Source organism: Podarcis gaigeae (assembly GCF_964106915.1).
Source record: "Podarcis gaigeae genome assembly, chromosome: 6".
NCBI lineage: Eukaryota > Metazoa > Chordata > Lepidosauria > Squamata > Lacertidae > Podarcis > Podarcis gaigeae.
Genome location: NC_139682.1, coordinates 68,507,787 through 68,651,965, shown reverse-complemented (window position 1 = coordinate 68,651,965; position 144,179 = coordinate 68,507,787). Strand labels below are relative to the sequence as shown.

The following is a 144,179-nucleotide window of genomic DNA, read 5'->3' as shown; positions in this document are numbered from 1 at the left end:
TCAAGAAGTCAGATCACAATGTGAGTACCGTTGGAATCCTAGTTCACAGGTGCTAATATGGTAGACCCTTTCAGCGTCTCTTAATGGGATGTGGTTCGGAAGAGACAGAAGAAGAGGCAAAAAGTTTGAGACCTGTCTCATAGTTGGAGGATATTTCCCACCCTGAAACTGATGTACATTTGTGTGTAAGAATGTTTTGTGTTTCACTAAAATTACTTTACGAATCCCTAATAACATTAGTGGCTAGGCTCATTCCGATCTCAGTTTCCAGACTTCTTTTGAAGCAGGGGTCAAGGGCCCGTCCATAATGGCTCGTGTGGTCTTGTGGTAGTGTAACTGGTGGAAACATTGCTGCAAGAAAATAATATTATCAGATGTATCATCTCTGCCTACAATAGTGAAAAAACCACCAGGTCTGGGCAGTGCTTGAGGTGTGAAATTTTAATCAGTCATATCGTTGAAGACTGAATAACACAGCTCAGTCACATGGGACCAAGACTAGGATTAAGTGTGAAACCCAAGCACTGGCATTTCCTGAATTTTGAATGATTAGCTGTGCAAATGTGCAATGGTCTCTCACGGTAGCTTTCTTCCCTTAAATGGAAAAGAACCACTCGTAAAGAGTCTTTCCCTCTAAAAACATTTCCTCGGAATCATGATGTGTGGGCCCACGAGAACTGTTCATCAGTTCTCATGTCATGACAACGCTTTAATCAAAACCCTTTCCACAGTGAATGAGTCTTTCTTCTTGGGTCTCTATCTATGTTGCAGAGGTAGATTTCATTTTATGTGGTGTTCCTGACTTTCAAGCATATAAGGAAAATCATATAAAATCACAACAACCCCTTGAACGGATTTGTGCAACCATCCCTAAACGTCTGAACCCGGTGTTGAGTGGGCCTTGCCCCTCCTCATGCAAGGCATAGAGCTTTCAAAGCCCCCCCACCTTGCTTACCAGGCTCTGGGAAGGTTGCATGAGGGCTACTGTGAGAGCTCAAACAGTCCTATGGGGAGGGGGTTCCCTCTCCCATACCTTTTAAATTATTCTTTTTATTTTCAGTGACCTCTGTAAAGATGTGATCACATAAATGAAATCTGTGTAAGATGCAGCCTGCCTGTGCATTCACGATGATGTGTGCTCATGATGCTATTGGGATGGTCACACACGATCCCACTTTCAATACTATTTACACCCACAAAAGTGATGAGGCGGTCATACCGCTTCAATTCCAATAAGTGCATATCCTGCTGAAGTCATATATGTTTCCATATCACAAATATTCTGGGCTTTGTTTGTTTCTTCATCACACTTCTTTGGGCACTGGGCAGCAATAATTTGGTACCATCGGGAAAGCATCGCAGAGCCACTAATCATCAACACCCCCACCCCATACATTGAAAGCACTCTTATACCAGTTTAACATTCGTGCAAAGACTCCTGAGGGCTGTAGTTTGCTAAGGGTTCTGAGACTTGTTAGGAGACCTCTATTCCCTCCACAGAGTGCCACTTCAGAGCTCCCTGTGGAGAGGGATTGGTTGTTAAACCACTCTGGGAACTGTAGGGCAATAGGGGTTTCCTAATAGCTCTCAGCACCTTTGCGTAGCAAAGTCCCAAACCCTTCCGGGAAGTGGAAAAAAGACACATGAAACAGTATTTTAGGTTAATGGGCGAAAAAGGCCACAACTTTATTGGTTACAGAATGTGAGTGGTATTGGCTTAGGCATTGGAAACTATATCTGACTTCTGCCAACCCGCAGGAGTCTTGGAAGGGTTAACCACCAGTAGGGGGAGCCCTGCTGATGCACATCAACTACGAACTCCCCCAGGGTCACCGCTAGGGGTCGTGCCATGGCCCTAGCCCCCCCATCTGGGGCTTCGAACAGAGACCATGTCCCCTGGATTCCTTTAACGGAATACCCTTGAATTAGGAGGGGTAGGCGATGGCCACTACCTCCCCTCACCGTCAATCTAATACTCCAATGCCTAACTGCCAAACCTTACAAAGTTGTGCCAATTTGCTATGAGGTAGGCGAAAAATCAAATGTCCGATGCCAGTTTGCCAAGTAGAAAAAAATTCCTAGCAGACCCCTTGGACAACCAAGGTGACCAACCAGGGTTCATAGCAAGGTCAAGAGATAAAGAGCCTAACCTAAGGGTGGGAGGGCGGGAGAACTGACTAAGCAGGGAGAAAAGAGAGGCAAGTCCTTGGCCATGGGCAGTTTAAATAGCCCACGCCATGCCCCCGGACGGTCCGGATTGGACAGCCTAAGGATGACATGGCCGAGGACCATCCAATGGCGCTGGAGCTATCCTGCCCCATGGGTGTGGGCAGGGCTTGCTCCCAGCCTGCAATGTCATCTCCCCAGGAACGGGAAATGGCTTTAACAAAAGACAACTCCCAGGATTCTCTGGGGCAAGCCATGTCTATTAAAGTGGTGTAATAGCACAGTAAATGTATGGTACAGATGTGCGCCAAGCACAATAAATCCACAACTAATGTTGCCAATAATGTGCTGCAGAATAGAGAGCCAGTCTGGAAGCGACCCCTAATACTTTGGCATGGTTTGCTAGGAAGAAAATAAATATGGGGAAAGAATTAAACAAATTTGCAGCAGTAGGACTATGCTATGTTGTTTATGTTGCTTGGCGGGGGGGGGGGGGCAAAACCGAGGAGGAAAACTTAGAAAATGTTGAGGCAGTGCAGTGATTGGATAATCTGAGTTTCTGTAATATGACAACCTACGGGAAGTGAACAGAAGAGTTCAAAGACCATAAGCCATTTGATTCTTTCTCCTAATTACCAATATTCAGCCACAGAAGTCTTAATTGGCTTGATTGAAAACCCAGTGACTTCCATGGACTTTATTAGATTTAAGATCAGACCCCATGCCCCGACTTTTCATTGCAGGCCATAAATACAGAACATATTTAGGCACAGTAGTCTCCTCAGTGCACAAATTTTAATACTCAAGCTTCTGCTGAGCTGGCTTTGTTTAATTGGGGGAAAGCAGCGGAAAGAGCAGTGGTCTCTTTTTCCACAGAGGGGGAGAAGGGGAAAAAAACCACACAACTTATTCTATGTTATAGCATAGCATCTTCATATATTAATCCCTCTCTTAAAAATAATTACACATAGTTCGACTGGCTGGGAGGTTTTCCATGCTGCTTCTGAAACCACTTCTTTGGGTAGGGGGCTTTTATTACCCTTCCCACCTCCCCCCAGCCTGATAACAGTTGAAAGAAGATGGGACCAAGGGGGAGGGGGAGGGAAAGTCTTGTGACCCCTTTGAAGGCACTACAGAAACCCCAGTGCTGACTCGAAGGCCACTGGTGGATGGGCCACAGGCTACTGAACTTGTCCCAGTTTGGAAAGCAGTCGTTTCACTCCCTTCCCCCCTCCCCTAGATAAAATTCATATCTTATATTTTACTTAGTCCAAGAATATCCTGCTGCACAGTACCTGAGGTGAACTTGAAGGACTAAAGCGAGAGTTTAGAAAATAATTCAGAAATAAAGGAAAGGAGTGGCTCAGACATAAGGTAAGTTAATACCTGAGTTCTTCCTTCTCTGAATGAAGTACAGTGGTACCTTGGGTTAAATACTTAATTCGTTCTGGAGGTCCGTACTTAACCTGAAACTGTTCTTAACCTGAAGCACCACTTTAGCTAATGGGGCCTTCTGCTGCTGCCGCGCCGCCGGAGCACGACTTCTGTGCTCATCCTGAAGCAAAGTTCTTAACCTGAAGCGTTATTTCTGGGTTAGTGGAGTCTGTAACCTGAAGCGTATGTAACCTGAAGCGTATGTAACCTGAGGTACCACTGTACTAATATGTTGACATTAATAAGCCAAGTTCCATACTAATACTTCATTCTGCTAAAAACCCTTAAATAGGATTGTAATTTCTTAAAAATAGGGACACTGGAAAGAAACTAGAAAATGTTCTTAACCTGAAGCGTATGTAACCTGAAGCGTATGTAACCCGAGGTACCACTGTACCATCTTTGCTGATGAAACATTGGTTGGTGAGTCCTGCAGAAGCTATGGCTACCTTATCCAATTCCTTTTTCAAGATTTTTTGACTCGCCTCTACCAAATATTCAATGCAGGTCAAGTTTTATTGCACACTTTTTAGCTGGGTGCTTTGATGTATATATATAATCTGCCACCAAATCAACTCTTGCATTTATGGAGGTCTCACACACTTTCCCCTCTCCTCTTGCTCTGCAGCTCAGCAAAAGCACTTTCAGAGATATCCAAAACCACATAGTCCTGCTGTTGTTTATAAGTATGTATGTATGTATGTATGTATGTATGTATGTAACGCACAAGCTGCCAAAGCACTGAAGTCTCATACTGCAAAATATTCTTAAATCTGTGTTGTTAAATTCATTTTTGTTAGAACTGGATTTTTTTTATTACACTTTAGAGACTTTAGTACTACGTGTCCAATAGATATTGAATTGTTAAGATGCTAATCCCAGACATTTAAATCAAAAGATACACTCCTGTGAACTCAGTGAGGCTTACTTTTGTGAAAAAGGTAATGAGAGAACTTCAAAATAGTAATCCCATTCAGATGTACTTGTGAATATACCATTAAAAAAATTAAAAAATAAAGTTCCATCCCATTAAACTGCAGTAAAATAGTTTCCCACTTATACATTGTTACTTTCAAAGCTGTAGCTTTGTCTATAGTCTCTCTAAACATATAAAAAGACGCTCTACTATTTAAAAATGTATACAAATGATTACTATCCACTCACGATGCGACATAAATCACTGTCTTTTGCGTGATAGCATCATCACAAAGTTTAATTAGCTAATCCCTGATCGCTGGAATGTTTGCAAGTCCTGTCAATGATAATTATTTTTGAATAAACAGGCAGTTTTGAGCTGTAACTCTGGTAGCATTAGCTGTTATGGGTATTATCAAGCTTGCTTATCCTTATTGGAACAAAGTCAGATTCTAAAGACAGACATCAAATTTCTAAAATTAAAAATAGAGCAAAACAGGAGTGAGACTGGCTTCAAGAACTATGTACAGTGTTTTATTTATTTTATTTTAAGGAAGTACAGTACAATAACTAAAACCAGGGAATTATCAATTAAAATTGCAGCAGCTATAAACAAAGGCAGATAATGTCATCGGCAAGAAGCTGAGCATGATTAAAAGTATTTCAAACCTGCTTTAAAGCCACCAGCGAGAACACAATGAGGAGGACCTCTCAGGGATGGAATTCCTGATGTGGGGTCACCACAGAAAAGGCCCTGTCCCCAGACTCCACTAATCTTATGGTTCTTAAAGGAGAACCAGAGAACAGGTTCTCTGAGGCCAATCTCATGGGATGGATAGGTTCATAGAGATGCAGGCGGTCCTTTAAGAAACCTGGTGACGAACAAGTCAGAGATGTAAGGGTCAAATCCAACAATTCAGTTTGAGCCTGACAGCAAATAGATGACCAATGAAACCGGTCCAGAATTGGTGTTAACATGATCCAAACTCTGCCCCCGCCCCCCAAAAAGCATTCCAGCAGCTGCATTATGTACCAGCTAAAGATTGTATGAGCAGGCAGCGACAGCCCCAGGCCCCAGGGATCATAAGGAAGGAATAAAGACTCTGACAGTGTGTTATGGAATTAAAAAAATTAAAATTAGGCCACAACTTTATTAAATTTCCGAATGTAGGAAGAACTTGGCTTAGGCCTTGGGCGTGTATCCCTCCCAGCCCCCCAGCCAGGGGGGACTGGGGCTTATCAGGGTAAATGGGATATGGGGGTGCTCTGCGAGACGTAAGTGTAGCAGACAGCCAAACCCATATCCCCACAAGCAGGGTAGTTCACTGACGACCTTTCAGTGTATGGCCAGTGACTCCTTTAAGAAGGGACCCTGGAATCACCACTGCAGGGGGGTGAGTCACCATTTCATGCCCCCCCCCCAATATAGGGAAGAAAAGACTAAAGGATTCCACCCAAGGCCATAACTGCCAAAGTTGTGATGAATTGCTACAGGGAAGACAAAACCTGCCAATGCAGGAAAATTTCTTCTCGGTCCTTCAACAGCAACCAGTCAAAGACCGTAGCAGCGCCTGCTAAACAGGAAGAAAAAGTTAACCTGTAAACAAGAAACATTAACAAAGGGAGGGGAGGGAGGGTGAATCTCCAGAGCCGACTGCCTGGCTATTGTCGGCTCCACCCTCTATTTATAAATGGGGCTGGCCCCACCTCCCAGCAAGAAACTTAATTGCTGAGGCTGAGTAAAATTAACACTGAGAGGCAAGCCAGCCCCTGTTTGCCAGTACGCTGCCTGGGAACTGTAGCGCCACACGCAATCCTGCAAAGGGCACCCACAATGTAAAGTGTGAGTGCTCATTCCCAAACTTCCTCTAAAGGCAGTGGTACGTACAACAATCTAGTTTGGATGCAGCCAGGATCTGCATGACTCAACGCAGGCCCTCTTTCTTCAGATAAGGGCGCAACCATTGAGCCAGTCTAAGCTAATAAAGCAAAAAAATAAAAATACTTCGAAACCAAGAGCTATATAGCCTTTGCATCTGGTCAGCCTACCATTGGGAGGTGTCCTTCCCGAGTTTCGATGCTTATGGAGACTGGAATCCTGCAGCTCTGGCCTACCTCCCATCTTAGGCTTCTTTTCCTCATTCCTGCAGAAGGCTTAAAAAGAATTGATTGCCTTTCTTTGCGTGAGGAAAGCTGGCTCCATTTATGTGAGCTACTATTTGCAAATGTGCAGTCTAGACATCCATAAACTGCAAGTATTCACTTGTGGGCCATTGGGATGCTGTTTGCTCTTCCTCATAAATGTCATAAATGGGTGTAGGGCTTGATAGCTCTAAGTGACAGAAAAAATAGCCTTGCAGGGTAGGTTACAGCTGCCGGAGTGTAATTAAACTTGTCTGAAATAAGGCCAAAGGCAGCAGTGTATTTACGCCTTCTATTTGGCACTTTCGTTTCCAAGTTATTTTATTAACATAGGGTTGCCTTTAATTATGCAGCACTACACACTGCATTATTGATATTCTATAAACATTAACTACTGGTGCCCCTAATGAAGCAGGAAGAAAACATGTTTTCCTGTTATTTGTCAAGACTCACAAAACACCTCACACGGGAGTCGCTGTGTTCCCATTTTGCCAAAGAACTGGTGCAAAGGGGTGGGGAGAGGCATTTGAGTGATTGGCCGGCTCAGCTTGGTATTCTCTCCCCCCCCCCTTTTTTCGCCAGATGCCTTGATTTAGTTTCCTATAATGAGCTTCATACATTTACCTGAAAAGGCTTCAGAACCTCGCTCATTGCTCTGATCTCACCCCTGAGAACTCCTAGTTAATCGCAAGTTCTTTAATGAGTCACACTTCCATCCAGCAACAACTAGGGACAATAGATCAATATGCCACTCAGCTTCAAATTAAAAGTCAAGCTAGCTTGTATTCCAACATCCTGAACTCTTATCTCCTGCTCCTCCACCTGATGAGGAAATGTCTTCTCCCTGCCTTGTTGAATCTATGTCCACGGATATGGACAGAGGACTTCCTTTTTAAATATTTCTGGCCTGCCTCTCTGTGTCTGGCATGTACGATGTCAGACTGCATGTGGGGGAATCACGTGACAATAGTGTTGCTTCCACCTGGATAGACAGCACACTCTTCAACATTTCACTGATGAAAAGAGCTAGAACGCTGCTAGAACCACTGTTAGAACCATGGCAGTGGTTGTTGGCTGAGTTCTAGCCTTCAGGAAGGCTTCCCATTGACCCTGCCACCAACTCAAATGTGGGCTTCAGTCAGAGGCAGATTTAGGGGGCGGCAACCAGTTCGGTCTTTGTCCATGGAGTTTTCTTGGCAGGGATACTAGAGTGGCTTGCTGGTTCCTCCTCCAGGTGGATCACATTTGGTTAAAACTCTCCACTATGACCTGTCTATCTTGGGTGCCCTGCTTGGCATAGTTCATAGCTTCTCTGAGTTATTGAAGACCCTTCGCTACGGCAAGGCAGTGATCCATGAATTCTGGTGCTGGAGGAGACTCTTGAGAGTCCCATGGACTGCAAGAAGATCAAACCTCTCCATTCTTAAGGAAATCAGCCCTGAGTGCTCACTAGAAGGACAGATCGTGAAGCTGAGGCTCCAATACTTTGGTCATCTCATGAGAAGAGAAGACTCCCTGGAAAAGACCCTGATGCTGGGAAAGATTAAGGGCGCAAGGAGAAGGGAACCACAGAGGATGAGATGGTTGGATAGTGTTCTCAAAGCTACCAGCATGAGTTTAACCAAACTGCGGGAGGCAGTGAAAGACAGGAGTGCCTGGCGTGTTCTGGTCCATGGGATCACGAAGAGTCGGACACGACTAAACAACAACAACAACCAATTCGGTTGCACTGCCTGTGGAGCCTTGAGGGTGTCAGTACAACTGCTGGCTAGACTGGTGAACACAATAACAAAAACAGATGCTTCTGCACATACCAGCCAACCCCAGGATTCCACCATACACGAGAAGGAAGGCACCAGGCCTGCTGCATCCCCACTTCCCATTGCTAGAAGCTCTCATCTCATTGGCTCTAGGTTGTATATGAATATCTGCAATAGCTTGTGTTGAACTGGCTTCTGAAGCAGAACAGAGCTGGGAGCATGTACAATGCCCCCATGTGAGGACTATCATTAGACAGAGTGAAGCAACTGCCTCAGGTGGAAAAGTCTGGGAGGCCGTGGGAGCAGGCCCTAATTCAGTGCTCTAGCCATACCCTTCTGTTGGAAGTTAGAGCTGTCTGGTCTGCACCCTGATAGCTATCCAGCTGTCCTTGAGTTGGATCTGATGAATAGACATGGGTCCTGAGCGCGGGGAAGAGTTGAGATAATTCCCTCACATTCAGCAGTTTGTGGCTACAGCACTCTCTCTCTATTAAATATGTAAGCAAAATGTGGAGCCTATGCAACCCCATACATTTCCATCAGTCGGTGGTGAGGGAAATAGGGCACCACAGACATTTTGTGGGCTGAAACAGTTGGGCTTTTGTAATCTACCAGTGCCTGTTTTTGATCCAAAGTTCTCATTAGTTCAATGAATAATGAAGGACTTCAGTCAAATTCATAATTATAATCAGTTTCTATGGCCATTGTTTGGCCCTGGAGCCTTCAAAGGAACTTGCATGGAAAACAGAAAAACTGGATCATGACCCTGCAGTGTGTCGATGAAATGCTGGGGGGGGGGGGGGATACAAGATGACAACATAATCAGATGTGATGGGCCTCTGCAATGACACATTCTGCCTGCAGAATTCAAGGAGGCAAAGCTTGCTGAGAGCCATGGCTGAAACATGTTTTCAGTTAGCTGCATGTATTTTTAAACATTTTATAAGAGTACACACACACACACACACACACACACAATATCTCATAAACTGCACCAAAAACAGAAAAAAGAAATGTCTTCAGTGCTTCTTGTTGTCAAATCCCTTGGTTTGCAAGGCACTAAAGAAACTTGGTCCTCATCCACCTGGAGCCATCCAAAATCTGTACAAAGTAGACCAAGAGGTATCATTTGTTAAAACATGTGTTCCACTTCACCTGCTTGTGCCCAAACTAAATGTGACATCACAGATACATGAATGAATCTCCTGGTGTTTTGTAGGCACAGGTGGGGAGTCTGTGGTCCTGCAGGTGGATGATAGCTGTTGAATGATAGCTACCATCTTTCTGAACCATTAGTCATGCTGGCTGGGGCTGAAGGGAGTTGCACACTCGACAGCTTACTTTTAATTGTATTTTTAAAAATATGTCATTGAATCTTGCCTGTAAGCCACCTTGGTAGGCTTTATATCCTGAAAGGAGGGGCATAAATAATTGCAATAAATAAATCCAGTAACTTCCTCCCCTCGTCTTTGGGTTTAGCAGTGGAGGGAGAAACATAAGATGAGTTGGCATGAGAGGGAAAGGTTAGCTCTCTTTGCCCATGTCACAGCCTCAATCCAAATTTATGCCTGTCCTGCAGCTGCATTTAACAGCCACCACCACAACAAACCCCTAAAGCTATTGGGAGTTGCATTCACACACATCTGCAACCTTCTAATTGGGTTTTCCCTTAGTAAAAAGGAAAAAAAGAAAAGCAAAAAGAAGTTGCTTCATTTAAAAGTAATTTATCATTTATTGCTGTATCAAAGAATTGACCTCCAGACATTGAAGGTTCAATATAATTTTTGAAATGTTGGACCCATTAAAATATTGTGGCCTTCAATGGAAACTGTAGCACTTAGCACTTAAAAACAACATTGAAACTGACTGGTTCGGGTGACCAGCATGCTAGCAACAGGGGCAATGCTCAAATGCTCCTCCTGGCCATCTTTCTTAATGATCTCCAGAATGTTTGATTTGATCCTAGCAGACCTAGTAAATGAAACATGCAAGCAACAAGAAATTCTCTCATTACCACTGTGCCATAGACATGTCTAGGGTCTGGCAGTGGCACTGGTCCATATAACCCGTTGTTCCAGATTCAGTACGTCAGGTCTAGTGTCCAGAAAGTGCATCTATTTATGGTGTGTGTGTACGATGGTCCACAAACTGGAGCTGGGTGCAAAAATGTGGGTTGAGTGGGACATAGAATTAAGAAGCAGGGTTTCTCTGAGTACATGCTAACTCCAGGAATTTGCTTTCACTACCAGAACTGAGCTCACCGCCAGGTCACAGGTCATACAAAATCTACTCCTGCTCCCCCTTCCACAACTTTCTTAAATTCAGCCGCCTAATTTAGAAGAAAGGGGAAGCCTCTCCTTTTGCTATTGTTAAATAACAGGGAGCAAAAAACATACAAAAACCCTTTGGCAAATCATCCCAAGATCCGTTAGCAGACTTGCTTCTCTCTGTTTGGGTAATGTTGTCCTAAATGGTTGTTCCTGCAATAACCGAAAACACCTTACACTTTACCTCTTAACTGCGGTACACAATTAATAATTGCCCTCTTATTTGTGTATGCTTTTACGCAGAGTGGCTAATTGGCAAGCGCTGACTGCAGTGTTCTGCTATGCATTCTCTTTAGTGTCATATATGCCTTGCAGTGTTGTGCCATGTGTGGTATTAATAGACTTTTCTGGGTGATAGGCTTGATGCTAATGATTTGTTGATTTCCTCTTCAAAAGCCAACTTTCTAATGCAACTTTTGCCTTCATTGATTTATGATGGTATTAGTTCAAATCCAGTGTGCTTTCCCTCTGATTAGAATTATGCTTATACTTAACGAGCTTTTGCAAGTATTTAGCTTTTCCCTCTGATGCTTTTAATGGACTATTAAAATATATGTGAAGGATCACAATATACAGGGATAGCTAATGTGGTGTCGTCCAGATGTTGACTCCAACTCCCATTAGACCTAGACAGTGGTCAGGGATGATTTGAGTTGGAGTCCAGCAGTGTCTAGAGAACACTCTGTTGGCTACCCCTGCTATCTTCTATAACATTGTATAATGTTGTTCAGGAACATTTCAACATTGTACTCTGTTGTTCAGATGTTTAAGCCAGCCCTGCTATTAGGCAACGTAAGGCGGCTAGCACTCTGGCAGCAGCAATGCTTGCTCAGTGCTGGACTGGGCTCACCCATTCATCTTCTCCCAATGTTTCACAGTCAGCATCACTGGGAAAAATTCTCTTGACCAAATGACAGGTGGAGAGGCCGTCATCCCAGTTCACACACTCCAGAAGGCATGGTGCACTGCTCCTGAGAGCTGTGCCAAATTTAAGCATCTGCTTGATCAGGCCACAAGTGAGCAATTTAGCGAATGACTGCAAGGCATTGAAGGTCAGAAATGTGCACTCTATGCCTTGCACCCGCTAAGCAGGCCAGCTACCCACCATAACACCCCTCCATAACACCAAAGACAGGCTTAACTCGAGAGAGAGGAGAATTGAATTCCTCTGAATACGTTTCTGATTTTTGCTGGTACTTTTTTATTATTTTGGGGAATGGAAGATCAAACTAACGCTTATTTCAGTCCTGGAAAACCTCTGGTTCTCCAGATGCTATTGAATTCCAGCTCCCATCAGCACCAGCCATCCAGGTGAACGTTCAACAATTATGGGAGTAAAGCAAAATCTGGAGATCTGCAGGTTCCCCTTCCCTCTTCGGTCTAGTACAGTTTCTTGTTTTCGTTTGCAGGTACTCAAATGTGTAATTCTTCTGAATATCCGTTCTTCTTTTCCTTTTCCTTTTTTTGTCCACCCTTTACCATAAAATCCCTGTGGAGGTAAGAATAGACAAATCTGTCTTCCAGGAGGCAGAGTGCTACACTAGTAGGAGCCTTGAGTAACGTCAACAACAATACCTGTCAAGAGCATTCAATGTCTTGCATTGGGATGGCTGTAACCGGGCCATAAGGCAGGTAAGAGCGAACCTGCTTCTGTGCATTATTTCACATCCATATTTTGCAACTATTGACTCTCTTAACATTGTGACATGAAAATGCTTTCATCATGTGCTGTTTCTGCACACAGCAGGAGCCTCTGCAGCTTATGCTGGAAAGGACACCAAACCCACAGTTGTTGTCAATGCTGTCATGTAGTCAGCCGTTATCTCAATTACTCTGAATGCACATGAAATGTGCCTCGATAAGAGGCAAATTGACACATCTTCTTGCATGCCAGCATATAGCTAGTAGAGTGATAGAGAGAGTGCTGTGTAACGTCAGACCTGAAGTTTGTGTTGGGAGGTATGTAGCTATTCTCTGTCTTTAGTGTAAGTTTGCACTGATATTTCCTTGATGCATTCCATTGTCTATCCTCATCCTATGAACCTTCACATATTCCCTGCACACACTTTCCAAAGGTAAAGGTAAAGGACCCCTGGATAGTTAAGTCCAGTCAAAAGGGACTATGGGGTGCAGCGGTCATCTCACTTTTCAGGATAAGTGAGATGGCGTTTGTCCACAGATAGCTTTCCAGGTCATGTGGCCAGCATAACTAAACTACTTCTGGTGCATGGAGGACCATAACGAATGCCAGAGCACATGGAAATACCATTTACCTTCCCACCGCGGTGGTACCTATTTATCTACTTGCACTGGTATGCTTTCCAAATCCTAGGTTGGCAGAAGCTGGGACAGAGCAATGGGCGCTCACCCCGTCATGCGGATTCAAACCTCTGACTTTCCAATCAGCAACCCCAAGAGACTCAGTGGCTTAGACCACAGCACCACCCATGTGCCAAATATTTTCCAAAATAATGCATTGTTTCTGCATTTGCCAAACTGCAAAGACTGCATCCCATCTGGGCAGCAGTGGCAGTTGCAGCCTGGCATAGTTGTGGGTGAGCAGTTGTCTCAAGTTTTTGGCAGAAAAAGGCGTTGGGTTGGATCCTTGTTCTAATCAGAGGGGATGAGAAGGAGCTTTATATCCCCTTTCTTCTGGATGAAAGTATCAGGGCATCCCGGTAAAGGGGTCCCAAGGGGAAGAATTCTGTTTGTAGGCCCAGGCAGGGGCTGACAAACTACAGAACTCCCCAATTGGCACCCTGGAGGGGTAGCCTGATTTGATGTGTGTCAAATGGGTATCCTTAACGCAGAATTGACCCTGACAAAGTTATCAGTCAGCAACAGGGTTGGCCGATACAGGATACATACACAATGCCCACACCTAAGCCTTCTTACACCTGTAATAAAAAATTTGTGGCCATTTTGATCCCAAAAGGCTGTCATGTTATTTCTTTCTTCCTATGCCTCTACTCCAGCGACTGCAGGCTCACTGCAACTGAGCCTGCAAAATATTTTGTAAAATGAAACAGCTGTGCACAAAATACACTGAAATATATTAGATGTAGAATTTTCTAGTGCCATGATTGTGCAACTTTGCAAAAAAGAAGAATTATCGCTCAGCCTCAGTTTACCATGTGTAAAAAGGGAATAATGCCAAAACAACAACAGCAACAACCCACCCAAAAACCCAACTCTGTTTTTTGGTGTGGAGGCACTGAGGATAGACACACCGAAGACTGCAAAGTACTTCATATGAAAAATAGATGATCAAATTATATATGGTAGTAATTTATTTTCAGGCCTGAGCTTTCACTTTTAAACTAAACCATCATCTCCCGTTGAATCAGCCAGGAGCTCTGCGGGAGATGCAGGATGAACTTTTATGATTAAAAGCAATAACCTATCTAAGCCTAACAAAGAGTTGCACTAACAAGAATAAGAGAGGCCTTTGTATTTTTGAAACGCAGTCATGTGGGCATGAAGGAGGCATCAGCCTCCTCCGCTCCCGCTATTCATTTTGCTCAATCACCTGTGAAAAGGACCTTAATCTGTTATTGTTTTGTGCCAAAATGTATTACAGTATGTTGATGTCCTTCAGTCTCTGCCCATGTAGCAGTCACTTTGTCTCGGGCAATCACTGCCTCTGGAAAGCTGCCGAAATCTCTGTCTTCACATGAATGCAAAAGTCCTTCCCAAGAACTCCCTCTGGGGATGTGCACAATAATATCAGGACATGAACTAGCTTGCAGTCACAGACACTGACAGTCACCGCCTATGGGGATAGTGGGAATGGTGAAGGCATTCTGACAAATACACTACTTGACTTTCTTCCCCTTCCCCTTTCAGAGCGGCGGTGTCGCACAAGGGATTACAAAGTCAATGGCTAGTCCCTATTTAAATACCACATGTATTTGGAATGAGTCCCACAATGGTAGTGCAAATCAATCAAATGCTAATGCCCGGTGACTCGGCAGGCACAAGCCAGGCTCAGCCCTGCATTTAGAAGCACAAAGCATCACAGGAGTCTTTTTTTTCCTGCTTAAAATAAAGCTAGCCATTTAGGAAACAATGCGCACAGGTGAGAGGCAAACATTGCAGGCTCAGGCTGCAGGCTGAGACACACTCGCCTGGGAGTAAAGTCCGTGGAACTTAATGTGAGTTACTTCTGACTTGATGCTTGGAAGATTGCACAGTCATTTACAGAGAATTTAAATAGCTACTAATTTACTGATGTGTTAAAAAACAAAAGCAAACCCACAGTGTTTATAAGGGTGTTGTTTTAATTTTTTGGAGCACTGCTGGTGCAGAACTGTGTAAGTCTCTGAACTGTTCAGGGTCTGGGGCGAAGGTGGATGAGAGGTAGGCCAAGGTAACAGTACAGTGTTACCTTGGGTTACAGACGCTTCAGGTTACAGACGCTTCAGGTTACAGACTCCGCTAACCCAGAAATAGTACCTCGGGTTAAGAACTTCGCTTCAGGATGAGAACAGAAATCGTGCTCCGGCGGTGCGGCAGCAGTGGGAGGCCCCATTAGCTAAAGTGGTGCTTGAGGTTAAGAACAGTTTCAGGTTAAGAACAGACCTCCAGAACGAATTAAGTTCTTAAGAGGTACCACTGTTTGGTTAAGAAAATGAGCACAGAATACTGCTTTCACCCAGAAGCATTGTCTTCTAGGGAGATCATGCAACACTAATTCATTGTCATGGCTGAAGTGTTTGGCAATAATTATTTCTCAAAATATACAAGTGCATGAGCAATTTTGCCTTATATACAGGGTTTTGCAAGCAATTTCCCCTAATGTGTGTTTTATACATTATTTTCATGAATATGCACATTTTTGTGTGCCTTTCCCCATAATCACATTTTTGTATACATTTTTAGGTTGGAGAACTACTTGGCAAAATCTGGAGAAGTGTGATTATTAAAGGATAGTTTTAATCCATGTATTGGCTTGAGAAATGCAAATTAGGTAAATTCACATTAATTTTTCTCTCTCATCCCTGTTAGAAACTTTTTTTCAGAACTGCTTAAGTTGTTCTCCTGAAACAATATGGTGGCTGTTGTGCAAGGAAACCCTTGGGGGATTTCTATGGAAGCAAAAATCCCTGACAAGTTTGGTGACAGTTACTTAGGGATGGGGTCCAGCAATCCCTGCTGTTACCTGAATACCCTCCAAAGATGGACAATAGATATGAGAAACAACCAATGGCTGCAGGTTCCCATTGAGACTGGGGACTCAGCTACATTAATCAAAAAACAGCATTTTGAATGCGTTATAAACATGCAACACCAGACGGGGCTGGAGAGCAAATTTTTTTTTTTTTTGCAATTTTCCATAGTGTTTTTGTTCCTTTTGTTATAAAGATTTTATTTCTGACTTATTTATAGCATTTTTTTCCTTGTGTGTAGATCCACCCTGATACAGCAGAAGGCTATAGCCAATGACAGGCAGAACCAGCTAATTCTAGTTATGTCCCCATTCACTTTCCTGTTCTACAAGGCAACACTGGGACTGGGGAAGAAGCTGATGTCTGGTGTCAGCCTTGGCCGTGGTTGCATGTAAGAGGCAGGTGGGAGTTGGATGAGGACAGACTGAAGTTGGTGGGGGCAATGCCCTATTTGGCCTAGTGGACCACTGACATAGCTCTGCCCCAATTTAAAACATCTTACCAGCTAATTAAACTTTCTAAGCAGTGCAATGCTGATAAGATTATGGTTAATTACAATCTCATGCAATTTGAGTCAGTTTTAATCCCATAGTTTCTAGTGAGAGTGAAGTTTTTTTTTTCAAAGAGAGAGAGAGAGCAGGAGTGAAAATTCTTTCAGGCACATGCTGATAGGTAATAGATTCGACACATTAGTGTTTCAATTACCTTTCTGGTATTTAAACGGGTAATTTTATTAAGCAGTTAAATACACAATCCCTGAGCAAGTGTACTTCTTTTCAATAAATAAATAAATAAACAAATAAATAAATAAATAAATAAATAAATAAGGAGAGACATTACTTTGAAAAAGATGGAAGTATTCTTATCAGTACATTTCTTATTGATGGCAAAGTGCCTGTTGTGTTGATCAGTTGAAATATTAGCTGATTCCATGGTCACGTGGCTCACCTACTTTTTATTCCGCCCCCCCCCCTCCTCAATTTAGTTGTGTTTACAGGCTGAGATTAGATTAACTGCATAATAGGCTGTGGCTATTTATGCGTGTATTTAAAGCACTTTAAAGGACTAATGCACCACTGGCAACAGTACTTTGTTTATACACTGGAGCATTTGATTTGTACATAAAGCAGCCTTATAATCAAGATGAACTTCAGTGAAGTCTTAAATATTTGCATCCCAATTCAGAACCATCTACGGACATGCATTAGGAGCTTTTCAGATGCTCTGCAGGTGCAGACCTACGGAGGAATTTTGCTTTACGTGGATAGAAAGGGCAAATCCATAGATAGGCCTCCCACTAGTGCTTGCCCTCCAACATTTCTCTGATGAAAATATGGATGTCCTAAAGAAAAAACAGGACATTCCAGGATCAAATCAGAAACTGGGGCAGCTTCTGTAAATCTGTGACTATCCCTGGAAAATAGGGACACGTGGAGGGTCTGCCAGCAGATCCCATTGTGCATATCTTAAACAAGATGCAGATGTATGCAAAAGGACTTCTACAATTTACTGCTGTGCCACACATTGCTTCATCAATATATTGGTACATATTGATCCAAACGGCCATAGCTGTTTCCCCATGCTATTTCCCTTGCTTCCTCCTTTCTGATCCGGACAGGTCCAGTCACCTTTTCTGGTGGTCAGCGTTGCGGCTAGGCATGCAGGCCCCTGCAGTGATCCGGTGGAGGGCAGAGATTGACGCCACATCACTGGTGTTGGGCAGGGCCCTACCCAGGGGTGGCCCCTCTGTCCAATTAGCACAGGTAGGAGGTGTGGCCATGGGAGATTTAAACTGTGGCGTGGCCAGGGAGCCCTCCTCTCTTGCCCTTCGCCAGATCTCCCAACCCACCTGCCCTCTTTTTTTTGCTTTTCTATGACACAACCTTGCTATGGACAAATGTCGGCCACCATATTGTTTGGGCCAGGTAGGAATTTTTTCCATTTGGCAAATTCACGCAAGTCATTTGGTTTTGCCTGCCTTGTAGCAATCGTCAAGCCCTTTTTTGGACGGAGGGGATGTTGTAGCACCTGTCTGCCCCTCCTGTTTAAGGGTATCCTGTTAAAGGGATCCGGAAGTGTGCATTCTGTCCAGTGCCCGGACATGGGCTAGGCCATGCCACGACCCCAACAAGGATCCCTTGGGATGCCTGTATTTGATGTAAGTCATAGGGCTCCCCCCTATTGCTGGCGTACCCTAAGAAGAACTCCCTGAAGATAGGCGGGAGTTGAGATATAGCCTGGCTTCACCCAATTCCTAGGCCAAATCACTCACATGTGCAACCAATAAAGTTGTGGCCTATTTGAACCCATAAACATAAATACTCGTGTCTCTGTGTTTATTATCCACCAAGGAACTGTGGGTCATGGGGCCTTGGCCCCCACTGCATCCAGCTCCCTTCTTCACTGTATCTTCCTAAGTCTACATCCACTTCCTACTATGTTGTAGAGGGCAAACTCAGGGTCCGAATGAGAGCCTAGAGCACTGGATTACATGGAGAACTCTGAGCTCATTGTTACACTTCTTGTCCTAACCTTTAGCTTGTTCTTAGTATCCAAATGCGCAGCCACATTACTGTCTGTTGCAGCAATGAGTGCCGTAGCGCCTTAAAGATTAACAAATGGATTATGACATAAGGATTCATGGACCGGAGCCCAGAGCTGATGACATAATAAATTTCTGAGTCCTTAAGGTGCCACAAAACTCTATGCTGATCTTAATCACCACTAACTATGCTCATTGATGTTGAGATGATGAATTACTCCATGATACCGTCTTGGTTTCTGCAAAGTATATTGTGGACTTTCTCTCACTTCAATGCCCATTGCTTGTGCCCATATTTTGTATGCACAACCTTGCGTGAGCAACTGCAACTTTTCCTCAACCACCAGCTTCCCCGCTCGGAAGTTGCAGCATGATGCAGAACTGGTGTTCCATGATTTAATTGATGCGTACCTTTGCACACTGTTCTTCTCCCGCAGTTCTCCGGGAGTTTTACGGCCCATTATTGAGTGACTAAAATGGGTGCAGATTTTGCAAGCCTCTGCCAGAAGATGTTTATTACGCTCATCATTCTTCGGGAAATCATGTTCCAGCAGGTTCGGGCAGTGTGCAGAACATGGCACATGTGTGAATTAGCTGCTTCACACCACTCTTACAATATTATCGCCGCTAATAAAACTGGGGGGAAGACCTTGGGGGGAAGGCTGTGCATTAATTTGGTCGCACAGCTTTGAAAAGCGAGCTTTGCTAAGCCTGGAGATAAGAGGAGCCATTATGCTTCTTTCTGAAAGTTACAGCCAATTGTTGAGGGAGCTGGAGTGTCGAGGTAGAATTGCAATCAAGTGTTGGTCCAATCGTGAGCATGCTGGCTTTTTAATATGGATGCATTTTCAATGTGTCTCCAGAGTTATTTTATTAAGCCTGAGTTGGTACTTAAAAAGTGTTTGATGTTGCATAGACACAGATGCATAGATACTCTAGATGGTGTTTTAAACTTTGCCTCTATCATAAATGCTGCTGGTAAATAGAGAACTAGGGCTTTCCCAAATTACCACGGATGCTTGAGGAATTAGATCCTTGCACATTTCAGATGCACAACTGATCCACGGCTCCTTGATCCACGAGAAAAGTGTGGATGGGGACATTCTTCTCCACCAGCATTTGCACTTCCCGATGTTCCGAAGGAGGCCTCACTACAAAAGTATGTACCAAAATACATTTTAAAACGTGCATTTTGAGAGAATGTGCGATGAAAGTGTTTAATTTTAAACTGAATTTTCATGCAGATTTTGTTTGAAGATCGAAGACCGAATGGATATGGCAATTTACCTGGAATGAAAATAGATTTACACCAGGGGTAGGTAACTTCCAGCCTGCAGGTCTACCTAGGCTGACACAGGTTATAGTTTGGCTGTGGTGCCGTTTTCTCCTAACCACACACCCACTGCACACTTGACATCACATGTGAAGGGCAGGGGGAGATGTAGCTCTCAATGGGAGCCTTAAAGTGTATTTCCAATTGTGCATTGCCAAAGGAGGCTTGCTGTGACTGCCAGTCAGCTGATTGGCAGTGAGAGCAAGGTAGGTTGGGATAGGTTGCGCTACTGAGTTTTTCATGGGAAACTCTGTAGCACAGTCAATCCCAGCAGAAAGAAGAGCTTGAAGTCAGTGCCTCCCAGGGAGAACAATGCAGCCAGTTGATCTTTGAAGGGATCACTGAGGTCAGCTTTGAAGCACTGACTACCAGCTTATCAAGGCCATGCTAAAGCAGTGCTCAGGGAGTTTGGCCAGTGCTTTGCAAAGAGCCCTGCTCAGAACTTTGCATGGTATTTTGAAGCCCTGATGATTGTGGAGACTTGAAAGCACCACCTCGTCTGACATCATTGTGGCATCGGGTGATTGACAGGTGAACGGCCCCACCCACCTGTCCAATTTTGCTTGTCAGACACAGGGCAGATAACGATCTGGCTCACTGGCTAGTTCCAGCTTCTCACCCCTGATTTGTAATCTAGAAATAACTTTCCTCGTTTCATCTTTGTTTTTGTGGCTTCTGATAAGTGCCCCCTGTTTCTGAGAATTTGTCACAAGCTTTTCTCGGGGTTGTCCCTCCCCGGGGTGATTTTGTATCTTCTTGACATGCTGCTACTCATTCCCCATTTAATCTTATTGGCTGCATCGATCCATGTGATTTTTGGCAGTGATTTCACAATGCTGCGCCTGACATAATGGATATTTCTAAACCAAGTGCCCAGGTAATCGCAATCACTTGGCTTATGCAACAGTTTGGACAAATGAGACTGAGGATAAGGAGAGTGAAGAAGTAGAAAAAATGACATTGAGAACAAGCAGCAAACAGAGTCTTGAATAGTATTGAGACAACATCAGTGTTTAGCGAGTTTTGTTGTAATTTATTCACCTGAATTAAGTGTGTTAACTTTTGAAGTTAATATCAGAATTAAAGAATATCGGGCACAGCAAACGACACAGGGTTGGTTCATAATTCATTTCTGTGAATTTTGCTTATAGGCAGAGAACTAATTGCATAGGCTCTTTCTTCTTTATGTTCATGGTATCAGTTGTAGCAGACATTTCCGACACTGTCCTGTCTGTGGTTAATCAGCTCTCCCAACAATCTTTTCAAGGAGAAAGTACTTTCTCTTTTTTCTATTTAAGAGCCAAATGCCAGAATGTCTTCAAACTTCATCATTATTTATCGCATGCATTTATTTATTCATAGGCCTTTTTAATATTTGTATTCTTTCCTATCTCGAAAGGTGAATTACAGCATATTAAAACCAGACTTTAGGCATATCTCTTTTGCGCACACATGCACGTACATCAATTACAGCGCTGTCCCCGTTTACAAACTGTAAGGTGGACGCAAAGCAGAATTCAGGGCAGAGCCGGTTCCTGTCAGGAGGGGAAATTCATAATAGTAAAGCAAGGCTGGGTGTCATATGGTGCCTCAGAGATGGAGTAAGGCAAAGTATTTCCAAGCATTTCTATGCAAAATACAGCAACAGACGGACTGGGGAGCTTTTTATACGGAGAAGGCCTTATAAGGTTGCCAGCTTTGGCCATTTGCTGTTCACATTTCTTCTTTGTTTATCTGTCTAGCTCCTCCTCCTTTGCTCAGAGCTTTGTGGTAGACCAATGGATCAGTCCCTTGAGGTATCTTACTGTGGCGATCACACAGGGTCCCCGGACGTTTGACGGTCTATTGATCCCTGTGCCACCACTATGATCACTTCCCCGCTGCCACCAACCCGTTTCTCTCGGGTACACACTGAGTCCAGACAGTTATTAACATCAAAACAAATAATCAAGTTTATTTTATAAGCATGAACAAGGTTATGGTTTCAGATAATTTTTCTTGTCAGTTTCTTACCCTTAGTTTCTATACTGGCCTATACCTTCCTAATAACTTCTAACTGATTAACCCAACTGTCTATCTGATCCTCCTAACAGTTTCACTCACTCTCAAAACTAGACCAACCCACAGACTTATCCTCCCTCTTCCTTCTCCAACTCCCAACTGACTTCCCAACAACTCTAACTCCTCCCCTTGGGTTCCCACTGGCCAATCACTTCACACTCATTTAACCCTTTTCTTATGACCCACCTAGGAGGGCAAACACCACACTTACCCTCCAGCTGTACTGACTTGGGGTGCAATCACAGCAGGCTGGGTGGGTGTTGGGTGGGGCAGGGGTCTCCCGCCATGCAGTCAAGAAACATTCTGCTGGCCTCTGCCCATTGAGTGATACTCATGCCACTCTGCTGGTACACAGCTTCCCATTCTGCCCAACGAAGAGGTGGCTGAGAGTACCAGCAGTGGGTTTTCCTTTGAAAACCCACTGAAACTGGGTAAAACCTCCCTGAGATCTACGGGTATAGGGTGGTATACAAATCCAATAAACTAATCAGGGGAAGGGATCAGCCAGGTGCAGACTGGCATAACCCAGAGCAGGCTTTTGCCTTCTCCCCCACTTAGTGTGAGCAACAGGGTTGTGGGTGCACCAATCTTTCGCTGCCTGGCTGGGGTTTAGATTGCTCTGTTAGGCCAAACAGCCAGGATTTCCAGAACACTGTCTCGAGTAAACCCTGCTCCCTCCCCACTGCACATGCTTGTGTTAGGTGAAGTTGAAGTCCTAAGTGTAGGTTGCAGTAGGCAGTGGTCCTACCAGAGTTCCATGTAAACCTCTGTAAAATGTCTTAGCTCCCTCACAAGACGTTCTAGGGCATAGTGCATTATAAGTTTTTGGTTATGTCCAGAAGGCAGCTGGAGTCTTGTTGGCATTTCACAATATTTGCATGTATATGCCAATACACAGGATGTGCAGATGTGAAGGGCGCAGCTCAAACACTTCAACAGGTAACCAAATTCCATTGCTCCCACATCAGATACCCAGGAAGACAACCAACACCCGAAAGATGCTATAGAGTCCAAACTCAGCTTTACATCTGTGTCTGACTCAAACTTCAATTTCTGTTCACACTCAGACATCCAGGTCATCCTTAGTTGGGGTGGGGAACAGATAACCCCCTTTCAGGTACTTCCTGGTCTTTCAGAAGGCCATCTATAGCTACTGAGATCACTCAGCTCGACTTCCTTGCTAAGGAAATGGTGCCTAAAAAATTTGCTAGATTAATGTAGCCTTCAGCTCCATTGACTTCCTATTCATCTGCCCTTCAATCTTACAACACAGTTGTATCACAGAAAAGTGGCTCCCTTGTGGCAGCTGTATCAGCACCTGAAGGCCACTCTTGCCTCCTGTTTTTTTTTTTTTAAAAAAGCAAGCATATTGATCAACATAGTCCTGACTTGAATTGAAATCAGACTTTTACCGAGTCTAAGCCAGCCTCCACTGGTTCAGTGTGCTCACATTGTCCATGATGATATCCTCATAAATTTCATCCACTTTGCCTGCATAATGTGCTAAGCTCATTTCCCCTCTCTCCATGTGGCAGGGAAATGGATGAGCAATGTGAACATTAGTGTGTTGGATATCCCAAATCCGGGCTTGGCAACCTCCACCGCCCATCTGTCCCAGGCAGCATTGCAAATGGTCAGGAACAATATGGACTGAGAACATCTGAAGGGCCATAGGTTGCCTGTGCCCCATTCTAAGCACTTATCACTTTAGAATGAAAGACACAAAGAAGGACGTTCTGCAGCAAAGGGGGCATGGTTGGTCAAAAAGTCTGGTTCAGAGCCATATCCCACAAGCAACTGGTGAACCGGCCTCTGGAATTTTACCCTTCCCTCCTGATCCACGTAGCTTGCCTCTGCATGATCCCAGCTGCCATCCTCTAGCAACATTTCATCTCACAGATTTTCAGGGGGCACTACCAATTCGGCTTAGCTCTCTCCTGTGGCCCTCTCCATTCCAGTCCTTGTTTGTCTTGTCAGATTCTATGAGTACGCTTTACTTATGTTATTCCCTCACCCGACATCCATCTTGTCAAACTGCTGGGATGGGGGCAGACAGTTTTGAAGCATGCCTTCTGCATGGCACGGCCTTATGCGCCATCACTCTTAACAGCTCCGTCTCTCAGCTGCTCTCTCTGCTCTTCGCACAGAGCAACCCTGGCCTCCAGATACTATTCCCATTTGCTAGCAGCTGCAAACCGCTTGCCCTTTCTTGTGATCAGACAACATCGAGCTCAGTTTCTCTTGGAGGAATTTAAGCAAGAAATGTGTCGGCTGAAAATTCTTCCCTCCCTGTTCAAGTCTTCCCAAGTTCTTCGAATTCACACTCAGTTGAGATGGAGGGGTAGACAGAAATAACAGCAGCAGCAACCATTTAAAAAATGCCTGGAAGGTTAAAGACTTTGCATTTTAAACTAGTTTTGCCATACATGAAAACTGTGAATTGAAGGGGCTGAGGGAGCCATCTCTGAAGCCAACCAGAAACGAGCTGCTTATACACAAAGAAAAGTTTTAGATATTTCTGGCTTTCCCCCCTCCTGATCATCCATTTTGCAGGTTGCCTGCAGGGGACGTGGCGGGTGTATAACCTTTGCAGCTGGTTCAGTGGAAGAGAATGGAGGAAGAACAGAGAAATATGAATTTTCAGCTTGTTTTATCATCTTTGAACGAGATTCATGAATATGGCTCTTTTTAGAAAAAAGCCCCATAGGAGCTACTCGTTCTGCATCTTAGAGTCAGGGTCACAGTCATCATAGGCAATGCAATTCAGAGACCAAAATGTAAGCTGAGGCTTCTTTTCTCTTTTGCTACTCTGCCTTTCTACACCGCCGCCTTGAGAGTTGCCCATAGAACCATATACTGTGTGACAGAGTGGGGGTATGTTCATATCAGTGACTTGAAATGTAATGAGGTTATTTACTCCTGATGCATTTCAAGCTGCATTTGCAAGGGGTTGTTCACATCAGAGAGTGGTTGGGGATGTCTTCACCCAACGCATCTGACCATTTGGGTTTCCCTGCCCCTACAGCCTTCCTGGGACTCCTATTCCTTAAGCTGTCAAGTGTGCTTGCTTGTTCATCTTCATCTGTGTGAAGGCTGTTCACATCACGGTATGTTCACATGGCTGCTTACCTCACATCCAGTTTTCTAATTGGACTGAAGTTGCTAATGGCAAATGACATGTGGCTCAGCTTCAAAATTAGCAGTGGGAGAGCAATGGGTGGAAAGTAAACAGTAATGTGAACATACCCTAAGACAAGCTCCCTCAACCTCGGCCCTCCAGATGTTTTGAGACTATAATTCCCATCCTCCCTGACCACTGGTCCTGCTAGCTAGGGATCATGGGAGTTGTAGGCCAAAAACATCTGGAGGGCTGAGGTTGAGGAAGCCTGCCCTAAGATGATGATGATGATTTATTCAATTTATACACCGCCATTTATCAGAAGATCCCAGGGCAGTGTACAACATTAAAAACACATTACAGAACATCAGTGATAAAACATAATGACAGATAGCCTAATAATAAAATATTCATCATAACAACAGTCCTCTTCCCCCACTTCACAAGTCATAGATTATTTAATAGCCATAGGTTTAGGTAAAGAGGAATGTTTTTGCCTGGAACCTAAAGACATATAGCGATGGCTCCAGGCAAGGCTTTCTGGGGAGAGCATTCCACAATCAGGGAGCCACCACCAAAAGGCCTGTTCTCTTGTTGCCCCCCCCCCCGAACCTCTCGGATGGGGGACATGGAGAAAGGCCTCAGATGATAAGTGCAGGGTCTGGGTCAATTCATACGGGGAGAGGTGATCTGAGCTTCCTTCTTTAGACTGAACCAAGGATCTCTCTATAGCTTAACTGACCAAGACTCCCAGATGTCTTGGATACCTAAGGTCATCTGTGTAGAGATACTGAGGCTTGAGTCTATCACTTTGTCCTACATGGGAAACTGCCCTACAGCAGGTCCGAGTACTTGTCCATTTAGCCCAGTGTTGTCTACTCTGAAAGATGGCAGATCTTGAATGTATCACCTGCTCTTTGATTCTTTGTGTGTGTGTGTTTGTTTTCCTTGGGTTGGCACAAATTGAACTTGGCACATTTTGCATGCTAGATGCTCCATAAATTATGGCCACAGCTCCATGGGAGGACTAGACCATGTTGTTTTTTCTCATGTCCTAGTTAGGCCCATCTAAAGCAAAATTCTGGCTTCTTTTCTCTTATTGCTTTGTTTACATTCACTTCTCCCCTCAAAAGCACTCAGTGATGTACCTTGCATTTGCTTGAAGCTTATCCCCATCGAAATGATTACTGTAATTTCTCACAGCCACAGGAGTATAGTCAAACAGAAAGAATAGTTGCCTTCCCAATCTGGAATGCTTGTAATATTAATAAAACTGGCATGAGGTGGAGGGAAATGAGGCAGCATGGAACCAAATAGGTGCTGTGCTCGATTGATTTAGGTCCTGGAAATTCCACGTGGTGCTCAGATTTCAATTTGCATTTCACTTTAGCAGCAAACTATCATTCATTTGGTGGGGGGAAAGTGTTGCCCGGTGCCAGTCAGGGTGAACTCCTGTGATTGCATCTTTCAGCAAAGAGCAAAGCACAGCAGCAAACGTGCAGCCTAGCCCTGCCAGGTTTCCCTTCTTAACAAAGTGAGCAGGATTTTTCATTTCATACATCATTTACAGTTGCCACAATGATTTCTGAAAGCCAGACTGTATTTTCAACAAAAGGAAAAGAAAGGGAGAAGATGTATTATTTGTTACAACAGTCTGGCACATTGGGCTCAAATTTAATCAGGCTATAACATCAAAAGCTGCATTAGATGTGGGAGGAGAGCCAGTCATCCCTAACCCAGAATAAAAGATAGGATCTCTTTCCCTGTCAAAAATAAAAATCTATATAGACCCATTGGGCAGCAATTTGGGTGCCTTGACGCACTGCAAGGTTACAATAGCCGCCAAGATGATGCACACACTTAATACTGGTGCGATAGCTCCATAAATTTGAGAGTTTCAAAGTAAAGCACAATCCTTAAGCCTTCTCTGCAAACTTGCAAGGGTTAGCTATACAGGTTATTGCTATAAAGTGCCTAGCCTGTTCCTGCAGGTACTGCTGAGTGTACAGCCCCCTGTTGCGCAGAACAATGCATTTGAATGGGATTCTCAGCAGGAATCTGGCACACTCGGCAGGACCTCAGCGACCTTATAGGAAACCAGGGCATCTGCACTTTTCTCTTTTATCCCTTCTCTGGGCAGCCGATGCATCTCAGGTGCTGACCTGGATGAATGGAAGGGTGAGGGGGCTTGCAATTGTTAATAAATAGCATTACATAAATTCATAGGGATTGATCTAGCCCATTGTTGTGAACTTTCTGCTCCCATTAAATGCAGGTAGCATCAGCAGTCGGGCCCCGAAGGCACAGCCAGCGGTAGGCATGATCCATTTCCAGAGGAGCTTTCTGTTGCTTCTCTTTTAATGCTGGCACAGTTGCTTGCCTTTTGTCTGAACATCAGCCACAGACAGTTTGTTTCATTCACGTGGCACATCAAAATGCCATCGCAGGGCTGCATTAAGACCTTTAGGGACCCTAAGCACTTAAAGAATATTTTGGTGCCCCCATATCGTGAGTTGACACATTGATGGCCTCCCAGATCTATGTGGTTAATATTTTGCTTTCCCTCCAACCCCCCCCCCAAAGAAAAAGTATCTCCACAATTATTGCCAAGGCCTTTAAAGACCTTCAGATTTGGAGACCCCCCCCCCCCAATCTGACAACACTGTATTGAGTGCCACTGAACTAACTCTCAATGGATGACTGAATGGAACAGCCAATATGGACAAGATAAGAACGATTGCCTGAGCCTCGGTGGACTGAGTGGCAGTTTACCAGTTTCCAGATTCTAATTTTGTTGCATTCCCAAGAACATTACATCAAATAAGAGACATTTTGCTGCCCTTTTATGTTGCCCCAAATTAGCTTTCTGCGGCAGCCACCTTGCCCTACCTAATGATAGAGCCAACCCAAAATATCAAGTTCTGAACATACCACAATACAGTGGTACCTCTGGTTATGAACTTAATTTGTTCTGGAGGTCCATTCTTAACCTGAAACCATTCTTAACCTGAGGTAACCCTTTAGCTAATGGGGCCTCCTGCTGCTGCCATGCTGTCGGTGCACAATTTCTGTTCTCATCCTGGGGCAAAGTTCTTAACCCGAGGTACTGCTTCCAGGTTAGCGCAGTCTGTAACCCAAAGTGTTTGTAACCCAAGGTGTTTGTAACCCGAGGTACCACTGTACTAACACAAACAGACACAACGACATTGCTGTGGTGAATATATTTCTGAAGGGGACCTGAGCTGAGCTTTGGTCGTCATCCAATGCAGCACATTTCAATTATAGTTTAGTTTAACCTTAATATAAAAGCATCCTGTCATTCACAGTACATCCCATTTTATCAGAAGACTTTGGGAGACAATGAGAGAAATTCTGCTTCAAAATCTTCGTCTGGCTGTGAGATGAAAGTGGTGGAAACTTCCTGTGTAGCAGGAAGGCATAGCAGGGGGGGGGGCGCAAAGGGAGTGTGGCCCCGGGTGCAAAATTCTGAGGGGGCGCAACCAGGCGCCCCCACACAGGCACCAGCTTCCACAGGGTCTCCCCCCTCCCAGCAAAGTTGGCAGAGCAGCTTAGGCCCACAGTGAGCAGGTGTGGATGAGTATATTCTTTAATGAATGGAGACTCATACTATGAACAGAGTGGAAATTAAGAAGTGAAATAATTGTGTTTTAAGCAACATGTTCTTCTTGTCGCTTTGGGAAGTTTCTGTATGAAAACATGTTGACAACAGTCTCCTTCCAAAATGCAGCATGTGAGCCAACCAAGGTTATCTGGCTGCAGTTTGTGCCTTGTGTCTTCAACTGTGTATTATATCACCTCATGGCTGTTGATATAACCCCCCTATAATCTGTGTAAAACTGCATAAAATGGTAAAACACAGCTTCACGAACTATGCAAATGAGATGGATCTTCTATGTTCCATGTGCGCACCCTCAAAATAATAATAATAAATCCAGTGTAAACAAAAGCTGATTACTAGATTATTGAAGTCGTTAACCTTCTTCTTGAGTGTTCAGAAGAAAAGGCTAATAAAGAGTGGTGAAGGGGGAACATGCACTTATAATAACAAATAATAATCAGGCAGAGCCGTGGCATACAAAGTGCATTGCAAATCAGAATTTTAATTTAATTCAGCACAAAAATAATAAGAGGAGATGTGGAGCGGAGGGGGCAATGCTAACAGGTTATTCCCTTGAACTGGCAGTTCATATCAGTTCTGATGAGGGCTTTTGTTGACGTGTCTTCGCCGCTATTCTTTAAAGACAGTGAAGAGACAGAGGTAAATACATGCTTCTGTCCCTGCCTGCATCTCTTTATTAGGGAGGCTGGTCTATTGAAGAGCCTTTGTTCTTTTTTTGTAGTCATTTGTCAAAATGCATAAGGTCGCTGTGGATTTACATGCTTGACTTGAGAGGATGAATGGGTGCAATTAGCAACATTACACTTATTTTCATGCCATCATTTTGATTTAGAATGTTGTTGCCTTAAAAAGATCTTAATTTCTAGGGCAAATTACCTAATTGTTCATTTCGTGTTTAACTATTTTTAGATAATTAGGAATTAGTAATTTAATTTATCCCCTTTCTGATTAATTGAGCTAATAATGTCTGCTGAGGAATTTAACACCACAGATCAGAGTGCACAGCCAAAGCCCAGTTTCAGTACAACCGTGTCCATGTAAGTAGCACTGAAAAGCCCTTCCTGGGCTGATATAATTTGTTCATTTGTCTCCTGCCTTTCCTCAAGGCCACATTCTCGGTTCTCCCCACCCAAATACAAAATTTATCTTCACAAAACCTCTGTGATGTGGATTAGGCTGAGGAGCAGTGGAAAGTCGATAAGAAGCAATGGAAACTCTATGATCACCCAGTGAGCTTCATGGCTCAGAGTGCCATTTGGTCTGTTCCTCCCTAATTTTGTGCTCTACCACTACATCATAGAACCTTAAGAGTGGGAAAGGACTCCAAGGGTCAACTAGTCCAACCCTTGCCAACCTTCCCATTATACCAGTAAAAAGGATCCATCCAGGTGTAGCAGTTGTCCCATGCTGAAGTCAGCAATGCTACTAACTGAATACAAGCATAACCATTAAGTGAAATTGGTGGAGTTATCCCATTGGCTAGCCTGGGTCTGTACAGCTATGTATACATAGAATCCTCTTTCCCCCTTTTCACTGAACTCATGTAGGTGAGGAGTGGGTCTACCAGGTGCAATTCTCCTCTCCTTTCTGTGTATAGGCTGAATGCATATATTGAAGGAGTAAACGGCTCTCAAGTGCAGGAACGACATCTATTTTTTTCCCCAGGAAGTTCAGCATTGTGTAGTAACACCTCCCTCCCACAGCATCAGCCATTCCTTCTTCATGCAGTTGGAATTCAAGCTGGTTACCTGGGGACTACTGAGTAACTGGTAAATACTTGACACAACAGACTAGCCGCACTGGACTAGCAATCCCTCTCTCATGATCTTGCTTAATGCTGGGAACTTTCATGTATGTGATATTGTGAAGCATTGCAAAAATGTTGCCAACTCTCTCTTTCTCTCTCTCTCTCTCTCTCTCTCTCTCTCTCTCTCTCTCTCTCACACACACACACACACACACAACACTGCAACATAGCCTTTTCAGTGTGATGCAATGTTATCTGCTTTGTTGTTGGAGCAGAAATACAATGATGACTTAGCATAATAATAGATCATTACGTTGGAACAGTTAGAGTAGCATACCAAATGACCCATGGATTTCGTCCAACAGAAGAACACAAAAAAGAAGAAAGAAAAAAAAGAGAGAGGAAGGTTTCTATTGCCAACAAAATGCTTTCTTTTTCAATGAAAAAAAACCAACATCTCTGGAAGCAAGATTGTCCTTCAGAATGCCTTCTTCCATTCGAAATAGCTTTGCCTCACTTTCCAGCTAGTGGTCAAGCCACATGTCCTCATGTTCTGCAGCAGACCATGTTAGCTCAATTAAACAACAAAGATGAAAAATAAATGGCTCCTTCCTAATTATACCCCAACCCCCTGACAAATTCAAATGGGCAACAAAAACCACTCTATAATTCACTTCGAAATTATGATTTTCACACCATTTGCAACCTAAATCAAAGACTTAGTAATAAAATAAGTCTAATGCTGCTAATTGCATCCATGCATCTTCTCATGTCAAACACATAAATTATAAGTTTGAGATTTATAAGTACAGAAGTAAAACCAAAGTATATAAAAAGCTCTCAAAGGCAAGAGAAGGACTGGAATTTAGACTTAATGTCCTAAAATACTTACAAATTAGGTTTTACAAAGACCTGCTAGGGGTGTTGAGAAGAACAGGGCCATCTTTACCCGGGGATGCAAGGGGTACGGGGCACCCGGGCACCAAATTCTGGGGGGCGCCAGGGGCCCGCCGCTGAAGCCACCTAAGCTCTAACCTGTTATGACATAATAAATATTTCTGATCAAGCTAGAAAAACAAAATACATATATACCTTGGTATTACCAAAATGTATACCTACTGTTCACTAAGGGACTTTCGACTTTGTGCGCTCATTTACCAAAGACGCTCCATGCCAGTGGCGGCGCTTGTCATTCACAACGGCTGTGCTTGACTCAACGATGGTGGTTGTCATTCTCAATGGCGCCGTGCATGCGAATTTAACTCTTACATCATAATAAAAGATAATTTGGGGGCTAAAACTAAATTTGGGGGTGCTGGGCAGATCTTTGCACCCCAGCGGCACATATGCTAAAGACTGCACTGGAGAAGAACAAGGGATTGAATGCTAGGGTAGCCACAGGCGCCAATGTATTATTTCTTCTGATACTTCGGTAGTGAAACTTCCCCTGAAGTACAACAGGGTTCTCTTTGTCATCTGCTAATGTTGTACATGTTGTTGAACTGCAACTCCCACCAACCCCAGGGTCAGTGATGATAGAGAGCCACAGGGTCCTTTGCTCCTTGCATCTAACAGTGCTAACAAAAGATCTGACTTTTGAGAGGGAGAAAGTGTTAGAATTCCTGATCTATGATTGCAGTCATGGGATTTTTGTCTGTCACATGACAGTGTATGTTTTGACTCCACAGAGTGGAAAGTGACCGGAGACAGGATGTTTGTGTTACTGTGTTCCATGAAGTGGGACTATTGTCCTTTGTTCCTTTTCTCTTTGTTGTCTGATGCTAGAGAGAGAGAGGGAGCCATGTTGCAGTGCTCCATGTGTGTTTATATGTAAATAAAGTAGATTAGCCAAAATGCTGAGTTGCTGAGGTCTGTCATGCAAGTTGTGCAAACTCTGTGGATCACTAAGTATGCAGGTGTCGGTTGGCATCGGTCGCTGTGATGTTCGGGCAGAAGAAAGCTTTTGAAGCTCCCAAATGACCGACCAGGAGGGAGAGAACATGCCAGTCAGGCATGTGTCTCTGCCAGGGTCCCACTCGAGTGTAGGCTGAACTCCTGACAGAAAGTGTAGCAGTTGGCATGGAAAGACACCCCCACCCACCCCAAATCCCTGCTCGGTTCACTTTGGGACAGCCACTATTTCTCTGCCTAATCTACCTCACAGAATTGTAAGGATAAGAAGACATCATGGCTGTCAACTTTGATGGCTTCCAAAGAGGATTTGACCAACTCATGGAGGACAAGGCTACTCGCCACAGTGGCTATGTCATGCCTTCTCTTAGGTGGTATGACTGAATGCCATTTGCTGCGAATCACAAGTGGAGAGAGTGCTGTTGTGTTCTTGTCCTGTTTACAGGCTTCATCAATCAGTAACGATATGGATCAGAATCCACTAAAATTGCCCCTGATACACATTCTGTGAAAATGAATGAAAACTACTCAGTGCATTTCATTGAAGATCAGCACGCATTATAATAATTTTATTATTATCTGCATACCCTCCAACATTTCTCCGATTAAAATAGTGATGTCCTATTCCATACTAATAACAGTAGTAGTAGTAGTAGTAATTTTATTATTTATACCCCACTCATCTGACTGGGTTACCCCAGCCACTCTGGGCAGCTTCCAACACATATAAAAACATAATAAAACATTAAACTTTTTTTTAAAAAAAACAACACTCCCCTATACAAGGCTGCCTTTAGAAATTGTCTTCTAAAGATTGTATGCTTACTTATCTCCTTCGTTCAGGGGTCACATAACTCCATACCTTCCAACATATCTCTGATGAAAATAGGGACATCCTAAGGAAAAGCAGGACATTCCAGGATCAAATCAGAAACCGGAGTAGATTCTGTAAATCTGTGACTGTCCATGGAAAATAAGGACACTTGGAGGCTCTGTAACAGACATAGGCAAACTCCGGCCCTCCAGATGTTTGGGACTACAATTCCCATCATCACTAGCTAACAGGACCAGTGGTCAGGTATGATGGGAATTGTAGTCCCAAACATCTGGAGGGCTGGAGTTTGCCTACGCCTGGTCTGTAATCTGTACATTTAGATGTAATTTAAAAAGCTCTATTAAGAGCCTCATGCAATCCTGGCAGCCAGTCTGATGACAATCGGATCACAGGATTGAATCATTTTGAAGGTACATGAAGCAGACATGCCTTTCACACAAAAAGAGCATGCTTTTGCAGGCAAGCAAAAATATGCTTGGTTATGTAATCTTTTGAGCTTCAAAATGACCCCACCATTTCTAATAAAATCACCTGTCAGAAGCTCTGACCCTTCCAAATGCAAGTCATGGGAGCACACCCTTCTACACCAATGCTTCAGACCAATCAATAACAATTCAATATTAGCAGGATTCGGGCAAGAGCTTATTACAAGCCAGCCGAAACTGAATTTCAGCCAAAGAATTAGACATCAAGGAAAACACCGCACTAAGGTCTGATGTGAAACAACACAATTCCGTATGCTATGTCAACTTGAGAGATAGCTCCGTTGCTTCTGATATTGTCACAGAACAGCAACTTGCAATTATTTTTCTTAAAAACACAGCCTCTGAAGTTAAAATAGGACCCAGAGGGACGTAACAGGCAAGTTCCGTTTCATTTAGGGATGGATCTGCTAAAGGTATCTGGGAAAGGAAGAGTCCTAGAGGAAGAGCACTCACACAAGGCTAAAATAATAAACGATGATGTATGCTCAGGTTCCTGAATTCAGACCAGCTGCAGGCCGGCTAGAGTCAGCATTCCCTTATTCTCCCATGACACAATTCTTGCAAGAATGAAGGCAAAGAGCAACCACATCCCAGGCTCCAGCTGGGAAACTGTCACAACCTCTTGCTAACACAGCAGAGCCATGTAAGTCGCTTCATATAGTTCCTTGGTTGCACTTTGACTGTGTCGGGCACAGGAGAAATGTGACTTTATCCCACTTACATGTTCTGTGATCCTTAACATATATGCATACCCAAACCGACGGCCAGCTGTTTTCTTCTTTTGGCGAAATTTCACGTGTTTGTTCAGAATTCTAGCCTTCTATAGTATAACCACAGGTCTCCGTAGCTCTGTGCCACTGGCCACAATGGAGTCATGGACTCCAATTAAACCAACAAACAAAGATAAGGAATGGTATTTGCAAAATACAATGTCCTTAAAGAGCTAGCTATGCAGTGTTTTGTCTCTGTTTAACATGGGGCAATCAAGGGAATTACTTTCTCTTCCAAAACTGTAATGGAAGAAGAGGGATGTTCTAAAGAAATGTCAGTATCAAAAATGTTGTTGATACAAAGAAAATTATGCAGCAAGGAAACCACATATATAACCAACTCAAACCGTTGTCATGCCGCATAGGGGCAAGATGAGTTGCTTGGTTTCTCTGATGCCTTTTCTGTGAGGATGCTCAAAACTTTGGGGAGTCTTCTGTGGTTCAGAAAACTGGTGAAATGAAGAGGTGGGAAAGAGCAATCCCTCCAGCCTCAGAGCTTTGCACTGCCATGATGCTGTTTCTTAAAAAGCCTTTTTTTAAAAAAAATATCCAGGTCATGGTATAACAAAATGCTGAGGTGAGGGGAAATAAGGTGAGTGAGGGTGTGAATTCTGATACTGAAAATGGCCAGCAAGCGACTGGTTCAGTGGGCTGACATTCCCCTGGATCAGCCAATCAGAGCCTTCTATGCCATTCAAAATCACCAGTAAATAACTGTTCTTCTCCTGCCCAACAAATGACCGTTTGCCCCAGCAATGATCCTCCTCATACACACAACTGCATGAGGCAGTGTCAGAGGCAGCCAAATTTTCTTTCAGCAAAGACATTTCTACCTCAGAGAGTGGTACCTACCAGCTCCGCATCATCTCTGCATTATGATTTAGACATCACCGTATAATAACAATGAGCGTAACAAAATCATAGGGCAAGGATTCTTGGAATTTATTAAGATTATTATGGCACAATGGAACTGGAACACATTAGCATAACTTTTGCTCTCTTATCTCCCATTTCGAATTTTTAATAGTGTTGGTTAACTCTTAAGTAATCCTTGGTTTGCAGTTAAAGTTGCAATTTGTTAACCATTAATCTTGGCTTAATTTGTTATTTATGTTTGATCGTTCTGGCAGTGTGCAAAAACAAGAGTTTTCTTTTATGTGGATCGGGAAAGAAAACAAAGCACATCTAATTGCAGCTCCCATATGAAGCTGCCATGTATTGCTGGGCCTTGTAGCGCAATGGAGCTAATTCTTATCGGTCAGGGTGGAGATGGTACAGATGGGCTCATTACTGGGCATCCCTGCTGACTGGTTCCATGCGGTGCTAACTGCTTCAGAGGAATCTGTCTACCCTCTTGACTCCGAGGGTGTGCTCTGAAGCAGCTCCTGATGGAGAGGGCAGGGAGATGGTGCATATATGGGAAAATAGCAGTCAAGTGGGAAAGCTGTGAGATAATGACTGAGGTTGTTGGTGAACTCCCTTTGGGCCTGCTGCAGACTCTGAAGTAAACCTGTTTTTCAGGAAACGAGGCACCTTGAATCTCTCTGTGGGGTGCAAAGCGCAGGTGCAATTTCTGCTAGTCGGGGACGCTTGTGTTGTTCTGTGCTCCATTATACATATATGTGATTCCTTGGTCCTTCAGCCTGTGGGACATTGTTCCTTGGCACCACATGTCCACAGAGTGGCTCACTAGTTTCCACTCCTGCCTGACTTCTCCCCTCTTTACCTCCTGCAGCTGACATACTTTTTGCCAGCTGGGTCTTTTCCGCAAGGCAATTCTCTTCTCTGCTGACAGAGGTCCTAGGGGACCCCAAGACTGTCACCCATGCTTTCATCCTCAGTACTTTCTTTTACTTTCAGAGGACTCCTTTCTTGTTTCTTTAATCGTGTAACATTACAGTCCTTGCAGAATCCCATCTAGCTGGTAGTGTCTTGATGTAGGAATGCAACTTAAGGAAGTAACAGAAATTATGTGGGAACGTCTACTTTGACAACAATAACAATGTTATTGGGCTCCAACTACCAACCCTGGATGAGATCTTCACGTCTCGCAGCTTGAAGAAGTCACACAATATCCTGAGAGATCCCACCCATCCTGCTCACAACCTCTTTGAACTGTTGCCTTCGGGCAGAAGATACAGGACAATGAAAACACGAACCACACGCCTTCTGAATAGTTTCTATCCAAGAGCTCTGATTGCACTAAATAATGATCTCAGGGCCAGTTGTAAGAAATAGCAAGCAGTGAGTAGTAAGGAATGAGATAGGTTTTAGGTTATGCTATGCTTCAAATAGGTTATGTTATATTCTGGATTATGTTATGTTCTAATAGATTATGTCTGCATAGGATGAGAGTGTTGGAGATACGTGCGAATGTGTATGTGAATCCGGTCTCGGGTGTTTGATTTTCGTTGTTGTGTATACTGTGTATATACGGACAATGACAATAAATTTATCTATCTATCTATATCTATCTATCTATCTATCTATCTATCTATCTATCATCTATCTATCTATCTATCTATCTATCTATCTATCTATCTATCTATCTAACAAGCAGATTTTCTATGGAAATAGAAGGTGTGGATACAGATGAGCCATTGCTTGATGTAAACCTTGAGAGCAGAGGTAGGCAACATCATGTCTTCCTGGTGTTAAGGACTACTACCTCTCACCGCCCCAGGCAGCATGGCCAATGCTCAGAAATGATGGGAATTGTAATCCACAACATTTGGATTGCAACTTGTTGATTGCTCCTAATTTAGGGCATAGGCAGCCTCAACAGCGTATGTCTGTATATGCCTACTCAGAAGCAAGTATGGTCATACCTTGGTTCTTGAATGGAATCCGTTCCGGAAGTCCGTTTGACTTCTGAAAACATTTGAAAACCAAGGTGCGGCTGCAGAAGCTACCTGCACTCAATCAGAAGCCGGATCGGATGTTTGGTTTCAAAAAAAAAGTTCACAAGCTGGAACACTCACTTCTGTGTTTGCTGCGTTCAGGAGCCAAAACGTTTGAGTCGCAAGGCATTCCAGAACCAACGTACGACTGTATCATGAAGTTCTGTGGAACTTAATCCCTGGTAAATGGATATAGAATTGCATCCTAAAAATAATTCATTTACTCCAGGGAACTCTGAGGATTAATAGTTCTGTGAGAGAGGCTAAGGATCCCAACAGAGAATTCTTAGGACATGTCTATAGATTTCAGTTCCCAGAATGCTTTGGGGGAAATGCCACTCAGTGGTATATATAACTGATTCTTTGCAGTGTAAATGTACCCATCAGAAGCAAATATATGAATATGGTTCCTCCATCAGAATATGGTTCCTCCCCGCAACCCTTCCCCTCCGCAGGGAGGTGGGACCGATTCGGATGGTCCGCCCCCGCCGCTTAATGGATCCAATTGGCTTCCAGAGAGTGGTAGGGGATGCTTTATCCCAAGTTGATGGCCTTTCAGCTGATTCCCTGGTGGCACGCTGGAATGCGAAGTTAACCAGGGCTATTGACTGTCTGGCTCCGAAGCGCCCTCTCCGATTGCATGGAGCCCGGACAGCCCCGTGGTTTCCCCCGGAGCTGAGGGTGATGAAACAATCGTTGAGACGGCTAGAGCGCCGGTGGCGGAAAACTCATTCTGAATCAGACCGGACACGGGTTAGAGCTCAACGTCGAGCCTACCAAGTGGCAATGGCGACGGCGAAGAGGGCCTTCTTCGCCGCCTCCATTGCATTTGCAGAAAACAGCAGCAGGAGACTTTTTCAGGTGGTTCGCAATCTATCGGAACCACCTGTACCACCGGGGCCTGGTAGGGACCCCAAGATCTCCTGCAATGCTTTTGCAAAGTTTTTTGCAGATAAAATCGCTCAGATTCAGAAGGAGGTAGACTCCACCGTGGGAGCAGGGCCAGGGCGGGAGAGTGCTAGAGTTCTGTCTGGTCCTGTTACATGGGATCAATTCCAGTCTGTTACCTCCGAGGATGTGGACAGGCTGCTTGGACGAGTGAAACCGACCACCTGTCTCCTTGATCCTTGCCCATCCTGGCTGATAAAAGCGAGCCGGGAAGGGCTGGGCGATGGGCTCTGCGGGGTGGTGAATGCTTCCCTCTGTGAGGGAGCCTTCCCAGACCCACTGAAAGAGGCGGTCATTAAACCGCTTCTTAAAAAAACATCTTTAGACCCGGCCAATCTGGCCAACTATCGCCCAGTCTCAAATCTGCCATTCTTGGGCAAGGTGATTGAGCGGGTGGTTGCTGAACAACTCCAAGCACGCCTGGAGGAAACGGACCATTTGGATCCCTTCCAATCGGGATTCAGGCCTCACCATGGGACTGAAACTGCCTTGGTCGCACTGGTTGATGATCTCCGGCGGGCTAGGGACAAAGGTGAGAGCTGTTTCCTAGTTCTGCTGGATCTCTCAGCGGCCTTTGACACCATCGACCATAACATCCTTCTGGACCGTCTAGAGGGGCTGGGAGCTGGGGGCACTGTCATACAGTGGTTCCGCTCCTTCCTGCTGGGCCGTGTCCAGAAAGTGGTGGGGGTGAGTGTTCAGACCCCTGGACTCTCACTTGTGGGGTGCCTCAGGGTTCTGTCCTCTCCCCCATGCTTTTTAATATCTATATGAAGCCGCTGGGAGAGATCATCAGGGGGTTTGGACTGGGTGTTCATCAGTATGCAGATGACACCCAGCTCTACCTCTCCTTTAAATCAGAACCAGTGAAGGCGGTGAAGGTCCTGTGTGAGTGCCTGGAGGCGGTTGGAGGTTGGATGGCGGCTAACAGATTGAGGTTGAATCCTGACAAGACAGAAGTACTGTTTTTGGGGGACAGGAGGCGGGCAGGTGTGGAGGATTCCCTGGTCCTGAATGGGGTAACTGTGCCCCTGAAGGACCAGGTGCGCAGCCTGGGAGTCATTTTGGACTCACAGCTGTCCATGGAGGCGCAGGTTAACTCTGTGTCCAGGGCAGCTGTCTACCAGCTCCACCTGGTACGCAGGCTAAGACCCTACCTCCCCCCCGGACTGTCTCGCCAGAGTGGTGCATGCTCTAGTTATCTCACGCTTGGACTACTGCAACGCGCTCTACGTGGGGCTACCTTTGAAGGTGACCCGGAAACTGCAATTAATCCAGAATGCGGCAGCTAGACTGGTGACTGGGAGTGGCCACCGAGACCACATAACACCGGTTCTGAGAGATCTGCATTGGCTCCCAGTACGTTTCCGAGCACGATTCAAAGTGTTGGTGCTGACCTTTAAAGCCCTAAACGGCCTCGGTCCTGTATACCTGAAGGAGCGTCTCCACCCCCATCGTTCAGCCCGGACACTGAGATCCAGCGCCGAGGGCCTTCTGGCGGTTCCCTCATTGCGAGAAGTGAGGCTACAGGGAACCAGACAGAGGGCCTTCTCGGTAGTGGCACCCGCCCTGTGGAACGCCCTCCCATCAGATGTCAAAGAGATAAAGAGTTACCTGACGTTCAGAAGACATCTTAAGGCAGCCCTGTTCAGGGAAGTTTTTAATATGTAATGCTGTACTGTTTTTAATACTGATTGGGAGCCACCCAGAGTGGCTGGGGAAACTCAGCCAGATGGGCGGGGTATAAATAATAAATTATTATTATTATTATCAGAAGCAAATATATTTCCATAGCTTGGGCATCTGAACATGAAAGAAAGATGTTGTGCAGAGTAGCCCTCCTGATGTTTTGGACTATAAAATCAGCACCAGCAGGCTTGTGCGAATTTCACTTTAAGTAAGAAAAGTTCTGAAATTTGCAATTTGTGCACATGCACAGTTTACCTCAGCTTTGAGTTCCTTTGTATCTTTCCCCAAACTGTATGGTAATAATGCACAAGTGTGCACTAGACAAGCACTGAACATAGATACTGTTGTTCCACTGGTGCAGCCAATAGCCCTCTCTGACTCTGCCCAATATTTTTACTACCAGGGAAAACACAACAGCAGCATTTGGATGCTCAAATTATTGTGTGCACTAGGCAGGGGGTTGAAATGTCAGAGTATTATCTGAACGTGCATCTGAGTGCAAATGTATATCACTGCTGCAGTATCCTCATCGGTATGTACATTCCCACCCACAACTACACATGATAGGCTGGACTGCCACGTATATGGAAAACACACACACTGTGTACAATTTAGGTTGAAGCTGCTGAGACTTTCCCTTTTTCAAATTGTGCGTATGTTCAGGCTTCAAAACATGAGCTGCAAAAATGAGTGAATATCTGTGCAGTCAGCAATGTTGCCCATGCATGTGCAAAATTTTAACAGAAGACTCATGTGCTGGCACATCACTAAATTGTACACCGGTTTGATAAATTATTTTTTGCACGTTGGGGAGAGGGAGAAGAATCCCAGCTGCACAGAACTCATTTGCATATCTGAGAACATAGGGAAGAGGAAGGAGAAAATGGAGGATAAGACACACATTTCTAGTCAGAAAGTTGCCAAAAGGAAAACTCAAAGTAGTTTTGTGGGTTCCTCAAGTGGAACCTACAAGGTGGGGACAGATCAACAAAGAGAGTTTTAGTAAAAATTGCACAATTTATTGAGATTGTATGTATATATAGTCATCATACATCAGACAGGTGCCATTTCTATTATCTCTTCAGTGCCTATTGAATACCAATTCTTTTTCTTCTTAAAACTTTATCTTTTCAACAAACTTTTTAAGTGGACATATATTTTTTATATCAGTCCATACCTGTATTGGATTCAAAATTGATTCAATATATGAAACTGTTTTAATTGGTTTTTATATATGAAATTGTTTTACATGTGTTTTTATTCTTAAATTGCTTTGAGCAATTTCACAGGATGTGATTCATAAATGGAATGGAATAAAAACACACTCAGCTGAAAATCTAGAAAATGGCTTTCGTAGAAGTTGGTTGCTAGCTACCAATGCAGTTACCAATATCCTATTTCAATTAATCCCTTGCCCTATAGAATCTGTATACCTGCAGTTTTCAGAACTCCCAGAAAACTGTGTTGGCGGCGGCACTCTCACTTTGGTTCAAGCTCCAGGATATCAGAAGTTGTGTCTCTAGCATCAGTCATGGGATGTAACTATGGTATTTCTCTTTTTTCTATCTTCACTTTCCCTTACATGTTATTGAGATAATGCTGCCTTCTAGAGTAAAATGTCATTTACTGATATTTCTCCTGGAAGTGTGGCTTTAATGGATGGCTTCTGGTGGAGAACTTGAGCCCAATGATCTTTGATTTGACAAGGAGTGCTGTACAGATGACCTCTGTTCTGCATCTGCAGTCCCTATAGGAATGAGGGGGATGAAGTGTGGAATAGAAAAGTCTTGGACTTTTTACCGTATCTGAAAACGCTACTTATTTTCTGCTCCTCTAGCAGGCATTCGGTGACTAGAGATTACAGTGACTGACACGGTGGAAATAGCACTGCTTTGATAGAGAATCTGGATAGCATGTATTTGGAACTAGCCCCATGTCGGGCTGTGCGGATGGGGGCAAAGTTCGAGATATTTTGGTTCACAGAAAATATATCCTTGCAGGGGAGGTTGGAGATCCCTTGCTTTCCCCTACAATCATCTGCCACAGTGTTTCTAAAACTGCAGGTGTTGGACCTCAGCTTTTTGGTGGGTCTTTGCATGGAAACCCATTCCCTCACATAGGCATGCTGTCATAACAACAACAACAACAGTTTATTATTTATACCACGTCCATCTTGCTGGGTTTCCCCAGCCACTCTGGGCGGCTCCCAACAGAATAATAATAATAAGCGACAAAACATCAATCCTTAAAAACTTCCCTAAACAGGGCTGTTTTCAGATGTCTTCTAAAAGTCAGATAGTTGTTTATTTTCTTGACATCTGGTGGGAGGGTGTTCCATTGGGAGGGTGCGATTACTGAGAAGGCTGTCTCACAGTGAGAAGGCCCTCAGTGATGGAACTCAGTTTCAGGGCTGGATGATGGAGGTGGAGATGCTCCTTCAGGAGGACCGAGGCCATTTAGAGCTTTAAAGGTCAGCACAAACACTTTGAATTGTGCTCGGAAACATACTGGGAACCAATGTGGGTCTTTCAGGACTGGTGTTATATGGTCTAGGCCATCTAGGCGGCCACTCCCAGTCAGCAGTTAAGACAGCAAGGCTCCAGCATGTTAACTTGAAGGGGAAAGAAAGGAAAATGGATAGAATGGTTAGCTAAGTGTGAAAGACGGAAGAGATCCTGTTGGAAGAAAAAAGTCTTCACCTGCTGGTGGAAGGGCAAGAAAGAAAACTTCTCTAGGAAGGAAGTTGTGAAGTCTGGGGCAACCACTGAGAAGGCTCTTTCCTGTGTCCCCACCAAGCATGTCTCTGAGGGTGGCAGGACTGAGACAGCATGTCAAACCCCTCCACCACCAGCCCCCATTTTGTGATTGGCTGTGCCTCCATTTCATGATAGGAGGGCCTCAGTAGTTTTCAATCCTTTCAAGTTAGCACTAGGTATGGAAAATGTTGAGACTCCCTGTTCTAGCATATCTTCTAATTAATAGCAAGCTCAAGTGGTGAGCTATGGCGGTGCTTTGACTGAGGCTGCTGAGAAACATGAGGAAGGTAGCAGCATGCTTGGGGAAACCCCAAAAAATAGTAATAAAAAGGGGGGATCCTAAAGAGGAAAGCTTCCCCTAAACTACCCAGTGAAGACCCAGCAAGTGCAGCGGCCACAGACTGCTGACTTACTCTGGGGTGTCGCATACCCTCCAGCATTTCTCCAATGAAAATAAGGACATCACATTCCATAATGATAATTTTACTATTTATACCCCATATATATTACTGAGTTGCCCCAGCCATTCTGGGCAGCTTCCAACATATAGTAAAACATAATAAAACATTCAACATTTTTGTAAAAAAACCCCCTTCCCTATACAGTGGTACCTCGGGTTACAGATGCTTCAGGTTACAGATGCTTCAGGTTACAGACTCCGCTAACCCAAAAATAGTATCTTGGGTTAAGAACTTTGCTTCAGGATGAGAACAGAACTCATGCTCCGGCGGTGCGGCAGCAGCGGGAGGCCCCATTAGCTGAAGTGGTGCTTCAGGTTAAGAACAGTTTCAGGTTAAGAGCGGACCTCCAGAATGAATTAAGTTCTTAACCCGAGGTACCACTGTACAGGATTGTCTTAGAAGTCAGATAACTCCATAGCCTCCAACATTTCTCCAATGAAAATAAGGGCACCCTAAGGGAAAGTGGGGCATTCCAGGATCAAATCAGAAACCGGGAGGGCTTCTCTAAATCAGGGACGTCCCTGGAAAAGAGGGACACTTGGAGGGTCTGGTGTAGGGAGGATAACTGAAAGCTGGGGGGTGAAGTGGAGTGGCACTGATGATCCTGAAGCAGAGCACTCTGTACGGCCACATTTTCTTGTGGGTCTCACTTGTAACACGCTGCACTCCTCACGCTGCAAGCCCCACAGTGGCAATGGCTTACCTTATTTGCTGTAGTGGCTGGCAATTTAAAGCTGCCACTTTATGCACACACTTATGAGGAGGAAAATCCCATTGAACACTGTGAAACTCACTTCTGAGCAAGCATGCCTTAGATTGTGCTATAAATGCGTATAAAGGTTTCTTGATACCCAAGTTTCTACAGCAGCCAGTGTAGGCTAGTGGGCATCCATTTATGCCTCTAGACACCTGCAAACAGCATCGCTTAAGTTCTTAAGGTGTGCTCAGAAGGCCATGAGCCACTGCTATGAATTCCTCCCTGGTAATTCTGTTAGCTTTGTGAATGAGCCGTAGATCAGGGTGACGATTAAGTTGATGCTACTGGAAAATGAACTTCTGGAAGGAAACCTAAATTAGAATGATCTAAAATGACTCCCACAATTATGAGCACTTGACTTACTTGTGTTTGTACATCACAGGCAGCAATTTACCCAGTGTTTTTTTCCAATTCATTTAAATGGGAGATGGCAGGGGGTTAGCAATTCTCATCCTACAAAATCATAGATGTTTTAAACAGCTGGCGATAAACAGTCATTTATATTGATAAAACTATATTTACACAGGAAAAGAAAGCACTTTGGAAATCTCAGCAACACGTTGTTTTCGAATTGGCTTGAAGAAGAGGCATTTGACCTTGGGTTAGAAGAGCTTTGGCTTATAGCACACAAGTCTTGGTGAAACCCTGCAACTTTTAAAACCAACCAATGTAAACTGAAGGAAGGGGTTTTGTGCCTACACTGTGCTAATTCCATTGGCAGAAGTGGGGAGACTTTCTTTAGCTTCTTTCTTCAGATTTGTGTTGTGCTCCGAATTTAGTTTGTTATTGTTAGCACTAGGTATCATCCAATCGAACCCAGTATATTTTTCCAGAAAAAGAGGTGTCAGAATTCACCATGAGCACCTCCCTTGTTCTCTTATAATGGTAATGGTGCCCACCTGAGAGGTGCCGGAACTGAGCTCCGGTGAGCTCTGGCTGATGTGATCCAAGGTGTCAACAAGAGTAAGTACACACCTGGTCTCTTTGCCCACCTCCTCATGTGCCCATGTAGGAATGGAACATTCTGAGAATCCTCCGGAAAAACAATCTCTCAAAGGACCTGTTGATGGCATTTTACCATTGCACTGTGGAGAGTGTATTAACCTAGGGTCTGTGTGTGTGGTTTGGGAGCTGCACAGCCAGGGAAAAAACAATGCTATCCAGGGTTGTAAAGACTACAGAGAGAATAATTGGGTGCACTCTTCCCACCTTAGATCAAATCTATGCTGCCAGGTGCCATAAGAAAGCAGCAGAGATAGTGCAGGATAATATGCACCCCGGAAATTATCTCTTTCAGCTTCTGTCTTCTGGAAGAAGGTATAGGGTTATAAAGGCCAGGACTAGCCACCTGAGAAACAGTTTCTATGCAAATGCAATTCTGGTTCTAAACGCAGCATAAGGGGTCTCTATAGTATAGTGTATTTTAAAATGGGGTTTCAGAGTTTTTAGGGGTTTTTGAATGTTTTTATGTAGTTTTTCAATTTCAATGTTCTGCATGGGACAATGACAATAAATATATCGTATATCGTATCGTATATATCGTAACATCTGGATTTGGCCTACACATTCACTTAGCAGGTCACAAACTATGGTGGCCTGGCCACTCCACTCCCATTCAAGTATTTTCAACTGCAGCACCAGCCCTACCATTTTAGCGTATCAGCTAAACACCTCACAAGTACCCAGGACACCTGACAGGCATTATAATGAGGTGCAGACAACAGCTTTCCCCATTTTTTTAAATTTAATTTGTTGTCACTGTTATGCTCAGCAGGCTTCTATGGCTTTCTTCTTTGATATTTTCAAGATGATGTGATAAAGGCTTGACACAACACCCTTTGCCCACTGCAGCTATGCTAAGTGGCCAGAGCAGTGGAGGGATTTTGAGTGAGGATGTTCAGTACAGCTGAGAAAATATCAAAGTCTTCCCGGTTGTTTGAAGAAGATAGAACATCCAAGGGAATGAATGGATGCAAAGAAGAGCTGGGAGATCTGAGCTGCCTGCAGTATCCGAAGAGATGAAAGTGACATAGCCGAGTTCACAGCAACCCAGAGAAGACAACATACTCTTGAATGGGAATATCTTTGCATACACAGGTAGCAGCATGTGTTTCTGTTAGTTGTTGTCAGCCAATAACACAGCGAACAACATTGTCATGCTTGCTCTGAGATCATGCAAGGACAGCAATATGGTGTTTTTGGGCGGGCGGTGGGGTGCATTGCCACTACGTATAATACCTAAACAAGTAAAGCAATAATAGCAGCCGCAAGGTAGGATTTATGTTCTTCTCGGCACTGCTTGATGAGACGTCTATGCAGCTGTTATTATCGGTTTGCCTCAGCCACCTGCACAGTGAAACTAAATTGCTGTAATGGCGGAGTGTCACAAACAATCATGGAAGAATTCAATTGCTCTTGTCGTGAAGCTGCAAGAAGAGTTTATTTATGTTTGCAGACCTCGGCAGGTTGTCTGCCATTGAAGGTGAGGGGAACTACAACTTCCATCACCCCTAGCCATCGGCCTTGCTTGTTGGGGCTGATGGGAATTGTAGTTCGGACACATCTGCCAGGCAAAAGGTGCTTTGCACTTGTTCTGTGGCCACACCCATGCAAAATCAACTAGCTGCTCTTCTCCTAGCACCAGAAATCTTGAGGTAGTCCCAGTTAGTTCAATGACAATATTCCTGAGCTAATTCTTCAACAATAGCATCTCATGGTTACAGCCCAGCGGAGTTTGTTGTACTTCAGAGCACAGGTGCACTTAGTTGGAGTGTAGTTTGGTTTTACCTCCTTTTTCAAGGAGTTCCACACTTTCTCCTTATCTGTTCTAATTAACATGTTGTTGAGAAATTTCCACAATTTTATGACATACACCACATTTCCCCTCTTCCTTAGCCCCTTGCCTCCAGTTCGCCAACCACAGATACGGAGAATATAAAATGCTGAAAGATAATGAAAACAATAAAGCACCAGAGATCTACAGTGATTTAGATTGTGAATTCTACTCCCGGACACGGCCAAGAAACCTCCCAGAAAACACACATACAAAGTGCAATCCTAACCATATCTACTCAGAAATAAGTCCTATTGAATGGAATGTGGTTAGGACTGCAGCCTAATACTAATACTTTTGACCGTATTACGCTTCTTGATGTCTATACTATCCTCTTTCATATTAGCAGAGACTCCTTGTCCTTGACTTCAAAGCTTTATGCAGTTCTCCCTTCTGAACTCTCATTTCTCTCTTATTTCTTATGCTTATTATGTTCCTCCTGAAGATTTCTGCTCTTTGGGACCCTCCATCCTCATTCACTCGTTTCTTACAGTGCCTGAAATCATCTTCCCATGTGCAAATGCTGTATCCTCCATTTCTTATCCTTGAAATGACTCTTAAGGCCCACGACTTCAGAAAACCTATCTATCCATGACTCAATTCCTTTCTTTCTTCCCTTTACAATATCTGAATGGTGTTTAAATTGTATTAGCTCATTATCCTATTGAGTTCTCTCATTCTTGGTTTTTTATGTAACTTACCCTTGACCATGGTTAGACTGTAAACTTATTGGAAAATGTTTAGTCTCACTCTTTAGTTATCAGGTATTTCAAAGGGCTTTTTCAATTGGAAATACCTCATGCTAAAATCAACCATATTTTCCATCTCCTTACGTCTGTAACCTCAAGAAACATAACTCTCTGAATAATAACTTTACTAATCTGTTGTACTGAAGTATAATCTAGAAAGTTAATAATGAATAGATGCAAAGTACTATTTAATAATTGGGAACTCACCAAGGTACACATACAATCAGATGGATTGAGCTAGTCATCAGTTGCTCCACCCATGAGGTGAAGACCAGTTCCATATCCAACTTCCACATCCAACTATGTTCTTGCATTTCCACTTGGTAGGTGGGTGCATTAACCTCGGTGTCTTTCCTGATGCTACAAAGAAATAGACCTTCATTCAGTTCAATTTGTCCTGGGAAGAAAGGTCTGTAATCACTCATTGAGAACATAAAAATTGTCTTATAGGTTCGTATCTATGATTCCTTTAGCCTGTCCTTCTTCTGAGCGTGACCGTGAAAGGTGCCAAAATTGATTCTGTAGAGACCATTTTACCCTCTGAAATTTAGCAACATTTTCTGATATTTTGGTTAGTCTTGTACACATTGCTGAACATGCCCCATGCTTCTAGGATCTATTCATTATTCATTTTTTTAAAAAGCATCTCTTAAATCCTTAATTAAAACTATTTAGAAGCCATTTTGGAAAGTAAGTGATATAAATTAAATCATCAACATCAATTGATGTTGATGTTTTGCGACAGTGCTCTTTTTTTGCTGCCCCTGGAAGTCATTTAGCACCGACATAACACTTTTATCAAGATATGTGTATCCTTTTCTTTTTGCATGGACCCACCCACCCACCCACAAATGATAACAGTAGCAGGTGCGACGAAACATAAAGCCAGAGAATAACATTGAGGAACACTAAGGCTGCAATTGCACACGATTCATTCTGCTTTTCATTGAAATCAATAGCACCTACTTATGAGCAAGACAGCTTCCAATTAGGCCGTGTGAGACTTGGATGCAGGCAAAGATCTCATCTGCTCCTTCCCTGTGTTAGCTGGGATTTAGAGCCCAAATTTGGTAGGTTTTTAAAAGGTTTTAAACTTATTATTTTTAATGACTTCAAAACTTGTATCTTCTCTGTTTCATATTTTTATTTCATTTCTGAATTTGCAGCAAGCTAACCAAGATAAGATGGCAAATTGCATGTATAACAAAAGGTCAAATGAGAAGTCAGCAATCAATGCCTATATCAGAAACACACAAAAGTGACCTTGTCCTGAAGTCCCCAAGATAGTTATGCTTTTGAAAGGATGCCTTCGGGAGTCAAGATCCCCATTCGTTAGGGTTTAACCCTTGCGTGCTTTTCTTGCACTTCTATCTATATCTTAGTTTATATCCTTGGGTGTTATTTAAGGAAGAGGGGAAAGCAGGGAAGGAAGTCAAGTCACAGAGCAAAAGATAAAAAAAATAATTAAAAAATGCCAAAAGAGACTAGAAGAAAATAAGCCAGAAAATGCTGATTTTAAAATGCATTACAAAAAATGTGTGGGACTAAAACTAAACACACAAATATACACACCAAGACCCAACAACCCTGCTTATTATTACGCACCCAAAGATTTATTATGTTTTCCCAGGTATTATAAAATGTCTGCTTTAAACAAATGGTCTCCCTAGACTTGGGTCAAAAGCATGAATCAGAAGGGGTGCCTCTGAATCTGATTTCAGTGATGAATATGCAAGCTATCAACAGTATGGTAGCTATTTCCAGATGTAGACTGTGAAATACAGGTGTGGGCATTTGGATCTTATTTATCATGTAGATGGTACTTTCAATATGCAGACAGGGTTACCATCTGGTATGATTTTGGCAAAGAGAGCCCAGAAAGAGTAAAAATATATATCCCAGGGTGGTGATTGGGGAGCAGGGGACCCCCAGCAATTTGCAACTAATGAAATGTGTACAGTATTCTGTAAAAAGAACCACTTGAAAACTGAATACTTTGTGAAGACATTGTGTTTCCTCAAGAGAGAGTAGAGTATTTGCCTGTGACAAACATGCAGATGACACTCGAAGTAAGATGATGAATTTGCTGCAATAGGATGGAGGTTGTTATGAGCACTTAAAGTTATAGCACTTGAAGTTGAAAATCTTTTAGGGCTGTATTGTTTTGCCTCCACCCACTTTCTTTGACAATAGGACAGAGCTGTTTCCAGAGCTACTCAACGGAGGAGGATGTATCAGTCGGTTAACATGAACACTTCCCATTCGAGGCTTCAGCACTTCAGTTTATCACTTCAGCCATTGGATTTAGGACTAGGACATTAACCAAGAGGATGCTGCTCCTCCTCTTGGATAATAATTTTATTATTTATACCCTGCCGATCTGGCTGTGTTTCCCCAGTCAATCTGATTTGCTTCCAGCACAAATAAAACATAATAAAACTTCCTGATGCAGGGCTGCCTTCAGATGTCTTCTAAAAGTTGTGTAGTTCTTTATCTCCTGATGGCTTTTGCATGGCAAAGGGATCCCTTCCTTGGCTAAAACACAGAGAATGCCATGTTGCGTGGATCAGTGTCATGACCCAGGCCAAAGCAGTGTGCTGATCGATGATTGTAGTTGTAGTTGTAGACATTGTATGATAACCAATGTTAGTCCTACTCCAGCAGATCCATTAAAATCCATACACTTAAGTAAATTAGTTGGATATCACTCATTACGGTTAGGAGATGAACACTTTCCTTGGGAAGGCTGTTTCGATGCCTTCCCAATGCTGCGTGTAACATGTGATCTAATGCATTATCAGGTCAGTGAACGTTTATGCACACACACAAGACATGCAAAATGATCAGTTTGACGTCAAGTATGAATGCAAAATAGATCTCCCAGGAGCAGCAGAACTTTGTGCCCATGTTCATCCCACCCAATTGCCAAACAGAGACTGGATATCTCTGATGTGTTAACTACACTCTAGTACGAAGGTCCTGGGACAGTAGAACTTTAAAACAGCAGGAGTAAAAGTTGAAGACTGGACTTCTGAATGTTGGTCGAAGTAATATTTGTATTACGTGAGCACAGGGTTTTCTTTGGGTGGCTTTACGTAAACAAACTGGAGTCTCGCTGATATTAATGAGGTAGCTTTCTACACCCGCATTGTGTATTGTGATTGGCTCGTGACTGGCTATGGCAGCCTGGGGGCCTAATGTCTTTTACGCTACCGAAGTTCTATAACATTCATTATTCTGTGTCAAGCCAAAATTACCTTGCAGGGGCATTGCATAATGTCTGGCATATTAATCATTAGAGATATTTTTGAAGCACTCAATTACATTATGAAGGCTGGGTTATGTTCTTATCTTTCTAATGGTCACATGTAAAGCACCGAGGCCCCCTATTACTGTGTAATAAGAAATGCATACCCGGCAGAATAATGCATTATGCACATCCTCATCTATAGGACGGAAAGGTCAGCCAGCAACTTGAATATTTTCACTTAAAAGAGTTCATTAGAAAGAATTGCTTTATCTTTTCAATATGTCCTAACAGCATGCTATCACTTTACAGAACCAGATTTCAACTATTTTATTCTATTCAAAGCAGAATGAATTGCATCAATTTGGCTGAGGCACATTCATTTTGAGGTTATCAATTCAAAAGTGTTTCAGGATACATTTAAGAGGGCCTTTGTTGCCAAGATTTTAAAAAAACAAATAAAAATAAAATAGCAAATGTTGAAAGTATGCAGCCTACTTACCTTGGAGTAACCCCATCTACTCTAACCAAACTACCTGGGCGGTGCATTGCAGTTCTAACTATTTCATATCCTAAGCGAATAAGGACAAGCATTTACTTTCATTTGCAGATTCTGGCATTTCTAGCAGGTGTTGAGTTCATAGAAATTCGCATTTAGGGGAATTCACACTCACTTCCACAAAGCAGGAACCCTGCTGAAAGTGTTAGCGATTAGCAAAAGCTATCCAATAAAAAAAAGAGAGAGCCCAAATGTGAACAGCATTGTGTGTCAGGCTTTTTCTTCTTCTTCTCGTATTCATTGAAAATGTATATATTCAAAACATTTTTTACAAAACATTTTTTATTATACAAGAACCATTAAACACTTATCCAGCAGTACAGCTAATGGTACTTGGGCTATCCATTGACCTTAGACATGAGCTTCAGTGTTCAAACATATTTCTTAATGTAACCTCTTCACTGAGACGATTGAGCAGTAGGTATAACAAGGTCTTGATTTAGGTCAATAACATAGCTAAAGAAAGGGATCCATGTTTCTCAGAAGGTGTCCCTTATCATTATGCCTTTAATTGCCCTCCTGTGTCTGGTGAGACCCCCAGACATTGCTGTATCCCAGATATTATTTTCCCATATATTGAGGAGTATTTCAGTCTGGTTCATCCATTGTTGAGCTATCACTATTTGTGCTGCTGGTTCATGGTGGTGCAGGGTGGAGCCCAGGTCTATGTCCAAATACAGTAGTGCTAAGGCAGGATTTGGAAAAAGAGGTTGGCTTGTAATTGCATATATAATGGAGAATACTCTCTTCCATAAGTTTTTTTTTTAACATGGGGCCATTCCCACCAAACATGAATAAATGAACCAAGTTTTCCACAACCCTTTAAGCATAAAGGAGAAAGGTAGGGATAATTTTTTGCCAGTCTGACTGGTGTCCAATCTTTTCCCCCCGTATAATTTTTTAAATTAATTTTAGTAAAATGTACTTTTCACCCTATGTTTTGTTGTATGTTTGTGTGTGCATACACACACTTGGGATAGCATTCAGCAATGCACCATTTTTATTTTTTAAAAAAAGGGTCCGGCTAACATTAATAGGGAAAATCTGGAACACATCCTATTTTTTATTCTTTATGTTTTGCGTGGAGGGGAGCACTGCGCATAGGCTTCCTTACCTATGAGCCTGGTAATGTGTTTCATTTAGCACTTGCTGCCTTCTTGCCAAGGATGCTGCCTCAGGGCAAACTCTGGCTGTGCTGATTGCTGCTCTCAACTTTCCATTTATTCGTTTTTCAACCTCTAAATGCATACACAGAGGCTTACCAAGCGTATGCTAAGGTTCCAGCACTTCCTTCTCTGAAGGAGACTCGAAAGACTCTTCTTGGACTTTGCACACCGTGGGGACCTGTGAGTAAATGACAGACTCGATTTAAAGAAGAAGAGCTGGCCTCTGGGAGACTTTAAGCAGAGGACCCAATCTGCCTGGCATTTGTGCCTGTGTGTCCCTCCTCCGGTGTGTACACACGTGTGTGTGCAGGGCAAAAAGCAGCAGGCTAAATTGCCTGAGAATCCATTGGGGTCTCGGCTGAAGAATAAAAAGTTAACAGAAGCAACTGAGGTACCATGAGCCCCACAGTAGGATGCAGAAGAAGCCAGAAGCTCTGGGTCCTAATGTTGACTGAGAGGAGTTGCAGCTACAGTTGGGCACACTGGTCAATTTGGGTTCCTTTCTGGCTCCCATTTTTAAGTTCAGTTCTCCACATTTCATGAACAATCTTGTGCAACTTTATCCTCAGATACACATTTTGTGTGTGTGCAATTTTGCCCAATAAAGACATTTCACAAGGCAATTTCCCCCAAATACATTGCATCGTCATGAATATAGGCACTTTTATGCACATTTGGCCCTGGTATATGCAATTATGCACACACTGCTTGGCTGGAGAACTGAGCCGCAAAATCTAGAGAAGTGCAACTTGGAAGGGATAATTGTATCTCAGTTGTTTTTTTTTTATTGTTTTGGAAAATGTGAATTAGGTGGGTTTGCCTTTAAGTGTGAATGGAGTTTCGCCTCCATTTTAGCAGCAGCTCCGTGATAGAGATGATGGGTTGTATGAAGAAGGTCCAAGCTCCATCCTTGGTATCTCCAGCCAGGGTGGGGAAATATGCCTTCTGGAACCCTGGAGAGTTGGTGGCAGTCAGCTGAGTTGGTGTAAGGCTGCAAAGAAAGCTTTGACTACATACTATGTGTCAATACTTTCATTGATCACACTGTTCTGTGGACCACTGGTGGACAAATTTGAGGCAATTGAGAAGAAGACAGGTTCTGGTTGCACCACACCTGTTGCAACACCTTTTTCTTGGCCTTGCCGTTGCTTTTTAAAAGGCTTTGGTGTTGCCTCTTAACAGTGGTTGAATTATGCAGGGAAACTTAAGGGAGTTCTCTGTGAAGTCGACACAGCCCTCCTACTGACTCTGCCTAATTTTAGCCACATCAGCCTTCTAAGACAGCACTTAAGGAGGTTTGGTCAAAGGATAGAACACCTGCCATGAACTGGTAATTCTATGTTTTAGCTGCTCGGGAGGTTCAAATTCCTTTGCAGCAGCAACTTTCCAGAGATGCTACTTCTAATCAATAGGTCTAAACCACTGTGAAGAGACAAGTAAGCAGACCCCTGAAACAGAGGCATTGGAAGGGGATGCGGGGGGATGCGGACCGCCCCAGGTGTCATCGCTGAGGGGGGTGACAGTTGGCACACCGCCCACCCACAACTCCCAAGCCTACCCCGAACCGTTGATGTTTGTGTGTGGGGGGGTGACAAAAAATTTTCGCACCGGGTACCACCTGACCTTGCTACGCCTCTGCCCTGAAATGCTTTTTTTAAAGGGTGGACAGGCTCCATCTAGTCCACAAGCCATACAGTGGACTCCTGAACTTGCACCCTGCAAGTTCCTTCCTTCATGTAAAGTCAATGGGACCATGTCTGCAAACGTGGATGAGTGACATTCAATTACGTTCATGGGGAATGCAAAAAGCCACTAAGGAGGCAATTTACTGCTCTAGCCCTGTATGCAATTCTTCACTTGAAATCAATTTTTCATTATATGGGAGAGCAGTATGTTGAGTTGATATATTTGTTCTTGTAATTTGATAGAGTAGCCGGTAATGTGTAAAGCTTGTCTCTAACAGGAGGGGGAAAATGACATTTGACAAACTAGGGAAATGTGGCGGAATTTCTGCTAATAAAACAACATCATGTTTTCTGATGGAATTTCTGAGTTAATGGTGCCAGCTTACACACCCAGCGCTGAAGCTCATGAGCCCAAAATGTTTCGCATGACCCTTTTGCCAGTGTGACCAATCTTGTTACATCTGGCTAAAAAAAATGTTTGCTGACTTCAGGATATGACCTTTTGCCTCAAATACATTCCACCTGGTTTCCCTTAGTATAATGTGTTTGTGTGTGTTACTCAATGGTTGTCATTGTTATTGTTGCTTTCTTTAAAAACACACACACCCAACAATCTCAGTTTATTTTGAATTACAGTATCTGATATAATCTATGCATGTATATAAATCTAATATAGGCAACCTAGACATGTAATTTCATTATGTACATTTTTTGAAACTGTTGATTTTATCTGTATTTTGATAAACGTCTACTGTTTTCAAAACTGCTTTTTTGTTACAGCCATACTTCATGTTATGTCCGCTTCATGTTGTGTGTTTTTGTCTCGCGTCCTGCGATGACCCGGAAGTACTGAAATGGATTATGTCCGGGTTTCACCACTCACACATGCGCATAAGTGCTAAAACGTGCTTCTGCGCATGCGCAGAAGTGCTAAATTGTGCCGCGCATGTGCAGACGTGGCACTTCAGCTTATGTCAGTTCCGTGTTACAAATGGGCCTCTGGAACGGATCCCGTCTGTAACACGAGGTTCCACTGTATTTATAAAACAAATTCCTCTTTCATACCATGTTCAACTCTCTGAAGGAGAGTTGGTTTAGATGACCCGTGGGTCCCTTCCGACTCGTAAGTTTCTATGATTCTATGAAAATTAATTTCTTCATCATTAGTTGCAACAAACAAACTGTGCCCATTGCCTGCAAGAAAGCTCTGGTGCTTATTTTAGGACCATGTATTAAGGAATTAAGGAACTGCCTGACTAACGACATGTCACCCCTCGAGTGTATCACATCACTTTCCTTAATGATACGGTCTTGTTTGCACAAAAACTTTGTGTTGCTCAGCTTCTTCCTGCACACGGTGTCTTGCATTAATCATTCACCCCACCTACTGCACGACATTCAGGATGAAGACAAGCAAAGAGAGCACACCCGTTTAACTAATGCAGGCTGCAGGCCTAAAGTAAACCCACTTAGGCGTCAATCCTCTTCACCCCTCCCTAGAAGTAACCCCCACTGAACAAAGCAGGGCTTGCTACTGAGTAAGCATGCACGGGATTGCGATGCATGTCTGACCAACAAGTTTGGCGTTCCGTGCTTGAGAATTTTCTTTGCTCGAATTAAAAAACAAACAAACCTCATTCAGTCTGCAGCATGGCTACTCTTGTAACAATAAACTTATGCTATATCGTCATTCTAACGGTTTCCATATGTGAGGGTGAATTTTCCTTTGCAACCAATAAAACAATTCTTTTAGCTTGGGCTTGTTTTTAAAGAGGTAAAATGTTCAAAAAGCACAAGATGTGTACAATTAGTCTGAAACTGTCTAAACTGGCGTATATTTTGAGATTGCCCCCCTTTTCTGTCCCTGTCTAATACCATTTCAAGCATTCTATTTCTGGGTGTGTTTGCTGAGAGCTGGGGGGTGCTGTCGTATCCTGTACCCTGTGGAATTTTCAGGTCTTCCAAGTTTCCATCTCTGCTTGGCCACAAATCTTCCAGGTCTGTTAGCATGAACAAGGTTAATAGTCTCCTGAATGGATAGACAACCTAGGCAGCAGGCCTGTAAGCAAATGAAATAGCTGCATGTCTCAGATGTGGGCTATGCTATTTGGCCAGCCAAACTCTTAGCTGGAAATGACACACAGAGCATAATGGTGTAAGGTGGGGATCATCTGAGGAATGTGATGGGTAGGGATGAGTAAATCTGTCTATGTTGGTTTCTCTGAGTTTCACATTTTCCAAATCTTCAGTTCATTTCTCCATATTTTGACATCAGCTTGACTTTTTTAAAAGTCCTCATGAAAATTCATCAGCACTTTAGTGCAAAATTCTCTGAATAGGCAAATTTGCACTCCTTTTTGCCTAATACTCACATTTTGCAAAATGTACAGAATGCATTCGTTTTTGTGTTGTTTTCACCAATACGTGCATTTTAATGCACCATTTTTTTACACATTACTTGGTTGGAGAACTGCATTGCAAAATTCAGTTCACTAAGAGCATATTTCAACTAAGGAGGCCTGTCAATGGGAGTCTCGTTCAAGGATTTCCAACCACCTTCCATTGCTTGGTGCATTCCTGGCATGTGCATTTTTTGGAGCATGGCATGTTTACCCTGTGCTGGATGAAGTATGGGTTGTTGTTGTTTTGCATATGCTTGACACATACTGTTTCCCCATAGTTCCCTTAGTGAAGGAAGGATTATTCTGTTTCCAATCGTCTGTGGGGCTTGGGACTGCTAGTATGTGCCTCTACCTGACTTATCCAGATTCCAGCACCCCACACTTTCAGTTTAACTGATTGCAAATCTTCTTGTTCTACATAAGGCAATAGGAGAGCTGAAAATAATGCCAATATATTTCACATCTGACAACCAATGAGCCGCTTTGGTTTCAGATAGTACATGGGTAGACAAATCTAAAAAGCCCATGACACTAATTTTCACGACCCTCTTGCAGCAGTGGTGGCTCATTTACCAGAAGTAATGCATTTAGCACCAACTTGGCATTAACTCTGGAAACGTATACTTGATTCTGACCAAACGTAGCCTCTTAGAGCAAAATGTACAGCAGGAGACTTAGAATTGAGTATATGTTTCCAGAGTTAATGCCAAATACTTGATTTCTGGTACATGAGCCTTCATAAAGCCACTAGAGGGCCATGAAAACTTGTCTCCCAAGATTTTTAGACTCATCTACCTATGAAGTATATGAAACAAAAAAATTGGTTGGCATTGCAGCATTGGCAACAGTTGCCAGATGTGAATTCTTTTTTTCCAGTATTCCTGTTGTTGTTTAGTCGTTTAGTTGTGTCCGACTCTTCGTCACCCCATGGACCAGAGCACACCAGGCACTCCTGCCTTCTACTGCCTCTACTGCACTTTGGTCAGACTCATGCTGGCAGTTTCGAGAACACTGTCCAACCATCTCGTCCTCTGTCATCCCCTTCTTGTGCCCACAATCTTTCCCAACATCAGGGTCTTTCCCAGGGAGTCTTCTCTTCTCATGAGGTGGCCAAAGTATTGGAGCCTCAGCTTCACAATCTGTCCTTCTAGTTTTCCTACCCCACTATAATAATGAATATAACCTTTACATCCCATGCTGTGTATTTTGAGTCTCCTTTCTGGCTGTGTGCGAATAACATCAGCAGACCTCACTTGGCACTGTTGGTCATTGCCAAGGTAGCCCTTCTTCCAGCTCCTGCCAAAGGTTTGCATGTAGGGTCATGGTGGTAAAATATTTCTTTTCAACTGAATGTGTCTTAGAACTATAATGCTAGACATATGCAACCATCCTTAGCAATTTTGCCCATGCAACAGAAGAACCCATCCTGCTATATATATTTTTAAGCATCAGAAAGCTGGAAGAACCACTAGGCCTCTAGGGTGCTGTTGGTTTATCTTGTGAGGTTGTATGTATTCTCACTGAAGTATCTTGATCAAAGTGCCTAGTTGGCCACATTCTTACAGGGGTTTAAGGGCATCCTAGGCAGGCTAACTGAAACCCCCCCTCCCTATTCAGGCAGTATTGGATTATTTGATGTGGATCCCTTGGTTGCTAACTGTGAACCTGCTTATTCCTCACTTTTCTTTGGACGCAGGATGCTTCAGAGTATTGTGTTGGGCTGGATCCCAGGTCTAACAGCAGGAGACACTTAAACAGACTGTATTGTTGCAATATTTCTAATAAAAACATCTGGCCTAAGTACTCTAAGGGACGACCAGAGGGGAACCTGAAAAGCATATACACACAACCCACAGCAGCCAGCCAACTGGCCTAGAATGGATTCTTTCCTAGTGGTTAATATGTTCAGCTGCAGATGAATTCAGTTTTGACTCAGGCCAAAAGGCAATGGCTGCACCGCCAAAGCACTCTGGGTGATTTCATGGAATATGGATTGTTCAACAATGCACTTGCCAAAGACTGAACTATTCCAAACCCTACAAGTGTCCCTATTTTCCAGGGACAGTCCTGGATTTACAGAAGCTATCCCAGTTTCTGATTTGATCCCAGAATGTCCCGCTTTTCCTTAGGATGTCCCTATTTCCATTGGAGAAATGTTTGAGGGTAAGGAGTTTAGAAGACACATGAAGGAAGCCCTGTACAGGGAAGTGTTTTTTTTAAAAAAACGTTTAATCTTTTATTATGTTTTTATATGTGTTGGAAGCGGCCCAGAGTGGCTGGGGCAACCTATTCAGATGGGCGGAGTATAAATAATAAAATTATTATGAATAATATTATGGAATACAATGTCCCTGTTTTCATCGGAGAAATGTTGGAGGGCATGCTATCCCTTTTAGGACGCATTTTCAAATTTCAGTCAATGGGTGCCATGTAGAAAGCTTTCACAGAAAAGCTTATAATCTGTTAGAAATGTTGCATGAGGCTGTGCTTAGCCTTAGATACTGCCCCCCCCATTTTGTCTGTTATTTTCCTTTACCTCCTCATTTAGCACAGCTACGTGTCTGGGTTTAATCAGGAATATACAAGGAAAAGAATTACTTTTCCATATTGTGGTGCTCAACAGGACCTTTGGATATAAATGCTTGTCAAAAAGACCAACGGGTATAAGTCATGAGTGGGGACCCTCTGGCCCTACCGACATTGTTGGCCACCAGTTGGCCACCATTAGTCACAGCTAGTATGGCCAATGGTCAGGAAGGAAGGCCACAAGCTCCCCATCTCTAGTATAAATGCTACTTCAAAGGGTCTTCCTCTCATTCTTTCCTTGCTTGACAGTTCGATCCTATACATGTCTGTTCAGAAGTGTGCCTAACTGAATTCAAGGAGACTTACTCCCAGGTAAATGAATACAGTCACACCTTGGAAGTTGAACGGAATCCATTCCATAAGTCTGTTCAACTTCCAAAACATTCGTAAACCACAGCACGGCTTCTGATTGGCTGCAGGAAGCTCCTGCAGCCAATCGGAAGCCCTATCGGACATTTGGCTTCCAAAAATAGTTCACAAACCGGAACAGTCACTTCTGGGGTTGTGGCGTTCGGGAGCCAATTTGTTTGAGAACTAAGTTGTTTGAAAACCAAGGTATGACTGTATAGGACCGGAGCCAGAGATCAGCCTCGCTGCAGATGAAGAAGAATTGTTATTATTTAAGGAAAGCTGGGCAGCTGGTTCAAAACTTTAGGCAATGGAAAACTGCAAGGTATTCACATAAATTATTCTCATTCTGTTATATGATGTGAATATCACATATAATAACCACTGATTGTGCTGTTTATATATATATAACAGAAACTAAGACAAACCATAGTTTTCTAAATATCTACTGTTAACATCTATGCATCGCATCCTTCATTAAGATGCCCTGTCTTGAAAATTCATTTTGTTCTATTCCCAGCATTATCGAAGGTTTACTTTGATAGCCATCCTTACAATTTTTGTTGGAGTGCAGCTCTTTATGTCTCCAAAAGGTAAATAATACATGACAAAGATCTACTGAAGTTATGGAACCTCTGACTAGCATTTTCCTTTAAATATTAAAGATTATTTTTCAAAGTTGTTTGAACTATGATCAGTTGCATGCAACTATTTCCCTGTTAGAAGGGAAATATGCCAGACTCAGCCATTTTACCCCTTTGATATCCATGCATACTAATGTTTGGTAGGAATTCTTATTAATGATTTCAGTGCAGTCTAAACTGTACACAGTTTCTCAGCTGATTATTTAATTCTGAACGAAAGGCAAAAATTATATTGTCTGACTCGAGGTTTGCTAATATTCTGCGTATTCTTTCTTTTGCAACCAGAAGAACACGCAATTCCAACTTTGCACTTTCAATACTGACGTCCGGTTAGAGACAGAGAAGAAATTTGTTTTGTTCAGATTTTAAGCCGAGCCTTCCTAATTCACACTTTGTGAAACAACATGTGAACTGAAACACACCTGCCTTTTAAAGTTTGCATTCCTCTGAATCCTGAGATACATTTCTCCAGCCAAATAATGTGTATAAGATGTATTGGGGCAAAGTAGGCATAAAAATGATATATTAGTAGAAACAACCCACAAAAATGAATTATAGCAGCGAAAATACTTGCAACAATGTGTACATCGAGCACAATTGCAGACAAACATGTGAATGTGGATAAATTTTCACTGAAATGCTGATAAATTTTCATGGCAACTTTTTTTTTAAAAAAATGACAAAGCAATCAAGTAATGTAGAGAAATGAACTTGGCTGTAAATTCTCAAAGACCTGCTTTGCAGGCCTTTTCCCACCTGGAATAGGAGGGAGGGGCCATGACTGACTCCAGCTACAAAAGCTGAGGCTGCTGAACAGACTCTGTTGGTGGTGAGCTTGTTGGTGAGGAGTTGCTATTGCTATTAATTTTTTGTATATTTATTTTAAATCTTATATGTGGAAATTGTTCAATTTGGTTGTCTACCTTTTGATGTTTGATTTGCTGTTTTTTTTATTATTATTGCCATAAGTGTAATTATATAATTTTAAAAATATGTTGCAAGTCACTTTGAGCACGGTTTTAACTTTGCAAAGACAGCATACAAATAGAATGTTTGATTTATTGATCTTAAGATGGGGGTGGGGGGATGGGAATGCAAAATAGAAAGAATCCGATACCGACAGATTTGTCTGTCTCTATTCCAGGCCCAATCAACCCAGAAGGAGAGCCAGTGTTCCAAACCTGACTCAGCTGTGAAGCTCACTGGGTGACTTAGGCCAGTCACTGCCTCTCACCCTAACCTACCTCCCTGGATTGCTGTGGGGATTAAATGAAGAGTGGGGAAGCCATGTACGCCACCTTGAGGTCCTTGGAGAAACAAAGGGGGATACAAATGCAATAAGTAAATAAACGAGTTCTCCTGGGCAAGCCCCTTCGAAATGAATGCGAGCCACTCCAGAATTCTCTAGCACAAACTCCATTCATTTCAGTGGGTCTTGTGCTAGCGACCTTTTGCTGTGCCCTTTGGTAAAACCATAACATTCGCTGAGAAGTGCAAATAAGATTTGTTCCGACAGCATTATATGTCCCTAAACAACATCAGAACACTGTATTTTGTGAGTTGGCAAAAAATCCCAGATGCAAAGGTTAAATTTATTGTGGCAACGAAGATCCACTCTTTGCTGTATTCCCTTGCCTGATGCAGGGCTTGAGCCACACAGAAGTCTGAACATACTTGTGAAATGCAGAGTTCAAGACAGTGGTTTTGAAGAAGTTGCTCAATAGCACAGCACTTCGTAAACGCTTGGTTTTTGCTGAATGGCACTTCATGACCTGCTTGCAGGGGTCAGCAGATCACAACTTGTGTGCTAAGATCCTTGAGATAGCACAGGTATTTTTGTTTGTTTGTTTAATGTGGTTTTCATATCCAACTGGGAAGGGCAGTGTCATTGATTTTTTAAAGAAATATTTTTCTATTGTAGTAGAAGTGTTTAGAGTGTAGGTTTTCTCCAGCACTTTCCAGGCAAATTCCCTATTTTGTTTTATTGGAAGCTTTTTTGGGGAAACGAATGCTGAAAACAAAATTTGAAGATGCACTTTAGGGAGCTGCGTTTATTCATGAAGTCTATAATGATATATTTATCTTATATACAGAACCAGGCTTGTAGATAAAAATGAGGTGGGAGGAAGGAAATTACAGATGTGACTCTGAGCTCTGAGTTGAAACAGCAGACGAAGTCTTATGTAAAAACAGATTCAGTGAGGGAGCTGTGCTTTGAAAGAGATAGATTTAAATGATAGAGAAATCATGTTATTTAATAATGGATAAAGATATACCACAACGGGGATATTTGATGTAGTTGCCAACTGCTGTTATGCTCCCTATAGATAGCTTCTTTGCTAATGCCTTGAAAAATAATATTTATTTTCCTAGTGACCTTTTTTGGGCTGCCATGAATTTGTGATTATTATTTTTATAGCCTTTAGAGTTATCAGTTAGTTGTAGGGAATGACCCAACAGCAAGTTTCATCTTGGGGTATTGTGGGGTCTCTCACGCGGAATCCTAAATCGGACGATTGCTTGCTTTCCAACTGAATTCACTAAGATATATGTACAATATTCTAAAAAATGTCAGACTTTGAGACAAAGACCTTGTTCAGATGTTTACTGCAAGGCTTGGCATGGGAAGGAGTAATGGAGGCATCCTTGCTCTTCAGGTAAATCGGTGGTAGCCAATGGGGTGCTCTCTAGATGTTTTGGACTACAATGTCCATCATCCTGGACCATTGACTATGCTGGCTAAGAATGATGGGAGTTGTAGTCCAAGTCAGAAGGAAAGTAGGCTTTCAGCAGTTCTGCCTTCTCTCTGTTACCCAATATCATTTCTCTGTCTTCTCCACGTAGAAGACATACTACTTGCTTGTTCTTCCTCTTGCTTCAAGAAGGTGCTGAAGCAATGTTTGATATAAGCTTTCCATGTGGAGACCTGCACACTTTGTTCACTTACTTATCTATTTTTAAAAGCATTTACCCGGCCAGTGATCAGGGATGATGGGAATTGGAGTTGAACAACATATGGAGGTTACCACGTTGGCTTCCCCCAATCTAAAGATTTAGTATTCTTCAGCTCGGGTCATTTCTTGTCACAATTTCCTATATGCGTTTAAAATGGATCTTATTGAAAAGCCATTCTCTAATTTTGCATCCACTCTCATTATCTGGCTTCCCGTCCCCCTCAGTGTCTCATTGGCCTAGAAAAGCCCAGCTCCTTCCCTCTTGCTGCTTCTGTTCTGTTGAGCGTTGCATTCTCCACTTCTCCTGTGAGCTCCCTTCACAGTTCTCTTCATAACCAGTTCAATTATCGCATGCACAGAACTTTGTAACTTTAGTGGCTTTTCTAATTTCGGGACTTACAGTTTCTCCCCAGCTAGTAGGAAAATGAAGATTGGTAGCTGTGCATGTTACTCTGAAAGCATAGAGCTGATTTCTTTATTTTGGGTGAAATGAAAGACGATTCACATTCAGAGACCTTCATTTAGTTTGGGCCTTATTCCAAACTATCCCTCATGTAACAGGGAGAAAAAAAGATGAACTTGGGTTTGAATAAATTGTTGGACTCATTCAGGATTCAACCCTAAACAAGCTTATTAGAGAGTAAGTCTCATTGAACTCACAGATCTTACATCTGAGCAAGCAAACACCAAGGCTTCTGCTCTCTGATTTTTAGACATTACATCATCCATAATGCAGATCAGACAGAAAGACAGGATTATACCAACTACAGACAACAATTGTGAGGTAAATGGCAGGCCCACTGAAGTTAATAGACATGTCTAAAGCTACGATCCTAATCCCACTTACCTGAAAGTAAGGCCAATTTAATTCAATAGGACTTACTTCTGACTAGCAATGATATGGATCGTGCTATAACTTCTGCCCAGTTCAGGATGCAAATGCATCCGACAAAGACTCTCCTCCCTGAAAGAGAGGGGAGTGGTTGTGGACGGGAGCCCGAACACCGCTCCTAGCAGGGGGCGTCGCCCCCTGCCTCCAGCCCACCTGGCTGGCACTCACGCCCCCCCGGTGGCCGTCCAACCAGGTGCCATGGGGGGGGCGTGTCCAGCAGCCTTTATGCTGCAGTGCCAGCCATTTCCCCGGCCTCATTTCTCTTTGTCGTCCTGTGCGAGTCACCCACCCTCCACTCCCTTTGAGTTAGGGCTTAGGTCATTGGCCTTGCTATGGACCTTAGGTTGGTTGCCCTGGTTGCCCGGGGGGCCTGGTAGGAGTTTTTTCCATTTGGCATTAGGCTTTTTGGTTTTTTCGCCTACCTCATAGCAATCGTCACAACTTTTTGGTGGTATTGGTGGGTAGGTTAGGCATTGGAATAATGTGTTGTGGTGTGTCGAAGTGCTAGGTGTGGCCATCGCCTATGCCTTCAATGTCTAGGGGTATTTCATTAAAGGAATCTGGCGGTCGTGTATTCCGTCCGAAGCCTGCTTGGCGGGAGGCCATGGCACGACCCTCGGTGACATCAGGGGTGAGCCTATAGTTGGATTAGCATCAACAGGTGATGAACCCCTGGTGAATAAACCCACTTGTTTCGCGATCCAATGCCTAAGCCAATACCTTTTCATTGCTGTAATCAATAAAGTTGTGGCCTTTTCTAGCCCATTAACCTTATATCATGTGTCCCTGTGTCTTCATTTTACTTCGCGGGGGTCGGGTCCTCGAACCACAAGTTATAATTCTCATTTGTTTTACAAACTAAGTGCTATTCCCTCAAGAAATTCTTTTCCAGTTTGAAATGTAAAATAAGGTGCTACACTAGACCAGGCTGCTTTGCAGATTTTATGCAAACAATTTTTTAATATAAGCCCTTTACTCTTGGATGAAATTCTCATCCGTTGAAACTGCGGCTGATCATTGCACAGTTATTTCAACTACAAAGTCAGCTGCAGTGCAAGTGCAGAAGTTGTGGGTATTAACTTTTTTTCTCTCATTTTGAAACTAGGTGCTTAGAGCAGTCTGAACCAAGCAAGCTTTTCTTCGATGAGCATATCTTTTTGGTTGAATTCTCTTGATTGTTTCTTACTTCCCCCTCCATCCAGATCTAAAACTCTTCCTTTTTTGTTTTTGTTTTAAACCTGGCTTTGGAAGTGGGGAGCATGGGGGGGGGCAATAGAATAAGATGTATGTTCTTAGCCCATCAGGATGCATGTGGCAATTTTGCAGAATTCCCAAGATTTATCTGAGAGAGCCGATTCCAAGCTAGTTCTGAATCAAGATGGAGGTTGCCCCTCACCAATTCAAAGGCTCATGTAGGGAATGTTCTGCCTTTGGAAATTCCTATATGAAATGACCTGATATCCATCTCTCAGTGCAATGTGAAGCTTAGCTGTTCACTAGGTATTTTACTTCTTCCAAATATCATAACAATGTGACACAGTTCATGGCAGTTTGAATATATCCAAGTACACATTTAAACAGGTGTGTGTGTGTGTACAGAGAGAGAGAGAGAGAGAGAGAGAGAGAGAGAGAGATATTCAAATACCTATTTTGAGAGGGGTTTTCTTAAAACAAATTAAGGAGATTAATGCAGGAACAGAACAGAATGGGTATTATGATGGGATAGTGAGCTGCTTGTGCGTAAAAGCTTGATCCCTCTGGGGTTTGGCTGGTCATCCAAACCGAGGCACTAACGGAGCCCCCAAAGCATGACTCCGTCAGTCGCTGGTAGAATCTGACAGTGGGCGTCTACGGAATTTACGCCAACATAAAAGCTGTTTGACGGACATGCGCCTTCGTGACTCTCTGCGTGACAGTTTCCGGCGAAGGGTGGGAGTTCCTAATGGGGGTTTTGTTACCTCTTCGCTATTCTCACTAGAAGTATCCCAGAGCCTCCCCTCCGCTGTGACTCCTGCACTCCCCCTGCTGGTTCCTTCCTCTGCTGCAGATTCTCTCCTATTCTCCTGGAGCCTGTCCACCACCTGTCCCTCCGATGGCAGTTCCCTGACATCCACCTCCCCCCCAGGGCCCCCTTCACCCCCTCCCGCCTCCTCTCCCACTGGCGGTGAGGGCGGAAAGCCCCTGAAGGAACTCTCCTCGTCATCCGAGGATTCAAACACTTCTAGCCACGGCGTACCGTCTCTCTCCCCGTCTTCCTCTTCTTCGTCGGAGTCGGCTTCCTCACCCACCCCTGACTCTGGGAACCCTTCAAACTCTCCTTCCTCATCGGTGGTCCCAAAGTGTTCCCTTCTAAATCGTGCTACGGGTTGCAGTTTTCTTGGGAAACGCTGATGAAATGTTTCTATTAAGACCTCGTCATTGACTACCTCTGCTGGTACCCAAGTGTTTTCCGACTCTACTTCCCCCTCCCATTCTACCAGATATTCCACCTGATTCCCCTTCCACCTGGAATCAATGATTCCTGCCACGTTCATGTCGCGCTCTCTCTCTTCTATCACGGGCGTTTGGGTGGCCTCTCTCTCACGCTCCCCCCACTCACGTCCCTCTCGGTACGGCGACAGTAATGACCTGTGAAATACTGGGTGTAATTTCATGTGACTGGGCAGCCTGAGTTTGAATGCTACTGGGTTGACCTGCTGTATGACCTCAAAGGGTCCCAATCTTTTGGGTCTCAATTTCTTACTCCCGCCCTTGAACGGTAGTCCTTGGGTGGATAACCACACCCGGTCTCCCACCCTTATAGTTTCACCTTCCCTCCTATTTCTGTCTGCTTGCTTCTTATATTCTTCCTTGGCTTTCTCTAAGTTAAGTTGAAGCTGACGGTGGATCGCTTCCATCTCTTCAAAAAAATATTCCGCCGCCGGCACGCTCCACCTCTCCCCTCCCTCTCCTGGGAATGCCCGGGGGTGACACCCATAATTTGCCAGAAAGGGACTCATCCCTGTGGACACGTTCTCCGCGTTGTTGTAGGCAAATTCTGCTAGAGGTAACTTATCCACCCAATCATTTTCTCTGTCTTTTACATAACACCTCAGGTATTGTTGTAAAATCCCGTTTGCCCTTTCCGCTTGCCCATTTGTTTCTGGGTGCCGGGCAGTTGAGAAATTGAGTTCTACGTGCAGTAAGCTCATAAGTTTCCTCCAGAACCTGGAAGTAAATTGTTTCCCTCTGTCGCTCAAAACCCTCAAGGGGGCGCCATGCAACCTAAAAATATGTTCTACAAACAACTTGGCGGTTTCCTCCGCTGTGACCGCATGTGAACAAGCTATAAAATGACACATCTTGGTTAATAGATCTACCACCACCATGACAGCTGTTTTGCCTTTGGATTTTGGCAGGTCCGTCATAAAATCTATGGATACTGCCTCCCATGGCCTTTCTGGCGTGGGTAAGGGTTGTAATAGCCCCGCTGGCGCCACCCTCTCTCCTTTCGCTCGCTGGCACCTGTCGCAACCCCTGACATATTCCCGTACGTCCTCCCTCACCTTGGGCCACCAAAACTCCCTGGTAACCAACCACATGGTTTTGTGCTGTCCAAAATGTCCCGCTGTGGGGCTGTCATGCAACTGCTTGAGTACTCTGCCCCTCAGTTCCCCATCGGGTATGTACAGTGCCCCTTTGTAATACAATGCCCCGTTCTTTTCTTCAAACCCCCCTGTGTTCTCCTCTGTCCTCCTGAGCTCTCTGAGTTTCTCTTGGGCGTATTCATCGTTCTCAGTACCCTCTATCAGTTCCCTCTGCCCCACCAATGCCGCCCCACACACCCAGCGGTCTTCAGGGATTACATGCCTTGCCTCAGGCGCTCCCTCCCCCTCTAAGTACTCAGGTTTCCTGGAAAGAGCGTCCGCCCTCACGTTCTCGGAGCCGGGCACGTAACGAATCTCAAAGTGGAATTTGGAGAACTCCTGGGCCCATCGCACTTGTCTCTGGTTCAGCACTCGGGCTGTTCTCCAGTATTCCAGATTTTTGTGGTCAGTTCGGACTTGAACCTTGTGCTGCGCCCCAATCAGCAAGTGCCGCCATTTCCGGAATGCTTCATGAATGGCGAGCAGTTCTCGGTCGTATACTGTGTAGTTCCTCTCGGATTTGTTCAACTTCCGCGAGAAGAATGCACACGGTCTCCATTCAGACGTATCTTTTCCCGGCTGGAGAAGAACGGCCCCCACCGCTCGGTCTGACGCGTCAGTCTCCACTCTCATTGGTTGTTGTAGATCCACGTGCAAAAGTTGCTCTTCCGACGCAAACGCCTGCTTTAAACGTTCGAACGCCCGCTGCGCTTCTTCCGTCCAAACAAATTTCTTTTTGCTACTAAGACAATCCGTGATGGGCGCTGTTAAATGGGCAAAGTTTTTGATGAACTTCCTATAGAAGTTTCCGAAGCCCAGGAACCTTTGCACGTCCTTCTTGGTCTTTGGTGTTTTCCATTCCAGTACCGCTTGAACCTTGCTGGGATCCATGGCCAATCCCTTGTCAGACAACCGGTACCCCAGGAATTCCACCTCCCTGGTATGAAACTGACACTTCTCCAGTTTCACCCACAGCCGGTTTTCTCGCAGCTTGCTCAGTACCTCTCTTACATCTCGCACATGCTGCTCCTCATTCTCTGAGTACACCAGGACGTCATCTAAGAACGCTACGCAGTTCTTGTAGAGCAGTGGCCCCAGGACGTGATTCATGAATGATTGAAAGCAGGCGGAGCCCGCTTGTAATCCGAAAGGCATAACCCGGTACTCAAAAGCCCCCAAGGGGGTGAACATAGTGGTCTTCCACTCATCCCCCTTTCTCACACGTATCAAGTTATATGCCCCCCTAAGGTCCAGCTTGGTAAAAATTTTCCCTTTTCTCACCCGTGTTAGAATGTCATCAATTCTAGGCATAGGGAAAGTCACTGGTTCTGACACTGCATTTAGGGCCCTGAAATCACATACAAGCCTGGGCCTGCCCGTGTTTTTTTTGTCCACAAAGAACACTGGGCTGCCCCCCACCGCTCGTGACTCTCTGATGAAACCTCGCTTGAGGTTCTTGTCAATGAACTCCCTTAACTCCTGCATCTCACTGTCTGACATTGCATACAGCTTGCCCACTGGCAATTGTGCTCCTGGGAGTAAGTTAATTTGACAGTCAAAGGGTCTGTGCGGGGGCAGTTTATCTGCTTCTTTTTCGCTGAATACGTCAATCAAGTCAGCGTATTGTGGTGGCACCCTCCCCTTGTCTATCACTTCCATCCCTGCTAGAGTGGCCCTGGCCCCTGCCTGAGCCTCTCCCTCCTTGCAGTGTTCTAGGCAATGTGCTGATCCAAAGGAAACCACTCTCTGATGCCAGCCTACTAGCGGATCGTGTAGTGCCAGCCAGCTCATTCCCAAGATAATAGGAGCTCCTCCCAAGGTGGCTACGTTAAACGCTATCAGTTCTGTGTGTCTTGCCACCCTCATTATCATTGGTACAGTTTGTTGGTTCACTTCTCCTCCCAACAGCTCCCTCCCATCAATCGTGGTAACCTGCAAAGGCTTACTTAATGGGATAGTCTGTATCTGGTGTTCAGCTGCAAACTCCTTACTCATGAAATTACATGAGCTACCTGAATCCAATAGCGCTTTTATCTTCAGTGGGTGTCCGTTTGCCAGTTCCAGCAACACCTCTATCACAAGCGCTGGTCTTGGAGGTTCCGGCGTGGGCACATTCACTACTCCCTGGCCTGGCTGCTGTGCCCTGATGTTGGCAACCAGGCGTTGGCTTTTACTTGCTCCGTGATTTCTTCTTCCTCCTTCCCCCCAACAGTTCCCACCATCCCTTGCCATTCCTTCCTTTGCGGACAGACTCTGGCAAAGTGACCTGGCTGTTGGCAGAGATAGCATCTCTTGCCGCTCTTTCCCTCCTTCTTCCACCCTTCACTGGTGTTTGAAACTGCGCGCGCGCGCGCTGTTCCAAGTTCCATCGGCTCTGCTGGCGGGAAAGGCTGCTCCGGAATCTCTGGAATGCGGAAGTCCTTCCAACGTTCCCCCTTTCCTTCCCGCTTTTCCATAGCTCTAGCCTCCTGGCGTGCTCCTATGGACAGCGCTGATTTAGTCAGCTGATCCATAGACTCCGCCCTAGGCGCCCGGGAAAGTTCATCTTTCACTGCCGGAGAGAGACCTTCTTCAAACAGCATTTGAATAGGTTCACTAGCAAGGTCCCACCCTAGTCTATGAATCAGCATGGTGAACTCAGTCCAGTACTCACGTACAGATCGGCTCCCCTGTTTACACGCCATTAACTGTCTGCGCACCACCCCCTGCTCGATCTCGCTGGAAAACATCAAGTCCATGGCGCGAAAAAACTTCATAGTGTCCTTTAAGATTTCATTATTGGCTGCCATCAGGGGCCGAACCCAGTCCTTCGCCCCTCCCTCTAGATGGCCAATCACGTACGCCACTCTAGAGTTCTCATCGGGGAAGTCATCAAACAGTAGATTGAGAGCATATTGCATCTCTGTCCTAAAGGCTTGATAGTTCCTGGGATCCCCCCCAAATTTCTGCACCAATCCAGGCACCCGTCTGGCAAGTGGGGTGGTTTTCCCTTTATCCGCATCTTGAGCCCTCCTCTCCTCGAGCCTCGCCGTTTGCAGCGCCAGCTGGACCTCCAACGCCCTGTACCTTTCTTCCAGGCTTGGACCTGCTCCAGCTCCTCCGGTTCCGGCTGGTTCGCTCATGATGCCTTCTGCTTGCACAAGCTGCTTTCAAAGACTGTCAGATTGCTATGATGGGATAGTGAGCTGCTTGTGCGTAAAAGCTTGATCCCTCTGGGGTTTGGCTGGTCATCCAAACCGAGGCACTAACGGAGCCCCCAAATAGATCTACCACCACCATGACAGCTGTTTTGCCTTTGGATTTTGGCAGGTCCGTCATAAAATCTATGGATACTGCCTCCCATGGCCTTTCTGGCGTGGGTAAGGGTTGTAATAGCCCCGCTGGCGCCACCCTCTCTCCTTTCGCTCGCTGGCACCTGTCGCAACCCCTGACATATTCCCGTACGTCCTCCCTCACCTTGGGCCACCAAAACTCCCTGGTAACCAACCACATGGTTTTGTGCTGTCCAAAATGTCCCGCTGTGGGGCTGTCATGCAACTGCTTGAGTACTCTGCCCCTCAGTTCCCCATCGGGTATGTACAGTGCCCCTTTGTAATACAATGCCCCGTTCTTTTCTTCAAACCCCCCTGTGTTCTCCTCTGTCCTCCTGAGCTCTCTGAGTTTCTCTTGGGCGTATTCATCGTTCTCAGTACCCTCTATCAGTTCCCTCTGCCCCACCAATGCCGCCCCACACACCCAGCGGTCTTCAGGGATTACATGCCTTGCCTCAGGCGCTCCCTCCCCCTCTAAGTACTCAGGTTTCCTGGAAAGAGCGTCCGCCCTCACGTTCTCGGAGCCGGGCACGTAACGAATCTCAAAGTGGAATTTGGAGAACTCCTGGGCCCATCGCACTTGTCTCTGGTTCAGCACTCGGGCTGTTCTCCAGTATTCCAGATTTTTGTGGTCAGTTCGGACTTGAACCTTGTGCTGCGCCCCAATCAGCAAGTGCCGCCATTTCCGGAATGCTTCATGAATGGCGAGCAGTTCTCGGTCGTATACTGTGTAGTTCCTCTCGGATTTGTTCAACTTCCGCGAGAAGAATGCACACGGTCTCCATTCAGACGTATCTTTTCCCGGCTGGAGAAGAACGGCCCCCACCGCTCGGTCTGACGCGTCAGTCTCCACTCTCATTGGTTGTTGTAGATCCACGTGCAAAAGTTGCTCTTCCGACGCAAACGCCTGCTTTAAACGTTCGAACGCCCGCTGCGCTTCTTCCGTCCAAACAAATTTCTTTTTGCTACTAAGACAATCCGTGATGGGCGCTGTTAAATGGGCAAAGTTTTTGATGAACTTCCTATAGAAGTTTCCGAAGCCCAGGAACCTTTGCACGTCCTTCTTGGTCTTTGGTGTTTTCCATTCCAGTACCGCTTGAACCTTGCTGGGATCCATGGCCAATCCCTTGTCAGACAACCGGTACCCCAGGAATTCCACCTCCCTGGTATGAAACTGACACTTCTCCAGTTTCACCCACAGCCGGTTTTCTCGCAGCTTGCTCAGTACCTCTCTTACATCTCGCACATGCTGCTCCTCATTCTCTGAGTACACCAGGACGTCATCTAAGAACGCTACGCAGTTCTTGTAGAGCAGTGGCCCCAGGACGTGATTCATGAATGATTGAAAGCAGGCGGAGCCCGCTTGTAATCCGAAAGGCATAACCCGGTACTCAAAAGCCCCCAAGGGGGTGAACATAGTGGTCTTCCACTCATCCCCCTTTCTCACACGTATCAAGTTATATGCCCCCCTAAGGTCCAGCTTGGTAAAAATTTTCCCTTTTCTCACCCGTGTTAGAATGTCATCAATTCTAGGCATAGGGAAAGTCACTGGTTCTGACACTGCATTTAGGGCCCTGAAATCACATACAAGCCTGGGCCTGCCCGTGTTTTTTTTGTCCACAAAGAACACTGGGCTGCCCCCCACCGCTCGTGACTCTCTGATGAAACCTCGCTTGAGGTTCTTGTCAATGAACTCCCTTAACTCCTGCATCTCACTGTCTGACATTGCATACAGCTTGCCCACTGGCAATTGTGCTCCTGGGAGTAAGTTAATTTGACAGTCAAAGGGTCTGTGCGGGGGCAGTTTATCTGCTTCTTTTTCGCTGAATACGTCAATCAAGTCAGCGTATTGTGGTGGCACCCTCCCCTTGTCTATCACTTCCATCCCTGCTAGAGTGGCCCTGGCCCCTGCCTGAGCCTCTCCCTCCTTGCAGTGTTCTAGGCAATGTGCTGATCCAAAGGAAACCACTCTCTGATGCCAGCCTACTAGCGGATCGTGTAGTGCCAGCCAGCTCATTCCCAAGATAATAGGAGCTCCTCCCAAGGTGGCTACGTTAAACGCTATCAGTTCTGTGTGTCTTGCCACCCTCATTATCATTGGTACAGTTTGTTGGTTCACTTCTCCTCCCAACAGCTCCCTCCCATCAATCGTGGTAACCTGCAAAGGCTTACTTAATGGGATAGTCTGTATCTGGTGTTCAGCTGCAAACTCCTTACTCATGAAATTACATGAGCTACCTGAATCCAATAGCGCTTTTATCTTCAGTGGGTGTCCGTTTGCCAGTTCCAGCAACACCTCTATCACAAGCGCTGGTCTTGGAGGTTCCGGCGTGGGCACATTCACTACTCCCTGGCCTGGCTGCTGTGCCCTGATGTTGGCAACCAGGCGTTGGCTTTTACTTGCTCCGTGATTTCTTCTTCCTCCTTCCCCCCAACAGTTCCCACCATCCCTTGCCATTCCTTCCTTTGCGGACAGACTCTGGCAAAGTGACCTGGCTGTTGGCAGAGATAGCATCTCTTGCCGCTCTTTCCCTCCTTCTTCCACCCTTCACTGGTGTTTGAAACTGCGCGCGCGCGCGCTGTTCCAAGTTCCATCGGCTCTGCTGGCGGGAAAGGCTGCTCCGGAATCTCTGGAATGCGGAAGTCCTTCCAACGTTCCCCCTTTCCTTCCCGCTTTTCCATAGCTCTAGCCTCCTGGCGTGCTCCTATGGACAGCGCTGATTTAGTCAGCTGATCCATAGACTCCGCCCTAGGCGCCCGGGAAAGTTCATCTTTCACTGCCGGAGAGAGACCTTCTTCAAACAGCATTTGAATAGGTTCACTAGCAAGGTCCCACCCTAGTCTATGAATCAGCATGGTGAACTCAGTCCAGTACTCACGTACAGATCGGCTCCCCTGTTTACACGCCATTAACTGTCTGCGCACCACCCCCTGCTCGATCTCGCTGGAAAACATCAAGTCCATGGCGCGAAAAAACTTCATAGTGTCCTTTAAGATTTCATTATTGGCTGCCATCAGGGGCCGAACCCAGTCCTTCGCCCCTCCCTCTAGATGGCCAATCACGTACGCCACTCTAGAGTTCTCATCGGGGAAGTCATCAAACAGTAGATTGAGAGCATATTGCATCTCTGTCCTAAAGGCTTGATAGTTCCTGGGATCCCCCCCAAATTTCTGCACCAATCCAGGCACCCGTCTGGCAAGTGGGGTGGTTTTCCCTTTATCCGCATCTTGAGCCCTCCTCTCCTCGAGCCTCGCCGTTTGCAGCGCCAGCTGGACCTCCAACGCCCTGTACCTTTCTTCCAGGCTTGGACCTGCTCCAGCTCCTCCGGTTCCGGCTGGTTCGCTCATGATGCCTTCTGCTTGCACAAGCTGCTTTCAAAGACTGTCAGATTGCTATGATGGGATAGTGAGCTGCTTGTGCGTAAAAGCTTGATCCCTCTGGGGTTTGGCTGGTCATCCAAACCGAGGCACTAACGGAGCCCCCAAATAGATCTACCACCACCATGACAGCTGTTTTGCCTTTGGATTTTGGCAGGTCCGTCATAAAATCTATGGATACTGCCTCCCATGGCCTTTCTGGCGTGGGTAAGGGTTGTAATAGCCCCGCTGGCGCCACCCTCTCTCCTTTCGCTCGCTGGCACCTGTCGCAACCCCTGACATATTCCCGTACGTCCTCCCTCACCTTGGGCCACCAAAACTCCCTGGTAACCAACCACATGGTTTTGTGCTGTCCAAAATGTCCCGCTGTGGGGCTGTCATGCAACTGCTTGAGTACTCTGCCCCTCAGTTCCCCATCGGGTATGTACAGTGCCCCTTTGTAATACAATGCCCCGTTCTTTTCTTCAAACCCCCCTGTGTTCTCCTCTGTCCTCCTGAGCTCTCTGAGTTTCTCTTGGGCGTATTCATCGTTCTCAGTACCCTCTATCAGTTCCCTCTGCCCCACCAATGCCGCCCCACACACCCAGCGGTCTTCAGGGATTACATGCCTTGCCTCAGGCGCTCCCTCCCCCTCTAAGTACTCAGGTTTCCTGGAAAGAGCGTCCGCCCTCACGTTCTCGGAGCCGGGCACGTAACGAATCTCAAAGTGGAATTTGGAGAACTCCTGGGCCCATCGCACTTGTCTCTGGTTCAGCACTCGGGCTGTTCTCCAGTATTCCAGATTTTTGTGGTCAGTTCGGACTTGAACCTTGTGCTGCGCCCCAATCAGCAAGTGCCGCCATTTCCGGAATGCTTCATGAATGGCGAGCAGTTCTCGGTCGTATACTGTGTAGTTCCTCTCGGATTTGTTCAACTTCCGCGAGAAGAATGCACACGGTCTCCATTCAGACGTATCTTTTCCCGGCTGGAGAAGAACGGCCCCCACCGCTCGGTCTGACGCGTCAGTCTCCACTCTCATTGGTTGTTGTAGATCCACGTGCAAAAGTTGCTCTTCCGACGCAAACGCCTGCTTTAAACGTTCGAACGCCCGCTGCGCTTCTTCCGTCCAAACAAATTTCTTTTTGCTACTAAGACAATCCGTGATGGGCGCTGTTAAATGGGCAAAGTTTTTGATGAACTTCCTATAGAAGTTTCCGAAGCCCAGGAACCTTTGCACGTCCTTCTTGGTCTTTGGTGTTTTCCATTCCAGTACCGCTTGAACCTTGCTGGGATCCATGGCCAATCCCTTGTCAGACAACCGGTACCCCAGGAATTCCACCTCCCTGGTATGAAACTGACACTTCTCCAGTTTCACCCACAGCCGGTTTTCTCGCAGCTTGCTCAGTACCTCTCTTACATCTCGCACATGCTGCTCCTCATTCTCTGAGTACACCAGGACGTCATCTAAGAACGCTACGCAGTTCTTGTAGAGCAGTGGCCCCAGGACGTGATTCATGAATGATTGAAAGCAGGCGGAGCCCGCTTGTAATCCGAAAGGCATAACCCGGTACTCAAAAGCCCCCAAGGGGGTGAACATAGTGGTCTTCCACTCATCCCCCTTTCTCACACGTATCAAGTTATATGCCCCCCTAAGGTCCAGCTTGGTAAAAATTTTCCCTTTTCTCACCCGTGTTAGAATGTCATCAATTCTAGGCATAGGGAAAGTCACTGGTTCTGACACTGCATTTAGGGCCCTGAAATCACATACAAGCCTGGGCCTGCCCGTGTTTTTTTTGTCCACAAAGAACACTGGGCTGCCCCCCACCGCTCGTGACTCTCTGATGAAACCTCGCTTGAGGTTCTTGTCAATGAACTCCCTTAACTCCTGCATCTCACTGTCTGACATTGCATACAGCTTGCCCACTGGCAATTGTGCTCCTGGGAGTAAGTTAATTTGACAGTCAAAGGGTCTGTGCGGGGGCAGTTTATCTGCTTCTTTTTCGCTGAATACGTCAATCAAGTCAGCGTATTGTGGTGGCACCCTCCCCTTGTCTATCACTTCCATCCCTGCTAGAGTGGCCCTGGCCCCTGCCTGAGCCTCTCCCTCCTTGCAGTGTTCTAGGCAATGTGCTGATCCAAAGGAAACCACTCTCTGATGCCAGCCTACTAGCGGATCGTGTAGTGCCAGCCAGCTCATTCCCAAGATAATAGGAGCTCCTCCCAAGGTGGCTACGTTAAACGCTATCAGTTCTGTGTGTCTTGCCACCCTCATTATCATTGGTACAGTTTGTTGGTTCACTTCTCCTCCCAACAGCTCCCTCCCATCAATCGTGGTAACCTGCAAAGGCTTACTTAATGGGATAGTCTGTATCTGGTGTTCAGCTGCAAACTCCTTACTCATGAAATTACATGAGCTACCTGAATCCAATAGCGCTTTTATCTTCAGTGGGTGTCCGTTTGCCAGTTCCAGCAACACCTCTATCACAAGCGCTGGTCTTGGAGGTTCCGGCGTGGGCACATTCACTACTCCCTGGCCTGGCTGCTGTGCCCTGATGTTGGCAACCAGGCGTTGGCTTTTACTTGCTCCGTGATTTCTTCTTCCTCCTTCCCCCCAACAGTTCCCACCATCCCTTGCCATTCCTTCCTTTGCGGACAGACTCTGGCAAAGTGACCTGGCTGTTGGCAGAGATAGCATCTCTTGCCGCTCTTTCCCTCCTTCTTCCACCCTTCACTGGTGTTTGAAACTGCGCGCGCGCGCGCTGTTCCAAGTTCCATCGGCTCTGCTGGCGGGAAAGGCTGCTCCGGAATCTCTGGAATGCGGAAGTCCTTCCAACGTTCCCCCTTTCCTTCCCGCTTTTCCATAGCTCTAGCCTCCTGGCGTGCTCCTATGGACAGCGCTGATTTAGTCAGCTGATCCATAGACTCCGCCCTAGGCGCCCGGGAAAGTTCATCTTTCACTGCCGGAGAGAGACCTTCTTCAAACAGCATTTGAATAGGTTCACTAGCAAGGTCCCACCCTAGTCTATGAATCAGCATGGTGAACTCAGTCCAGTACTCACGTACAGATCGGCTCCCCTGTTTACACGCCATTAACTGTCTGCGCACCACCCCCTGCTCGATCTCGCTGGAAAACATCAAGTCCATGGCGCGAAAAAACTTCATAGTGTCCTTTAAGATTTCATTATTGGCTGCCATCAGGGGCCGAACCCAGTCCTTCGCCCCTCCCTCTAGATGGCCAATCACGTACGCCACTCTAGAGTTCTCATCGGGGAAGTCATCAAACAGTAGATTGAGAGCATATTGCATCTCTGTCCTAAAGGCTTGATAGTTCCTGGGATCCCCCCCAAATTTCTGCACCAATCCAGGCACCCGTCTGGCAAGTGGGGTGGTTTTCCCTTTATCCGCATCTTGAGCCCTCCTCTCCTCGAGCCTCGCCGTTTGCAGCGCCAGCTGGACCTCCAACGCCCTGTACCTTTCTTCCAGGCTTGGACCTGCTCCAGCTCCTCCGGTTCCGGCTGGTTCGCTCATGATGCCTTCTGCTTGCACAAGCTGCTTTCAAAGACTGTCAGATTGCTATGATGGGATAGTGAGCTGCTTGTGCGTAAAAGCTTGATCCCTCTGGGGTTTGGCTGGTCATCCAAACCGAGGCACTAACGGAGCCCCCAAAGCATGACTCCGTCAGTCGCTGGTAGAATCTGACAGTGGGCGTCTACGGAATTTACGCCAACATAAAAGCTGTTTGACGGACATGCGCCTTCGTGACTCTCTGCGTGACAGTTTCCGGCGAAGGGTGGGAGTTCCTAATGGGGGTTTTGTTACCTCTTCGCTATTCTCACTAGAAGTATCCCAGAGCCTCCCCTCCGCTGTGACTCCTGCACTCCCCCTGCTGGTTCCTTCCTCTGCTGCAGATTCTCTCCTATTCTCCTGGAGCCTGTCCACCACCTGTCCCTCCGATGGCAGTTCCCTGACAGGTATCTATAAAAATTGTCAAGACGGGCCAGAAATGGATTGATTTGTCCGTTCCTAGGCTCATGTTAAACAAGTGTAGGAATTCATAGAGAAGTTGCTTTTCAAGAGTAATTAGTACGGTGGTTTGGGTAATTACTACAATGGTTTGAGTATGTGGGAGGGGGTGACACATTTCAAGAGAACACGTACAGTATCTATTGAATTGATACTCTTGGGGGATATACAATTTCCCACTCCATTTCCTTAGTGGGTTCCCCTCCCCTTTACCTTCATCATCAGGGACATTTGCTTCTGATGTCACACTTTCATAGCTTGGTGAGGTTACTAATGAACCATGTTGATGAATCCCCCATGCATTGGACCTGGAGGCTCACTGCACAGGCCTGCTGTCACTACGTAACTCACTAGCCTTTTCTGCCTCCGAGAACATTTTCTCTGATGTTTTTGTAGAGCTCCGTTCAAGCAGAGGACCTTGCGCTGTCCGTTTCCCTGCAGTAAGGTAAATGTCATTTTTTAACTTAAATCCGACTTCCACTTCCAATGAAGGCTTTGTTCCATGGAAGGCAAGCTGTTGCTGTAGCAACATAATCTATTTCCCTTTTGTTAATGAAATAGACAAATAATGGAGGAGCACAATAGATGGGAACCTTGATAGACACCCAAACAGAAGAGCAGCACCTGCTGCGCAAAAATTAATTTTCCACAGTGCCTTCTGAAACATTTCAGGAGGAAAGAGCCAGGAAAAAACATTTCTGAGTAGAGTCGCATCTCTCTTTGATGGATTCCCCTGTCCCCTCCCTAGCAAAGGCTCAAATTTTGTGCTTGGATACGTAATGCTAAAGGACAACAATTGCAACTGCCGTTTATATGATGCCTGCTGTGGATTCCCTGTTCCCATTAAGGGAAATGAAATTGTAGATTGCAGAATGATGACCAAGGCATAATTGCCTGATCAGATTGTTGGATTCCTAGGGCCTACCAAAACTGTGATAACTGTCCTCGTGCAGAGAATATGCCATCTCAGGCAGTTCATTTGAAAAGTCTGCCAATGAATTGTTCCTCGGTCAGGATAAGGAAAAGGAGAAGAAGCTGGTCAGAGAGTGAAAAGGCTAGATGAGCAAACTTTCTATGGTTGATTTTTTTAAAAAAATATTTAAAGATTTTAAATTGCATGTCACCTGTGTGAAAAGTTGAAGTGGGACTAACCATTCATTAGAATAGCACCATAAAGGTAAAGGTAAAGGGACCCCTGACCATTAGGTCCAGTCGTGACCGACTCTGGGGTTGCACAGCTTCTGGGTCATGTGGCCAGCATGACTAAACCGCTTCTTGCGAACCAGAGCAGCGCACGGAAAACGCCATTTACCTCGTTTACCTTCCCGCCGGAGCGGTGCTTATTTATTTACTTGCACTTTGACATGCTTTCAAACTGCTAGGTTGGCAGGAGCTGGGACCGAGCAATGGGAGCTCACCCCATCACGGGGATTCGAACTGCCAAACTTCTGATCGGCAAGTCCTAGGCTCTGTGGTTTAACCCACAGCGCCACCCGCGTCCCTTGAATAGCACCATACAGGTTTATTTATTGGGGAAGGGGCTCACTATATACAACAAACCACTTTACAATAAAAATGCAACAATACAAGATTAATTTTTTTTAAAAAAACAACAACAGATAAAACCAGATAAAACCAACAATAAAACTGAGCAGTGCACAAAAACAAAATTAAGAGCCGTAACTCAGAAAACGTTAGGTAAGTGTGTAAGCTTTTAAGAGGTGGTCAAAAGTTATTATCGTTTCCACTTCATAAATTACCTGAGGAAGAGTGTTCACATACCCTCCAACATTCCTTAGATGAAAATAGGGACATTTCTCAGCTCCCAAAATTGATGTTCATCGTCACCCCATTTTTGTCCATCCCCCCCCAGCATTTCCTGTCAGAAGAAGGACGAGTGCCACCACCACCTCATCACAGCACATGCCCCCTCCACTATTTCGAGAAAACCCCTTAAACTTGATTTTGATTGGATTTTTTGGTAGATTTACAAAAAGGAAAACAAACACCAATAAAGAGCATTTTAGAAAGGGGCAAGATTAGACACAGACACACAAATGTGTGTGTGTGTGTGTGTGTGTGTGTGTGTGTGTATAAATAAATTCAAGACTCTGCTTTCCTTATCTTCCTGCCCAGAGCTAGCTCATCATGTGGGGCTGGATGCCAGTGGTGGCAGCTTCTCTCCTCCTCAACTGCTCCCCAGGTGCTGTTATAACCTGCCCAAGGGAGGTTGGGGGCAATGGACAGGGAGAGGCCATAGAGAGACAATGGGATACTCCCTCTCAGCACTGCCACCGCCACCAATTGGGACAAGCTCTGGCTCATCCTCCTCCCTGTGCTCGACATTGGTGGCACAAATAGGCACATTCCGGGATCAAATCAGAAGCCGGGATGGCTTTCATAATTCCGGGACCGTCCCTGGAAAATCAGGACACATGGAAGGCATGTGTTCAGATGGTGGATGTCACTAATGAGAAGTCCTGTTTCTGTTTCTAGGTTCCACAGGAACCTAGGAAGGAGCCTTATGTTAAAACAGACCATTGGTCCAACTACCTCAGTTTTGTCTAAGGTAAAGGTAAAGGGACCCCTGACCATTAGGCCCAGTCGCGGGTGACTCTGGGGTTGCGGCGCTCATCTCGCTTTATTGGCTGATGGAGCCGGCGTACAGCTTCAGGGTCATGTGGCCAGCATGACTAAGCCACTTCTGGCGAACCAGAGCAGCACACGGAAATGCCGTTTACCTTCCCACTGGAGCGGTACCTATTTATCTACTTGCACTTTGACGTGCTTTCAAACTGCTAGGTTGGCAGGAGCAGGGACGGAGCAATGGGAGCTCACCCTGTTGCGGGGATTCGAACCGCCAACCTTCTGATCGGCAAGTCCTAGGCTCTGTGGTTTAACCCACAGCTCCACCCGCGTCCCTTCAGTTTTGTCTACCTTGACCAATTGTGGTTCTTCAGGATTTCAAATGTGTATGTGGGTCTCTCCTGGAGCTACCTAGAGATGCTAAGGATTGAACCAGGGGCATTCTCAGGAAAAGCAAATGCTATGCTACTGAGCTACAACCCCGAACACTTGTGTGCACATCAATCAGCTCTTCTTCCTAATGTTTTTAAGGAGAGGAAAAACATACATGTTTGACATGGGATGAACTGGAAAACAGCCATAAATTAAACACACAAGGCAGATTTGCATCCAATCCTATTCCACCACTTGTGGTAAACAAAGGCTTGAATCACAACAGATAAGGTGAGGGTCCTACACAAAATAAGAACTTTATTCCTGAAAGTATTTTTCTTGTTGCAACATTGCAGCAACAATAAGGGAACATCCAAGTATGATTTTAAAGATGGATGTTGCATCTTCCCCCTCCCCATGGAATTCCAGTGGAGGGCAGTGCAGTACCATATAAGGGTTTTCACCCCATGGCTGGTGCAACAGTACAGTAATGGCATAGCCAGATTTAAGTCTGGACAGTTAATCTATTTCCAAGCTAACAGACATGAATGGCTCAAGAAACCAAGCTGCTATGATAATTAATATCACAGCAGCCACACACACACACACACACACACACACACACACACACACACACAATACTGAACCATGCGAGCAGTCCAGACTTTTTCTTGGACATAATTAAGAAAAATTAACTGCTAGATTATGTTGTCCATATTTTCCATAGCAACATGACATCAGGCAACATGTAAGAAATGTGATGACAAAATATTTTCCCCTCTTGTAGGATTGGCAAAATTGTTTCTGGGATCTACTATCTCAGACTGCAGGTGAGGGCTCCTATTACGGCATGATCGTCCATGTAAGTCCTTGTATATAGAAATCTAGTGTATCAGGGAGAAGGCTAAAGCACCCTTCCCCTGGCATCTAGTTTACTACATGGAAGGGGTTTTCTGAATAGGGTAGGATCCAGCCATGTCAGGTGGTGCAGCCCATAGGCAGCTTTATCTTCCCAGTGAGAATGAGATCAGAATAACACTAGCATTTCCCAGGTATTAGCAAGTAGTTTAGATCCTGTGGTGATGATTACAAAATAGTTTTGAGACCATTTACCCCATTTTGTTCCTTTATTGGTTATCTGGCATGGGAGATGTAATCTGAACATGTGCAGTGTTTACATGCACCCCTACACACTTGTAAACAAAACTTGCACAACTGTAAAATCCAACATGAAAATGGTGATACATACCAACTTCCCCCAAATCAGGCGCCTTCTATATGTTTTGGACTACAACTCCTGTCAGTCTCAACCAGCATGGCCAGTGTTCAGGGATGATGGGAAATGTAGTCCAAAAACATCTAGCAGGAGCCACATTGTGGGGAGCTTGACGTTTACAATCATTTCAAAATTAGGGATATTTGTGTCAATTTCATACGTCCACAGCCAGATCACTTCTCTCAGGCTCCATCCCTTTCTTGGAAGACTTTAAAGGGACATCCTCTGGCTTGGAGCCTAACAGTTTCCCTACAATTCCTACAAGGCTTCTTGTCTGGACCTATAAGCTGTAGGGTTCACCTCTGTAGAGCGTACCATTCAGCAGGGGTGCAAGTTCTGAAGGTACAGGCGCCAGAGTTCCTGGTTCTAGGGTCCCTGGTTCTAGAGGATCCAATGGGCTTTGGATCTAGTCGAGTTCCAAAACCTCTGTTCTCTCATGCCAATGGTCTGATGGCTCTGGTCCTTCTTTGTCTTAGTCAGCTCAGAGTAGGTATCCTGAGAGATTTCTCTGGTGCATCAGCTTTCTGCCAGAGATGCTTGAACTTGTATGTCAGGACCTGGGAGAACCGACTACTTTCTTCCCCTCTTCCCCATTCTCCTGCTCTGGATAAGCTTAGTGAGTTCTTGAGGGATAAAGGAAGAGGTAACAGAGCGCCCAGACACATTTTCTAGCATGTTCATGTGAAGCATGCACAACATATCAAGACCCTTTCAGGATAAGGCCGGGTATCCCTGTGGATCCCAAATTAAGACTGTCTTTCTGCAGAGTGTTGCTAATGTGTATAGCCTGGAAACGCAGGGCAGATACAAATGAGCTTCAGGAACTGGAAATGGTGGCAAACTCTGCCAGCATGCTGCATTGCACACAATCCAGAGATGAAAGCACAAGAAGGAAGAACCCATCTAATGCATCAGTTATTCCACACCATAGAAAGACCGTGTAATTCAGAAATCCAGAATCGGAGCATAGAATCTGGAGAACTTCGGAACTAGGGATGCCTATTCCGTGAAGTCCTGGGTTAGTAACTACCACGTGTCGTGGAAAGCCTTCCGGATGGCAAGTTCAGCAGCTGCCAATGGACTTCCTGGATGACACAGTCTCAACGGGTGTGTGACTTTTGAAGCAGAATCAGAAACTTTAAATTAAATACAAACATGCATCTGCAGGTAGGCTCCGCCACCCCCCAGCATAAAACTTGGAAATCTCTCCCTGGTGGTACAGTTTAGAAAATGAATTCTAGCTGTGCTTTCAAATTATACTTTGTCTTTCCTCTAATTAAGGAAGTTAACTACAATGCAACAATTTATAAACTCGGGGCAGATGTTAAAGGGTGGAGAAAAACTATCACTAATTTGGCGTAGAAATGGGAGGCCATCTGTACCCTGAGTAACAACATATTTCACTCATTTCAGCACCAGCGACGTGAATACAGTATTCCAGCATTTGAATACTGTAGCTCTTTCAGTATTTGGAACATATTGCCCATGGTCTTGCTGTTAAAAGCCTTCTGAGAATATTGTAACAATTAGCACCACCCTATGTGTTCCAAAGCAAACTTTTCTCATATCTTCTGTTAAATTTCAATCTACGCCCTCCCTTTGCTCTGATCCTGCATACAGAATTTATTAGTTTTAAAATCCATTTAGGATTAAAACGATAAATGAGCAACCTGATTTGGTTAAAAGCAGAGTGGAACCTCCAAGTCTTTAAGGCAGAGTGTTCCAAACGTTTCATGTCGGTGACACACTTTTTAGACATGCATCATTTTGTGACACAGAAATTCAGTTTTGCTAGCAAACTGGAGGCTAAACTAACCCCTTTCCAGCCCTGGGAGGAGCGCGAGAAGTGTTTGCGGGACACACCTACACATTGCAGCCAGCACACTAACATATCACGACACACAGTTTGGAAAGCTCTGCTTTAACGCAATAGTGGGGCACCTTTTACAGCCCCAGGGCCACATTCCATTGTAGATCACCTTCTGGGGGCCACGTGCCAAAGAGGTGTGACTTTTAACTGTGTACAATAGTCTACATTCCTGCGAGGCAAAAACCAGAGGTTTGAAGACACACACAAACACACAGTCTCTCACACACATACACAAACATTCAAGCCAGGTGCCTTCAAGCCAGGCAAAAGTACTTGAGGGTAGGGCCAGGGCCAGTGTGGTGTGTGGCCTAGGGAGAGTCCCAAAGAGGGCTAGAGAGCCACATTTCCTACCCTAGCTTTAAGGCCCATTTAATAATAGCCAGAGGAGACAAATGTACATCCTATGAGAGGGATTTCCTAAAGGAATGGGGTTGGTGTTTGGTTATCACAAAATCTCCATTTATTCTGCCCAACAACCAGTAGGAATGATCAGTAAGCCCCAGGATTTTTCACAGAAAATTGGATTGGATGCATTCCAACGATTGGTTAACTGCACTAATCCATAATGGAATGTTGTAAAGGAGTTTTGGGGCTACTTTGGCATTAAAGACCTTTAGAGCAGCTGGAACGAACCGACTCCCTCTGTTAAAGAAGAAATGGGTGGTGGCCACATCCAATGTCCTCTTAGCCACCTTCCAAGGAAGCAAAGAAGAAAATAAAAGTGAAGCACGTAAAAATAATGCTTGATAGATTGATTGCCTTTCAAACACACATCTCAAGGTGATGTACAAGATACCAGCAAAAGCCCATCTCCAGCTCATTCCCAGTTATATGTAGTGCAGAAAACAAACACACAAACAAAGCAGACCTATGACAGAGACCCATTCATCCAGGTGGGAATACCAAGCCAGTCAGAACAAAAATGACTTCATCTGTTTCTGGGAAGTGCAGATAGTGGGCACCTGTTTTGTCTTGACAGGGATGCTACGCCACAGAAGAGGGAGAGCCACAAAGACAGCCCTGCTCTGAATTATTGTGGATTTAACAACACTTCAGTCCTTAACTGCAACTACTAAATTAAATATATTTAAATGGAAAGAAGAGTCATTGTTCAAAGCAAGCATTTAATAATCTAAAAATAAAAATATATTATACTTATTGAATTACAAACTCTCGAAATCTCTCTCTCTCTCTCTCTCTGGAAGCCACTATCTATTCTGATTTTTTTCTTTTTGAAATCCTCAGACAATGTGCCAATTTTTATATTACCAGTTGTCCCCAAGCTCTTTCATACTTATTCTTTAAGTGATAGTAATGGATATTTGTCTAAGATAAACCTTCCATCACTTCGATTCATACCATCAAATGCATAACAAGCTCTTTGTCAAATTGAGATTAGCAGATGCTGTTGCTGAAATGACCTGAAGCCCAAGGAAAGAGTTTTGTTAAATAAAATAAAAGCCATTAATAGCTGTGTGTTTCCCATTCAACAATGGCTGTGAAAAGGCTGTGCTGAGCTGTGGCGATTTTTTCTTGGGGAAAGCACCCTGTTATCAAAAGGGCAAGATTTTGTACATTGATATGTGCTTCAGTTTCTATGAAGGATATGAAAAAATTCCTTCCAGTAGCACCTTAAAGACCAACTAAGTTAGTTCTTGGTATGAGCTTTCGTGTGCATGCACACTTCTTCAGATACACAGTGTGCATGCACACGAAAGCTCATACCAAGAACTAACTTAGTTGGTCTTTAAGGTGCTACTGGAAGGAATTTTTTTTGTTTTGACTATGGCAGACCAACACGGCTACCTATCTGTAATATGAAGGATATGACCACTGTCTCACCTCTGCTCAACACCGATTGGGAGGAGAGACAATCTTCCTAGCCACAGATGCCACAGATTCATTTCAGAAAGAAGTTTGCATGTGCAGAATCCCTTAGATCTGTGATGCTGCTTTCACTCAGACACTGTCATCAGATAGTTAGTCTTCACGAGAACAATATGATAATATGGTTGAGTCCATAAACCACCCCCAAACAGTTCATGGGAATCATTCCTAAAAGCTTCTCCTGGGAGCCAACCCACAGCCACCAATTAACTTCCTTTATCATTACTTAAGTGTGGAACAAGTTGGGTGGCTGGTTCTGTTTCACTGGAATCCCTCCAGCAATTTATAATTCCCAGAACATTTCTGCACTCTAGTGACGCCCGTCTCTGAGCCACACAGCCTATGAAGAATGATGTGTCTCCAGCTATGCCTCTCTCACAGATGCTTTAGGGTGGTGGAGGAGAGGAATTAAGTGGTTACAATGAACCATGCAGGACCAAAAAAGAAGTCTCTTTTTGAAAGATGAAGGCTTCTAGTAGTATTACAATAACTTAAATGAACAGCATGACAGAGCAATCCATTGGGTATCAACTGGAGATGGGGAATTATGGGAGAGTCATAAGAGTTTGGGTATTCTCATTTGCCGAAGAATTAAGATACCTTTGTTATATTTATCTGATAACATAAGTGCTAGTCTTCTTCCGGATAGGTAATTATGCAAAATCCTATAATGTGCACTTGACATTTCTCAAGCTTGTGATGTAGAGCACATACTATCCCAGATCCTGCATGGTGGAAAACAAATTGATGAGAATTGTGCTATTTAAAGTCAGCAAGCAAAAGCCTGTTTATTTCCAAAATAGTTAACTGCTAAGCCCTAAGTCAGAACTATGTTTTTTTAAAAATAAAAAACCTATGTATTTGCATCATCTCAGTGCCATTCCTGCTGGTCCTCATTACCCAGATTGCTCTGTTGTGTTTGATGCTGAAGAGACCCATGACCTCACCAAAACAATTTTTGTTAACTCAAACCATTATCTTGCAACACAAAGGCCTGAGACACATCTGTCAACAACTGCGCTGCCAACTCACCCCACAAGTATTTGATTATGATTTCATAAACAGGAACATTTCTCCAAAAATCTTTCACAAATCTTCTAGCGGGCAAGAGAGGAGTATGAAGACAGCCGAGTTAAACAAAGGAAGCAACACAAACTGGGTTGTTGTTGTGGTTCTTTTGCTCCCTTCCCCCAACCTTGGCAGATTAAGCAACTCAAGAAACACCCAGACCTGAAGAGTCATGAAGTACAGATAACTGCAAAAAGCAGTTGCTTCTTCTGTTGGATCCTTACATCCAGCAAAACAATGCAACCTTATCATGATGCAGTTCTTAAATGTAATCGCTGGTGATTTTAAAAAGCAGATTTGGTGCACATCAGAGGAAGACACTCCTCAGCCGTCCCATTGAAACGAATGCTGTGTAACAGCAGAGCTAAGAGCTTATGTTCCTCTGATTTCCATGAGACTGTGGCACACTAATGTGGGAGTGAGCCCCACTGCACTCAAGTAGACATATGTGGCTTAGTTCTTTCACTTTTTTTGACCCAATGGTCCGATTTCCCCTCATGGTGCGTGTGTCACATGTCAGCCATGGGTATGTGTAGGCCACCATGCACAGGAGTCCCAAACACACAGAGAGACATGCACAGACACACATAGGGACACATCCTTCCTCCTCAGCTAACAGTGGCGTAGTGTGGGGGTGCAGGGGGGGGGCGGCTGCACCGGGCGCAACATCTGGGGATTAGGGTTAGGGGGCGCAAATCCACGGGTTAGGGGGTACAAATTACTTGCCTTGCCCCGGGTGCTGACAACCCATGCTATGCCACTGTCAGCAGATTACTGCTGCTCCCTTGCTGCTCACCAAAATGATCAATGCCATCTCCACTGGGGTTCTGGGCCATGTGGAGAGTTTTAAACTTCTCTACCGAGTGCTGTGGTATGTCATTTAAATTTTCGCTGCCATGAAAACTGGTGAGATCCTGGGGCAGTGCGGAGAGAAAATTCTTGCTTGGGAAGTGCATCTTACTGCTGGTTGGGGGTTAGCTTCTCCGGTTGTCTAGGATTGTACTCTGAGGATTCCTTACATCACTCATACACAGACACACAGCACAGTTAATCTAGTAGATTTTTTTGTATTCCAAGAAACGGCCTGTCATTGCTATGATAAGCGATGATAAGTATTCCTATAAGATACATGTGCTTTGAACCCGTTGTTTGTCACATTCTGAATTTTTTTAGTAATAGACATGGATAGAAACATAAACTGCGAAGAGATCCTTAACCATTATTCAACACTTTGGAGGCTTCTAGATCTCATATCCCTTGTGTAGGAATTAAAAGGAAGTTTTCCACATTGGCTTTTGCTCTTGAATTTCTGCATAATCCACTGTTGGAATGCAAGCTTCTGTCTTTTCTGTTTGATTTCTGATGCCCTGACAGTGTGACATTCATAACTTCCAGTTTGGCAATCCCTGATATTATCCCTTGGGTAATCTGCTTTTTACCATTTCATCTGTAGGAATATCTTCCTAGTTCACTTTACATGAAAAACAACAACAACAACCCAACATTAGCTAAACAGCCAAATCATGTTTTGCATTCCATATTTTTCTGGATATATTCCTTTTGTCAAGCCATTGTACTGTTGTGTGTTGAGCTTGACGTAGAGTGGGGATTGTTAAAACACGGGATTGCTTGTCACATGATCCATTAGTCTGAAACTTACCAAGAGTCTTTTACTGAGTTCTGTACTCCTGATAGTATTGCACTCTTATTCTAAAGTGAGAACAATTTCTTCTTTTTTTAAAAGAAGGAAAAACCTCAAATCACCCTTGGCTTTGCTAAGTGCAGTTTGAGGTACAGTGCAAAGGAGGAATATATACACATCTCCCCATTTATTGGCAAAGATGGAAAACATACTTCCCTAAAGTACTTTTGACTATTTATCTGAGAGCTTTATAACCCTAACAAATGGGCACTTATGTCTTTGTATTTGTGGGTAAAAGAGGGTTTATTCAACAAAAACATGCACGGCGGTAGCTACTGTGGCTGCCAGATTATTTGCTCTTTGTGTGTATGAATTTCAGCAATTTTTTTTTATTCCATCTCCTTTCTTTGGCTTTTGCAAGGCTGTAACCTGCAATATTTGGTGCTTGCAAAATGACTTCAATGGCAGGCTGCTGAGGAGTTGCAACCCCCCCAACCTCCCATGAATTCCTTCCCTGCCTCAACTCTTTGGCGCACTTCACACCAGTCAGCACATTGGAGCTGTATAACTGAGGGTATAACCATTGTTTATAGGTTTTCTGTAGATTTTTATTACAGCTGTGACATTAGATTGATGGACTGTTTCCATCTCGTTCCCTGCCAATTGTGCACTGAATGGATACATGATGGCATGATGGATGTGTGTTGGGGCCACGGCCAGGAGACAGCTGCTGCAAAAACAATCGCTGCAATCTTGATATGGTGCTAACCCTTCTCCACTTTTGCTAATTTTTCTTTAACATTGAACAAAACCTAAACGTGCTCCGTGGAAGGCAGGGAAAAGAAGGTGCTTGTGAAAGCGATGCAAGAAAGAACTGCCGCCCCTCTTCCTGGGCCAGTTAGGACAATCCCTTCCTCAGTTAGGGAAAATGTTCTTCAGGAAGCTAACAAAATAGAATACTGCTATGTTCTAGGAAATGTCAAAGGTGAGCCTGACTAGAAATAAGATTTACTCTTCACTGAGACAAAAAAGAAGGAATGGTTGCTCCTTTGCAGCAGGGAATATTTAGGCTTTGTCTGAGGAGAAGCACAAATTAGCTAAAAGCAACAATATGGAGGAGCTTCCTGGGAGTGGGGATGGGGTAGAGGAATGCTTTTGAGATGAGTCATCACACCTTTTGAGCAATTAAAAGTTCAAGTCTGATTTACTGTGTCAAACAGCTATCGGAGTCATCTCTCGGGAGAGATGATATGAAACTGAATTTGAATATTTCCAGCCCATTTTTAACATCGGAAATGCTGTCACTGGGCCTTCTCAATAGTGGCACCAACCCTGTGGAGCACCCTCCCATCAGATGTCAAGGAGATGAGCAACTATATAACCTTTAGAAGACATCTGAAGACAGCCCTGTATAGGGAAGCTTTTTAATGTGTGAAGTTTTATTATGTTTTTATATATGTTGGAAGCTGCCCAGAGTGACTGGAGCAGCCCAGTCAGATGGGTGGGGTACAAATCATCATCATCATCATCATCATCATCATCATCATCATCATCCCTGCTTTCATCAGAGAAATGCTGGAAGGTATGCATTCAAGAGGTCCAAGTTTAAATCACTGGCATCTCCTGGTAGGGCTGGGATAGACCCCAGTGCTGCCTGTCAGTAGGGAAGTTTTTAATGTTTTATGTTTTATGGTGTTGTTACTATTCTGGGGAGCTGTCCAGAGTGTCTGGGGAAATCCAGCCAGATGGGTGGAGTATAAATAATAAAATTATTATTAGTAGTAGTAGTAGAAGAAGAAGGAGGAGGAGGAGGAGGAGGAGAAGAAGAAGAAGAAGAAGAAGAAGAAGAAGAAGAAGAAGAAGAAGAAGAAGAAGAAGAAGAAGAAGAAGAAAATATTGAGCTAGAGGGACAACTGGTCTGACTCAGTCCTATGGACCACGAATTCTAGCTATAGTAACCCAATGTACAGTGAAGCATGTTTTAACCTAGTGGATCTCTGAGTGCTTAAATTGTGTTGTATTCTTGTCCTTGTGTAAATATATCTTAAGACAGGATAAGAAATCAGGTCTGTCAGGTACCTTATTGACCACTTTCCATTGCTTCATGCTGTCGACAGTGGCACTAAATATATTTGAAATAGCAACTGAAGGACTGAGGTTTCCTTTGGGTGTCTGTCCTCTCCATCTAATCTATGAAGTACCTCACGTGCTAATCTCCAGAGATGATCCTTCCCTAATCCTACATTGTTTGTATTTTCAGGTGCCATGTTCCTGAGCAGCTTCTAACTGAAACAAGCTTCCAGTCAAAATGAGCATATATCCTCACAATCTGAATGTTTTAGTACTTGTGATGGACTTTTTATGTGCACAGTTTGCAAACTAACAATTATATGCAGATATTATTTGGTGAATAATTAATATTTTAATTCTTCTGGTAATTAGAAAAAAAGAAATACATGGAATAATTAAGACTATAATTGCTAATTATACTTCGTTTTGTTTGCTGAATTTGTTCTTTGTTCCAAACATATTACCACTTGAAGTTTAAACAAAACTTGCTGCTGAACTTACATTTTGAATCGACATTTGCTGAGAAGCAAATTGGTGAACAATGGATATCAGAAATTGAGCAGGAGTTGGACCTCAAATAAAGTTATTAATGGGTTGCCTCTTTAAATGCCAGAAATAGGAGCAAAAGCAACAGTGTGTTTGTATGTGTTCAGAATGTGAACTCTGTTTTACAAATGCTTGTGTCCCGTCTCTTTGTGTCATATCCAGACCCCTTTCAGACCAGCTCAAAATGGGATACACCTTCAAAACACCCTATCTCAGGACTGTCCACTTGGATATTTTTCAGGGATATCAGCAGCCGTCCTCTCACCTGCCCAAGTGGGGTGTTGACAGGGGAGGCAAGCACCATTAGAGGGATAGCCTTGATGGCAGCAGTGCATCTGAAGTCTAAAACTTTCTCTAATACTGACCTCCATCATTAACCAATTTGCTTTCAGCAGAAGTCGATTCGAAATGCAAGTTCACCAGCACGTTTCATTCAAGCTCGAAGTGGTAACAGGTATGGGCTGAAAAACAAATTCAGCAAACAGAATGAAATATAATAAGCAATAACATTCTTTCTTTCCCAAAGTATTTCTTCTTCTTTTCCCCCCTGAAAGCTTTGCTGATTGAAAGAGATGTTTGTCGCATTCAGACTTTAGGCGGTTTCCCAAATTGTATTTTTAGGGCACAGCCAGGGGTTTTGTGTGCTTTCAGATCACTCTCACATATAAACGTCCTGTCATATTCTTCCTCAAAAAGAAAAAGATAGTCTCCCCCCCCTCCTGCACAACACATGCCTAGAAATTGCTGGTGGAAGCATACCTATGATTGGTTTGTACCTAGATGAGTGAACTTCAGGGGAATCTTTGCATGGCACTATGAACTTCTCGGAAGGTTTGTGTGGTTTCTATGTTTTGTTCAAAAATGAAATTCTTTTTAAAGGTTGAACATAAGAAGAGCTCTGTGGATCAGGCCAAAGACCCAGTTAATTCAGCATCATGTCCTCACAGTGGCCAACCAGATACCTATGAGAAGTTATTTTTGTTCACCCTTATAAATGTAGGCCATTAACAAAGTAGACAGACGATTAGCTCAATACATAGGACTGTGGACTCCATTTATGTGGAAATCTGTTCAGAGTTGTCTTTTTTTTTTTAAAAAAAAGTTTTTTGTTAAAGAAAAATAGGAGTGATTATCTGTGGCTTTTAATTGCTGTAGTATAGCATCTAACAATTACAAGCACATTCTCATTAGATATCCATGGTGATAAAGTGATAAAATCCGAGGGTCATAAGTACAGAGTTTCTAGTCAGTAGGGTGGGGAATGAACCAGCAAAGTGGTTTGAAATGCATAAAGATAAAAGGAGCTGAGAACACCCATTAGACAAATAATATGACAGGGACCCTAAAATTAGGAACATCTGAATTCAAGATGGATTCAATACAATTTGATTTAGGTAGAAATGTAGTTCTCAGGGGTAAACTTAGAAAGAGGGAATGTAGAGAATGCAGCCTCGAAGGGGAAATAGTTTATTCTTCCCCTCTGCCATTTCTCATGTTCTTGAACACTGCCAAACGTATGTAATTGCTATAATTATTTTAGCAAGACTGCTATTAAAAAAAATCCTCCTTTAATGTAAAGTTTTCTTTTTTTAAAAAAAAAATGTAGCTCCTCTTTTGAATATCTGGGGAGAAATGCATTGCCTGCTAATGCTTATCAAATTATTTTTCTCAAGACAATTCCAAACAGGAAACACTGGCAAGTGAATTAAGAGTAGCTGTCAGTGCTCTCTGTCTCTCACTCATTCTCTCTCTCTCTCACTCACTCACAAACACACATGCACCCTTGTGTTTGTCTTTCCTGGTGGGTTTATTTTAATACAAATTGTTTGCTCTAGCTGTTAGTGTTAATGCCAGAAGATTCTCTGACATATATATTTGGGGAGATCTTCATTTAAGACCTCAAGGTAAAAATTAGGCCCTCTCTCACCTTCATAATATCATACAGTCAGGCCAACAAAGACCATTTTAGTTCTTTAGTCTGTTTCAATAGAAAGTTAGTTATCTTTAAGGAAGAACACAGGATCTTTGTATTTATTTAGAAAGAGTTCTTAAAAGGAGAAGTCATATGGCTAGGCATTATCTTCATATCTGTAATTCTGCACATATTAATAGAATTCAGTTGTGAACAAAATTACCATTCAGTTGCTCCCCTCCACTTATTCCAATATGTCTGTTAAGACACCAAACCCCAAACTCTAGAGTACTTAAAAGGTAAAAGACCCCTGGACAGTTAAGTCCAGTCAAAGGCGACTATGGAGTGTGGCGCTCATCTCACTTCAGGCCAAGGGAACAGACAGCTTTCCGGGTCATGCGGCCAGCATGACTAAACCGCTTCTGGTGCAACGGAACACCATGATGGAAACCAGAGCACACGGAAATGACATCTACCTTCTTGTCAGAGAGGGACCTATTTATCTACTTGCACTGGTGTGCTTTTGAACTGCTAGGTTGGCAGAAGCTGGGACAGAGCAACGGGAGCTCACCCCATCGCACGGATTCGAACCATGATCTTCCGATTGGCAAGCCCAAGCAGCTCAGGGGTTTAGACCACAGTGCCACCCGTGTCCCACTTCTAGAGTACTTATCTCATAACAACAGGACTTAGTGCAACTATCTTATGGGAGGGACTCAAGCACATACTGCAAATTTAAGTTTGTGCAGTTAAATAGGATTAAAGCACTAGTACCAAAAGAAGAAGAAAGAAAGAAAATCCATTTTTTAAAAAAATAGGAAAGCAGTTAGGAAGTGAAGGGAAAACGCACAGAAAAGAGTGGTACGAACAAATCATTAACAACAAATCATTCTGTAGTAAAAACACTACAGAAGCAAATCAGAATGAATTATAATTATATAACCATGCTATAAATAAATCAGAATTATTACATTTGAACAACAGCAAGAAAAAGAGCAAAAGGAGAGCAAAAGCAAACTGAAACCTAGTCATCCTCTGAAAATCACACTTCTCTGAATTTTGCAGTGTAGTTCTCCAGCCAAGTAATTTGTATGGTGTGTACAAAAATGCATATACTAAAGTAGCTATAGAATTGCACTACGAATTAGTGAAAATAGCATGCAAAAATACATTGCATTGGGGGAAATCACTTTGCAAAAATGGGTGTTAATCAAAACTTCGTACAAAAATGTGTCTATACTGAGAATGTCACATTAGGTTCTGGTGATTTTTCATGAGAGGGTTTTTTTTTTTTGTTTTAAATCACTAACCATTGTTGAAAGTGGAGATCTGAACTCGAGAAAGGAAAAATGAAACTGAAAGAAACACAAATTGACAGATTCACTCATCTCTTCCCTCCAGAACTGTGCTAGGAAGCTGTGCAAGAATACACAAAAGCTGTATACTTGTTCTCTGCCAGCCAGGTCCTTCTGTTGAATCAAAAACTTTCTGTAGCTTGATAGAGCCTTTCTATCCATGGATGGTAAAGCCTGGATCCAGCTGACTAAAACCGAGAGGTCAGATATTTTTCTTAAATATCAGTTCAACAAACAGAGAATCTCTCTTACACTTCTTAAACACTTTCTAACCCTGCTTTATTTTTCTGACTCCCATTAAACTGGTCTTCCAGATTTCATCATGCCATTCATGAAATACCTTCAAAATCTTCAAAATAATACTTACTGATCTAGTGTATTATTTTGTAAGCCTGTTTGTGTTCTACTAATCTTGACTCAAGTTTGAAAGACTCGTCTACTTGCTTCCATCATTCCTTTTTTAAAAAGCAAGCAAACCAAAAGGCAGTCCTTTTCACAGTAGTTCTCAAAACAAAACTGTAGAAATAGCGTTTTTCTCACTCCATATCTCTGTATATTCAGTGTTACATCTGCTTACTATGGTGAAAAACAACTTTCTGCTCACTGGAAGCCTCATATAATTAAGCCAGAGCATGAGCTGGACATTTCAGTTTTTTGCTTCAGTTTTCTCCTTAGCTATCACCCCCATATTCAGGAATAATGGCTGTAAACAATTTATGACCCTTCAAAACGGGGTGCATGGATTGTTTTAAATGTTTTCTTTTTCCTCTTTGGTTTTAATGAATGTATATTTTTTGTGTTGCTTGTTGTCTTGTTTTTCTAAAGATACCCTGTGTTGCTGGTGGTGAGACAAGGCATCAAATAAATTTTAACAACAGCAACAACAACAACCTTGTGTCCTTTTACATGCTTGGTTCCAATTCAGATCCACCTGACCTGATGCTGAAACCCGTAATGAAATTGATCTAGTAATAATTCATATATTGGTCCCTAGAAAGGCCTACTATATTTAGCTGAACTGATCTATAGCTGGGGAAAGTACAATGTATTAAACAATAATACTAGAACAGCTTTGCAGAACATTGAAGTAATATAGTCTCAAAAAATATATAGCTTATATTCAGCTATTAGTACTCAACATCAATGTTTGGCATCCAAAAAATCATTTTCATTTAGCAAACTCAGGCCCCATTGGCACTATGCATTTAAAGGAGTATCATACCACTTTCATCTGCCATGGCTTTCCCCAAATAATTCTGGGAACTGTAGTTTGTTAAGGATCCTGAGATTTGTTGTTGTTGTTTAGTCGTTTAGTCGTGTCCGACTCTTCGTGACCCCATGGACCAGAGAACGCCAGGCACCTCTGTCCTCCACTGCCTTCCGCAGTTTGGTCAAACTCATGCTGGTAACCTCGAAAACACTATCCAACCATCTCGTCCTCTGCCGTCCCCTTCTCCTTGTGCCCTCCATCTTTCCCAACATCAGGGTCTTCTCCAGGGAGTCTTCTCTTCTCATGAGGTGGCCAAAGTATTGGAGCCTCAGCTTCACAATCTGTCCTTCCAGTGAGCACTCAGGGTTGATTTCCTTCAGTATGGAGAGGTTTGATCTTCTTGCAGTCCATGGGACTCTCAAGAGTCTCCTCCAGCACCATAATTCAAAAGCATCAATTCTTCGGCGATCAGCCTTCTTTATGGTCCAGCTCTCACTTCCATACATCACTACTTGGAAAACCATAGCTTTAACTATACGAACCTTTGTTGGCAAGGTGATGTCTCTACTTCTCAAGATGCTGTCTAGGCCTGTCATTGCCCTTCTCCCAAGAAGCAGGCGTCTTTTAATTTCATGGCTGCTGTCACCATCTGCAGTGATCATTGAGCCCAAGAAAGTAAAATCTCTCACTACCTCCATTTCTTCCCCTTCTATTTGCCAGGAGATGATGGGACCAGTGGCCATGATCTTCGTTTTTTTGATGTTGAGCTTCAGACCATATTTTGCGCTCTCCTCTTTCACCCTCATTAAAAGGTTCTTTAATTCCTCCTCACTTTCTGCCATCAAGGTTGTGTCATCTGCATATCTGAGGTTGTTGATATTTCTTCCGGCAATCTTAATTCCGGCTAGGGATTCATCCAGCCCAGCCTTTCTCATGATGAATTCTGCATATAAGTTAAATAAGCAGGGAGACAAAATACAGCCTTGTCGTACTCCTTTCCCAATTTTGAACCAATCAGTTGTTCCATATCCAGTTCTAACTGTAGCTTCTTGTCCCACATAGAGATTTCTCAGGAGACAGATGAGGTGATCTGGCACTCCCATTTCTTTAAGAACTTGCCATAGTTTGCCGTGGTCGACACAGTCAAAGGCTTTTGCATAGTCAATGAAGCAGAAGTAGATGTCTTTCTGGAACTCTCTAGCTTTCTCCATAATCCAGCGCATGTTTGCAATTTGGTCTCTGGTTCCTCTGCCTCTTCTAAATCCAGCTTGCACTTCTGGGAGTTCTCGGTCCACATACTGCTTGAGCCTTCCTTGTAGAATTTTAAGCATAACCTTGCTAGCGTGTGATATGAGTGCAATTGTGCGGTAGTTGGAGCATTCTTTGGCACTGCCCTTCTTTGGGATTGGGATGTAGACTGATCTTCTCCAATCTTCTGGCCACTGCTGAGTTTTCCAAACTTGCTGGCATATTGAGTGTAGCACCTTAACAGCATCATCTTTTAAAATTTTAAATAGTTCAGCTGGAATACCATCACTTCCACTTGCCTTGTTATTTGCAGTGCTTTCTAAGGCCCATTTGACTTCACTTTCCAGGATGTCTGGCTCAAGGTCAGCAACCACACTACCTGGGGTATACGAGACATCCATTTCTTTCTGGTATAATTCCTCTGTGTATTCTTGCCACCTCTTCTTGATGTCTTCTGCTTCTGTTAGGTCCTTTCCACTTTTGTCCTTTATTATGGAAATCTTTGTATGAAATGTTCCTTTCATATCTCCAATTTTCTTGAACAGATCTCTGGTTCTTCCCATTCTATTGCTTTCCTCTATTTCTTTGCATTGCTCGTTTAAGAAGGTCTTCTTGTCTCTCCTTGCTGTTCTTTGGAAATCTGCATTCAATTTCCTGTATCTTTAACCATCTCCCTCGCATTTTGCTTGCCTTCTCTCCCCCGCTATTTGTAAGGCCTCATTGGACAGCCACTTTGCTTTCTTGCATTTCCTTTTCATTGGGATGGTTTTTGTTGCTGCCTCCTGTATAATGTTACAAGCCTCCATCCATAGTTCTTCAGGCACTCTGTCCACCAAATCTAAATCCTTAAACCTGTTCCTCACTTCCACTGTGTATTCATAAGGGATTTGACTTAGATTGTATCTTACCGGCCCAGTGGATTTTCCTACTTTCTTCAGTTTAAGCTTGAATTTTGCTATAAGAAGCTGATGATCTGAGCCACAGTCAGCTCCAGGTCTTGTTTTTGCTGACTGTATAGAGCTTCTCCATCTTTGGCTGCAGAGAATATAATCAATCTGATTTCGATGCTGCCCATCTGGTGATGTCCATGTGTAGAGTCGTCTCTTGTGTTGTTGGAAAAGCGTGTTTGTGATGACCAGCTTGTTCTCTTGACAGAACTCTATTAGCCTTTGCCCTGCTTCGTTTTGATCTCCAAGGCCAAACTTGCCAGTTGTTCCTTTTATCTCTTGACTCCCTACTTTAGCATTCCAATCCCCTATAATGAGGAGAACATCCTTCTTTGGTGTCACTTCTATAAGGTCTTGTAAGTCTTCATAGAATTGGTCAATTTCAGTTTCTTCAGCACAAGTAGTTGGTGCATAAACTTGGATTACTGTGATGTTAAAAGGTCTGCCTTGGATTCGTATCGAGATCATTCTATCATTTTTGAGATTGCATCCCAGTACAGCTTTCGCCACTCTTTTGTTGACTATGAGGGCCACTCCATTTCTTTTACGGGTTTCTTGCCCACAGTAGTAGATATGATGGTCATCCGAACTGAATTCACCCATTCCCGTCCATTTTAGTTCACTGATGCCCAGGATGTCAATATTTATTCTTGCCATCTCATTTTTGACCACCTCCAACTTACCCAGGTTCATGGTTCTTACATTCCAGGTTCCTATGCAATATTTTTCTTTACAGCATTGGACTTTCCTTTCGCTTCCAGGCATATCCGCAACTGAGCGTCCTTTCGGCTTTGGCCCAGCCGCTTCATCAGCTCTGGATCTACTTGTACTTGCCCTCCGCTCTTCCCCAGTAGCATGTTGGACGCCTTCCGACCTGAGGGGCTCATCTTCCAGCGTCATATCTTTTATATGCCTGTTGTCTTTGTCCATGGAGTTTTCTTGGCAGGGATACTGGAGTGGCTTGCCGGTTCCTCCTCCAGGTGGATCACGTTTGGTCAAAACTCTCCACTATGACCTGTCCATCTTGGGTGGCCCTGCACGGCATAGCTCATAGCTTCTCTGAGTTATTCAAGCCCCTTCGCCACGGCAAGGCAGTGATCCATGAAGGGGTGAGATTTGTTAGGAGGTGCCTATTACCCTCACAGAGCTACATCTCTCAGAGTGGTTTAGCAATTGGTCCAGTTTTCATTTACTATGAACCAGCAAGACAGAGCAGCCTATTGAAGCAGGCTTTTACATTGCAATATTTACCTGGACCCCATTGAGCTAAATGGATGTAGACAGTACAGTGTATCACCTTTTGGGGTTACTAGCTACAGCATGTGACTGATTTCTACAGCTGGAGATAGATTGGGCCTTTGTATTTGAAAATTCACTTCAACTTGAGATATGAATAAGTACTCTTATCTATGGGATTCCGTTTCAAAATTCATTAGGTTTTCTACTTTAATTTTGATATAGGGCTTAAAATATTTTGAGCAGGTCTCTGTGGAGGTGTTAGGCCCGTTTCAGTGAATCACAGCTACTGGCAATTACCCCCCCCCCCCATTGCACCCATTTTGTGAGACATGGAACTTCTCTGGAGGGGAAAACACTTGCACATTATCATTTGCAGCTGTTGGAGATACCACAGCCCTGATAAAGCTTTGCTTGCAACAGAAATGCTACACTCTCAACCGGTGACCCTAGAATTTGGCTAGTACTTCAGCATCGCCAAATAAGGTATAAGTGGTTTGTTATCACAGCCATAAATATTTACATCCAGTGGTGACAAATATATGAGAAGTGTGGAATGACTATGTAATTTAAGTTGTTCTCCACAAGTGTGCCAGTAGTTTTGTTATCTCCTGAAGGCTGGCAATGAATAGCTCCCGCAGGCTAAATGAAAGCACAAACTCAAGCTGCTGTCACTGGCCTAATTGGCCATTTCTAAAGCATTACTTACCTGTGGGGTCTGGCTTGATTCCCACGTCTCTTCAAAAGCTCCCTTTTCTTGGTATTTGTACAATTCATAGAATGTAAATGAAAATTTTAATGAATTGCAGTGCAGTTTGTAAAAGGGCCAGGAAGGTGGAATACCAGGCATAATAACAATAAATATAATATATATAATAAATATAATAAATACATAAAAATAATGTTATTTGTACCCCACCCATCTGACTGGGTTGCTCAGCCACTCTGGGTGGCTTCCAGCATATACAAAATAATAATAAAACATTAAACATTAAAAACCTCTCTATGCAGGGCAGCTTTCAGATATCTTCTAAAGGTTGTGTAGTTGATCTTGACATCTGATGGGAGGGCATTCCACAGGCCCTCTGCCTGGTTCTCTGTAACTTCTCACAGTGAGGGAACCACCAGAAAGCCCTTGGAAATGGACCTCAGTGTCCGGGCTGAACGATGGGGGTGAAGATACCTCTTCAGGTATACAGAGCTGAGGCCATTTAAAGGTCATCACCAACACTTTGAATATATTATATTGAAAGGAAAATTGAATACAAAAATGTGTGTATTTGGAGAAATGTGCAGTAAAATGCTGAAAAATCTCCACGAACCTAAGACTGGGGAAATGAGAAAGTGCCCAGCCTTCTCCAAGGAAGTTGAACCAGCAAAACTAGCAAAGAGCACAGAATAGATCTTCACAAGCTGATTCATTACTTTAGCACCCCTTTCCTAAAGCACTGTGATTGGAGAGCCCAGGTAAAGCAGGCCTCGGTCCAGTATACCTGAAGGAACGTCTCCACCCCCATCGTTCTACCTGGACACGGAGGTCCAGCGCTGAGAGCCTTCTTGCAGTTCCCTCAGTGCGAGAAACCAAGTTACAGGGAACCAGGCAGAGGGCCTTCTCACCGCCCTGTGGAACGCCCTCCCACCAGATGCCAAAGAGAAGAACAACTACCAGACTATTAGAAGACATCTGAAGGCAGCTGTGTTTAGAGAAGCTTTTAATGTTTGACCAACTACTGTATTTTAATATTCTGTTGGAAGCCGCCCAGAGTGGCTGGGGAAGCCCAGCCAGATGGGCGGGGTATAAATAATAAATTATTATTAGTAGTAGTTGTAGTAGTAGTAGCTAGACTTGTCAGTCTCAAAAGAGCTTTCCTTCAACTCTCTCCTCATACTGGTGTTTTCCTCATACAACAACATTGGGGAGAAATGTTTCAATTTGTGCAGAAACGCTGGCTGTCCAGTTGTTGCTTTTTTGTTTTTTTGTTTTAAATCCACATCTCCAAATCACACTGGAAGACCCTTCTTCAGCTCAGAACCCTAAGCTTAGGCAGGCCTCAAGTCTGTCTGAAGCAAGATTTGTCCAGATCTGATGCACATCTCTAGTGTGAGTGAGAAAGTAAGGAACCTTAGAACACAGTATGTAAAATATGGATACAAGAGAAAAGCTCCCCTTTGTCCCAGCCTTTCTTTCAAGGGGTTTGTCCATAACAATGAGATGGTGGTAATGTACTCTGTTCGACCCTCTTTCCTGATGTAGGTATATTGTCAGAACAGATGCATCAGATTCTGGCACAAATGTCTTGCTAACATTTACAGTGCTGATAATGAAGCAACTTGGGAAATATTACTTGCTCATCAACAGAAAACACTTACTTTTCCCCCCAAAGAGTGAATAGGCAGTGTCAACTGATTAAAACTGTATTATGTAGGTTCTGCTTGGAACGCATTAAGGATAGTTGCTCGGCTTATCTCTGCAGCAGTTTTGCAGCATTTTCTTGCAGAAGCAGCTGGTGTGTTTTATACAGTGTTGGTTAATTGTTTGCAAGAAGACATTCCCAGCCAAATATAAGCAAAAAAGCTTACTGTACTCTTTCACATCTATTTCTGACTGTTATTATTATTATTAATGCACAAAGCCATCCGCTTTACCTGTGCAGAAGCATCTTAAACTATGGGATCAGTTGAACTGTTGAAATGTCATCTCATAGTTTTGCCACACTCCATCAATTGCTGGTGGACTCTCGCACAGAAATCTATGTGTCAGGAAACAAAAATACCAGTTAAAATATTCCCCCTTCTCTCCATAGCACCTCATTATTTATATCATATTATGCATAGCTTCTAGATAAAGTAGGTTTGGACATGTTGCCTCCACACTTTGGTCTCCTGTGACCGGTTAAAAACAGCCCTACCATATTCACAAAGCTTTTCGTTACAATCGAGGCCATTTGAAGGAGTGATCAATCAGGATCATGTTCAAATGACAGGACTAGTACAGGCTGCTGCTTTTTAACTCAACTTAGCCACATGTTACTATCTCTCTGCAAACTGCTTCTTAAGCAGACTTGTGAAAAGGATGTTCTTTTCCTCTTCGATTGTGTCCTCAGTTCTCGCCATGACAAAGCTATAGAAATTATGCCTCATTTTTTCCACCCCATTCCGTTTGAAATGAGGTTGGCATACTTTCTTTCTTTGAGCTGTCCTAAGCACAGTTGAAATGAATTTGTTCCTAACACTCTCTTTAAAATTCTTTTCTACAAATTTGGGTATGGAATAGTGCCCAGATATTCTCTTGACTGCTTGTTTGTTTGTTTTTTCCTGTTTACCAAATGTCTGATATCTGTAATTTACATCCAATGATCTTTTATGCTAATATTTGAGAGCTTGTACTGGATCACATCATAGTACTTAATGTTATTGACAGTCTTTGATAGTTGATAGTTGATAGTTTGATATGTATTTCTCATATCTAACTAGATATAATAGTGTTTAGCTGTTGACTCTGTTTTACAGTCAACATACAGTAATATTTGGAGCCACATTCAACAAATTGTTGTATTATGCCCTATAGCACAATGGGACTCCCGCCCCCACGTGGTTCCTGTGCCCCCCACCGCAATCTGCTGTGGAGGGTCAGGGTAACCCCCATAAGTGTGCAGGGGGAGCAGAGGAGAAATGATTTTGTTGGGCAAGCAAAAATGCTTACACTGCCAGAACAATCTATTTAGCACTATGCTGAATACTACCCTTAGTGTCTGATAATAGTAGGTGGCTGACAAGCTTTGAAATTGTGTCTTTGAAGCCTGTCCAAATCAAAACAAACAAGTGATGCCAACAAATCTAAAATACTGCAGCTCTGGAATTTAGGTCGAAATCCTATATTTATTCACTTATTTCAACCGTTTGGATTTCGCTTAATATTGGTTGTCTCTGGAGACCTAATACAATGAGACTAAAATCAGCGAAAGCTATAAAAATGAAAGTTTAAAAGCTTGCTAAAATAAATAAAATCTTAAGTAAGTTCAACAGGAAGGGGGCCTGTTTGAACTTAGCTAGAATGCAGCTCAACAAAATGGGGCCCAGATGGTCAGGGGTGATGGGAGTTGTAGTTCAGGAACGGAGCTGCATCTTCCCCATCTAGATGCAGAATATCAGTTTATAGGCTGCTGCATTGTGACCTTTTCATCATGCCACCATTCTCAACCATTTCCACCAAATATTTTGAGTGTTCTTTGTTCGTTCGTTTTGCCGGCTCTTTGTTTCCCCAAAAAGATTGGGGTAGAGGAAATTATTCTAATCAAATAGTTCTCCCTGTTGGTTACTGTGACTTACTGACACTTGTAAAGCACCGTCGGTGTCATGGGGGGGGGGTTGAGGGTCTGCACCTGGCTTGTTGCCATGGATGCAATTATACTGAGTGACATTTAGGGTACCTGGTATATTAATAGCGTATGCTTACCTTCCAAGATGGTGACATGAAACTGAGCTTGTCCTCCAACGATATTCTATTAAGATTCTGGTTTTGTGGATTTCCTATGCTTCGTGAGAAGACATGCCTAATGATTCCGAATTAAATATAACCCTTCAGCTGACAATGACGGATGTATTAGAAGCACAAGAACTAGTCAGAGAGTACTAATACCATATCCTGTTCTCTCTGTCAATGGCTTTTAATTGACATTCAACTCCCCCCCCCCCCCAAGAAGCATCAATACTTTGGAATCAGGCAGGCATTTTTGAGTGAGTCCCACCCTTTAGTTCTTGTGAATCACATATTTTTCTACAACATTCTCTTTGCCACCACAAACAAATTATAGACTTTAACTCTCGGCTGTCAGACAGACAATATTTTGGCAGCCTGTTAAGTGCAAAGCAGGTGGGGCAGGGAAAGAGCTGTGTCGTCCAAAGATTATTGTTGTGATATTGTTTGTTTTCCTCTCCTTGAAATCAGATTTATTTATTTTTTGTCTTTAGACAGTGGTATTTCTGAGAGGCATTGAACTCCTAAAGCACTTGAGTTTTCTTCTTCGAACACTTTGTCAACTTAATCTTCCCTTTCCTATTTTATCTCCCGCCTTTGTAATCCCTCTTCTCTAAACAACGTTAATAAGTACAACAGCAACAACAAAAATTATTGCAAAAAGAAATGGAGGTTGTTAACAAAGCCACAGTTTGTGAGGGGGCTCAGTTGATGAGATTGGCACATTCAGTGGCCTTCGCTCAAAGTCTGCAATGTAGTCTTGCCTAAATTGAACATCTGTCTCTCTTGTCACACTCTCCGTGGCGCTTACTGCCGGGGGAAGGAACTGTACCATCTAGATTGTCGACATTTTGCCTCTTGTATGCATCGTGGCTCTGGATTGCAGCAACAATACTATACATTTGAATTTGAAGAATCTGTTTGATTTTCAACTTTCCACACGCCTCTGTTTAATTTATCTCCATTCTGAGTCCTTTATTGCAGCAGCTCTCTCTGAATTCTTATTCGATACGGTGCTATCAGCGAATCTCTTCACTTCTCAAGCATTGTCACATTTTGCCCCAAAGACTGTGTATTGTTTAACCTGTTTGGAGGAAAGTAAAAGAGTCTGTGATACAAATGTATGAGCTATTTCAGACTTTGGCATGTAAAGCCTGCCTGAATCACTGCCCTTCTAAACTTTGCACTTTTTCAGCACTGAGAGCTTACCCAAAGTGGTTCTGGTTCATAGCACCTCTGCTGGAAAAGCAATAATAATAATAATAAATACTTGGAAACCATTTCAGAATAGCTAATCCTTTCTAAGGATGAGCAAGGAGACCATAAAATGTATCCTTTATTTCAAATACACACTTGCCCTGATATACCCTGAAAACTGGTTGACGAAAATACACAGGGCAGGAAGGGAATGCCAGCATGAGTGAAGTAAAGGTCAAAATGAGAGAAATCATTAGCTGGCAACTGATAGAGGAAGCCGGCTTGGATGGCACAGGTGAGTGGAGCTGTTGGCAAAATTTTCTGGAAATGAATTGTGTCTACTGCACAGGGACCTGTCATTTTGTTTCTCAAATCCCTCTCTGCCCACACAAGTGACCCAGAAAAACGATGGGTGAAAGATGGCAGTGAGACCTGTGCCTGGTTCTTATTGCAATAGTCTTCCCTTGAGCCCCTCCCTCCCAACTGCCTTGCTTTAGGTGGCCGGTGAATTGCTTTGAAAGATTGCCCCCAAAAGAAAGGTTAGATTTCCCCCTCTTTGCAATGCAGCTTTGCTTACTCCCAGGTCTTTACAGTACAGAATCTGAACAGAAGCAGAAGGAGATGAGGCAGTGACAATATTTCAGTGTCTTAAACCTGGCGTTGTCGTCATAAATCTCAAACCACTCTGCAATAAAAATATGGTGTGGGAATCAAAAGAAGTGTTTTAAATGTCACATTTGGCTTGTCGCATCAAGAAAGAGATTCAGTAGCCTGGGATTCAAGATAGGGCTTTCAGAACCCAGTGCCAACTTGACAGTTGCCTGCCTCCCACCAAACAATGCATTTCTCCCCTTTAATTACAGACTTACTATATCAGGACGTTTTTAATGTCTGATGTTTTGCTGTGTTTTTATTATGTTGGAAGCCACCCAGAATGGCTGGGTCATTCCGGTCAGATGAGTGGCATTATGTAGTCAGTGGTCTGTGTTTGCCTGAGCTTGAGTCTGGACTAAGGATTCTGAGTCCCTGTGTTCTGATTCGATACATGATATCCAGTCACAGAACATTTCAGGATTTGGGCCTCTGCCATAGGCCCTTAAACTCTGAGTCATGATTCGCAGTTTGGAAGTTTAGACAGTCAATCACATTGGCAGTGGGAGTGGCCCAGGCCTTCAGAAATGCATATACGCAGTTGCTTTGCCCCTGTTATCCAGTTCTGTAGTTCAACAAAGGTTCTTGCTGTAATCACTGTGCCTTGCCTAGTGGGAACCCACCTACACTTCAGCAGCAGCAGCAACAACCTCATATAAACATGGAAGTTTGGGGAAAGACCATTGCTCAGTGACTGAGGCTCTGCTTTGCATGCAATATGTGCCAGGTTGAATCCTTGGAATCTCCAGGTAGGCATGGAAACCTGAAACCCTGGAAAGCTAATGCCAGTCAGTGTTGGCAGTATTGGGGCAAACAGACCAGCATAATGACTCAGTCTAAGGCAGCTTCCTAGGTTCCTATGGAACATCTCTCCGATATACAGGGCATCGTTCAGAGGAACAGTTCCTGACATAGCCACGAGACCAGTCAGATTGCCTCACTTTCAGGAGAAGGCCATGCTTCTGAATACTAGTTGCTAGAAGCCACAGGAAGGGAGAGTACTTTTCTGCTTGGGTCCTGCTTGTGGGTTTTCCTACAGACCATCTGGTTAGACACTGTGAGAACAGGATGCTGGACTAGATGGGCCATTGGCCTGATCCAGCAGCCTCTTATATTCCTAGTGATCTGGAATGATCAGTAGTATCTGTGATGAACATAAACAAGAACCGGAAGTTATAAAGTGCAGGGGGAAACATTATTATTATTATATGCCCATCTGACTGGGTTGCCCCAGTCACTCTGGCTGGCTCCCAACAAAAATAGCAGAAACACAATGCAACATCAAACAGTAAAATTCACATAGTCTATCTGTTTGACATCTGCTGGGAGGGTGTTTCACAGGGAGGGCGCCACTACCGAAAAGGCCCTCTGCCTGGTTCCCTGTAACCTCACTTCTTGCAGTGAGGGGACCACCAGAAGGCCCTTTGATCTGAACAATGGGAGTGGAGGTTCTCCTTCAGATGTACAGGGCCAAAGCCGTTTACGGCTTTAAAGGTCAGCACTAACACTTTGAATTGTTCTAGGAAATGTACTGGGAGTCAATGTAGTTCTTTTAGAACCGGTGCTATATGGTAAGCTTACCAGATTTTTTTCAATGATTCCAGGGACACTTTTCAACTTCCATGGATTTTGTATGGGGACTGATTTGTAAATCTGGGGAATGTCCCCGGGAAACGGAGACATCTGGTAACCTTGCTGTATGGTCCCGGCGGTCTCTCCCTATCACCAGTCTAGCTGACACATTCTGGTCTACTGAAGGGAAAACATTTATCATCAAGCTTTTAAAAGAGCAAAACACCAGAGTTCTGTAATAAAACAATCTATTTTCCTCAATGGGTAGGATGCATAATCAAAAATTGTTGTTGTTGCTGTTTTGGTTGTTAAAGGACTTAAGAGACAATTGTATTTCTGCTGTTCAGGAAAGCATTCCAGGTTTGTAGGAAATGAAGGAGATAACTCTTAAATCACAAGCATTTTTAGGATCCCGGTTACATAGAAATACCTTCGTTTTGCACCTTTCCTCTGTCCAGATGGAGAGATAGAAACAGGCAAATGTGGAATCACCAGTCAGAATTAGTTTTTTAATGAACCACTTCTCTACTTTCATTTGATAAAATAAGGAACTAGCTGCTGCTGCTGCTGCTGCTGCTGCTGCTGGCTACAAACTCAGTGAGAATAAAATATTGTCTGGAGTCATGGAAACTAATAAATCCTCCCTTGACAATTAAACAGGTTGGCATAGGGGATAAAATTACCTTTCATAAAAATGCTGTGCAGATGGTGAAACCACAGGAATTAAACAGAGATCAAAATTCTCCAGAAAAAATCAAATTGTGGAGATCTTAGGAGAAATTGATTAAGATGTGGTTTAAACTGTTCCTGCTTTAAGATCCTCAGAGGATTTGTTCAGCGGTTGTGTATATGGTCCCCAACCTGCTCAGTTGGTTTCAGCCTGTGCCATATTTTAAGATGTGTAGATATGTGTTGCTGTTTGTTAAGCCCCCCCCCCCCAAGAAATCTACAGCATCCAATCTTTCCGGATACGATTTCTGCAGCATTATTTTGCTGCAATTTTAGCTTCTTTCTGCATGATTACAAATCTGTGGAAACTTTCGTGTTCCTCAAGTTCCGTTTCTGATCTTATATACACAAAGTCCTCAGAAGAAAAAAACGAACCCCTAAGTGCTTACAGGATGAAATGTCATTTCAGTCTCCAATTTGTTATTCCTTAGTAGGAAATAATCTAAGTAAATCTTAGATTATTCTTTTCTTTCTTTCTTTCTTTCTTTCTTTCTTTCTTTCTTTCTTTCTTTCTTTCTTTCAAAAAACAAACAAGCAGAAGTAAATCATATGTAATTCCCAGTGGTGAAATATTTTTTTCCCTGGGATTTCTAGAGCAATTTTCAAAGTGCCAGTGACACAGAGGAAAAAGATTTAAAGAAACTGACAGACAACATTATTCTTGAAATCTATCTCAAAGGGCTCCACTCAGCATGGTAGCACCCTTGTCGTTTTTTTCAGCCAAGTACCTAGAGGCAACGTTACTCTGTGGAACCTTTCAACATTTATTTCTGAGGCAGACAAAAAGTACAAGCGCAACTGAGAGGATGCAATGACTCTGCCTTAAGAAGCCTAAAAGGGCCGGAGTTAGCGACTAAAGAAATAATGCTTAGCTCTGCTTGCGACCTTCCTTAGAGCTTCTGGTTACATTCTTTAAGAAATCGAATGGTGAGCTCGATAGACCAGTGGCCTTGTTGGATATGATGATTGTCGGCTTTGGTTTTGATTACTTCTCCTGCCTTCATCTCTTCAGATGTTTGCAAGACTTTATTAAAGAAAAAAATGGTCTACCTACCGCTGATTCAGTTTAAGGCAGATTCAAGACCCCTTTGTGCACTGTGCCATGTGAAGGTGGCTCCTCAGAAGAGTTAAATCTCCTGGGCCAACCTCAGACATTTATTTATTTAAAACATTTATGAACCACTCAAACATTGGCATTTCTAAGCAGTGTAAAAAAACCCCAACCCCATTCTTAAGATGAACTTATAAAACAATAAGCGTTGATCATAAAACTGAACACTATCTTAAAATGCCTGCTGGGGTGAGAAATTCTTAGGCTGCATTCAGACAGCACTTTATTTGGCGAAAGTTGAAAGGACCAGTGGTTGTTAAAACAAACGAAAAATAAATGAAGGATTAACATCGGAAATGGTTTATCTGGACTAATTTAAGAAATGCAATGTGATATTAGATGAACAGCACTCCGCGAAAATTCAGAGCATGGGGAGTCAGCCAAAGATATATAATTTGGCGTTGATATTTGGCTTTTTTGATTGTATTATAATTTGGAATGTTTTAATGTGGTTTTTATTGGATTGTTAAAATGGAAAATTTAATAAATATTATTTTTTTAAAAAAAACAACACACCAGACAGCACTTTATACCGTTCTCGCGTTACCTTACTGGATAATTGTCTTTCACACAACATAAAAGTCACGTTGGGGAATCTAGTGGAAGCTGAGTGCTCTTTCCTGTGTTAATTGCTTCCAAGGGGGGGGGATCCATTTGTGACCCTGTAAACCCATAAAGTCACGAGATGAAATTTGGGGTGGCTGTATTCTAGAATACAGTTCTTTCATGCTGTTCAAAATGAGATACCAGCAATGCAAGGGACCCTTTCATGTGGCTATTGGATGAAAGGGAAAAGGATCCAGATCACTTCTGCTCATAGTTATTATTTATTAGTTTCGCTCATAAAATGTATACACCTCTTGATTGTAAAAAAGAAAACCCCTCAAAACTGCCTTATACAGAGTCAGACCATTGGTCCATATGTAGCTCAGGATAATCAGCAGTGACCTGCAGTGGCTTTCCAAGATTCCAGACAGGAGTGTATCTTAGCCCTAATTGGGAGACTCCAGGGATCAACTAATTAAGCATGAGGATCTCTTATGCATTTCCTGAGCTAGCCCTGAAAGGCAAAATGTTTCAAGGGCATTGGATCAGGCCCATAACTGAGTGAAGAGAAGAAGTGGAAGATCTTTTTCAGCAATGCTGCTCCCCCCCCCAACTCCTGCAAGTGAAAGGACTTGCCGCAATTGTCAGCAAGGTAATTATAACGCTTTTGCATTTAGAACAGGGAGAGAGAGAGAGAATCATTTTCTGAATTTCTTCCCTTGTATTATTATGTCATAAATGTAAAAACAAAAAGTCAACAGCGGTGGAAAACACAATAATCTGTGTTTCTTTCCCAAACAATCATTTTCTTTTAAATGGCAGATATTACTGCTTAGAATAGCAACTCTCTGGAGAGATGCTTTTAGTGTAATAGCAGGAGTTGAATTTGGACTGCAGAATTATTATTTTTAATAGGAGTGGTGGTTCTCTTATATATAATTACCTAGGAGTGTATCTTATGTAAAAATTTGTCTACTTCAACATCTCATGATGACATTGCTAAGAATGATACTTTTTCCAGAAGGTATAAAGAATGTCTCTATATTACAATAGCCAAGATTTGTATATCTCTATGATTCTACCCTACAGTTTGGAAGCACACACACACACACACACACACACACACAACCTGTTTCTGTGCTACCGACTACTTATTTCCCCCATTGCTTTTGAACCGTCAACATTCCTTCTTGACATTCCGTGATTTAATTCAGCAGTTGCAGCATTACCTCTGTATTACCTCCGTTGTCAGTTTATCTCCAGTAATGGGCTACTGCTGTTTTGCTCGTTTATGTATCCCAATTGGAGAGGCTTGGGAGAAATGCACCAAATTGTCACAGTGTTTAGACTGCATGGGATGTTGGGAGCATGTTCAACATGTGTTGGGAAGATGGCTAAAATGCTGACAACCCTGAAATGTCAGACTTGGTAAATGAATATATATTTTTCTCCATCCCCACCACTAACTTTCTTATAAAATCATTGACCACATTCACACCATATATTTAAAGCAGGATAACATGGCTTCCCCCAATGAATTCTGGGAACTGTAGCCTGCTAAGGGTGCTGGAAGTTAGGAGATCCCTGTTTCCCCCGCAGAATAACCAATTCCCTTTCCCAGGGAACTCTTGAGAACGTTATTGGGAGCAGATCAGAAAAGAGGAAAGCCAACGTTTGCAAAGTCTCCATGGGAACTTAGGTTTTGAAATGCTTCAAAATTACTGACCGGTTCCTTGGTTGGAATTCTAGCCCGGTCAGAGGTATGTGCCTATCTGTTCAGGCACCGGCTGAATTCCTTAGACCTCCCTCCGGCGACTCCCGGCAGGAAAAACATACGAGGTCCGTTCCGGCGATTTTCCTCAGGCTGTGAGAAAAACACACCAACTGCTTCTCCTCCTCCCTGCTCCCTGCATATCCCCAGGGAGGGGAATCAGACACAGACAGAAATGTAACTACATGCTTTTATTCCTGTCTTTAGCAGTCATACAGTAAAAGATGTCTGCTCTCTTCAACAAACAGAGAGAAACTCCAAACTCCACCCATGTACATCCTGTACAGGTCATATGACACACACTGAGCTCACATCCTGTGCTCAATAAGGAGAATGGACTGCCCCTTCATTTTCATGGCAACAGTCACATACTTCCTGTTTGGCTTTCCAGCCACAAGCAGCAGACTGAGCTGCTAGAGCCTTTGCTTGCTGCAGCATTGCTGCTTTAGAATAACATACTCCCCCTAAAGTATCAATGCGTGCTGCGAGCAAAGCGTCATCCAGAGAAGAAAACAAACAGTTGTTATACTTATAACATTCCCCTGTTGTTTCAGTTCCACCCTTGGAACTACCCGCCACTGGTTTTACCAATGTACCTCTCTGGTTGTGTGACTTCCAAGGAATGAGTGCTTCTACATTACCTTGGTTAGCAACTCTCTGTTGTGCCTTTGTCTCTGACTCAGACACAGCTTCAATTTGACCTTGGTCGTTTACAACAGCAACAGCTAAGTTAGCAAACTCTTGTGAATACCTCTTGGGTGGTACACCCTTCGTTGCTCTCTCAGACCTACGTAAGAGGTGCTGCTCTTCTTTGCTTTCTGGTTCAACCTTTGGACTCTTTGGAGAACCAGTACCAATTGTAAACAGTGGTTCATCCTCCTTTTCTGAGGGTCTAGTCATTATGTGAGATTTCCTCTCAATGACTGTGACAACTGAGCTGTCTGAGCTATCGCTGTCATCATCAGTACTACTGAACTCAATAAAATCATCATCATCATCAGAATCATCATCACTTCCTGTGGGAAATGTGTGAACAATCACTCTCTCCTGTTCAGGAGCACTCTCTAGGAATTTTGTGAGAATCACCTTTCCAGATTCAGACAAAATTACTCTGTAGAGACCCTTTTCATAACCCACAAAAATGCCTCTGGCATTCTTTACTCCACCTGGAGCTTCTGTCCTCACATGAGACCCAAAAACCTTGAAATGGGCAACAGAAGGTTTTCTATGGAACAGTTTCTCAAAAGGAGAACTTCCCAACTCTTTTGAAAACTTTCTCAACCACATATAACAAAATGACATTAGCGACTCAGCCCAGTACTCATGTGACAGATGTGAACTAAGCAATTGCGCTTCCATTCCCTTTTGCAATTCTTTGTTCACCCTAACACAGACACATCTGTTCCAAGCTTCTTCGGAACTAGCAATTTTGTGTCTTATCCCTTTCTTCTTCAGGAACCTCTGGAAATCCTGTAAAAGAAAAATTGGCTTCTCATCTGTGCAAAGACAATTTATGTCAGCATCATGCATATTTTTAACCTTGTCACAAAACTCTTTAAACCTTTCTAAGGCTTCTTGCGGTCTCTCCAAAAGATAGTAAAGGTAAAGGTACCCCTGCCCGTATGGGCCAGTCTTGACAGACTCTGGGGTTGTGCGCCCATCTCACTCAAGAGGCCAGGGGCCAGCGCTGTCCGGAGACACTTCCGGGTCACGTGGCCAGCGTGACATCGCTGCTCTGGCGAGCCAGAGCCGCACACAGAAACGCCGTTTACCTTCCCGCTGGTAAGCGGTCCCTATTTATCTACTTGCACCCGGAGGTGCTTTCGAACTGCTAGGTTGGCAGGCGCTGGGACCGAGCAGCGGGAGCGCACCCCGCCGCAGGGATTCGAACCGCTGACCTTTCGATCGGCAAGTCCTAGGCGCTGAGGCTTTAACCCACAGCGCCACCTGCGTCCCCTCCAAAAGATAAATCCAGACAAAACCTGTAAAAGAATCAACACATATTAGGTAATATTTTGCATTGCCTCTAGATGGTGCTAAAGGACCAATCACATCAGCATACACCCGCTGAAATGCCCTGTTGACCCTCGAGGTCACCTTCTTGGTGTTCTCCTTGGCTACACCTGCAAAAGAGATCATGTTAGAATCACAAGAATTACATTCCATGTAATCACTTTGATCAAAAGTCAACAAATACAGTCCATCTTTCTCTTTGGCAGAAAGATACAACTCTCCATCTTTGTAGATCTCGCAGTGTTGATCATCATAGGACAGTTTTAGTCCCTTCTTGGCAATCTGCGAAACGCTGAGCAGATTGTACTTCAACTCTGGAACCAAATATACATTGTTTATAGTCAAGTTCAGACTTTCAAGATACACAGTCCCAATTCCGGTGGCTTCCAGCTCTTGACCGTTGGCCTGTTGTACCGCGAAGCTTTGCTTCTTAAACGTAAAAAATAGTCCTCTGTGTCCTGTCATGTGAACTGTGGCTCCCGTGTCCAAAACGAAAGAATTCCCCACTTCTGGTGTGGCTTTTAGGGACATCAAAGCCTTTGCAGTCTTTGCCTTTGGCTTGGTGTGACCTTTGTCTGACGCCTCAGACTTTGTGGAGCTTCCCTTGGCTCCTTTGTTCTGCTGACGTGGCTTCTTACAGTACCGCTGAAGATGCCCAGTCTGTCCACAATTGTAGCATCGGACAACGTTTAAAGCTACAGCGTTTTCTCCAGTAGCAACAGCAGTGGGGGTGTCAGAACTCCGTTCATGTCTCCCCCTGTCCTTGACTTCCAGGGCGGCAAGTCTGTCATGTTCATTCAGAACGACGGCAAAGACCCTGTCCGACGTTAGATCAGCTGCTGGGAGAGACCCCAGCTGACTGGCAACCGTTTTGTAAGTCCGATTCAGACTGTTGATCACCATGAAGCAAAACACTTCCTCCTGCAGACGGAAATTGCGTTCCACCATCTGCTGATGCAGAAATTTCATTTCCGTCAGGTGCGCTTGAACATCTCCATCAGGCGCAAGCCTCAGGTTGGTCAGCTTCTCAAAATACAGCAACGCTGAAGAACCTGCATCTCTCTGATGTGTCCTTCTCAGCGTGTCCCAAACATCTTTCGCGTGCTCTAAATCTTGTATATGGATAAGCTGAGAGTCTGACACGCACAGAATTATAGCTGTTCTGGCCTTCACATCCTGTGACTCCCAAGCACGCGTTGGTGCTGCAGGGATGGGGTTCTCAATCACCCCAAACAGTCTCTGATTCTGCAGCAAGGCCTTCATCTTAATAGACCAAGATGCATAATTGTCACTGGTCAGGAGGTCTGGAGAAGGCAGGCCTTCCCCCTTCTTTGCATCCATTTTGAGTCCTTGCATTGACTCTCAAACACAAGCCTCTAAAATCCAATAGCTGGCTTGTTTACACTCTGTGCACCTGGCAGCTATAACACTGGCCGCTTTGGAAAGTCCCTTTCCAACAGTTCCTTTGGGCCTAAGTCAAAACATAGGCTGTTTTGCCTCTCTGAGGCAAAGCCTGACTTCCAGCCCTCTCGTGAAACTGGCCTTCGTTGCTAAGCAACAGCATTCCTTTCCTTGGACAGGATTAACCACAGGAATGTTTGGAATGCAGAGCTCTTCTCTCTCGGAGCTGTTTTTCCTAAACCTTGCTCCCTTGAAGCAGAGAATGAATCAACCTGCATTCACACTTCCAAGCCCGAAAATCTCATACCTGGGCTCCGTTGCTTGGCTTTCAGCTTCCTCTGGTCAGCTTCTGGCTGCAGAGAAACAGCTTTCTCACCTCAGGCCTCCATGGAGCAATGAATACAGCAGCTCTGCCACTCATTCTGCAGACTTCCATGGATCGTAGAAACCATCAGCTCTGATACCACTGTTGGAATTCTAGCCCGGTCAGAGGTATGTGCCTATCTGTTCAGGCACCGGCTGAATTCCTTTGACCTCCCTCCGGCGACTCCCGGCAGGAAAAACATACGAGGTCCGTTCCGGCGATTTTCCTCAGGCTGTGAGAAAAACACACCAACTGCTTCTCCTCCTCCCTGCTCCCTGCATATCCCCAGGGAGGGGAATCAGACACAGACAGAAATGTAACTACATGCTTTTATTCCTGTCTTTAGCAGTCATACAGTAAAAGATGTCTGCTCTCTTCAACAAACAGAGAGAAACTCCAAACTCCACCCATGTACATCCTGTACAGGTCATATGACACACACTGAGCTCACATCCTGTGCTCAATAAGGAGAATGGACTGCCCCTTCGTTTTCATGGCAACAGTCACATACTTCCTGTTTGGCTTTCCAGCCACAAGCAGCAGACTGAGCTGCTAGAGCCTTTGCTTGCTGCAGCATTGCTGCTTTAGAATAACAGTAGCCAGCCCTTAATGGACCAGGGTCAGGTTTAAGGTGCCGATAGAATATCAAGCCATTATGATGTACTTGTGGTCCAGTAGTACCTGGAGCAGATGGTCTGTGGAGCCCCCGAGGCCCTGTATGTAGCTGTCACCTTGCAGATTAGTTCCTCACTCTAAGCAACTTGTTAGATAAAGTAGCTCAGGAGTGGGCTTTGGGTAATTTTTGTAACATGAGGCCAAAATTTGGTGACCCCAAATGGGTTTTCTCAGTTATGGATTTTCTCAATTTTGTTCCCCCTCTGCTCAGCCCCCTGTGTGGGGGAAGCACTTTCACCACCCTAAATCTGGCACTGGAGTAGCCATTCTGTCATGCTATAACTTCTTGCCCTCAGGCCTGCCACTTTTTTGGATTATGATTTTCTGCTTGGCCTTCTTCATCTGCTGGCCTCCATCCCATCTATTCTTTGTTCACTTCCTTTGGGCTGCCTTCTTGCCTTTCACTCTTTTTATGTTTCATTTTATCCAGGCTTTTGGCCATATAATTTCAAGGGTTTTGGGGGTATATTTTTTCCTTGCCTTTTCTTTCTTGTGGTGTGGGTTGTCCTATACTTGTTTATTCTATATGCTTGGATGTGTTTTTAGGCTTTTACCTGTTCTGGATTTTATACCTGATTTTAATGTTTGCACTATCTTCTAAGCCACATTGGGCTACTTTTTGTATATAAAAAAGGTGACTAAAATGCAATAAATAATATAGTCTTCCAACTGAGGTGGTCTCTGCAAGGATGTGATAGGAGATTCCTGTGGGATCAGAACACAGAATTCAGGACACTAAAAAACCAATGAAGTGCAGACTTCCTATTTTCTTCTAAGAAACTAGAAACATCATTACAGTGACTCAGATACGAACCTGACTTTTGGTACATTCAAGGCATCTTGTTCTCTAGAACAATCTGAAAATGAAAAGGCTAAGTTCCTTAGCAAATCATTGTCCAAGGGACCTCATTATCATGTGAGTGATAAGACTTTGAGGGAGAGGAAAGACTATATGATTAGGCTGGTGTTTTGCTACTGAGATTTTCAATAGGTGGCACCTGTTTACTGTTATTGTATATTTAGTTAAAAAGAAAAGGGGGAAAACCATAATGTGCAGGGATGTCCACATGGAGCTAAAGCTTTGGGGCAGGTAATTATGTCTTCTGGGATTCTGGTTTGTTTTTAAATCATGAGTCCAGTTAGTGGCACTGGCTCAAGGGCGATGCTAACAAATCAGCCATATGGACAAAATTGCTACCAGGCCCCTGCCCCAACAGCAGACAACCCCATGACAGGCATAGCAAGGTCAACCAAAACACCCTGAACTCAGGGCGGGTGGGCAGGCGATCCGATGCACTCAGCAAAAGAGAAAGTAATAAGCTGAGTGCCCCGGTATTTAAAACCTTCGATCCCACCCACCACATTGCAACATGCAATTTACCCCAGCAACCCAGCCTTCCAGTCAAATGCCCCAGGTCAGCATATTCAACCCTGCCTGGCAACAGAGGGATGGTTCGGCGGACCCCACCGCAACACGTGCTCTCATTTCAAGGAGAACACGCTCTATAACGATAGGATAGCCTGGGTTGCTTGTCTTGTGTTCCTTTTGCTTATGACAGAATTCCCAAGCATGTTTCTTTTTCTCTCCACTTCCTGATTCCCTGCCTCCCCTGCAAGACAATTCAATCATGACATTATGCTTTTAGCCTGCTCAAATTTAGGACTTTTTTTGGATGTGGTTTTGAGCCGATAAAACAATTGATCACTGGGTGCTTTGAACAAGATGTCCTCAACATAATGTAGCGTGATTTGTTTGGGGGCTGCGTATGAGGGAAAGGCAGTGCCACTGTGCAATTAACTATAGATAATTGTTACTGTCACCTTTGGAAAGTGAGACAAAGGCTCTTTGAGACGCTTCCTACTTGCACAAGAGGTTTCTCATTCTGGACTGCTGAGATATTAAGAAGGGGGATTTAGCAGTAGGACGTCAAAATCATTGCAATGTGGAAGAAACAAGATTACCACCCAGGGAGAGGGCAGGAAAAGAAATCTACATACAGTAACTCTGAAAAATTAAATGCTGTACTAAGCAGATGGTCAAAGAAGAAGAAGAAGAGGAGGAGGAGGAGGAGAAGGAGGTTTGGACTTGATATCCCACTTTTCACTCCCCTTAAGGAGTCTCAAAGGGGCTAGCAATCTCCTTTCCCTTCCTCCCCCACAACAAACACTCTGTGAGGTGAGTGGGGCTGAGAGACTTCAGAGAAGTGTGACTATTCCAAGGTCACCCAGCAACTGCATGTGGAGGAGCAGAGACTCAAACCTGGTTCACCAGATTACGAGTCCCCTGCTCTTAACCACTACACCATGCTGTAGTGAGCCTATTTACTATGAAAAGTGTTTATAAAAGTTTAACTGTTGGTTTACTTCAGTTTACTTCAGTTGGATTCCAACTCCCATCAGCCCCAGCCAGCCTGGCCAATGGTTTCGGATGATGGGAATTGCTGTCCAAAACACCTAGAAGACCCAAGTTTGAGGGAAACTAGTTTAATGCATCTCGGATCCTTAACACATTCCTATTAATTTCTGTTACAAAAATGATAAAGTGGGAACAGGATATTGGATATAACATTATGTCTGAAGACTGGGAGAGGTTGTGGACCACTGGGTTGAAGTTTACTGCATGTAATGCTTTGAAAGAAAATGTTATGAAAATGATATATAGATGGTATTTGACCCCAGTCAAACTTGCAAAAATATACCACTTGTCTGACAACAAATGTTGGAAATGTAAGGAAAATGAAGGAACATTCTTTCACCTCTGGTGGACTTGCCCTAGAGTGAAGGCTTTCTGGGAAATGATATATAATGAGTTGAAAAAGGTATTTAAGTATACCTTCCCTAAGAAACCAGAGGCCTTTCTTCTGGGTATTGTCGGCCAGAGTGTGTTAAAGAAGGATCGAACATTTTTTATGTATGCAACAACAGCAGCACGGATACTTGTCGCCAGGCATTGGAAGACACAAGATCTACCCACACTGGAAGAGTGGCAGATGCAACTGATAGACTACATGGAATTGGCTGAGATGACCGGCAGAATCCGAGACCTGGGAGAGGAGACGGTGGAAGAAGATTGGAAGAAATTTAAGATTTATTTACAAAAATATTGCAAATTGTATGAATGTTAAGAAGGATGCTAGAGTACAAACAACTTGGCACCATTGAGTTTAAGGAAGGGAATTAGGAAGATAAGATAAATTTAAGAAATGATAAAAATTTTGGAATATGTTGGTTATATCTAAATTTTCTAAGATTTGAATAAAACGATAGTCAAAATTAGAGGTATAACATTGGAAAATTAGTTATGATGATTAAAAAGTAAGGGGACAAATTTGCTGAGTAAAATTATAACCAGGAACGCAGGAGCGGGAGATGTGAGGGAGTCCAAGGAAGTGAAAAGATCTATGTTAAAGAGATGTGAGATTGTATTGTTTTATTGTGATTAAACCAAAAATTTTTAATAAAAATATTTATAAAAAAACAAAACAAAAAAAACAAAAATAAACTATAACAATTTTAACAAACTTTGGAGTTCTCCTGTTCATGTCACATCACACATATTCCTCTTTGAATCATAGAAATGTAGAGCTGGAAGGGACCCTGAGGATCATCTAGTCCAACCCCCTGCAATGCAGGACTATGCAGCTGCCCCATATGGGGATCGAACCTGCAACCTTGGTGTTATCAGCACCACGCTCTAACCAACTGAGCCATCCAGTGGTGTGTTCACACTTTTGTTGCAACGCATTAAAGCATTAACAAATTTCTGCATCGTGTTCCATGCACTAAAGGCAGGATTGGGGCCTTATTAATGCAATAATTCGTGGGCGGAGCTTCTTGCAAAATTAAATGCTTCCCTGTATCTTTTTCTTCTTTGCAGTTGCTGTTGGACACGCACTGGATAAAATCTCGGGTTTGTTATAGCACATAGCCAATAGTCTATAAAGAAACATCAAAATTCTCTGGTCCACACTTTAAGCTGCTTCATGAGCTTGTTGACCTTATTGTCACTGGCTTAACTTGCAAATCTTTCAGCCATCATTCTTCCAGCAAAGGTTTCTCAGGAAACTGACCTACCAGCTCAAATAAAATAAAATAAAATTCTCCTGACTCATCATATTCTAGCTCTCAGATTTTTTAGGATTTCCCCAATTTTCAGAACATATCCAGCTGGGCAAATAAGGCTACAATCTTATAGCAGTTACTTTGGTGTAAGTCTAATTCAACACAATGGGACTTAAAATCTGAGCAGATATGGATAGGATTGCATTGTTAATCACTTTTTAGCAAATAAGGAAGCTCTGCTCTTTGAAGCTGGTCCTAGGTGCTTCCAGGTGCCCTGTTTGTTTGCAGAGAGATTAGACAATGTTGCCTATCTAATGAGTATTCCCACTGATTTCTTTGCAGAGAAGTTAGATGACATGTCAAAGCAAGTGTTGCGCCATGCTTTCCCATCACTTTGCTTGTCGCAAAAAGTGTGATCTTATAAGGGAATGCTTGTTAGTTGTGCAAGAGCTCCAAATCAACTTTAATTGTACAACCTTGAATTTTCCAGTATTCTTATTGCTAGGGTTTCTTTCTCTGCTGACTGTCAGCCAAAATGGACCCCAAGGCCTCTCACAATGGTTCACACACAAAAACAAAATCCAAGTAAAATATGCCAAATATGCCAGAAATTAAATACAAAGCTCATTTCCTTCCTTCCTTCCTTCCTTCCTTCCTTCCTTCCTTCCTTCCTTCCTTCCTTCAAGCCAAATAGTTCAATATTCCTGCCAAACTGTAAAAGACAGTCTCCACGAAAATCGATAGGAGACACAGAATATGAACCAGCAAGTTAAAGCATTGGTAAACCAGCAAAGCCATGCAACTTAAGAGAGTTTGACTGTGGCTGGATCGTTCCTTTCATTTTTATCTCAACTACAAAGTCTGTGGTATTTTAAGACACGCATATTGTGGCACGAGCTTGCATTGGTCACAGCTCATTAGGTGCAAGTGTTTTTTCAAAATATTTATTGGATAACATTTAATATATAATTATATTATCGGCAAAACAGAACATCAACTAGATCTCACTCAGACTAATGTCAGAGATGGATTTTTAAAAGAAGATGCTTAATAAATAAATTTTAAAAAGGCAAGGGTTATCACCAATCTGAGAGATTAAATGATGAAGCAACATCCAGGCACATTGTGGAACTAGAGCAGATACTGCTCTTTAAAAACATCCCTCCAGAAATGATATTTTCTTGGAGGAGGGTGGCATGGGGAGGACAAGAACTCAGAGTTAAAGCTGCACAGACATATGTTGTGAAACCTGAGCTTGATCTAGAAATCTGACAGCACAGTTCTATGGACGTCCATTCAGAAGTTTAAAAAAATCACATTGACTGGGCTGCTATTTCAAGCAGCATTTAATAGAGCCGTACATGGAAGGCAAGGGGCAAACAGATACCCTAACAAAGTTTGGGTGGGAGAGGCAGAAATTTCTTTCTCTAACCTTACAAAGGGGCAGAGTGGAATGTGTGTTTGCTTTTAACCTTTTCTTCTTCTCAGTTTCAACCTCTTGCTGTCTCCTGATCCTCTTTGCTTCCTGTAGTGAATCAGCCTGGTTCTGCTTGCTGGTGTTACCATGGAAACCAGAGGTTTTCATGGGCACTACAGCAAGCACCGGCAAACGGCAGAAAACCAGGAGGGTCATTAACTGTGGTCCCGGACCACAGAGAGGGAGGCACAAATACCCTATCCTTGCAGATGACCGCAATGTCTGGAGACAGACAGTCAGGTGATGCATCCATAGCAGTGACCAGAGGAGGAATGACTGCTGGGAGGAGCACAGAGAGAAGAAATGCCATGGTGCATCTGTAGCATCACAAACGGATGCCTTCATCTGCCCGGCTGCAACAAAACATGTCTCTCCCATATTGGTTTCTGCAGCCAGAGCAGGCACTGTAACTCTCCTACAGTTTGACTTCACTCTCAAAGGAACAATCACCCGTTGCCTCCAGAGACAGACGGATGCCAACCAACATCTCAACAGCTGGTTTGAGAACTGCAGTCTTATTTTAGCCAAACCGTTGATTCAAAAAAATGCCAATTCAGTTTGGTTTTTTGTCCCCTGCATGTTTGGAAAATTGTGACATGCACACCAACGGAGGGCAGCATTCCGCATTGCAAAGAGAATTGCTTACTTTGGGCAGAAATGTAAGGAGCTGACTTATAATGGATGACTGCCTTCACCTACAAGGTAACTACAGCTACTCTGCCATCAGGAAATGATTAACTGCATCTCCTAGGATGCTTGTAGAAAAATCTAACTACCTGCAAGCATATGGGTGAGTAGCTGTCACTACACAAACTGTATGGTTATCACTATCGCATAAGCACAAACCAGTACTGTACCTGCTATTTTCCTTCAAAAGCAGGCCAGTAAAGATGCCCAATAAATTCTTGCTAAAATACTGGCCCTGTTGCCTGTCGTTGGGCTGCCAGTTATCGTCAGCCCCCCTCCCACTTGACAGCCAGGATTTGTAATGCAGTCTTTGGTTTCAGCATGTCATGTATTGTGTTTAAAACAAACACGGGGGAAAGAGAAGCCAAACCTTTAAGAGTCTTTGCTTATCATTCCGCTGCCACATTTAATTTCTTTTTTTCCATGCGATTAACATGATCATGAGCTATCAACCTCTTGTCTCTTCTTCTTTGTTTCCAGGCTCGCTGGGGTCTTTCATTCTCTTCAGTTTATTTGGAAGAATTAACCAGTCGCGTTTGCGTTTCTGACACATCTGCTCATGTCAAAATAGGAAGAGGGAGAAAGAGGAACTGTTCATATTTCTTATTTAATGGCTATTTGTCTTTGTTCACAAAAAATGAAAAAAGGAAGTACTGGGGCATAAGCCTCTTTTGGAGGCATGATAACTGGAATGACCACTCCCCCACATTAATATAACAACAACAACAACAACAACAACAACAATTATTATTTATACCCACCCATCTGGCTGGGCTTCCCCAGCCACCCTGGGCGGCTTCCAACAAAATATTAAAATACTGTAATACATCAAACATTCAAAGCTTCCCTAAACAGGGCTGCCTTCAGATGTCTTCTAAAAGTCTGGTAGTTGTTGTTCTCTTTGACATCTGGTGGGAGGGCATTCCACAGAGAGGGTGCCACTACCAAGAAGGCCCTCTGCCTGGTTCCCTGTAACTTGGCTTCTCGCAGTGAGGGAACCGCCAGAAGGTTCCTTTAAATGGGGGGGGCACCCTTTGCATGGTCACGCGCAGCCCCCTGGACCCTATGTGGCACCATTAGCACAGGTTTGGCTTTGCCTTCCCCAGGTGGGATACCTGGAGGTCTCCGCCTACCTCAGCCAGTTGCCCAATCCCACCTGGGGAGGCGTTGCCAAGGTGATCAGGCCAGGTAGGGGGAGGGACCACCCTGCCCCCACAGTAGGGGGAGGATCTTACCTGGGAATCGTCAGTTGGTTCCAGAGCTTCTCCCACCCTACCCACCTTCAGTTAAGACTTATTTTGCAGGTTAACCTTTTCTCCACAGGTACGTGGGCGCTGCTACATCAAGGTCACTGTTGAAGGGCTGGAAGGGAATTCTCCTGCATTGGAAGGTTTGCCTTTCCCATAGCAAAATGTCACAACTTTGGTGGTATCAGGCCTTGGGTGGAATCCTTAGTCTATCTTCCCTAAATGGGGATGGGCATGTAGCAGTGACCCACGCCCCCCTTCTCTTTGCGGCGGCAATACCAGGGTTCGCCATTAAAGGGGTTGTTTTGAGGGGAGGCTTTGGACATAAGCCGAGAGGTTGTCATTGCTCTCCCCTGTGACGGCGATGTAACGGGGGTGGGCTCTCTCTGCTTGAGCATATGTTCTCCAGAGCCAGTCCACCCCCCCCCCACTCTGGATAACCCTGATGTTCCCCAGATCCCCAGCGGGAGACTGGGAGGGATAAACGCCCAATGCCTGAGCCAAGATCTACCCACATCTGAAACATAATAAAGTTCTGGCCAATTTTAATCCCATAGCATGTTGTCTTGAGTCGTTATTCCACACGGGGCCACCAAGGATTTTGGGGGACTCCGCCTGTCCACGCAAATAGTGATGTGAGGAGAATTTGGTTTGGTTCATCTTTTAATGCGACCTCACCTGATTTACACATCACAAACAATATGTGACCAGGAATTCTTCAAAATTATTACCCGTCCATATTTAGTGAAGCAGTTCTTCTGCCAGATAGAAACTGAGGTTTCCTTGCTTCCATGGTCAGCCCTTTACAGTTTCTAGTATGGATTCCCTTCCCCACACTCTCAATCCCTCCAGAGGAACAGTTCTGCTGTGGCAGCTCCTACTTCTACTGAAGGCAGCCCTGTTTAGGGAAGCTTTTAATGTTTAATAGATTATTGTATTTTAATATTCTGTTGGAAGCTGCCCGGAGTGGCTGGGGAAACCCAGCCAGATGGGTGTGGTATAAATAAATTATTATTATTATTATTATTATTATTATTATTATTATTATTATTATTTTGCAAACCACTTCACTGTTGGCTGTTCAACTCATATATTTGGAAGCTTTGTCATTGCTTAGCAGCATGACAGGAAGGTAGACGTTTGCCAGGGGCCTGCGAAAGCGCACCATCTCTTGATACTTTGCAAAGTCGTTCTTGGGTTTTGCAAGCTGTACCTTCTGTTTTGCAAACTACTGTGCTTTTGCAAAGCCCCTAATTGTCTGTGCATTTCTAGCTGAACGGGGAGCCCTGTGGACAACCAGGTACTGAATGTACAGTTTCCCTCTCCAATATAGCAGGCAAGGCTGTGTGTGTTGAACTGTTGTTCTAACATGGCAAATTGCAGCAGTTAGGTGTTCAAGAGGAATAAGGGGTGACGTGGGGTAGATTCAGTTCTCCTCCTCCCCCTTTGCCATGAAATAGCTGGCAATAACAAGTGGGGTTTTAGCTTTTGAAAGGAGATCTGCTTGGGCAGCCCTTGGGAGCCTGTAATCCTCAGATGTTGTTGCACATAACACACTTCATCCCTGACCCATGGCAATGCTGGCTAGGGCTGATGGGAGTTGGCATTCACCAATACCTGAAGGGCCATAGGCTCACCATACCTGGTTTAGCATTCTAGGTGTGTGTTCAATAGACAACCTATATTTCCGGGCTGAAGGCACCCTCTTTTTCATAAATACAGGCTACAGGTTATGAATGACTGAAGCAGTTGACATATACATATCTAAGTATCTTGCTAGTACAAAGCTTTGTACTTGCAAGGCTCTTATAGTTCCTTTTCCCCCCAAAAAAACAAACCACCAGCCTTTGCTTTAAAGCTCATTAATGTTTATTTACCAATACCTTGTTATTTTATTTATTAAGTTTGTCAGTAAGCTCTGCTTTGCATATGCTCATGTTTGCTCATGCATACTTTATGAATATAGAAATTAGTATCTCATTAACTTGATAATTAGGCCAGTGATAAACAGCTGTTTAGTTGCCATGTGGGGCAAGGTTTTCTCCTGCATTCCTTACCTTCTACAAATAGTTGCCTCCCTTTTTTTTGCTTTTAAAATCTCTGCCTTGGAATTTGAGATACTTCACCCCCCCCACATACACCACCCCCAGATTAACATTTACTCTCTGTGTAATTGTGGGTGTACATTCTAAATCTCGTTTTTTTCAAAAAGGGAAAATGTGGATTTGCAGCCATGTGTTCTGCATTTCCAAGTAATTTAATTATGCACAATAGAAGGATTTACTGGGCTGTACAAAAAATAATTTTTGATTCAGACTTTAAATGCCCTGCCTTAGCTGGATTACTACCCTACACAGTGCCACTTTTTGTTCCAGTTTGAATTATGTCACTCTGTGATCATTAAACACTCGCTGGCTTAGAGAAGGTTTTTCACAGCTTCAACTCTGAGATCAGTTCATGTCCCTCTGGCTTACCTCCAGTAAATTCCAGTATCTTAATTACAGTGATCTCAGCACATGCTGGGATATCAGCCGTTCAAGGAGACTGGGATAGAACAAACTGTGGCAGGGCAGATCTGAATGGCTGGTGAGCTAAATATAGGGGTGGGATTTGTGTGTGTGTGTGTGTGTGATTTTTTTTTGTTTTTGTTTTTAAAAATAAATCTCAGAAGCTACCTGTAAAAATCCCACAGCAAAAGTGAATGGAATGGCCAAGGTGGCTTTGCTTATCAGTTTATATTTCAAGTTCCCGGCCGGCAGCCAAAGATCAGGCTGGTTTATTCCTAATCCAGATATGAACTTCAGCTTTGATGGCCTTACTTCTGCAGCCTCCTGAGCAGCTCAGTTATTGGCAGAGAAAGACTCCAAGGATCAGACTGTAATTCTGTGTTTACTGTTTAGTTTTAACATACCAGAAGCTGGAGTAGTTCTAATACGGGTTTTACTTATGACATAAACCCTGCTTAGGCATGATGCCTGAACAGGAAATATTGGCGCATGTTAAGAGACATGAAGCGCTGCTCGGCTGCTGCAATCTCTGCTCCTGACACTCTTGTACAGAGTGGGGAAAATCTGAAAGGAGGTGACTACCTGGGTCTGCCTGAAACCCTCCTTGCCATCAAGAACACTTATGAAGTAAGGTTCTCCACTGTGGATGCAGGTCAAAGCCTTTCCTGCTGAGAACAGAAAAGTCAGGAATTGAGTGGCTGGAGACTTTGCCAATGAAAACCTGAGAGGAGGAGCCAGTGTGCATGGCCCTAAACAATCTTTTCCTTTCAGGAATAATTTCTCCACAGACAAGATCTGGTCAGGCTCTGCTTTGGACACTTCTCATCCGTCTCCTGGATGTATGATGAATCTTGCACAGACCAGATCAATCAATGGAACAAGATAACCTTCAGGCCATTCTGTTCTTCTGTGACATAAAGGAAGCTCCACCAATCACTGACAGCACCCCTTGAGTCACTACAATGCCAATAGTCCATTTGAGAAGATGCATCCATAAAATATTACCAGAGAAAGAGCTGCTCTTTCCAGGGGCGGAGGAAGGGGAGTGTGGTGGCTGCGGTCCGCCCCAGGTGTCACCACTGAGGGGGGTGACAAAATGCCGGGCAGCACTCACTGCGGGGCCTGCAGCACGCCCAAGCCATGTGTTTCTCCTGGGAGAAACGTGGTTGCTTGGGTGTGCGCAGGCTCCACGCTGCCCAAACGGTCCATCCACTGCCTTCCCCACCCAGCTGTAGGGCGGCTGAGTGGGAGGAGGTAGGCAGACTCCGGAAGCTCCACGGTGTGCCACGCCCCTTTGGGTGGCTTGCCCCGCCCCTGGGTGTGCCACCCCAGGTGCCTGAGTGGCTTCCTCCACCGCTGGCTCTTTCTTAGAGTCAAACTGCTTGTATAAAAAAAGATAGATTTAAACATATTGCCGTTAATATTGTCTAATAACAGAGATTATGTAGACAGTAATCTCATGCTGAGCTCCAACTAATGATAGTCTAAGGAAAAAAATCATTGAAGCAAATTGCACCCTTTCTAAAGGGGATTGTGAGTTTGAGGACTTCTCTTATGTGTGCCATGCACCATGCAGTCTGTAAAGAGTATCCTGAAAATGGATTAAATTGCTTTAGTTATGTTGGTTTTTAGTTTTCATGGTTGGGGGTGGGTGGAGCTTGAAAACAGGGATACCCTCAAATGTTGCCCCAGCTTCAGTCTGGGAAAGAGCTCCAGGTGTTGGCAGAAGCACAAGGATTTTTGGACCAAGACCAGGACTCCTAATCACTGGTAAAGAGTAGATTCCAGCACATTGTGAAATGCTCTGAATGTCTGCCACTGTGAGCAGCATGTGACCTTCTATATCACCCTGGCACTACCACAGAGTGCCCTAGAAGATCATGTCCAATCATGCCTGGTGCAGCCAGCGGGCAAGGAAAACAATGCCCATTCATTGTGGGCGACGTTCAGCGTGGTCTCATGCCCCCTCCTCAAAACCCAGAGTGAATACCAGAATCTGTTCCATCTCATGTGAGCCAGGCGCTGTTAGCTGTTGTTTTGCCACAGGGGCATTTGGTACCCCATATCTCTCAACCTTCCCTTTGCTCTGCAGAATCACCAAGACTCAAGAGCAAACCAAAGTGTTGCGTAGAAGATTGTCTGGAGGAAGCTATTCTGAGGAATAACAAGTAAGGAAGGACCAGAAACCTGAAGCAGCAGCCATTTTGCATTACCATTGTCAAGAGTTTTACATGCAACACTCTACTCGTTTGCAGCAGCAAATATCCCTGTTGTTAAGCCACCTTGGTCACATCTGGTTCCTGAATCCTGGATTTAGTAGTGAGATTGTGCTTGTGGTTAACAATCTGTCCTTGTTGGAGAGGGGTGTGGGAATGGACTTATCTTATTAAAACCTTTAACATTAATCATGAAGTGTTGATGATACGTCTGTGGGAACTGTCAGGAGCTGTGGGTCTGGTATAGAGTCAACATACTGGAACACCCTAGAAGATGATTATCGATGCATGCAGATTCCTTTCTTGGGATCACTCTAATGGGAGGACATTTTCCTTCAGCCTCCACTCTCATTAGCTCTAAAGAAGGTGGATAAACATCTGCAACCCTTAGTTCCTACTAGAGGCCTTAGATAACAATTCGATTCTGGGTTAATTCTCTCACATCCCCACTTTGTCTTCACATAGTTAGAGAATTCAAGCATATTCTCTATTCTGGAGATCCTGAGACTTTATTTTCTCATATTAGAGGAGAGAATGCAGTGTGCTGTAAAATAAGCACAAACATATGGCTGGCTTCTTCTTCTTTTTTAGCCAACTTTTATAATGTATGATTTCTTCAAAACACGTAGCAAAGGCTGAAAAAGGTGAAATATGAAACATGGTTTTCATACTCTCTCACACACATATCCCATAAGATTTTTTTATGCTCAGAGAAAAATAAAAAAATTGGGATACAACTTGCTTTTGTGGTAAAATTCTTGGGATGAACAAAGGTTTGTTTAATGGGTTGCCATTCCTAAACCAAGAAACCTATTGCCATGCTTTGTTGAGTGTGTCAAATAGCAAAGACTAGTGGGAGACTGGCATGAAATATGATAGGTACTCTTGTTGCCTGAGGTGTGTTTGTGACTGATTGCTGTAGCATTTTACGTCATCTTTAGAAATGGAAAATGCCCGTGTGAGCATCCCTGCCTTCTCCAAGAAAACTGAGCACCTTGTTAGTTGGAAACTTTTCTAGTTTTTCAGCAGTCTCCTGAAAATACATATGATCACACCACGGCTCCTTCTGAAACCCACATCTGAAGATGAGAGAATGAATTACAGAAAGCTTTAAGATGTGAAGAGTCAGGAAGAACACATGTATTTGAGTCCATTTCTCCCCCTTAAATGATAGTTGTATTTTCTGAAGCAGAAACTGTAATGATAGTATCTAGGCAAGAAACGGTTCAGTAAAGGAGACTGGATATTTTTATTCCAAATGAAACTGGAATTGAATCTGACAATATTTTTTTGTCCTAATTCTCTAAAGTTTCTGCTAAAAGAGCCAAAATAAAAGAGAAAATAACATGGAGGTTATGTAACTATATTTTTTTGAGATGGATGTTAAAATATGTAATCTTTTTTTAAAAAAATTGACGATGCTAGGTACCTGGTGCTGAAGTCATACAACAGCTCCTTTGTTTGCATCTGGTCTGCTGTTCTATCACCAGTGGGGTTATTGAATTTAGAGTGAAGCCTGGCAGTTAGGGAGGGCAGCTGCACTTGCCCCTCACCCTGGATTTCAAATGGAAACCAAACCATTCTGCCAATAGGGCTCTAAGATTAGCTATAGCTAATGCTGTGCCAAACTGCTCTCCTATTTATCAAAACTTTCCTTCCTCTACAAAAGAGCCTTTTTTCCACCTCATTCTTGGGCCACTGTAATGATTTTGGTGGACATGGGGTTTTGATCTTACATTATTGTGGTAAGATGCCCAAGGGTTATGTCTGTGTTTCTCTGCCCAGTAAACATTTCTCCAGAACCCTGCAGCTTCCTCACCTGCCTGGGCTTCCTGATCTGAGAAGGTCCCTCAGGAGCTTGCCTCATGATATCTCATGATCTGAGAAGGTCCCTCATGCTGTCTTCCCTTGGTTTTAATTGAAGCATGGGCACCTGAGAGGGCTGCAGAATACAGACTACTTGCTGGGTGGTTTGTAGAATTAAAGAAAGGACACTCCACCCAACACACTCCCCCAGCTTCCACAAAGAAAATTAAGTATACCCACTACCTCCATAAAATGGAGGAACTGCTCTCAGTAGATGGGAAGGAACCACTATGCTGCCCTCCTGACAGGTGAATTGCTGCTGCTTACCAGGAGGAAGAGTGGTGGGAGGGTTGGTGTGGTGCAAAAGCACTGGCAGGAGTGCTGTGTTCGTTCTGCTGATGCATTTTCACCTTGCCAATGTTCCTGCGACCTTGACTCTCCCCACAGATGACCCATCTGTGGGGAAGTGAGTGGAATGGCTCCACCCAATGTGCTGTAAGCCACTCCTGCTTGCTCTGCTTCAGAATCCTAAACTGTAGGAACCTTGCTCCTTTTGGAATATGATCACTCTAATTTTGCAACAGGCAGACTCACCCTAGCACTATGAATAATTACTAGTTAGAAGCTAGCTCAGCTGCTGACGGGACGACAAACCAAGAAACCCATTATAACCCTGGGGAGTAATTTAGCTCCAAGGTGACCTGACCTCAAGAAGGCTGCTACAGCAGATGGAAAAGCCCTGAGAAATATGGATATTTTCCTAACCTTTGTAAGATTGTTCTAATAGTTAACCTATCATAAACTCTAACAAATGTAATATTTAAAAAATGTGAAACCTTTGCTAGGGAATGAGAACTTCATGGAAGCAGAGAAGCATGCTCGCGGATAGTACAGGAACATGAACAGTTTAGCCTGCAGCCTCCTTGAAGGAAAGAATATATTATGCTCCTCTGTGGAATGTTCAGGGGCGAAGATGTTGCAAGGGTTTTTCCCCCGTTATACTCTTTCCTGGGATTCTCCCCTCTCCCCACATGGGAAGTGCTGTATCAGAAATGCCAGCCAAGGTTCTTCAAACTTTTGCAGAAATAAACGAAGAAGCAACGTTTTCCCCACAACAGGAGTAAAACTGCAATTGTCGGGCACCCACCAGACAAAAAGTCTTTCCTGAGGCACAAGCAGGAAAGAGAGGCAGGAAAAGGCAGAACAGGAAGCAAAATAGTATATCCTAGAACAGCCTAGGTAAAGGAGGACAATGTAGGCAGCTCTTCAAGAACAAAAACAGCCCAGCAAAAGGATTGTCCATATGGAAAATCTGGAGCACTACAACAGTTCTTAGAGCAATTAGTTTGCTTTCTGAGAGTACTTTGATTGTGAGAAGTAGCTGCTCAGCCAATGGAACTGCAGAAGAATAAGGCCTCTTCTCCTACCATCACACTTCCTGTGTGATGGGCTCCTTGGAGGAGGAAGGGTGGGATATAAATTTGATGAATAAAAAATGTTTAGGGAAGCTTTTAATCTTTGATGTATTACTGTATTTTAATATTTGGTTGGAAGCCACCCAGAGTGGCTGGGGAAGCCCAGTCAGATGGGCGGGGTATAAATATTATTATTATTATTATTATTATTATTATTATTATTATTATTATTATTATTATTACTTGCATGCTTATTCCTAGTTGGAGGCCATCTCCCTGTAGGAAAATTGCTCAGAACTGGAAAGAAGAAAAAGCACCAAAAAAGGCAAATGGATTTTAAAGCTAATGGACTATGCAGAGCTGGTGAAACTAACAACAAAAATAAGAAACCAGCATGACGGACTATTCATGGAAGAATGGAAGCACTTTATGAAATATTTGGGAAAATGTCATAATCAGATGAAATCACGAGCAGAATTTGAAATATGAGCAGCGGTGGAAAATTGATAATGTATGAAATAGAATAATATGTCTTAGGTGAAACATTTATTAGAATGTAGTATGTAAATGGATGGGATTAAGAACAGCACAGGGGGGGAGATGGGAAGTCAAAGTTTAAAGAGAAATGTATAACAAATTTGGAATCTGGAATTTGAATTGAAATTTTTAAAAATGTAATAACAATTTGACAAAAAAGGAAAAGGAATATGCTCAAGTGAACTACTCTTTATAGTCACACTAGAAAAACTTTCAATGTTCATTTTTTCTTTCTGGGTTCAGATGGGTGGTTGTGTTGAGGTTGAGTTTGTGAGGACCAGATGGTTGGGAAAGGCAATTCCATTGTGACTGTGTGGTGTGCTGCTTTAGCAGAATGAGTGCTTATAGGGTGCCAGCCTTCATGGGTGAACATCCTGACACTCATCTCATCAGGACTGCCAACTGGGCCCCACAGTCATGGGTGCCCAGGGTCGTGTACCCTGGCACTGAAATTTGTGGGTGCTCAGCCCCTCCATGGGGAATTTTGGGCACCCAGAGCCCCAGGGAGTTGGCACCTATGTCTCAAGGTGCGCGTTATACTAGCAGTATTGCCAGCATTTCCCAGAGTTTGTTTGTTCAAATAAGAGAAAGTCGAAGATGGGAGCATACTGAGAAAGGGAGGAAATAAAATAAAAATGAGACAAACATGCTAAAAAATTTACATGGTGGGGCCCATACTACAGGTTGGGTCTGAAGTGTGTCCTTGATTTGAAAAGGTTAATGAATATTGGCTGAGGGCACAGTTTCCGCTGTTCATTACCAGAAAGGCTCATTTTTCTGTTGCTCTAAGGGCATTACTAGGTCTTATTATCTTTTGCCTAACCGGTTTAAATTCACAACGAGAAGAAACTTGGAGGGCAGCCTGGATATGCACAGGAGACTTGCTGGGCAGACAATGACGCTATGCAAACAGCAGCTTGAAACACAGGTTATTAGTGAGTGAGGACAGAGGACTTTGACCTGGAGTCAGGAGGGGGAAGCCAGTTCCAGAAAGCAGGGGAACGGTGGCCAAAAACAATCTCGGAGAGCAACAGTGGTATAGTCAGCACCTTAGGAGGTGAATCTTGGTCCAAAAGCAAGCACAGCAGGTGAGATGGAAGGAAATGCAGAAACTGGTAGTGTGTGTGTTTTTAGACAGCTTGACTTTGAAGGAAGCAGTAATTTATGTGCAATCATGAGGAAAGCAGTGAAAAGCCTCTGCTGGAAACAAGAAAATTGGGACATTTTCATTGCCAGTCAATCTGCTGCTTTAAAAAGCAGCACTTCGCATTCCTTTGGGAGCTGTGAAGTTCTGCTCCAAAAGAAACAAAAGCCCAAACAAGTTTTACAGACCAATATTTACCTGAGATCCCTCTTTAAAAAACCCCCACAAAAAACAAGGCTTTCGTTTTCATTAAATGTATAACATTAAAAACCTTTCAATTGAAACTTTTATATGGCAGTGAAGAAGATGGATATGGTTTGAATGAGTAGGATTGCACTGGGAAGCGATATTTTGTACTGTACGTTACTAGCATGGCCAGAAGCGGTAGCTAGAACAAGGTTGATGAAACTGTGGCCATCCAGAGGTTGTTAGACTACAAATCCCATAATCTCTGACCACTGGCCATACTGGCTGTTGCTGATGGAAGTTGTGGTTCAACAACACCTGGAGAGCCACAAGTTCTCCATTCCTCAATGTAGGATGGGCCTGGGTGATCTGGTGAGCCTTCTGCCTCATATCACCTCACAATTGTATCTATGGTTGCTCTTTTTTCCACAATCTGACCACCTTATCCCTCCAGTCAATTAATTTTTGACCTTGAACTGTAATAATATATCTTGTTGGCCTGTATAGGAGATGAAGAGATGGGTTGGTGGTTGTAGAGAAGCTGGAATGTATCCTACTATACAAAGGTAAGAGTCATAACCATTGTTCCCCCCACTTTTGCCTCTAGCCCTGCTCATCATTGGCTTGTGGACCCCAGAAGGTGAGGGAATATGTCCTTCAGAGTTCCTGCCAGTTATGCTGGGCTCTGCACATATAGATTTGTTCAGATGTACGTAAACAAGTGGTGTGCCTTTGTGACCCTACTGCTCTTTCCCTCTTCCTTTCTTGCTGCACCACAATAAGCTAAGAAGGTCTCAATTAACCACAGTTTCCTGTTGCATCCAACCAGGAACAATGGTTACTGCTTCAGAGCAAGTCAGGATTTTAATAAAGCATGGGTTAATATTTAGCTTGTTCTGAACTTGGTATCTATCATCTCCTGGTTTGGATGTAATAGAAAACAATGTTATTCATTGTTTTTATTTTATTATAGTACTATAATTGAAGATTTCTGGAATTCCTGGAATTCAAGGAAGGGAAGAAGGGTGCTTGCAGAACTAAGGGTAATTTATATAGTGGTTTATTAAGACAAGACAAGTATTTTGAACTCAACCATCACTTTTAGTTACTCCATAATTACTCTTGTGTGGAATTATGAACAACTTACCTTATCAAGCTGCACGCACTCAGAGTATGTCCCATTATAAGATTTATGGAATATAATGATTACCTTGATTTCTGTGTGCCGTTTTCCTGTCCGAATGTGGTTCTGAACTGTTGAGTTTCTTATATTGCGAATATTCTAATTAATTATTTTACTGTTTGTCTCGTGAAATTCAGTACATCTGTGATGCTGTTTTGCATTCATGGGAAAGATTGAGTAGTTGTAAAAATAAAGACCTGCTAGTCTATCTGATGCTTCTCTCTGTAGTATTTTGTCACTAACTCTACTTCATCTTCTTGCTTCCTCATTTGCAAAGGTGACTTCATGTTCCTTGGAGGGTCCATTCAGCTTTGGCAAGGGCACAGCTAATAGACTCTCCGGTGTCATGGGACGCCCTTGACCCATTCCGTCAACACCATTCTGTAGAGGATTATGGAAGACAGCCAGGAGACAAATGTCACATTTTACCCTTTGTTCATGCAATTTCCTTTGCCCTCTTTTATCGTGAGTGCTGATGACAAGATGTGTTATTGCGTGTTGAATAACCAGGGCTGTAGCTACTTGGCGAGATAATGAAAAATAAAACAAATAGCAGCTATAGAATTGCAAAACCAAATTTTCCAAAATTGTTAGAAGCATTTTCTGCATGTAGCGGAGACCTACCAGGAGTCTCTCACAGAAGCCTCTGTTACATATATTTTCAGAAAGGGGGAATTCACAAACTTAAACTGTTCAGGTTTGATCTGGTAAAGAATCATCAGCTGTATTTATTTAAGTACTGAATTGCAACTCTATTTATTTTTAGGATATCCTCTTACTGAAATGCTTAGTTGGAGCATAGCTAAACAATTGCTGTCAACTGCAAGTGTGTTGTTTGGGTGATGTATTGTGAACCTCAGTGATGAATAATAATAATTTTTAAAAGCAAGAAGCAAGTCACAACATTGCTTAGAAAAGCTAAGTATTCATACACTACTTTAAAGGGGAAATAATAATAATAATAATAATAATAATAATAATAATAATAATAATAATAATAATAATAATATATTTATACCCCACCCATATGGCTGGGTTTCCCCAGCCACTCTGGGCAGCTTCCAGCAGAATATTAAAATACAATGATTCATCAGATATTAAAAGCTTTCCTAAACAGGGCTGCCTTCAGATGTCTTCTGAAAGTCCGATAGTTGTTTATTTCCTTGTCATCTGATGGGAGGGCGTTCCACAGGGTGGGTGCCACTACCAAGAAGGCCCTCTGCCTGGTCCCTGTAATTTCGCTTCTCGCAGTGAGGGAACCACCAGAAGGCCCTCGGAGCTGGACCTCAGTGTCAGTTCTTCCCCTCTCAGTCTTTCAACATACCATACCACTGAATTATGATGATGCTGGTGTCTGTGTAGTGGTACATGTTCTTCCACCTGCATAATTTTATCTTCATTCCTTGTGGTTACCTCGAGTCTTCCAATACCACTTTCTTGTGCATAGGTGCTGTGCTTTTGGCTACCTAAACACAAGCCCAGGAAAGCTCTAATGGATCTCACTATATACGTTGCATATGCTGCATATGGCAGCCCCTTGTTTTCTGTGAGACTCAACTCTGTTGTTGAATGAGCTGATTCTCTCTTTCTAAGGATACCTTTCCCCACTGCAACTCGACCATCCCTCAAGCTATTTGCCTTTTTCTAAGAACACACCCTGGGAACATAGCTTATTCCCCCAAGTCATGCTCTGTAACTAATGGGCTGTTTGAAATGTGCTGTCTCCTACTGCCTGTCGAGTCCTGTTAATTGAAACAGAATGGGGGGAAAATTGAGGTTGTTTTTCTTATTTTCAAAAAAGTGGTTTAATTCAGCCAAGACACCAAGAAACAGACTCTCCTCTTGCCTCCCTACCAAGTGATTTTAGAAAGAATCTTTTCAACCATAAGACATCAGCGGTGTGGTTCTGCTTCATCTGATAGATCTCCTGACAGAAGAGGACTTCTCATATCAAACTCACTTGTAGAGTCAGTCCTCCTGATTCAGGACTCCTACTGAAAGAAAGGTAGTAACGAGCACAAAGTCCTGTAGTGTCTTCAGATATTTTCCTTCATTAGGATAACTTAGCAAGCCAGATCATGGCTATAAAAGTAAGTAAGCAGTCAAATATAAATATGGCATTGCCCTACACATAAGTAGCACAGGCTTCTGAAAGTCATAGGCGCCGACTCCATGGGGCCTGAGGGGGCCCGAGCCCCCTCAAAAATTCGTTTGGGGGGGCTCTGCCCCTCCAATAATTTAAGAAAATTATTAGTTATATTATGCTCTGTAAAATCACAAAATTATGTTGGTATTTTTTATTTTCCTTGTTTGGCGATAGTTACCTTTTAAAATACATTCAGTAATGAGTTAAAACTCCCGATCTAGAGAGGGGGTGGGGTTGCGGGCTCTCGACCCATCAACAATCTCGCGGGGCTGGCGTCAGCCCCGCGAGAAGCGGGGATTCCCCCTAGCTCATTAATATTCACCGCCCACGGCAGCAGCCAATCGGCTGCCGCAAAGGGCGGGCCCTCACAGGTTCACTTAAGGTCGGGGCAGCCCGGGGCTCGCCCCTTTCGTTCCCCCAGCAGCAGCGGTTTGGAGGTCTTGGGCCCCCCCAATATTTTTTATAAGTCGGTATGGGCCCCCCCCAATATTTTTTATAAGTCGGCGCCCCTGCTGAAAGTTGGACTTGGGTGTGTTTAGTAACTCAGGGAACCCTAGCATACTTGTTATCTGGGTTGTAAGCAAACACATTTACACATCTTTCCTACAGTATAGTCAGGATTTTAATTACTGAGTGACTTGGTGGAACACAACCTTGACTGAAAATGAAATGAAAGAAAAGAGCCCGCAGAGAAATTACTGATCTGATGTAAGCCTGGTTGGCTTGCAAAACTTTTAGTGCTATTTTTCATTTTATGGAACTTTTAAGTGCTACTACAGAATTCAGAATTAGTCTTTCTGCCTGACCAGGTCTAGCTTGTTGTAGAGCAAGCGTAGCCAAAATGGGTTCCTCTAGGTGTTGTTGGAGTACATCCCCCATTTATACTGTAAACTTCCCTGTGATCCTCAGATGAAGGGCAGCATATAAATTTTATTTAGAACAAACAAACAAACAAACAAACAAACAAATAAATAATGTCCCCCCGACTGTTGGCCATAATTACTCAGGTTGATGGGAGTTGAGGGTCCAACAACATCTTGAGGACACCACGTTGGCTACCGCTGATGAAGAGAAATTGAGTCCGAAGTAAAACCTGGATAGGAAAACTTGCCAGGTGTTGATATGCAAAAACTGCAGTAAACATGGGCTTTTTCTGTGGTGGCTCCCCATCTCCCCAGGCTCACCTGGCTGCATGGTGCCAGGTGAAAACATTCCTTTTTTATCCAAGCCTTCAGACATTAAATAATCCATGGCATGTTAAATGTGTGTATGTGGGGGCCTAATATTAGCATTATCTTAATATTATTATGCTCACTTCCCCCCCCCCCCGGGGTACTCAAGGGTACACAGTACCAACACCACTTTTTTGTCAAAAAGTGTGACATTTACTGTAACATCTTCATGGTGAGTACCGGCACCTATTTTTCGGGGGGGGGGGAGGGGAAGCACTGATTATTCTGCATAAATTATTTTCTTAGTGTTATACATCACCTTTGGATCTTAGGATAAAGGCAGTAAAGGTAAAGGTACCCCTGCCCGTACGGGCCAGTCGTGACCGACTCTAGGGTTGTGCGCTCATCTCACTTAAAAGGCCGGGGGCCAACGCTGTCCGGAAACACCTCTGGGTCACGTGGCCAGCGTGACTAAGCTGCAGCTGGCGAGCCAGCACCAGTGCCGCACATGGAAACGCCATTTACCTTCCTGCTTTAAAGCGGTACCTTTTTATCTACTTGCACTTAGGGGTGCTTTCGAACTGCTAGGTGGGCAGGAGCTGGGACCGAATGACGGGAGCTCACCCCGCCGCGGGGATTCAAACCGCCGACCTTACGATCAGAAAGTCCTAGGCACTGAGGTTTTACCCACAGCGCCACCCGTGTCCCTGCACAGCGCCACCTGTGTCCCTGCAATATATAACCCAAATAAATAATAATACATCAGGGTGACCACTTTTATATCACCAAAAAAGATGGCGGAGGTTGACATAGATTTGCACCAGCTTATAGGTATACCGTGGAACCTTGGGTTAAGGACTTAATTCATTCTGGAGGTCCGTACTTAACCTGAAACTGTTCTTAACCTGAAGCACCACTTTAGCTAATGGGACCTCCTGCTGCCGCCGCACCTCTAGAGCACGATTTATGTTCTCATCCTGAAGAAAAGTTCTTAACCCGAGGTACTATTTCTTGGTTAGCGGAGTCTGTAACCTGAAGTGTATGTAACCTGAAGTATATGTAACCTGAGGTACCACTGTAAGTTGAAATGTAGAAATAATTACTATATTTTGAAATGCATCTCACCATAGTGAGGAAGACTATGTTGACCCATGTGAGAGCTCAGTCTATAGTCCAAATGCTTATTGTTACTGATAAACTCCAAGGCCCCCTGCTGCTCTCCCTTCTTAGGGTTCTGGATCTTTAAGCCAGACCTGAACTTGACAGCCCTTCCAATGGAGGCTTCCTTCAAAGAGAGAACTGTCCCATATAAAGCAGAGTGGTAGGGAAGGCCTAGGGATGATTTGCAGCTGCTCTCTCCACCCATGGCAGCCAATAGGCACATAGACTCTCACACAGAGATGTGCACATGCTGTCCTTCAAAATGTACACATTTACTTTTCTATCCCAGTGCAATAAATTTGTGCTCCTTCATAGGTATAATTCCCAAAAGCATTGCCCGGGGGGGGGGGGGGAGAACCCTACATTCCAGTTGCTCATAGATCCTCTTCATTCCTATTCTGCAACTGTGACACGAGAAATCTGCTTTCCCTTTCGGATATTCCAGAAATAATGGGAGTGGGGTAAGTGGAGGAAAATAATAGGCATGTAATAAAAATGTAGAGGAGGAGAAGGAGGAAACCATAGGGCTTGAATGAGTGAATTTAATGTGTGCATGGGGTCCTATTTGTCCAGTTTCTCAGGGGCCCTGTAGGTGTAGCCACAGCCATGATGGAAATCATCTGTGTCTAGTTTTACATGGTTTCCATCTGAAACCAGGCCAAACTCTGTCCTTTCAGCTGAGCTTCATGGAGCGTTCTGGGCTTTGTTCAAACATGGAATTCAAACAAAACGCAGAGAAGGAACGCAGCATTTTATTTTATTTTATTTAAAAACACAGTGGTTTTCATAAGCCCTTTGCAAATGGAACCCATTAAGCTTTGCGCAGGGTAACCGGCTCACTAGTGTTGATATTCTTAATGTAGCATAGAAAGTGAGAGTGGAAGGCTCACAGCACATGAGAGAATGAGACGGGAGATGCCACAATTGCAACATGGAAGCAGCAACTTGCTTCTCTCCATTCCCTGACCTGCTTATTCTTCCAGCTAGGATTAGGATGAGCACAAACAACAGCCTCCATCTCCCTTCTTCCAAAAACTACTCCAGAACTTGTCTTCCCCTCAGTGTTTCCACCCGCTCCTCTTTCACACATGTGGCTCTGCTTTCCACACCGACCAGAATGTCCTTCCACATCAAAGGGACCCCTCTTGAGACTACACAATTACAGGGACTGGTGTGTGCACGTGCGCCTATATATAATGGAACACTTCTTGACAAAGCAACCTTTCCTTAAAGCGCACAGAGGTTTTGTTTATCATTCTGCACCACCACCGTGAGTAAGATAAATACTAGAAATCAGCAAAATATTACAGGAGGGATCACAGACACTGACAAATGACAAAAGTCTCATTCAATTACAAATGGGTGAAACAACCTTCTGAAACAGAGCCTGAACAACAACAACTGTGTGTGTGTGTGTGTGTGTGTGTGTGTGCATGCGGGCGAGAGTCTTCCTTTTGCTCAAGCAGAGGCTCCTTTCGGCATCAAAATGAGTGCAGTGGCAGACAGGTTATACATAAAGGCCTCTGGCAGTGGAGATGACACCAGCATAAGCAACATTTGGGAAGGAAAACAAATGGCATCATCAACAGGAATGAGGAGAAATTTCAATTTGCAATATGCTTGGTGCGTGTTTGTGTGAATAAGTAATAATTTCCCAATACGGGATCATTGATGTATTGGGGGTGCACCAGTCTTTTTGTGTGTGATTTATCACATTTTATGCTGTTTCTCACCAATGGTTGGGCTAACCCACTGAGCAAACAAACAGAGAGAAAGAATGAGGAAATGATCCCGTATGCTAGCCCTGCAGCTGTGACTCACAGAATGGTGAGATGACTAGCCTCTCAGCTACCGTCCCTCATGGTTTTGCTAGATTTAGGAAAGAAACTAGCCTACAGTTGCCTACAAGAATTTTTAACTGTTATCTTCATTTAGAAGGAGAAGCTTTGCTGAAGCCATTTCTGGTTCCAGTCACAGTCTTCAGCTTATCTGTGCTATGCAGAGGGCAAGTTAGAAAAGGGCAGGAGCTCAGAGTATAGACAGAAGCTGCACAATCTGCAGGAAGACGTTGCCATCAACATCGGAAAAAGCAGCACAGATGGGTCCTGCATGAGGTGGGCTATTGGAGAATGGACTGCAACTGGTAGTCCTCTTATTGGCCTAGATACCAGGTACTGGCATCCACTGAGGTTTATGGCTCAAAACACCATTAAGGCAGTTATTGGTGCAAGGTGTTGTGCTTTACTGGATGCTAGTCCATGAAACAGCATTCAAGCAGTTAACCAAAGTATCTGCGCTGTAATACTTCATTGTGAGAGAACCAGGAACTGTGTCAGGAGATGCCGGTTCTGCAAGATTAGGTGCTATATTGCGGCAGAAAGGTTGACTTCTGGGGTATGCTTCCAAAGCACTGTTAGCTACCCTACAGGGCTATGCTGAGATTGGGACAGAATAAAGGGAAGTTGATGCACTGTTGGGGCTGAATGCACACATTTCTGCCAATTCATTTATAGAAAAACGGTGAAACAGGCCACAGGACATTGGAGACATTAAAAAAGGTGGGGGAATGAAATTCTTTATATAAAGCACCTCCATTACAGTAGCAAAGGATGGCTTTAGTGTGTAGAGAAATATCACAAGTGTCACTTAGACCCAAACAAGTGTTGCTCCTGTACACATGTAATCCTAGACTCATATGGATGAGGACATGAACATAAAAAGAAAAACAACAACAACAACCTGTTAAACCACAAAATGGCTGCCAGGGAGACCTCAGAGAAGGTTTTGCCAGTGACCAAGAGACAGAGTGACAAGAAAATCTATTAGATGCAATATTTTAGATATCTGTTAGATAAGAATCTTTTCTGTAAGAGAAAATATTTAATGACAATTTAGAAACCACAGTGATCCATGAGTGGAAGGAGACAATTGTGGGGAATGTTGTGCTCAGGGCTCAGGGCTGAGTTAACAGTTAATGTCAGATGAGGAGAATGGAGGATACCTTCAGTGACAAGCAGTCCAAGAGGGAGGACAGCTGCCTTCCCTTTGCCTTTAGAGGCCAGGGAAGGGGTTTTTCCCCACTGGTTCCCTGTCCTGCCCCATCCATGGAGTGGATCCATTTCCTTGCATTGGCAGAGAGCCTCACCCAGCCAGATGCGGAGGCTGGACAGCTGGATGAGGAAAAGCAAGCAGGACTGACCTGTACCGCATCACCAGTAATTCAGCCCTGCCTCCACTGTTGGCAACAGACCCACACCCTTCAGAGAAGCACGTGCTTCCAATTGCATGTCTTATTGGGAGAGTCTCACCACAGAATGCCTTGACCAGTTGTCAAGGCATCTGTGCAGCTTTCATCTGGTCACAGATCCCTGGCACTTGAACTTTCTAGGTGTGCCTTTGGCCATCAGTACCTGTAGCCTGACTTGAACCATTGCAAGACTCCAATAACGTTTTATTTCTTACACTCTGTCATAGCATCTGGGACGGGAGCAAGGACAGGGAACAGAAGCGCAGAGCTGAAACCTGAGGCTGCAGCCATTTTGTGATCGGGGACTCATCTATACAGCTGCAAATAAAACGCTTTAAGTGTGTTGTAAAGCGCAATATACAAATGTGACACTGGATGGCGATGGTGAGCTATGGCAAATTCAATATATATTTCAAAACGTTTATTAAAAAAGCATTTGCAAAGCGTTTTTTCATATGTGTGTAGATTCCACCTGGCTGTACTTGTACAGTTTGTTTTCCCACACTTCATTCTCTTGCGGCATCATTTTACAAACCTTGCAGCTGAACATATGTAGTTTCCAGATTGTGGTGTTGGAACTGGTAGAGGAACACAGAGGGAGATGTGAGCTCCTTGCTTACCGCTTCTGAAAGCACGACTGGATTGGTCAGCAAGCAGATTTCTAACTCACCCATCTTTCAGGTCTGCATGTTCAACACATGCTTATCATTGCTTAATATTTCCATATTGCTCAGAAGAGCTGTGCAGTGTAATGTAAGATATCTAATTCACCTCACTGTAAATGAGTAAGAGCGAAATCCACAGAAGGCCCAGGTTGCCTTAAATATTTTGTCATGATGATCACTGCTTAAAGCTTTTCTGTGATGATACATTGGTTACTTATTTCCAATAAAATCTCTCTGGGGAAACAACGGAACCACGTTTTCTTACCCTCCCTTTAGGATCCGTTATGATATATGGTGTTGAAGAGAACATGTCAACACTTCTGAGGGCTCGGGAAAAGTGTGTAGGATGAAGCTGAAAAAAGCTGGATGGCGGTGGGGGGGGGGGGGGAACCAGTTACAAAGTGTTGCACAGTACCCAGTCATATATGAATGCAGGATCACTGTTGACGTGTGTGGAAAAGGTGATGACATTTGGACTTTGAATGGAAACCAGAGATATCCCTGCCCGCACACACCAATTTCCAGTCTGGTAAAGGAATGAGGAAAGGCACAAGTACCAGCTACTGTGTGAAAACCACAATTTAGGCAGCACATAAATCTAAACGCTTCCACTTTTCCACCCTGATTTGCGCTCCTTGGACCGATAAGAAAGCGAAACAACTGTTTGTTGTTCTAGAGGTGCTCCTTCCAGCTGGCGTGTTCAGGTGGGCAGTGTACAGCAGGGCAATTTCGTCTACCTTCCAGGGATGTAAAAAAAATTCATTTTTTGCAGCCTGGGGTTTGAAGGATAGGCATACATACGTAAATCAGCAGATGTTAAATAGGAAGCTTCGGAAGCCTGGAATTAGCAGGTGTTAAAACAGAAATTGTTAATCATTTTTAAAGTCCTGCTGGCTTAGCTTCCAGTTGCCACTTGAAATAGCAAAAACGTTTAGGCTAAAGCTGCAGTCCTAAACACACTTACTAGGGAGTAAGCCCAGCTGAACATAGCGAAACTTACCTCTGCGTAAAAAACCCCGTATGTGATGGTGTTGTGAAACTTTTGGGGTTGGCTCTAGACTGGCAAACACAAGCTATACATGTATGTTCCAAAGCTGGTTTAACACCCAGGATTTCAGCCAGGCAGAATGATTCTAACCCTGGTTGAGCAACCATGGGGCATGATGAAGTGGTGTAGCCCCCACCACAGCCCTGCTGGTCATGTTGGCTGAGGCTGAAGGAGGTGAGTGGGCGAAACCTGCTCAGTGAAGCTGAAACAGCATCTCAGCTTGGATGGAACCCAGAGCCATCAAGTGATGGAAGTGGGACCATCATAATTTATCATAATTTATTGTTTGCACCC

The 144,179-nt window shown here is 43.8% G+C and overlaps 1 long non-coding RNA gene across 4 annotated transcripts; it reads right to left on the bottom strand.

Annotated features, from left to right (window-relative positions):
• Nucleotides 1–47,513: 47,513 nt before the first annotated feature.
• On the bottom strand, nucleotides 47,514–106,287 carry LOC310846677. 4 transcript variants are annotated; one of them, XR_014565450.1, is made up of 7 exons: nucleotides 106,016–106,287; nucleotides 104,761–105,033; nucleotides 103,929–104,025; nucleotides 102,119–102,222; nucleotides 100,182–100,228; nucleotides 78,461–78,682; nucleotides 47,514–47,807 (listed from the first exon to the last, which is right to left on the bottom strand). It is a non-coding gene; the product is annotated as an uncharacterized lncRNA (long non-coding RNA). The 4 variants fall into 4 exon arrangements; XR_014565451.1 differs by having other exon boundaries at nucleotides 104,782–105,033; XR_014565452.1 differs by having other exon boundaries at nucleotides 104,850–105,033.
• Between the last annotated feature and the right edge of the window lie 37,892 nt (nucleotides 106,288–144,179).